This window comes from Entelurus aequoreus, linkage group LG04 (genome assembly GCF_033978785.1).
Source record: "Entelurus aequoreus isolate RoL-2023_Sb linkage group LG04, RoL_Eaeq_v1.1, whole genome shotgun sequence".
Classification (NCBI taxonomy): domain Eukaryota; kingdom Metazoa; phylum Chordata; class Actinopteri; order Syngnathiformes; family Syngnathidae; genus Entelurus; species Entelurus aequoreus.
This window is the reverse complement of record NC_084734.1, coordinates 75,212,482-75,356,660: the sequence shown is the minus strand read 5'-3', so window position 1 is coordinate 75,356,660 and position 144,179 is coordinate 75,212,482. Positions and strand designations below refer to the sequence as shown.

The following is a 144,179-nucleotide window of genomic DNA, read 5'->3' as shown; positions in this document are numbered from 1 at the left end:
TAGCTCCTAGCTCCTCTGCTAGCTCCTAGCTCCATAGAACACGCCAATACAATTCAAACACCTGATCAACACACACAATCACTCAGCCCAAAAGACAGTTTACCTAACCCAAGGTTCATAAAGCTTATATATTTTTAAAAAGTTACGTACGTGACGCGCACATACGGTCAAGTTATCGAATGTTTAGCAGCCAAGGCTGCATACTCACGGTACCTGATATTCAGCTGGGAATGACTACAACAGTAAATAAACACAAGACATATATATACTCTATTAGCCACAACACAACCAGGCTTATATTTAATATGCCACAAATTAATCCTGCATAATAACACCTGCGTGTTTGTTATGCTAGCTCCTAGCTCCTCTGCTAGCTCCTAGCTCCATAGAACACGCCAATACAATTCAAACACCTGATCAACACACACAATCACTCAGCCCAAAAGACCGTTCACCTAACCCAAGGTTCATAAAGCTTATATATTTTTAAAAAGTTACGTACGTGACGCGCACGTCCGGTACGGTACGTGTTATGCTAGCTCCTAGCTCCTCTGCTAGCTCCTAGCTCCATAGAACACGCCAATACAATTCAAACACATGATCAACACACACAATCACTCAGCCCAAAAGACCGTTCACCTAACCCAAGGTTCATAAAGCTTATATATTTTAAAAAAGTTACGTACATACGCAAAAAAAAGCCAAAGCTGCATACTCACAGTAGCACGTCTGCGTCTTTGTCATCCAAATCAAAGTAATCCTGGTAAGAGTCTGTGTTGTCCCAGTTCTCTACAGGCGTCTGTGTATCCAAATCAAAAGTCCTCCTGGTTAGAGTCTCTGTTATCCGAGTTCTTCCATCTTGACTGCATCTTTCGGGAATGTAAACAAAGAAGCGCCGGCTGTGTACTGTTGTGGCTGACTACGTTCGAAAAATACGTCCATTTCGCACCGACAACTTTCTTCTTTGCTTGCTTGGCTTCCTTCTCCATAATGCAATGAACATGATTGAAACAGATTCACGAACACAGATGTCCAGAATACTGTGGAATTATGAAATGAAAACAGAGCTTTTTCCTATCGGCTTCAATGTGGAAGGCATACCCGTGTTCGCCGGGCTACGTCACGCGCATACGTCATCCGCAGAGGCGTTTCGAACCGGAAGTTTAGCGGCAAATTTAAAATGTCACTTTATAAGTTAACCCGGCCGTATTGGCATGTGTTATAATGTTAAGATTTCATCATTGATATATAAACTATCAGACTGCGTGGTCGGTAGTAGTGGGTTTCAGTAGGCCTTTAATAGTAGGCATGTTCCGTGTGATCTACTAAGACTGTGTTTGTAACTGGTGCAGACCGCCTAATCTGTTTTGCGTGTACTATGCAGCTCTTACCTTAGAAACATTCATTTACTGCAAATTCATGTTATCATGCTCCTACCTGGGGCGTTTTTTCTGGGCATTTTAGAAACAGTCTTGCAGTGTGATCGACAACAGAACCCACTTTTTTTAGCGCGCTGAAGCTGCGGTCATGGAAGATGCTGGTAATAACTGCGAGTGTGCGCTGGAAGATTCCAGACGCAACAAAATTTATATTCCAAGATGTTTTTTTCCCTGTATAGAAGACATGTTAATATCTCCTACTGTATATGAAAACACGATAATCATCAAAAAAGAAAAAAGCCTGAAGACACCAAAAAACATCAATTGAATTCCTTCTAATCAGCCCCTTAAGTCATCCGTCTTTTGATTAAAATTATTCAAAAATTATTGCTCAATAGACAATATGTCGGGGGGGGTTTGACAGTCCATATATGTTGACACATGACATGGATACGTAGGATGGAGCTGCAGAGCAATCACCTCCTTCCTAACAGCTGATTCTGCCCAACTGCCAGCTTACGCGTCTTTTCTAGACATACTAAATCTAGACGCAAAACAGCGGCCACCAAACAGCGTCAGCCTTGATTGATCACAGTGCGTGTGCTAAATGCTTCTAATATCAATGCTTCCCCTCCCAGTTGTGTGTGCGTTTTGATGGTGATCAACAAATATTCTACAAACCCTGTTTCCATATGAGTTGGGAAATTGTGTTAGATGTAAATATAAACGGAATACAATGATTTGCAAATCATTTTCAACCCATATTCAGTTGAATATGCTACAAAGACAACATATTTGATGTTCAAACTGATAAAAAAAAAAAAAATTGCAAATATACATTAACTTTAGAATTTGATGCCAGCAACATGTGACAAAGAAGTTGGGAAAAGTGGCAATAAATACGGATAAAGTTGAGGAATGCTCATCAAACACTTTTTTGGAACATCCCACAGGTGAACAGGCAAATCAGTGTGTAAAGGATATCACCACATGGGCTCAGGAACACTTCAGAAACCCACTGTCAGTAACTACAGTTGGTCGCTACATCTGTAAGTGCAAGTTAAAACTCTCCTATGCAAGGCAAAAAATGTTTATCAACAACACCCAGAAACACCGTCGGCTTCGCTGGGCCTGAGCTCATCTAAGATGGACTGATACAAAGTGGAAAAGTGTTCTGACGAGTCCACATTTCAAATTGCTTTTGGAAACTGTGGACGTCGTGTCCGTCGGACCAAAGAGGAAAAGAACCATTCGGATTGTTATAGGCGCACGCGTTTTAGTACACGTAAACCTTTAGTAGATCAATTAGGCTCACAGTCTCTAATGCAGGTTTTACTTCCACTAAAACCACAAATACAAAAAAAGATGTCAAATAAGGTTGACTTTGTGGAGTGGTCTCAGGCGAACCTTGTGCTCCTTAATATGGACAAGACCAAGGAGCTGGTCATCGACTTCAAGAAGAAAATGACCCCTGTGGAGCCCATCAACATCCAAGGCCGGGAGGTGGCAGTAGTGGGGCAGTACAAGTACCTGGGAGTCCACTTGAACAGCAGACTGGACTGGAAGGACAACAGCAAAGCTGCATACAAGAAGGTCATGTGCAGACTCTTTTTCCTGAGGAAGCTTAGGTCCTTTAATGTGTGCAGCAAGCTGTTGGAGATCTTTTTTCAGTCTGTTGTGGCCGGTGCCCTGTACTTTGCAGTGGTTTGTTGGGGGAGCAGCATCAGCAAAATGGACTTAAACCGTACTGACAAACTGTTTCGGAAAGCCTGCCAAACTATTGGCAAGCAGTTGGAGGCGTTTGTGTCAGTGAGGGACAGGAGGTCACTGGACAAACTGCTCGCCATCATGGACAATCCTGCCCACCCACTCCACCTGACAATTGAGGGACAGCGGAGCTCATACTCCAACAGGATCCTTCAGCTTCGTTCCCACGCTGTGCAATTCAATAACTCCTTTATTCTGCACTCCATCCAGCTGTATAATCACTCGCCATACAGCAATAGATTATATTTGTCTATATTACCTGACCGCTTCTATGTTAGCTACCTCTCTGTGTTTATAAATGTATATTTTATATTGTAATATAATATATCAGTATATGTCATATGATAAATGATAAATGGGTTATACTTGTATAGCGCTTTTCTACCTTCAAGGTACTCAAAGCGCTTTGACAGTATTTCCACATTCACCCATTCACACACACATTCACACACTGATGGCGGGAGCTGCCATGCAAGGCGCTAACCAGCAGCCATCAGGAGCAAGGGTGAAGTGTCTTGCCCAAGGACACAACGGACGTGACTAGGATGGTTGAAGGTGGGGATTGAACCCCAGTAACCAGCAACACTCCGATTGCTGACACGGCCACTCTACCAACTTCGCCACGCCGTCCCTATACTGTATATATAATATGTAAATATTACATATGTTCTATTTTATATTGCTACTATGGTAAATTTTTAGTCTACTTTACATCCTTATCATTTCTATCCTTTGTAACGGAGCTACTGTGTGGAACAATTTCCCTTGTGGATCATTAAAGTTTGTCTAAGTCTAAGTCTAAAGGAAAAACGATCCGTGTGTCAAACGCTCTGATACGTTAAGTACAAAGTGGCATCAGATAAGAGAGGCAGTACCAGGATTTCAGGCAAAACCCCATTAGGATTACTCACTGGTGTCACGGATCCCTGTAAATGGTGGCTCATCACAAGCACAGAGGACTCAGCAGTTCAATCAATAGTTTCCTGCCATGTCCACCTAAGCCATCAGGCTTGCTGCTTTGATTCTGCACATTAAACATAAACACTGGTGCAAAAGAGCAAGGAGCTAATGTCTGTAAAGTGATGACAGCTCACTGTGTGCCCCACCAAGGCAGCCTGCCTCGAATCAAAGCGTGTTAATGCTAAAAATAGAATGAAATAAGTTCCTCTCAGGCAATTCTTCTTTTACAGTCAAGTTAAACATCACTTTAATTGGCTTTGATTGGCTCGCTCTTAAAGCAGCGAGCAGGGGTTAAGAAAGACCTGTCAACTTTAAGAAATAGCTTTTATGAGTTTTCACTTGCAGAAAATAACAATGATACTGACACATGTACTGTATTCCAAAAGGATGTACAGCCTGGCAAACCACTGAAGTTCCCTGCTGACAAGACACAGCCCTGCCTCCTTTTTGCAACCACATTGCCTTGTAAAAGTAATTTTGCCTGAATTAAATCATTAGCAACATCCTACAAAAATAAGCCTTGAGCTCTGGCAGGAACTGTTACAGACACAGGCCCACTCTTGACTGAACCCATAAAAACTCTCCACATCAAGACCACATTGTTGGATTTTTTTTAACAGCCCATATATTTCAAAGCATGTCAGAGACTTAAATGCACCTGCACAATATAATGAGATTCAATACTAAAAAAGGTACTGTATTATTCAAACACTCTTTTGCAGTGGTGCGTTTGCTTACGAGTGCCCCTGATTTTTGCACAGTCTTTTGGGCTACGAGCTATCTCTCGTGTAAGCATTATGCTTTAGGTTGCGGGCAAAAATTCGGGTTACAAACATCCCCAACGTTAGTTAGCATAGCGAATGTCGCAATGAATTTTAGAAGATTTCATCAAAACATCCAGTCTCCAACTCGCTAGCATTAGCTAATAGCTAGAAACAGAAAACTTAGTTTTTCCAACCACAGGAACGAAAACAGTGAGTGTGAAGTACAGTGCTGAAAAAGTTGGTGATATCAATCTAATTAAAGAAAATCCTCTAAATAATGACTGAGGTGTGTGTGTAACCAACGTACTACTAGCACAGCACTCCTACAATAATATGCATCATACTTAAGCAGAATAAGTCGATAACACCAGCCAAGGGTGATAAAATAATTCCTAAATGGTGAGCATGTATCAATAAATATATGGAGAAGCTGTTTATGGTACTGTAGTAGTCTGCTCTCCAAGGCAAATATTGTACATTATTATTACATTACTTCATAAAACTACTGTAATTGTTTATAGTACATGAAATGGTATTGTTTTGTATAATATATATTCATTATCTAGAAGTCTGTTTTTCGTATTGACAAGCATGCTACATGTTAAAATTGTGGAGGACTAGCACGGATTAATTGAATGTCAATTCATTTTTAATAGGGAAGATTGGTTTGAGATACAAGTATTGGGGTTAGAGATCCGCCAAAAAGCTAATTAAACTAATAAGCCAAGGCACCACTGTATTTGCAGATCACAAATATGTTTGCTAAATAGACAGCAGGCATTTGATTACATTGCCATGGTCAACTAAAAATATCAGCTCATCTATTTTTTGTTATAGAGACATGGGAATGTCTGGTCATTCTGAAACACTGTTTTGATAGCCTAGGCTAAGACTAATGTGGCTTCATTTTAAGTATGTTCTTCATGGTTGTAAGTCCACAGAACAGTAAAAGATTCTTAAATAACGATGGAAAATACAGAACCAAACCCAAGTTTTTTCTGCTTGAAAGTAAACGGTAGAGACCGTCAGAGAGGAGAGCGGTGATGTTTTAAAGCCTGAGAAGGTTGTTTGCATGAATGGGTTAAGACAGTGATGGACACAGACACCTGTGCTCGTGGCTCAGGTTCAGAATGCAGCTGCCCTCTCACTTAAGGCAGTGCCGAAAATTGCTGGGCTCAGACCTTTGGGCAGCAGGGGGGTGTGGACAGAAATCCTATCCCCCACCCCACCACCCCACATCAGTTTGTCAATACGGCGAAGGACAGTGGAAAACATGTTCTGGAACACAACTTGCTCTTGCTCAGTAGATTTGACAAGCAAGGATCTAAAATATTGCTGGCATGATACGACATGCATGAGCAAAGCCACTATTGCTTTGGCTCATTTAGGGTGTAGCAAACTGATGCCACAACTACAAAATGGTTTCCTATTTCACACGGATGACAAGAGAATGTTTTATCAATTTCCCTTACTATACCAGCACAACAGCAGACTTATTTTGCTAGTACTGTAGATCAAATTTCAAAGCCAAGGAAGCCTTTCAACATGCATTGAATTTACCTGTCAAGAGCTTTTGTTGACTGCAGATTCTCAGAACTATCCTTGGGTTCTTTTAGATTAAGTTCAATTAATAAGATACAGAATTTTATGGGCAGCTCTAAGTAAATTGGCAGAGTAACTCTGCACCTTTTATTATTTCCACGGCTATTTGGAGGCCGGTAGATAGTCTGTCCTTACATCACTCGCAGGGCGCAGCTGATGCATAGCCATAAATACCCCACTGAGAAATGGGAAACCAAACCTGCAAATACATGGCTGGCTTGTGCAGTGAAACACCTTGCATTAACTCACCTTAAAATACTGTAGCACTGCTCACAACACAAGAAATGTGCATCCAACTCGCCATAGGAGACATACCTCCTGTGGTCAATCTATCAGTAGGTCTTGAAATATTCATTTAAGGCCTCTAAGGCTGCTTTTCCACAAGTGTACAAGAGAGTGTTAAAGGGTGGTGATCCAAAAACAGATGGTGAAGAAGTCAGACAAGGAGACAAACCGAAAAAATCGAGACAAATCCAGCTGTGGTAGTGAGACATTCCCCATCTCCTTACTATCTTACTGACATGACATCATCTTTAATTTCCTTCTAACATGTGATTTTAGATGACGGGACATGTGCTCGATGATAAAAAACAGATGGTGCGCAGGAGGACGCACATCATTTTATCAAACTGTTTATATAGTTGCTTTGGCTTAAGATCTAGGGCAGATTGCAAAAAACTCTGAAGGAGGTACCCACATTCGTGACTCGACTTTGACCGAAACTGCAATTTGATATATTGCTTTAAAAACTAGATTATTTTATGGATAACAAGACGTGTTGAAAAAATATGAGGTCACCTATGTGATTTTACCAAATTTAAATTTTCTCAGGGTAAATTTAGAATCCAACTGAAACGTAATTGGACATAATTCAGGTTGTGTTTATGTGTTCATACGTTGACCAAACAATCTGATGGTTTATTTCACACAAAAAAGGTAGGAAAGAGTCCATAGTAACTTTTTGGAAAAGGTCGGCCACTTGATTGGTCACATGCAGCCACAATAGTTTAAGCTTGAAACCAGCTGCCTTGTAAGGTTATTTTATAAAGTGTGAAAAATAATTGGAGTAGCAAAAAAAAAAAAAAGTTAAGTTCATTCCACCATGTTTGAATTTCTCCATTTGTTTTGATCGTCACTTTTACATCCAGATACAAGAATGTATTTTAGTTTGAACATGTTTGCAAGTTGGCCAATTGTTCACAATATGTAAAGGGATATTTTTTAAATATTAGAAAATAGCATTTAAATGGCATCACAGTCAACAGTAGGCTGGTGTTAAGTTCACAGGGTGTATCTTGCCTCTTGCACTTAAGTTAACTAGGGTAGGCTCCACCCCACACATGACCCTAAACAGCATGCGCGGTATAAAAATGGATGATTCGAGCCATAACATCATGGTTCTCACTCTGGGTTTGGACACTTACAGGAGAAAAACTTAACTAATGTTCAAGAAAAAAAAATATTTAAATGATGATGATGATGGATAGCAGAAACTAAAAATCAACATAAATCAGTCAACAACTTCATGGATATGTGCTTCTGAAATGCCATCAAGTAATGTGGAGAAAATGCCGAAATTTAGCCGAGTTCAAGCTGGTGTCAAGACTATATGATGTATTAAAGGAATGGATGGTTTTATTGATAGATTTTTATTCCCCCTTCTTGGTTTTTTCATTTATGGTAGAATGGAAAGTACAAGCACACTGATGAGTTTTACAGTTTAGGGTAAGAATCCAACTGGGTCCCAAGCTGTTAAAATACAAGGATTCTACCATAAGCAAAATAAAAGGTCACAAAGCCAAGGTGTTTTTTCCTGACGAGAGACTTATGTGTACCATATTATTCTCGTATTGTGTAATACAAAACTCAAGTACTAAGCCATTTTTAAGAAAGTTAGAACTTAGTGTTAAAAAAAATCAATATCATCATTTATTCATTTAAAAAATATTTTAAAATATATTGTTATTTCAGTAAATGTTAGTTATTCACATGTTAACATAAAATAATACATAAAAATATTATTGAAATAAAATAATTATTTGTAAATACGTGATATTTTGAAATTGGGTGCAATAAATAGATAGAATTTAAAGAAATAGGAACTGGTAACAGTTTACCTTATAATATTTTACCTACCTCTGATCTTATTGACAAAGTATGCTTGGGGGTCAGGGGAGTCATTACATGGATGAGCAAATTGAGTGTGGAAGACATATTAAACGCAGAAAGGAGGCAAGAGGATTGCCTGTTGGCAGCGACAGAGTGGATACAAGAAAAATTCTAGGAATGCTGAGAAAGCAAAGCTTCCCAGGCTCATAAACAAGAGGGGGAAGGAAGAGGGTACCTAGAACATGGAAACCTGCAGGTTTACTGCAATTCTGAAATATACATGAAGTAACATAGTCCTTATAGTTCTTGCCATCAACAAAAGCATATTATTATGCTCATCTGCAGCACAACAAGAAGCAAGGCAACAATGTATAATTGAGCAAAATAGTAATGGAGAAGCCACACATAACAATAATTGACACCTCACCTTTACTGCAGCAACGAAAACACTTAAACCCATTGATCTGTCAGGAGCTGTCATTTCTAATGATTTTCAGCATTTTGCACAGGCTTTGGTACCGTCACTCTGCATGTTCTTCATTGTGTTGTCTCCTTAGGCTGGATGTCTGCGCTTGGGATCTCATCAGCAGCCAGCCAGCAAAAAGAGAAAGGGTGAGACCACCCACTGAAGTCATCCAGCATTAACCCAGTGCCAGAAGAAGACCTTGGTCGGGCTCTTGCCATCCTCAGTGACTGTATGATTCACTGGCCACTTCTTAATGAGAGCAATGGGAGCAAACAGTGCCAGAAAGGCAATGAGAGAAACCATGTCACAACTTTATAACCTCTGAGCCAGAGGGCCCAGGAAAACTACTACACCCAGCAAAGACAAAACAGCTACTGAAAACTCATTCTCCAATTTACAGGCCTTAAGGTAGAACAACTAACCCACCCTATGACATTTATACGTAACAATGAGCCTCGCCTGTCTGAACCTAAAACCCCTTATTTGGGAGAAGACAAATAATCAAATGAGCTTTTTTACATTTATTTGGTCTGTGGGAGAGAAGAGGCTATTTGTCAAGCTTCCAAAGAGAACATTGTGTTTCTGCTTAGGATGCCAACCAGTGAACAGAGCAGATAAGAGACATGTACTGACAAGACTGATTGTGTCACACCTCGATGGCATCCCACTTAGAAAACAGCACGACTAATAACAGTGCATTGTGCATGTTTTTCTTCCCTTATAACCATTTGACTTTCTGGCAACCACTAAGTAATTGGGAGCTGCTGTGCTCTTATAAGGCCTGGAAACTGGCCGCTGCTTTCCTCGATAGTAACAGCAGTTTATAGGGTATTTGCAAAGCCAGTCACTAAAGGGTACGTAAGAAACAAATGTCCTTGTGACCACTGAACAACATGTCAATGGTAAAGGCTTTTAAACATCAAGTATGGGAGAAATGACACTATAAAAAGGAAAGAAAAGTACTTTTTGATTCAGAATGGTGCGTGTACTTTCAAATTTGCTTTAAGAAGCAAATAAAAAGGAAGAAAGTGTGCTTTTGTCAATATAGTAGCTGGCAAGGTGCCCTGCAGCTGGTGCTAACACGAACAAAGCACACAAACAGTCGAATTGATTGATTCAGGGCAGGTCAGCACAGATAATACACTGTTTAACGCACCACTCAGGCCACTACTTTTCTACTAGGATGTTACTAATCTGCAAAAAAAATGTGATCAAACAATAAACATGTTGCAGTACTACATACGTTTTGGACCATCTTCATACTGTATTGGTTGCTTTAGCAATTTTTCATGATCCCTAGATTTCTTACTGTTAACGAAATGGGGAAAATTTGGTCGAGCGTATTATTTATGTTTATCCATCCATACTTGTTAGGTAGCAAGCTACTTCCTGGGTTTATTGTGGATGATAGATGGTTCTGACAGTTTCATTGATTCCAAAGTGACTGAAATGTAAATATATCCAAATCCTCACCAAAATGTTTGGGTCCTTAGTTTAACCATGCATCACAGCTCGCCATTACTTTTCCACACTACCATGGATTGCATTATCAGGTAAGATACTAGAGAATAGAGATCGACCGATATGGTTTTTTAGGGTGTATACCCTGGTCTGGTCAGGATGCCCCCCGAACGCCTCCCTAAGGAGGTATTTAGGTCGCGTCCGACCGGTAGGAGACCACAGGGAAGACCCGGGACACGGTGGATAGACTGTCTCCCAGCTGGCCTGGGAACGCCTTGGGATCCCCCGGGAAGAGTTGGACGAAGTGGCTGGGGAGAGGAAAGTCTGGGCTTCTCTGGTTAGGCCGCTGCCCCCGCAACCCCACATGGATAAGTGGAAGAAGATGGATAGATGGATGATTTTTTTTTAATTGGGCTCCAGCAAAAAGGGAACGTTTCTCATGCAGGGCAAAAGTGTTGGTGCTTAAGCATCTACCGGTACTTTTTATTGTTATTTTTTTCAACTCAGTACTGGTATCATATGTGTATTTATTGTATCAGCTGATGTAGTTCTGTCAACAACAAAAAAAATATCGGCCCCGGCCAATAGTCGAGCGATCTCTACTATAGAATACACCTAAACAATACTTGGTTACTGTTAATGGTAACGAATGCAGGTAAATACTAACAAAAAGTCTTACCCTTGACACGGTGAGGGGCATGCTGAAGTCCTTGCCGCCCTGCAGTCTGAAGCCCCACGGCGCTGGGCCGCTGAGAGTTACGGAGTACACGTTCATAGCCTTTGGGGGGAAAAAAAAAAACATTATTTATTTGAGGCCTTTGGATGTGCTTTACTTCAGCACAGATGTTCCAACTCGAGACGAGAATTTGGACCAACATTTTTTGATCAACTATGGTGGGAATTATGTTATTCTTTAAAGCTGCTGTATGTCAAGGCTGAAAAAAATTAAATAACATTTTAAAAAACTACAAAAGAATACCGCTAATGGCTAGCATATGTCACAGTACCTAAAGTGGTGTAAAAGGGTTATAATTTGATTTTTTTCTACATTTAAAAGACTTCCTTGCGGTCTACATAACATGTAACAGTAGTGTTTTGGTTTAAAAATTTTGCATTGATTCTGTTTTACGGACCATCTTTAAGACGCTTTCAGACTATCCGCTAATTAAACTAAGGCAAAATACGTACATCACAATTGTCTCAAATTCCAAACGGCTCATTTGAAAAGAGGCAAAGGTGTTCTACTAAATCTCCGCCATGCCTCGATGGGTTTGGATTAAAATTTTCGGGAGTTATGGACCCCTTTAAGAGAACACATTTAACAAAAACATGTCAATGTTTTTTTACAAATTGCAGTTTGGGCCAAATAGGATAACTGCCGTTCAGGCTCTCAATCACAGGTACCTTGCGCAAATGCGCACATAAGCATTCACTAAAGAGATCTTTGAGAACAAAATTATTTTAAAATGGATGCTATGATGGTTGTTATATTCCTCTTGACCCAGTGAGTGAAATCATAGGGTTCTCCAAACACTACTTTTGTAACTTAACGTTATCATTTTGTTGCGTGCGTGTGTATAAGTACCGTATTTTTCGGACTAAAAGTTGCAGTTTTTTTCATAGTTTGGCCGGGGGTGCGACTTATACTCAGAGGCGACTTATGTGTGAAATTATGAACACATTACCGTAAAATATCAAATACTAAATTGGCCCTAGTGTGTGAATGTGAGTGTGAATGTTGTCTGTCTATCTGTGTTGGCCCTGCGATGAGGTGGCGACTTGTCCAGGGTGTACCCCGCCTTCCGCCCGATTGTAGCTGAGATAGGCTTCAGCACCCCCCGCAACCCCATAAGGGATAAGTGGTAGAAAATGGATGGATGGATGGATTATTTAGCTCATTCACGTAAGAGACTAGACATATAAGATTTCATCGGATTTAGCGATTAGGAGTGACAGATTGTTTGGTAAACGTATAGCATGTTCTATATGTTATAGTTATTTAAAAGACTCTTACCATAATATGTTACGTTAATATACCAGGCACGTTCTCAGTTGGTTATTTATGCGTCATATAACATACACTTATTCAGCCTGTTGTTCACTATTCTTTATTTATTTTAAATTGCCTTCCAAATGTCTATTCTTGGTGTTGGGTTTTGTCAAATAAATTTCCCCAAAAAATGCGACTTATACTCCAGTGCGACTTATACATGTTTTTTTTCCTTCTTTATTATGCATTTTCGGCCGGTGCGACTTATAACCTGGAGCGACTTATAGTCCGAAAAATACAGTAGGTCGTAGCTTACATGGTCGGACCAGGAAGAATGCAAGACAATACTTGCAGCTCATTTGAACAAGAACATTAGAGTTGAAATCTATCGATGACATACAGAGCTTTAAAATGTGTTTTTATGGAATGGGATAACCTATATGACTGTTCTGAACTTTTTTTTTAATGTCAGTGTTGTATTACGCAAAATAATTCTGCCAGGAGCAGTTGCAATGGTGTGCATGTATGCAACTTCTTGATATGTTGTTCATTATTCTCCGGACCACAATCTAGTAGAGACTGAATCCACAGTGCCTCTGCTGGTTGCAGCCAAACAGTGCATGCAATTTTGCATCAATTGCTTTAAAAAGTGATAAATCAACCATATAAGTGACTAACCCAGGGGTCGGCAACCTGCGGCTCCTTGACCACTCTGATGCGGCTCAGCTACATACATGCCGACCCCCCCGATTTTCCCAGGAGACTTATGGATCTCAGTGTCTCTCATAGATTACTCCCAGGGAAAAAATAATCCTATTTACACTCTAATTACTAAACAAAGGGCGTGCCCTAATTGCACTGCAGTAATTGTCCTCTATAGCATTTACATACAGCGTGCCAGTCCAGCCACATGTTGCATGTTGTTATTATATGCACACACAGGAGACAGCAAAGCATACTTACTCATCAGCCACACAACTTACACTGACGGTAGCCGTATCAAACAACTTTAACATTGTTACGTTACAAATATGCGCCACACTGTGAACCCACACCAAAAAAGAATGAAAAACACATTTCTGGAGAACATCCCACCGTAACACAGCATAAACACAACACAACCATTACCCAGAATCCCATGCAGCCCTAACTCTTCCGGTCTACATTATACACCCCCGCTACCACCAAATCCCCCCAAACATCAACCCCCCCCCCCCCTCTCTCTCCGTGCGTTGGTTGAGCGGAAGAGTTAGGGCTGCATGGGATTCTGGGTATTGGTACCGTCAGTGTAAGATGTGTGGCTGCTGAGGTAGTACGCCTTGCTGTCACTTACGTGAGCAAGCTGAAATTGCATTCTACGTGTGGTCGAGCAGGTACACTGTTAGGGCAGACTGTAGAGGGCGCCAAATGCAATGTCATCACGCTCTGATATTCGGGAGTCTCCCGGGAAAAATGAGAGGGTTGGCAAGTATGACGCCATCAAGCGCCATTCATTCAAAACTCGGGGGCTGCACTAACATCAAATTTCCACATTAAAGTGCGGGCCGGTGCGTGTGTCGGAGACCCCTGGTTAACATAGCACAAAGCATTTAAGCCTTGTATGCGGTGTTTTTCATTTTAAATTTAAAAACATTTTTTGTGGCTCCCATTACTTTCTTTAATTTGTGAAACTTGCCAAAATGGCTCTTTGAGTGGTAAAGGTTGCCGACCCCTGGACTAACCGATGTTTAATTTATAAATTAATACCTCAACCTTAGTTACATTGAAGATCTTCTGCAACTTATTTCATCATATGGTGGAAATAATTGATAAAACTACTTAAATATTTCAAACTTATTAATACAACGATATCTGAACCGTCTTTGCACAGGGTGTTAGTTAGCTCCCCCTTGTGTCATGATCAAAGGTGAGCATATATTGACTGAAATACTACATATCAGTACCAGAGAGAACATTGTCATCATAAATCAACTAGATAACAAGAACAGCAGTGACATTTAACAATATGCTCCAGTTTCAACACAAACCGAAGCAGAGGTAAGACATTGTATTGAAAGATAACCCATGTAATAATCCGTGTGATGATGAAACACCGGCCCGCTTTCAAAATGAAACCTCCTTTTGACATTTTCAAATGGTTGACATAATCTCGCCAGCTGTTATTAGAAAAGGACAGCCATGTCAGAAGAGCCGGTCCCCGACATTGGCCGACAAGCTGCTAAATAACCTGGCAATTCTTAGAGCGCAACGTGAGACGAAGGGCTGCGACATTTGCGGCAAGTTTAGAGCTGGGCAACCAACCTAACCTCTGTACCTGCGCTTCATCACATTACCTCATCCTGACTGCATCATGAAAACCTACCTCGTCCACAAGGGCCGGCCTGTAGCCCAAACCTGGGGAAAAGCTAGCAGATCTGTAAGCTCGGGCAAGCAAGCAGAGCCTCACTCTTGCTGGCAAAGCCTAGCCCTTAAACTTTGTAGCTGCTATACTCACTCCTCAGAGGCTATATAAGGAATGTAAAACTACACCAAACTATTTCAGCCCAACACCCACATGAGTCACAGGGAGGAGGAGGGGTTGATGCGGAGTAAGCGACGTCAACGGCACCAATATTCTAACAAGCGTCTGCTACATTGGAGTAAATGGACTGTTTGGATTTTTTTTGTGGAGCAGCAGAAGGCCCACAAGTGGAGAGAGGGCTCAGGAGCATAACATTCCTTTTGGAGCACATAAAGCCCAGCGCAACCAAACTAGCAATTAGAATATGACATCAAGCCTTAAAGCAACAGATGGCCTCACTTGGATAGAACTCGTTAGCCGAATCAGGAGGGGAAATATGAATATGAGCAAAAGAAAATATGGTCATTTAATAGAGGTTTAGCTAATTAGAGGAATTGACAACGCAGTACCTGAAGAGCAGATATGGTACCTGTAAAGCTGTTTAACATAGCATTTCAAGAGAAAATGTGTTCTTAGAAAAGCATTCTGGCACATAAAATGTCTGCTAAGCTTCAGTATGCCTATACCAGGCCTGGGCAATTATTTTGACTCAGGGGCCAAATTTAGAGAAAACAATGTGTCTGTGGGCCGGTTTATCTAATACAAAACCTCACACTTAAGTCTGATTAAATGCTAAAAATGTTATGATAGACCGCCTTAGAAACAGAAAGGAATTTAAATGTTTTCTATGAACGATAAAACCCTGAATATTGAGAACATATGAACGTCGCACCCCCTCTCAATCGACATATTTTACAATCAAGCCAAATGCAACAAAAATGCAGTTTAGTAATCCATCCATCCATTTTCTACCACTTGTCCCTTTTTAGGGTCACGGGGGGTGCTGGAGCCTATCTCAGCTGCACATGGGCAGAAGAAAGACTTATAAAGTTTGCGAATAAATAGATATGATCAAAATAGTATCAATCTCACGAAGATTCTCGAGCCATTTTGAGTGATAATGAAGCAAGTCACATGAATGTGTGACGTAGAGGTGGGAACGACAGATCCCTTCTCCACAAACACAATGATAATCATGCAGACTTTGTGAGAGTCAACAATGGTTACTTTGGGAAAAATTCTGATCCAGAACCTTATATTGTTGACCCTGAATATAAGGAGGATGACTTACAAGTTTTAGAAGCTCTGCTAAATAAATCCAGCTTTGGTGAACGACTAAGCATCTAGTAGCCTTGTTAAGGGATTAACAAGAAATACAAACATAATAAAACGATAGCTTACTGTAAAATGTCTGCTTTTACTTAGATGACGACTGATGGCATGTCCATATCTTCCTGTTTTGATGAACAATTAATCATGATGCGCACAAAGCGTTAGCAAGAAAAATTCTCCCTGTAGACACTTCGGTTGTGTGTGTTTGTCTCCATCTCCGTGTATAAATTGAATGTCACAGATGAACAACTTCTAGGTTCATGGCTAAATGCTCCTATTAGCCAGATGAGAGGCATGATTTATAATCTAGAATAACTAAGACAAGCCAAGACGCGATGATGCAGGAGCAGCAAGACATAAAAGCAGCAGAGGACTATTTAGCTGTTTGTGTCTTTGCACCGCTAAGAAATCATTTGTCTGTGTTAGCGCTTATGATAACAACATCGGTAATATTTTGATAATATTCAGGTCACGATATGTATATAGAGCAGACCTGGGCATTCTGCGGCCCGCGGGCCACATCCGGCCCTTTGTGCGTCCCTGTCCGGCCCGCGTGAGGCCAATCATAAATGACAAAATACATTTAAAAAAGTATCTGTCGAGTGTGCAATACAACGGTGCTGCTTTTGTTTTGAAAAGCGTTATTTGTATTACTTCCGTGTGGACGTATGCGCGTGCCTGATTGTGAGTGAATGTGAACAGCTGCAATCACAAATTACAAAATAAAGTTGAAAAAACATCTATGTCGTGCGCGCAATACAACTGTGCTGCTTTTATTTTGAAAAGTGTTATTTATGGGTGTATGTCAGTGTGTAACCTGTGAGTGAAGGTGCACAGCGACAAGTGATGCACGGTTTACACCCGAGACGCTAAAAAGAGAAAGGTTGATGACGAATGGCGTGTTTTCAATTATTATTATTATTATTATTATTATTATTATTATTATTATTATTATTAATCTTACGGTATGCATCAAAAATAATATTGAGCAAAATTTAATTGAAATATTGTCGATTTGGCCCTCCGGCAGTGCTTGAGCTGCTCATGCGGCCCCCGGTAAAAATTAATTGCCCACCCCTGCCCTTGCTTACATTTCATTGTGCAACATGAGGATGTTTAAGGGGAACTAAATGTGATCTCTGAAAGGAGTACAAATGATTTCCAAAGCAGTGCTTTTGGTATAAAGTTAAGTTAGGTTAAATGAAAGTATTATTATTATTATTTATTATTATTATTATCATTATTATTATTATTATTATTATTATTATTATTATTATTATTATTATTATTTATCTTATGGTATATATCAAAAATAATATTGAGCAAAATGTAATTGAAATATTGTCGATGTGGCCCTCCAGCAGTGCTCAGGTTGCTCATGCGGCCCCCGGTAAAACATAATTGCCCACCCCTGATATAGAGCATAGGGGGTTGCATATGATGTCACATTCGGTTTTCTTTTTTGCGGCTTAATTCACATGAAGGTCAACCCGTTTAGACGTAACAATAAAACAAGTGTAGAGTTTGATCAAAAAAATTCCACATTGATGTTCCTGTTATTTGGGTGTGACAGTCGTTCAAATGGAGAGATAGAAAATAGCTTTCATACAGTTCCGAAAGAAGTGGTTCATAAAGGTAAGAGTCAGGAAAAAATAAAAATGCAACGAAGGAAATGGTTCTTAAAAAATATCACTTTCACCATCTTGTGGAATACAATCGGACCGCTTGTGTCTGCAGCGATCACTTTGTAAAATGTTTGTTTGAACATTTGATTTGTTTGAGAAACGTTCTGTGATGCAATCAAGTTATATTAGCAATGTTTGATAGCAGAACTAAACGAAAATAAATGACAATAGATCGCATTATTTTTTTGTTCTTTTGTGGTTGCTATGCCTAAATATGACCATGAGGACCTGCTTGTGCAAATACACTAACGTCATATTAAGTCCTAGAAATAAATATTGTGATTGTTGGTCCAGTCCACCATATTTTGGTTGTCGATTTTCATAAAAGAAACTAAAAGCTTACTTGTTGCGTCTTTGGTGATATTTGTTAGCATCACGAAAATATCCTTAATAGTATTAAAAAACTAGATGAATAAATCTCTCGTAGGCTTAACAGCATATACTGAATCTTACTATCGCTAGCAAACATTGCTGAACAACAGAGACATATACAGCTAAATAATTAGAAAATATTAATTTCACATCATAAAACAACTGCAGACAAAAATTGTAGATGAGACTAATATTTGTAACAGGAAATCAACTGCAAACAAATTCATTCTTTTTATCATTAGCGTCACGATCAGAGCAGCACTGCACTCGTTATGTTAATTAAATACGTTGCTTACCAATGCACGAATTAATCCAACTTTGTCTCTTATGGATTAATGCTTAATTTGTGGACCCCTCCAGGTGTAAAGACATTATGCACCTCCAATCTTTTCTTCTTTAAATACTGTAAGTGTCAAGTAAAGTGAGGTAGCAGTAACCTCTTGGTAATAGTAAATGGTTTAAATATCATTTTTAAATATTTTTCTTAAGAGTGTAAAAAGCCACTCCATCCCATTTTAAATATTTTTTCATGATCGCTTTTATATTTGCCTCTAAACCTTTCAAAATAAGGCTAAATTTGCACAGATTCAGGTAAATAAACAGTAGTCTAATGGGGCTCAGACCATCGCCGGAAACTCAGAAGTTCCCTGATATTCCTCTGGGTCACGTGATTGCAACCCACCTATTGTTGGCCGGTATTGGATGGTTGTTTAGAGGGTTTTGTGGGCGGATTAGAGAGTCCCCATTGACTACATTGTTAGCCGACTTTTTATGTATTTATTTATTTACGGCATAAAAAAGAAAAACATATGTGTTCATGTCTTATATAAGGGACGTGAATGACAGCACATCTCGGTCTAATGTTTGCGTATTTCCAGTATGCCTGATCTGATACTACGGTCAGAGTGCAGAAGCGTTACTCTAAGGACGTCAATCTCCGGAAATAGCCAAAGGTATTCGGAGCGAAATGTTCAAAATAGCTGACTGAATTTGTGGCATTTTGTGTTATTACTCACTTTGCGGATTGTAAATACGATTGGATAAGGCTTAACGGCTATGATAAAACACAATTAAGCATGTAAAGTCAACTTGTTTTTCCATCCTACTGATACTATAATCAAACAAGCTATTAAAAAGTCATCCGCACACCTTAGTTTTTGTATTGGCCCTCAACAAACAAGAAAAAATAGGACTAAAATAGCAAAAGGAGCAAAAAGGTACAACAGAAATAAAGAAATAGGAATAGCTAATAATTACACAACGCTTTGTCCTTTAATATATTCCGTGTGTTTTATAGACTTAGACTTCAACTTATTTTTATTGTCATTCAAATTTGAACTTTACAGTACAGATAAGAACGGAATTTCATTGCATTAGCTCGTTGTAGTGCGGGATAAAAGAGCAACAAGGTGCAGATATAAATAAATAGATTACTGTACAGATAAATATATTGCACTTTTGCATATGCATCCACGTTTATGGATGTATGTTATATTGTCTTTATATTCCAGCGAGTTAATCCGTTTTTGGGGGGGAATTGAGGGGATTATTATGATGCATTTAACAACATTTTGGAAGTAGATATGGTTTTGATTGATTGAAACTTTTATTAGTAGATTGCACAGTACAGTACATATTCCGTACAATTGACCACTAAATAGTAACACCCGAATAAGTTTTTCAACCACGTTAATCAATTCATGGTAAGTCGGGGTAAATGGGTTATACTTGTATAGTGCTTTTCTACCTTCAAGGGACTCAAAGCGCTTTGACACAACTTCCACATTCACCCGTTCACACACACATTCACACACCGATGGCGGTAGCTGCCATACAAGGCCCTAACTACGATCCATCAGGAGCATGGGTGAAGTGCCTTGCTCAAGGACACAATTACATTGTTTGATTTTTCTGTATGTGGCTCTTGGTGGAAAAAGGACACACATGATTTAGCTTTTTTTTTTTTTTTTTTTTTTTTTTTTTTAAAGGCATTTCACTGCTTTTTATGGGTTCATCATTGTTCTGTTGTTCCCAATTCCTGGGGATCACATATTTTTAACGGCTCCACGCATTCCCAGTTCATGTGTGAGCCACAAAAAGAAAGTTGTATAAGGATTGCTGCTGCTAAAGTTTTGTAAACATATAATCGGATTTGTTCGTCAGCCGTGACACTTTGTGACTGACAGTTCGTCACTTGCCAACAGACTCTGGCCACTAACATAATCCTTTTTTTTTTATATCATTTCTTCACATAATGCGCTTTAGTATGCTTGAACTAGTTGCCTCACAGTTGAGATTGCTTTTTAAAGTGTTTGGAGTGTGAGTATTATGATTAGTTGCACTACTATTAAAAGCCGTTTGCACTCGAAAAGATTTGTAACAGTAAAGTGGTCATGGGAGTTATTTGTATAACTCGGTTAGCTGCATTGATTTCAATAGAAGTTGTGTGATGATGCTGGCTATTTATAACCGTTTTTAGTCTAAATGAGCCGTTACTAACTTATAAAAACGCACTACATTGGTTGTTATGGCATTTTACCGGTTAGTAAGGTTTTTGTGTATTGCCGAGTGCCGAAAGAAAAGGGTCATTGAAGGCAACACTTGAAGTTGACAGAAGGTATTAACAATACTCGTTTATGATTAAAAAAAATTGAAACATAGCTGAAGCACACTAAGTTGAGGCCAAGTTAAGTAAAAGTAGTCGTTGATAAAAGTTGGTTATCGCTGCTAAAAGTTGGTGAGCAGCGAACGAGAAGCCACAAACTACACGTCACTGTCACAAAGTTGCGTTCGAGTAACACAAACATGTTGGAAATATATATTTGACATAACTGTCTTCTTACCTCAAGTTCCTCCCCGTGTTTTGTTCACCGCCAGCAGACTACCGGATAGCGCCGTAAAAAAGCTGCGAACTGTCGGACTTCCTTGAGGCGGATGTGAGGAAGCCACCGTGGAAGCTCCATTGGCGTCTTTGAGCACACCCAGACGTCACAGGTCACATGGCCCCGTGCCGAGTCTCAATCTCCGGATGGGATAGCGAGGAAAGAGGGCTTGGCCCTGGTGCTCCACTTCTAATGGCGCTTGATGAATGAACATCACTAAGACGAATTAACATTGAATTATTGCAAGCAATGTGAGAAATACGTGTTAATAAACACAGTGGTGTATAGGCACACATTACTATAGTTTTATATATTCAATAAGTGTCTTGGCTAAAAAAAAAATGACCACAATAAGTATTTTTTTGTCTGAAAATGTGTTTATTATTTTTATATTGTTTATTATATACTGTATATATAATATGTAAATATTACATATGTTATATTGTACTTTATACCTGTATTATCCTTTCCATCCTTGGTAACTGAGCTACTGTGTGGAACAATTTCCCTTGTGGATCAATAAAGTTTGTCTAAGTCTAAGTCATTCCTTTATTATGCAACATTTTCTTTCAGTGAACAACAATAGTTAAAAATGTTAAAGTACCCGTGATTGTCACACACACACTAGGGGTGGCGAAATTATTCTCTGCTTTTGACCCATCACTCTTGATCACCCCCTGGGAGGTGAGGGGAGCAGTGAGCAGCAGCGGTGGCCGCGCCCGGGAATCATTGCTAACATAGTTACAGTTTTGATGAAAAGAACACAACATATTAACATTCAGGCTGAAAACCCGTATAAGGTATTTTGTCTACACTTTTGATTTCAATTGAATTATCATTATTTTATGATTATTTTGATCCTATTTGCCTTATCATTTTATGCATCTATAAACTTTGGCATATGCATCCACTTTTATGGATGTATGTTATAAAAATAATATAACATACATCCATAAATGTGGATGCATATGGAAAAGTCCTTCTATTTATTTATATCTGCACTTTATTGTTCTTTTATCCTGCACTACAACGAGCTAATGCAATGAAATTCCGTTCTTATCTGTACTGTATGACAATAAAAGGAAGTCTAAGTCTAAGTCTAAAGGACTTTACGCGTCTATAAAGCACTTTGATTTGCCTTGTGTATGAATGGCCTTGCCGTTAGACATGAAACAAAACAAATATATTGGACAACCATCACTTAAAACTTTTGTGTAATTTTAGACATTTCATGCCACATTTTTACCTTCTGAATAATATACTGAAACAAGCAGTTTTTTCTCTTAGCGATTTTGTTGTACCGTATATCTTACATGTGTTGCATCAACCTCAAACTATTGATTACACACTAAAATAAAAACTCATTTTGTACTTTTAAACGCATGATAACTATTCTCATAAGTCTATCCTTATGTCCCTGACAGATGACAATGGAAAATTGTATTTATCTTGAAAATGAGTGAATAGTATTACCAAGACCACCTCAAAATATGAATTAAACATTCTCAGGGCATTAAATTAATGGAAACTGGACTGTCCAGGTTGTTGTTTTGTCTCTCATTCAAGCAGGCTTCATCAATTCATGCTAACAGTTTTATAGAATCTGAGGGCCCGGTACAGGATCCAAAGTATTTATCCTTTTCAAGAGAGTTGTCTCTCTTATAAATTTGAGGACAAAAATGTGCTTGTTCTGTACAGTAGACCGTGCATGGTTTAAAGGAGAGTAAGGGAGGCCATTTATGCTTTTTTTTAATCCCTTCCTAAGAAATTCAATAATTTAGCCTCCAACAGATACCAACAGGCCAAGGACACACACACTTTTAGTTCTCGGTGCCTCTTGACCATTAATACAACAGAATGGAATGCTAACAAGTGTGCTTCTACCCTAACCTTGGTTTTATTCTTTTTGTTTTGAATTTGAAATAAGGCTGTGCAACACTTGTCCCAGACAGAGGACTACCATTTTAATTTCATGCATTGTTTGTTGATCATTCACTTTTTAAAATTCAAGAAAATGTTTTTAAAAATGCCATACCATAACCCTGACCGATGCTCAGGTAATAAAACAGCGGTTTAGAAATTATTGTCAGTCCTGAAAACAAATCAACAAACAATAATAATAAAAAAGGATCATGTCCTAATAGATGCAGACAGAAGACATACTTGTTTTATTTATTTTAAAGAACAGCTGATAGGCAACACATCACAGGGGTCAGGTGACCCTTCTGAAGAAGACTGCAGATGACAGTTGAAACGTGTCAGGTAAAAATTCCATTTAATATACCGAAAATATGGTCTGATTACAAGAACATTTGAAAACGTATATGAATAAGAAGACATAATGAACCTCTTTGAGCATACTTGTTTTATATTTTATAGGTCAAACGGGTGTGCAAAGAAGATTTAAAAAACACTTCAAGGTTACCTTATAACTTAAATGTTCATCATTAATATATTAAAGTTCCATTTTGTTACTTTCCAAAATGCATTTAACGGAAGCTTCCAGTACAAATGGCAACAAAGCATATTTTTTGTTTTGCTATCTGTACATTTAAGCAAAAAACAATACATGCTGCAAGACTGGTAAATTTAACAATAAGCTATAAACAATTCTTTTCGCCATGCGCGTATTATATAGGTACTTCATTTGTAGACATTATCTATGTGGTCGTATTAATTTATCTATAATATATAATAGTTTATAATGTTTTTTGATTACATATTCTTTGTACAAAAGGGAGAAACTGTAAACCTGCTTCCTTAGTTTTATATATCCTATAGTTCAGTGGTTCTCAAGCTTTTTATAATTTCTTACCAAGTACCACCTCAGAAAAGACTTGGCTCTCCAAGTCCCACCGTAATGACCAACATTAAAATGCAGTAGCGTGGGTGGCCTAAGTATTCATCAAAACAAGGCAGAGGTTTTATTAAACAAGTATATTTTGGCCTCATTGTTACATGAAGCTTTCTCTGCCAATATTTATCTTTGTTTACGTGTGTTCTGCGTGTTGATTAGCTGGTAGGCTGTTAAAGGGCGCACATAAGGGGAGAATGTGGAAAACATTCGGTTCCTACACGTGTTGAGTGAAAAAATGACGGAGTTAGGTCGTTCTGTTTGAGTCTCAGTTGTTTATTTTGGCATCGACTACGGCCTACAGAAGTCGGATTGCAACGACTTCCATTTAGGCTCAAATAAACCTTTGATAACGGCTTGGGTCACATCATTACAATATTTATGTGATTTTTGGCGTATCAAAAGATGGAGCACATGTACCACCACAGTTTAATGATCACTGCTACAGTTTGTCCCTGAAAAAATATACACATATATATTAGGGACAAACTGTATAACTGTATGTATATGTATATATATATTAATATACAGTTTGTCCCTAATATATATATATATATATATATATATATATATATATATATATATATATATATATATATATATATATATATATATATATATATATACATATACATACAGTTATACAGTTTGTCCCTAATATATATATATATGTATATATATATATATATATATATATATATATATATATATATATATATATATATATATATATATATATATATATATATATATATATATATATTAGGGACAAACTGTATAACTGTATGTATATGTATATATATATTAATATACAGTTTGTCCCTAATATATATCTATATATATATAGACATGTATATACACACACACACGAAAAACCACACACACATATATATATATATATATATATATATATATATATATATATATATTAGGGACCAACTGTAGGTATATATATATTAATATACAGTTTGTCCCTAATATAATAAATTAAAAAATGGGTTATACTTGTATAGCGCTTTCCTACCTTCAAGGTACTCAAAGCGCTTTGACAGTATTTTCACAGTTACCCATTCACACACACATTCACACACTGGTGGCGGGAGCTGCCATGCAAGGCGCTAACCAGCAGCCATCAGAGGCAAAGGGTGAAGTGTCTTGCCCAAGGACACAACGGACGTGACTAGGAAGGTAGAAGGTGGGAATTGAACCCCAGTATATATATATATATATATATATATATATATATATATATATTATATGACCCCCAGCGGGCCTTTTGAATATTTCCCTAATTCTGAGGTCTCATGGTTGGCAAGTATGGAATAGAGATCGACCGATGTGGTTTTTTAGGGTGTATACTCTGGTCTGGTCAGGATGCCCTCCGTGTAGGTCGTGTCCGACCGGTAGGAGACCACAGGGAAGACCCAGGACACGGTGGATAGACTGTCTCCCAGCTGGCCTGGGAACGCCTTGGGATCCCCCGGGAAGAGTTGTGTATATATATATATGAATATATGTGTATATATATATATATATATATATATATATATATATATATATATATATATATATATATATATATATATATATATATATATATATATATATATATATATGAATATATGTATATATATATATATATATATATATATATATATATATATATATATATATATATATATATATATATATATATATATATATATATATATATATATATATATATATATATGAATATATGTGTGTATATATATATATATATGAATATATGTGTGTATATATATATATATATATATATATATATATATATATATATATATATATATATATATATATATATATATATGAATATATGTGTGTATATATATATATATATATATATATATATATATATATATATATATATATATATATATATATATATATATATATATATATATATATATATATATATATATATATATATATGAATATATGTATATATGTATATATGTACATACAATACACATATATACACACACACACACACGAAAAAAAACATGTTTTAGAGGTCGTGAGCAAAGAACAAAGTGGCCAGCAGATGACGCCAAAAAGCAAGAAGTAATAGCAGCCTGTGGTGGTGTGACTTGACTGGCCGGTTTCATCATCGATGATGAATCAAGTACACAAATCATGAATCATCAGTGAAGTCGTAGCTACTATCAAGGGCCAATTTGACCACTCCACGCTGCCCACGTTGGTCCGCTAGCAGTTTCTATCATTCAACTTTTCATTCGACAAATTGTGCGTCTGCTGGATCGTCAGCCCAATTCAACACGCGTCTATTTGCCTGCGAACACACTCCTCGCTCAGTCAAACTTGTAAACACTTTGTGAAAGATGGCTGACAACGGAGCGCACCCGACAGACGAGGACCCGGCCGCCGAGTTCCTGGCCCAGCAGGAGAACGAGATAGCGGGGATAGAGAACGACGCGGAAGGCTTCGAGGAGCTGAACGGAGACGACGGCCAGGAGCCCCCGCAGCAACCGGCGAGCAACTACGGCAAGTTTGGTGACAGCTGGGCTAACAACTACAAGCTAAGGTTAAAGCTAGGCTAACGTTAGCTCTGTCCAAGTTTACCAGTTGATTTAGCAGTCAACAAACGATACAACATATGCACACGTCGAAAACATATTATACTTAGTGTGTCGAGTTAGTATTAATATTCGCTAAAGGGCTACTTTAGCGTGTCGACTTAGCATTAGCATTAATGCTAGCTAAAAGGGTACAAGTTTTTCAACCACTGTAATACAGTCTAGTGTGCCGTGGGAGATTATCTAATTTAACCTATTTGGGTTATAATATTTTTTGCAAACCAGTAATTATAGTCAGCAAATTATGTGTTGTTGTTGAGTGTCAGTGTTGTCTAGAGCTCGGCAGAGTAACTATGTTATACTCTTCCATATCAATAGGTGACAGCAGGTAGCTAATTGCTTTGTAGATGTCGGAAACAGCGGGAGGCAGTGTGCAGGTACAAAGGTGTCTAATGCTTAAACCAAAAATAAACAAAAGGTGAGTGACCCTAAGAAAAGGCATTGAAGCTTAGGGAAGGCTATGCAGAACGAAACTAAAACTGAACTGGCTACTAAGTAAACAAAAACAGAATGCTGGACGACAGCAAAGACTTACTGTGGAGCAAAGACGGCGTCCACAATGTACATCCGAACATGACATGACGATCAACAATGTCCCCACAAACAATGATAAAAACAACTGAAATATTCTTGATTGCTAAAACAAAGTAGATGTGGGAAATATCGCTCAAAGGAAGACATGAAACTGCTCCTGGAAAATACCAAAAAAAGAGAAGAAAAAAACCACCAAAATAGGAGCGCAAGACAAGAACTAAAACACTACACGCAGAAAAACAACAAAAAACTCCAAATAAGTCACGGTGTGATGTGACAGGTCATGAGACAAGAGCTATAGTGATGCATGGTTGGTTATGGTTTAAATTCATACACAACAATTGTGACAACAACTTTTTACTGTCAACCGAGCTTTGTTTTTTAATGGTTTCTGCTGGTAGTGTGCCTCCGGATTTTTTCAAAGGAAAAAATGTGCCTTTGCTCCAAAAAGGTTGAAAAACACTGCTTTAGGAAATCCGGTTAGCATTAGCAATAATGCTAGCTAAATGGTATGGTCACACATATACAGTAATGTTCGTCAGACGGTTCTAAATCTCCTAAGTTAATGAAGGTGCTCAGTCAAGGGAATTACTCTAGTAGTAGTAGTAGTAGTAGTAGTACCCACAACCCGGAAGTCTGGTCTTTCAACAGGGCAGATAACATCAACAGCCCAAACAGGTGCTGCAACATTTTTGCATGACTTACAGTATACACAATGCAGCTTTGCAAACCATACTAGTGAACAAATATCACAGTGGAGTGTCAGGTGTAACCCTAAAAGCATATTTTAACATATTTTTTGTTTTGCAATGATGCCAGATCCTTTTGCAGAGGAGCCCGCCACGGTGAACGGGGATATCTTTCAGGTGAGTTCCAACGTCATCAATGCAATTGTTCTGTGTTGAAGTCTCAGTCTGAACTCTGCGTCTGTCTGATCTGAGAGTTGACCATTTTTATAACCGAGTCAGGGTTTCTCTCCTCCGAAAAGGAGTCCAACGGCCCCACGGATAACTATGCAGCCATCGCTCAAGTCGATATTCAGAGGCAAGAGCCGGAAAGTCTGCGCAAGTGGAGGGAGGAGCAGAAGGAACGCCTTGAGGTGTTAGGTGAGTATGTATATTTGACCTCAAATACAAGACGTGTCGCATAATCTAATTGTGTACCAAGTAGTGAATGTTTTTTCTACTGACAAGACTCGGCATCCAAGGCAGCAGAGGCCGAGTTGAGAGAGAAGGCCAAAAAGGAGCTTGAAGACTGGCATGTACACCAGAGCGAGCAGATGGAGAAGAACAAGGCCAACAACAGGTCAGCGTCCTGTCATGTAGATGACACTTTTAAGCCCCACATCAGTTTCGTTCCGTGATAAAGTTAAACAGATCCCCAATGCAATCAAGCTTTATTGCAGACTCCAACGTCCAAGTAGACATACAATCACATACAGTACATAAAACAAACAAAATACAGTATAAAAGGCATTATCACATACTATTAAAAACAGTGCTTGTGCATAGTCAGTAAAAGGCATCTAACAAATAAAATCAGCAATAATGAAAATATACATATACTTTAAAAATATGTCTACACATTCTATAAAAGGCAGAGATACTAGTGTTTCCATATATACGATTGGTACCTACCAGAAATACACCTAGGATTGGTTATCAATGCAATATCCCGTCAAAGTGAGAAACTGATCAAAATACACCATGTAGACTAACATATTTAGACACTTGGCACGTAAAGAGAGTAAATGAACAGAAATTATCAATATGCGCTTTATTTGATGCAAGTGTTTACATCAATGAATGCATTCAAACAGCGTCACAGGACTTTACAGCACAACACGTCAAACTGTCGTGACTCCACAATTCCACAGCCGTATGCTACAATGAACTGTCTTTGTCACCATAGTGCAGACCTGGGTAAAATACGGCCTGCGGGCCACATGCGGCCCGTTAAGATTTTCAATCCGGCTGTTCTACATAATTTTTTTAGACCTCTATAAGTTTAAAACTGTTGCCGCCATTATGATGTGCAGTGCTGTTTTTAAATGGCCAGAAGTCTTGAACTTTAGAAAGTATTTCAATGGTTGAAATCTGCGCTTTTGAGTGTTGTACGAGTTATTACAGTAATATACGTCACAGCAGCTCAGACGAGGAACAAAGCAGAGCAGGCAGGATTTGTTTTCAGAGCAGCCAGCCCGAAATGCATGTGTCAGGAACAGATGCGGAAGAAGATTTTTATATATTGTACATACATATTATAGGTGTTTATTACCCTTTGCATTCATATTTTGCCGTTTGTTACATTTTTGTTGTGTTTTGCTTGATGTCTATCGAGGAGCGATGTTCATAAGTTGTTAATATTCAGTGTTTTATTTTTCATAGTTAATATAGTAAATCCCACTGCCTTTATTTTAACATACACTTTCAGTAAAAAACTGTAAAATTCCATTCCGTCATAACTTTTTTAGAATTCTATCGGACATTGTTTATTTTTCTTATTAGTGTTCCCGACAAAAAGGAACCCAAACACACATACTGTAGTGCAGATTTTGCCGCTAAATGTGTATATATAATTTATACACACATACACATTGGTCCCCTAGACAAATTTTTTCTCTCAATCTGGCCCCCGGGTTAAAATATTTGCCCAGCTCTGCCATAGTGGGTTATTTTGCACAAAAAGCCCAGAGACTAAGTCACCAACATGTGGGATTCTTTGTTTGGGCAGCAATTTACTTAAGGACTAATTCTTGTCAAAAAAAACGTGGCATACAAAATCAATGTACTACTGTACTACTAATAGCAAACATTGTAATATTTTTGTTACCTTCTTTAGCTACATGACAGTGGTTTAATTGGTCCTGTGACAGAGCTCGTAACCCAAAACACTTGTAGCTTAAATCAGTGTTCCCTATTAAAATCAATTGAAATCAAATGATTCTGTTTTGGACCTCTATTTTAATTTGTAACATACATTTTAAGAAGAAAAACTAACTTATAGATAACACACAAATCAAACACAACACAATAGAAAGTACGACAAATAACTACATTAGTTTTATGAAGTAATGTAAAATTAAAGTTGAGCATTTACTTTGCAGAGTGAAATTGTACAGTATATCTTGCGAGCGGCTTCTGCATCAAACACACCAACAGCTTCTCCATATTTGCATTGATAAATGCCCGCCATTTAGGAATCATTGTAATGATTTTGGCTCTCATTATCGTAGCTGCTGCTTCAGTATGGTGCACGTTGTAGCAGTGATAAGCTCGTACTGTATGGCGTCACATTAGTACCAAAAATCCAAGCGCGTAAAAACTGTTATCGCGCGCTGATTCTCCACTTCGTGCGCGCGCGCGACACCCTTTTGCGGGCGCGTGGTGCCTTTGTGCGCGCGCGCGGCGCCTTCTTGCATGCGCGCGGTGTCTTTCTGCACGCGCACTGTGCCTTTCTGCGCGCGCGCTGTCTCGGTCTGTGCGCTGTCATGTTTCATTTTGGTACTTTGGGGGTGGGCATGCTTAGACCGCCCCTTCTTTCTGATTGGCTTTGAGAAAAAAAATGAAAAAAAAAATACAACTTCAAGTAGGTTGTAAAAAAAGGCAGATAAAGTGAAACAATAGCAATGCTTTTCTTTACACTCTCTCATGCACACAGATATTCATGTTATGAGAAGTATATTGTTTCAAAAATATTAACATTAATTGTTATTTTAAACATCTTTCAGATTACATTGCTCGAATTCAAAAACCACTTTACTACACAAATATTAGGCCCAATGTGCAGGATTATTTTATTAGTATTAGTTATTTTTATGGTTTATCATATCTTAGCTTATTTTTATGTTTTATATCTTAGCCTATTTTTATATGGTCTTATTATATTTATATTTCAGTTTTTATTGTATTTTATTTTATTTTATAGTTTTTCATATTGTAGTTTATTTTTATGTTTGATTATATCTTATCTTATTTCATATTATTTTTGGACTTTTACCTGATGTGTATTTTAATTATTTTTAATCCATTTATTTGATCATCTAGTGTTTCCTCAAAGAGCCCTCTGGATCTCCACGTCCAGAGGGTTCCTGTGATTGGCTATTGTCATTGTGTTGTTATTATTGTTGTTGTTGTTGTTGTTTGTTTATTTTTATGTACATGTTTGTCTGTCTTCATGGGGTGTGGGTGTTATTTCTCATTTTGTTTTTAACTATGTAAAGCACTTTGAGCTGCATTTTAAATGTATGAAAAGTGTTTTATAAATAAAAATGTATTATTATTATTTTTAGTAATAGTACCCTTACAATCACTCCAAACCAGTTCAATAACTTACCTCTTTTTCAGCCAACATTTTTTTATCCACTTCTTCCTCCGTAAATCTTGATACATATTGACGATGACCCGCCCTGCTATACTTCTGATTGCTCAAAGCCAATCAGAAAGAAGGGGCGGTCTAAGCATGCCCGCCCCCAAAGTACCAAAATGAAACATGACAGCGCACAGACCGAGACAGCGCGCGCGCAAAAGGGGGGCGCACGCGCGCACGAAGTGGAGAATCAGCGCGCGATAACAGTTTTTACGCGCTTGGATTTTTGGTACTAATGTGACGCCATAGTACTGTTTCACCAAGTCAGCAACAAGCACGCCTCTGTGTTTCAATTATTTATTTTTTTAGTTCAATGAATATCATCCGCTTCTTCTTCTCAGCAGTGTCTTTCACAATTATGTTCTTCTTTCTTACGGTTGGAAAAACAACGTTATGTCTTGCTAGCTATTAACTAATGCTATCGATTAAGACACCAAATGTTTTGGTCGGATCTTGCAGGGTTCAATGTGACTTTTACCATGGGAGATGTTCATAACCCAAATTTTTGCTTGCTTTCTAAAGCGGCAAACTACCGCCTGTCCCTTTTGCGGTCGCGGATGGTGGTGGTGAGGTGGGGGTGCGGGGTGTAGCCTATCCCAAAGTCGTGTACCGTATTTTTCGAAGTATAAGTCGCTCCGGAGTATAAGTCGCACCGGAGTATTAGTCGCACGGGAGTATTAGTCGCACCGGAATATTAGTCGCACCGGCCGAAAACGCATACTAAAGAAGGAAAAAAACATATATAAGTCGCATTGGAGTATAAGTCGCATTTTTGGGGGAAATTTATTTGATAAAACCAAACACCAGGAATAGACATTTGAAAGGCAATTTAAAATAAATAAAGAATAGTGAACAACAGGCTGAATAAGTGTACGTTATATGAGGCATAAATAAGGAACTGAGAAGGTGCCTGGTATGTTAACGTAACATATTATGGTAAGAGTCATTCAAATAACTATAACATATAGAACATGCAATACGTTTACCAAACAATCTGTCACTCCTAATCGCTAAATCAGATGAAATCTTATACGTCTAGTCTCTTACGTGAATTAGCTAAATAATAATATTTGATATTTTACGGTAATGTGTTAATAATTTCACACATAAGTCGCTCCTGAGTATAAGTCGCACCCCCGGCCAAACTATGAAAAAAACTGCGACTTATAGTCCGAAAAATACGGTATAAAGAGAGTATAGCCAACTAAAGAACAGTTGCCGTGACAGCTACCAAGGACATGTGCAGCTGTGCCCAGAAGCATGCAATTGTTGTTTTTCTGATGAAATAAACCAAAATAATACGTCTTTATATAGTTCCAAACATACTCCAGCTCATGAACTTACAATAAAACATGCTTTTATTTTGTGAAAGTATTATTTTTCAGCCGTTTTTAATGCACTGTGCTGCTACATTACTGCACTGCTTCATGACCAGCAGGCACTCTAGAACGCACCCGACGGCGCAATAAACATAAAAAAGCTACACGGAACGACCAAAAAAATAACTTAGCTCATTTTGCCAAAAATCTTCATGAGCTTTGGACCAACAATCACAGAGAAATTCTGAAGTATGTCAACCGTAGTGGCTGCCTCCAGTGTATTTGTAATCGCTGTGTGGGTCACTCATTGTGTATTATTCTAACTGATCTTTCTTTTTTGTAACATGCTCAGTGAATAAGTGTACTTTTGTAGTTATTTCCTCATATTTCTGCACAATAACTCAGATATGATAACACTTGCGAGTAGTAGACAACAGTGAGTGGTTTTTGCTCCAGAACATATTTAGCTTTATTCATTATTGATGTATTTCTTGCCACCTTATGTTGTATATTTTGAATGAGATTTCCAGTTCATTTTGTCATCTATTATCTCACACTTAAAATGTTGTTTCTCTTACTCATTCAATGTCCATCTATTTGTATTTGTGTTTGACCTTCTCTTCTACTGCTACCAAATTGCATTATCTTAGTTTTACTGAGATTCAAAGATAGTCTGTTTTTGTCAAACCATCTCTTAAATGTAATAATTTAATTAGTTATTTGTATTATCTTCTGTGAGATCTGTCCTGAACAAAACGCAGATGTTGTGTCGTGTATTTACCTCTTACAAGACGTTGTAATCGTGGCTCTCTAGCGTTGATGGTGAACCTTCACTTGCCATACTTGTCTTATTTCCAGGTTGTGGGTAAAGCAATGTAAAAGCTTTTCACAATTCTCGTGGGTTGAGCCGCCCCATGCTGCACAGCAGGGCTTTTATACACACCGGAAAATTTATGAGGAAACGCTGCAGACACATAGCATCAGCCTAAAGTTAGTAGCAGTCATGGCACCCTCACCAATCATTAAGGAGATCGCCTGAAACCGGGCTGGCCATACTTTCTTTATACGCGACTCAGGCCTATCCCAGCTGCACTCGGTTAGAAGGCAGGGTACACACTGGACACCTCATTGCTGGATAATTAATATATTCTACAGCTGATTTGATAAGTTTTTATATATATATATATATATATATATATATATATATATATATATATATATATATATATATATATATATATATATATATATATATATATATATATATATATATTTTAGTACATAATAAATAACTATAATCATATTTGACATATATATGTCCCAACTTTTGGCCATCTCATCATATATGATTGCTTTAAAGCATCTGTGAGTGTCTTGCAAAGCACTACATTCACACCAACACATTAACTGTAATACTGTATGAAATGTAATTATATGAATGATATTCAAGTAGGGCTTTTCCACAATTGTCTCAAAGCGCTTTTATTATGAGAAACCCATACATTACTTGGTGGTATTGGTAAATAATTACCTCTCTGACAGTGTGCAGCAAACCTATTCAACTAGCGGGAATGACACCATACCGGCCCTCGGATTCAGTTTGAAACTTAGGAGACAAACGTTTTCACGGAAAATTCCTGGCAGATCCTTGCATTGATATTTTAACCTTGTTAGCAAACATAGAACACTGAGGTCCAAACTTGTGATTTACATAACTGAGACATTCCTCTCCTTTTTCGCAGTTACATTTTTTTCATAATTTGATTTATGTAACTAAGTTGACTAGTCATTAGTCATTTGTTCAATGTCTTTAGTTACACTACTAGTGTGCCTCGAGGTTCCATTTTAGGTCCTCTCTTGTTCATCATTTGGGCTATTCAACTATAAGACTAATTTTTGCAGAAGGTCCTTAAAAGCAGCAGAGCCTTTCTGTAACTGACAAAATAGACCAAAATCAAATGTCTAGTGTACAGGACGCTGTTTCTCAGTAATATACAAAACAAGACTAGAAGTGAAGAAAGAAGTCTGCCCCCCAGGTCCTTAGCTTCCTGGAAAATGTGGCCCCCAAAACAATTTAGCTGAATATTCCTGTTGTATGTTGTAGCCAAGTAGTATACATCATGAACTCACATCACATATAATAGAAAAAAATGCATTTTGTTAGCAAGTAAACCAAAAAATATATAATTATTGTACTTTTCAAAAATGTATTAAAAAATACAATACAATTCTAGAAATATCTAAATTAGTGGTTCTTAACCTGGGTTCGATCGAACCCTAGGGGTTCGGTGAGTCGGGCTCAAGGGTTCGGCGGAGGTCAAAACACACCCGACTCATCGTGTAAATAAAAACTTTTCCCTATCGGCGTATTACGGATACGGCAACAGCAGAAATCAGACTGATTTGCATGTGTGTAATTTGTTGTGAGTTTATGCACTGTGTTGGTTTTGTTCTTTAAACAAGGTGATGTTCATGCACGGTTCATTTTGTGCACCAGTAAAAAAACATGGTAACACTTTAGTATGGGGAACATATTCACCATTAATTAGTTGCTTATTAACATGCAAATTAGTAACATATTGGCTCTTAACTAGTCATTATTAAGTACTTATTAATGCCTTATTCGGCATGGTCTTATTATAACCCTAACCCTGGCCCTAACCCTAACCAAATAACTCTAAATTAAGTCTTTGTTACTTAGAATATGTTCCCCTAGTGTCCAAAAAACTCAAAATTAAGTCTTTGTTACTTAGAATATGTTCCCCATACTAAAGTGTTACCAAAAACATATAACTTTGTCTTGAATTTGAAAAAAAAAAACATTTTATTTTTCACTAAAGAAGGGTTCGGTGAATGCGTATATGAAACTGGTGGGGTTCGGTACCTCCAACAACGTTAAGAACCACTGATCTAAATAGTGTTTAAGAATGTTGAGAGTCAAATACAAAATAAACAATAGATAAATTAATACATTTCATGGGTCCTTCTTGACCACTTAATCATTTATTTTGTCATCTCAAAGCATGTTGGTGTTTTTATTGTAACGTGGGGTTGTTTATGCGTCCTATTTTTTATGCTTGTTTTTATTTTATTATAGTGTAGTGTTGTGTATTCTTCCTGTTGTGTTCCACTTGTCTTTGAGAAGCTAACCTGTCCTTCTTCCACACTTTCCTACAGACTCTGCCCAAGTCTGACACGGTATCACTTTGCACTTTAGCTTTTATTAGCACTCTTTCTCACAGCACCTATAAATTGTCTTAATGCTCGCCAGAAGATATTTCATCTACTCATTCTCAGTCATTTTGTTTACTAACAATGATTTCTTAAACTCTAACGTGCGCTTGCCTGTTTAACACTGACACTCTTCTTTTATCTTCTTCTTTTCCCTGCTTACTTGGCCTTGGCTGCCGACTAGGATTGCTGACAAGGCTTTCTACAAACAGCCCAGTGCTGATCTTGTAGGCTTTGTGTAGGTTTAGAACTACTTTTTAATGTTGGATGCCTTGCCTGCACTCCTTTTTTAGTCGTTTCACCAGCCGCATGCCCCTTCTCTAAACGTAGAAGACCGCCTTTGATCATCATATTTGTGACAACTGGTTGTAGACCGCTGATTCTCAAACTATGATAGGAGTACCACTGATACTCCTTCTAGTGCTACTTAGGAACAGCCAATTTAGAGACATAGTATACTAGTGTTTCCCACAGTATTGCAATCTATTGGAGTCACTGGTTGTCATTGTCTAATTTCGCATTGTTGGCCATGACGCATGTGCATGTCATTTTTAAAACGCTATACTTTACAGTCCATGCGGTTACACCCAAAACTATTCGTACCCCTGACAAATTTTGACATACAGTTTTTGTTTAAATGTAAGTAAAAGCTGGTAAATATTTTTCAGTTACCGTATTTTTCGGACTATAAGTCGCTCCGGAGTATAAGTCGCACCGGCCGAAAATGCATAATAAAGGAGGAAAAAAACATGTATAAGTCGCCCTGGAGTATAAGTCGCATTTTTTGGGGAAATTTATGTGATAAAACCCAACACCAAAAATAGACATTTGAAAGGCAATTTAAAATAAATAAAGAATAGTGAACAACAGGCTGAATAAGTGTACGTTATATGACTCATAAATAACCAACTGAGAACGTGCCTGGTATGTTAACGTAACATATTATGGTAAGAGTCATTCAAATAACTATAACATATAGAACATGCTATACGTTTACCAAACAATCTGTCACTCCTAATCGCTAAATCCCATGAAATCTTATACGTCTAGTCTCTTACGTGAATGAGCTAAATAATATTATTTGATATTTTACGGTAATGTGTTAATAATAGGGCAGCCTGGGCGGGGGTTGGGGTGCGGGTGGAGCTGTTGGGGGTGGCCGCCTTGGGTTGGGTGGGGGGCTGCCCCTCTCGTGGGTGGTTGGGCGGGGGGTTGCGCCCGTGGGGCCGGGGCCTTGCCGCTGTCGGGCGGGGGTCGGCTCGTGCCCCTCTGGCTTCGGGTGTCCGTGGGCTTCCTCCTTCCCCTGGGGCGCGGGGCGGGGTCTGCCCGGGGTCGCCCTACGCTGCGGCTGTGCGGGCCCGCCTGGTGCCGGGTTGGGGGGGCTGCTTTCCTCCATTGTTGGGGCCCCGGCGGTGCTGCCCGACTGCCCTGCGGGGGTCTCCCTCCTGTGTTTTACTCCGCCCTTATTTATTTATTAATTTTATTTATATATATACTTATATATATTTTTTTTTTTAATTATCTATTTAATAAATTTTATTTATTCTGTTAAATTATATACATGTATATATAGGTGTGTGTGTGTGTACGTTTGTATGTATGTATGGTGGAATCTGTGTGTATGTATGTAGGTACATGTGTGTGTGTCGCTGCCCCGGTGTGCATTGCTGATCGCGGCACCAGGCCTGCAGAGATGCCATGGCAAAAAAAAATAATAATAATAATACGGCAGCACGGTGGAAAAGGGGTTAGTGCGTCTGCCTCACCATACGAAGGTCCTGAGTAGTCGTGAGTTCAATCCCGGCCTCGGGATCTTTCTGTGTGGAGTTTGCATGTCCTCCCCGTGACTGCGTGGGTTCCCTCCGGGTACTCCAGCTTCCCCCCACCTCCAAAGACATGCACCTGGGGATAAATTGATTGGCAACACTAAATTGGCCCTAGTGTGTGAATGTGAGAGTGAATGTTGTCTGTCTATCTGTGTTGGCCCTGCGATGAGGTGGCGACTTGTCCAGGGTGTACCCCGCCTTCCGCCCGATTGTAGCTGAGATAGGCTCCAGCACCCCTCGCGACCCCGATGGGAGTAAGCGGTAGAAAATGGATGGATGGATGGAATTTCACACATAGGTCGCTCCTGAGTATAAGTCGCACCCCTGCCAAACTATGAAAAAAACTGCGACTTATAGTCCGAAAAATACGGTATGTCTCTAGTATATCGTCTTATCTTCTGGGAGTCATTCTTATTCAAGAAAAAACTTGCTGGTTGACTAAAACAAAAACTATGACTACATTTGCAAAAGTTCAATAGTCTAAATACTGTGATGTGCTTTTTTTGTTGGTGTGCAAAACCCAAAATAGTGTTTTTGTTGTAATATTTTTACAAGTGCAATTACTTAGTGTGCATAGGTGACAAATGGGGCTTTACTATTACTCTTTTTTTGTATTTGATGACATGTTACTGTATGTCAAATCTGCACCACAACCACATAATTCCCCAAATGTGGAAAAGATAAGGTCAATTCTATCCAAAATTGTCCATGGGTATGAATACTTTTGAGCTTGACTGTATATAGCATACTTTTATACTGTACATTTAAAGACAAATATTACTTGCATCAATATTTCCGTCATTTTTTCCATTCCTTTTGCCTTATTTTTTTGTTACTTTTTTATTTATTTCCGGAGTGCCCTGGGCCACACCTCAGACACCCCTGGTATACAAATGTAATATTGTTGGGCCACTACATATAAATGCATGGGAAACACTTTATACATTTAAATACTTATTCATGAACCAAAGATGAGCTGATTGTCAAGTATAATCCAACTATGATGCTATTCATATCTGCAAAGTTGGAACAATTTTCCTTGTGGATCAATAAAGTTTGTCTAAGTCTAAAGTCCAATAATTTTGAAGTGGCACGTGTTTGAGAAGCATGGGCTCAGACTTTACAGGATGCTGCTGAGTTCCAAGCACTGACGGGGTGAATGGTCACTAATGCATGAATGCCGTTGCACACCTGCTGTGTAAAATCCCCCGTCTAATGGCGCCTCTGGTCCTCCTTTGCCTGCCCACAGATCGTCCGAGGAGTCCTTCCTGTCCGAGGGCGACAGCGACAGTCCCGGATCGGCGTGGGAGCGAGTAGCTCACCTGTGCGACTTCAATCCAAAAACCAACAAGCAGGCGAAAGACGTGTCTCGAATGCGCTCTGTCCTCATCTCGCTCAAACAGACCCCTCTAGTCCGCTAGGCTGGAAAACTAACTTCACTTCACACTACCTTTGCCTTTTCACTTGTCGCCACACCTCACATTCCTTTGTGATCCTCTTTTCAACACACAAAAATACTCCTGATTTGTACATATATATATGTATGTATACATATATATATATATATATATATATATATATATATATATATATATATATATATATATATATATATATATATATATATATATATATATATATATATAAAATTCCAATTTTCTTGATGCCTACTTTATTAGAATAATGCTCACGCTTGTGGGGAAAATGAGACTATTATTGTATCATTACCGAAGAAAATATTGTTACTGCAAGTTAACCATTTGTTACCCTTTTTAAATTATGAATTTTTAGGTCAATTTTAATGCATGCCTTTGCCAAGATTTTGAATGTTTTTATTTTGGTTTTCCTTACTAGCTTTTTTTTTGGTAAGAGCATGACTTGCTTCCTGAGCACAATGCAGTGTAGATTGTAACCACTTATGCCTCCCAATAAGGTAGACACACTTAACTTTGGAATGTTGGCTGCACCCTAATTGGCAGATTTAAGGTTAATATCTTCTAGAGCAGTGGTTCTTAACCTTGTTGGAGGTACCGAACCCCACCAGTTTCATATGCGCATTCACCAAACCCTTCTTTAGTGAAAAATAAAATGTTTTTTTGCTTTTTTTTTTCAGATTCAAGAAAAAGTCATGTTTTTTTACTGGTGCACAAAATGAATCGGGCATGAACATCACCTTGTTCAAAGAACAAAACCAACACAGTGAATGAACTCGCAACAAATTACACACCTTACCATGAACTGATTAACGTGGACCCCGACTTAAACAAGTTGAAAAACGTATTCGGGTGTTACCATTTAGTGGTCAATTGTACGGAATATGTACTGTACTGTTTCATATAATGTATTCTCTTCCTTTGCAATCTGCTAGTAAAAGTTTAAATCAATCAATCAAACAACCTGCAAATCAGATGGAAAATTAGGGGGAACATTGTTGGGTCCGTAATACGCTGATAGGGAGAAGTTTTTATTTACACAATAAGTCGGATGTGTCTTTACCTCCGTGGCGGAGGCTCCGCCGAACCCCTAGGGTTCGATCGACCCCAGGTTAAGAACCACTGTTCTAGAGCTTAAAATGTACTCAATTTGGAATATTCAAACAAGCAAAAATGGCACACAAATATTTTTGCTCGTAAGTCTAAATTTCCAATTAAAGAGCGTGTTTTTCATGTCATCTATCTTTTATAAGGTGCCATCAACTGTGCGAATTTTCACATTCTCTTTCACATGTTGCCTATTTGGATATAATAATAATAACCGAGGAAAGTGAATGTCAAAAGGGAATTGGTCAATAATAAAAAAAATGGACAGTATGTATTGTTGTATATGGTCTTTTCTGTTGCTAAAAAGACCACATTTTAGTTGAAGCTGTTTTCCGATTAACTGCTTTATAGACGTTAAAGTGTAGCAGCAAGTGACACAACAGTACTTATTAATGTGTACTGTGATTTTTTTAATAACTGATAAGTATATGTGTATTATTTCTTCCGTATACAGTACAGTACTTGCATTACTGAAAAAAGGCCTACATTATATGCATATGCAAAGACATGTTGGATCATCTTCCTTACATAACGTTATAAAGGAGTAGTTTGTACTAACCTATATAACGTTATGTAAATCAGGTCTTAAACAATAAAGTATGTCTCCTCATCACTGTTATCAGGATGTTGTATATGCAGTGATATATATACTCAACGCATTATTCAGTTCTTTCAAACAGTGTGCTTCCAAGGTGAATGGAGGTCGGCTGAGTTGCGAGCGTTGCCGCCGTCTCTTCACTGTTTAGGTTTGAAAGCGGTCACAAAGACGCCAACGACGATGGCGACCACGGTGAAGCCTTGGGCGAAGATTCGTCCCCTCATCAGCATCTGGGACTCCCTGGTTTTGCCCTGATGGAACGCTCGAAGGCCGAACATTAGCGCTCCCGCTGTACCTAAACAACCTGGACAACAGTACAAATGATAATTATTCCCTTTGATACGGTCTATGAACGCCAAGGCAACAAATTATGATTATAATACTTGGAAATAATTAAATCAGTGATTCTCAAACTGCGGTCCATGTAAGACTAGTAGGACTCTAAAGAATCACTTGATTTAAGTGATTTAGTTTATTTTCCTTTATTCAAACAGTGTACACTTGTTTTGTTTTTTCCAATATTCAAACACGGTGTTACTGTTCAGTCTGTGTGTAATGTTACAGATCCACACCCACATCCATGTGGGCCCAGTTATGGGGAAATAACAACCCAAGACCTCAACAGTGGAACAGGCGGAGGACGATTGCTAACCCTGTGGAGCGCCACAACGGCTGGGATGGCGGAAGAAGGCTGCAGCAGAACAGGGTCCCCAGTCGTCTTGGACTCCATGCCACTGGACCCTGACCCGGTTCTTCAAGGATCGTGTGGTGACTGTCTGTGCACCAGTCTCCCCATGTTAAACAAAGTCACGCACAGGCATGCTCCATAAAGGGATACCCCCCTACCAGGAGGATCGTCATACTCGTTCGAGTGACCGCCGATGACAATGTTACAGTGGCCAAAAAATATTAAATATAAATTGTTAAATAAAGCCTTTGCCTTGTTTTTAATTCATTATTATGCCTCCTGCGCGACTGCATTTCAATGTTGGTCATTATGGCAGTAATTAAAGAGCAAAGTTTTTCTGAGGTGGTACTTGGTGAAAAAAGTTGTATTCTTTGATTGATTGATTGAAACTTTTATTAGTAGATTGCACAGTGCCGTACATAGTCTGTACAATTGACCACTAAATGGTAACACACCAATAAGTTTTTCAACTTGTTTAAGTCGGGGTCCACGTTAATTCATGGTACAAATATATACTATCAGCATAATACAGTCATCACACAAGTTAATCATCAGAGTACATACATTGAGTTATTTACAATCCGGGGGGTGGGATGTGGGGGGTTTGGAAAAACAGCACGGGGTCCATCGTCTTGACGGTGGTTTGGCTTCAAGCGGGAATATGTCTTTACATGTCAACATCTCCGTTCGGTGCCACACCAACTAAATGCCGAAGCAACTATTTCCACATCAACACCGTAGGACATATACTATTTGATATGCAGCTCATTTTTATGTGACATGTATCGGAAATATCTTGTGTGACATCATGTTTTAAACTATTGTAGTGGCGTTCTGTACAAAAAGTGCACTTTAATTTAGTGTTGTTTTGATAAGTCATCTTAGTGACATCATGCACAAAAGTGCACTTATAGCTTGTTCATTAAAGGCTAAGGCAAAATATCGAGATATATATCGTGTATCGCGATATGGCCTAAAAATATCGAGATATTTTTTTAAAAAGGCCATATCGCCCAGCCCTAACTCAACACTGTATTTGGTTCAAGAGCGTACAATATAATACATCAAACTAGTGATGGGTTGATGAGGCCTCATGAAGCGTTTCGACACATTGCAAAACTGTATTGATACTGTGTCGATACTGTGTCACTAAATACTGACATCTGCTGGACATTAAAAATCCCTACAGGCAACCTATGGACCGACTCAACTGACACTGATTTTATGACCTAGTACAGGGGTCGGCAACCCAAAATGTTGAAAGAGCCATATTGGACCAAAAATACAAAAACAAATCTGTCTGGAGCCGCAACCAATTAAAAGCCATATTACATACAGATAGTGTGTCATGAGATTGAATTGAGATGACTTAAAGGAAACTAAATGAGCTCAAATATAGCTACAAATGAGGCATGATGATGCAATATGTACATATAGCTAGCCTAAATAGCATGTTAGCATCGATTAGCTTGCAGTCATGCAGTGACCAAATATGTCTGATTAGCACTCCACACAAGTCAATAACATCAACAAAACTCACCTTTGTGCATTCACGCACAACGTTAAAAGTTTGGTGGACAAAATGAGACAGAAAAAGAAGTGGCATAAAACACGTCCTAGAAAGTCGGAGAAAGTTATACATGGAAACAAACTAAGGTGAGTTCAAGGACCGCCAAAATTAGTAGGACAAAACGGCGCTCGCCAAATACTCGAATCAGTGAAGCATGTTTAATACACATAGTGTGCTTTATAACAATTAGGGAGGTTTGTGTCATGTTTGTCCTCATACAGAAACCATATTAAAACAAAATTTATTTATTTTTTTCCCCTCATCTTTTTCCATTTTTCATAAATTTTTGAAAAAGCTTCAGAAAGCCACTAGGGCGGCGCTAAAGAGCCGCATGCGGCTCTAGAGCCGCGGGTTGCCGACCCCCGACCTAGTATATACAATAATATAAACCAAGTCATTGTATTTCATTTAGGATTATTTCATATCTTCATTTAAAAATAAAATGTTTTTTTTTTTTTTTAGATACAGTCAATAAATAATGTGAACATGTATCATAACATGGAAATCTAAGAGAACGTGTTGTGAATGAGGATGCTTGTGGACTGGGAATTTTTTATTTATTATTTTTTTTACACATTTCTATTTAAAAAACCTAGTTTTTCCAACGTATTACATTTTAGACAATTTCTCTTCTTAGTTATTATTTCTCCGGCTGTAGAAAAGACCCGAGCTCGACGCATGCGCCGATGCATTGGTGTTGCCGGACCCATCACTACATCAAACAAAGCAACACCGCCCTCTAGTGGCATTAGTGCAATTTGCGTGCCAACACTTAAGTATATTTAAAATGTTGTTTTTTTTAATGCAGTTTATTTAAGAGGCTTTTGAAGGTTTACAATGCGTGACAGTGTTCTGAATGATCATCGTTGATCAGTAAAACAAATCACCTGGTATTGGAATTAAGATCATTTATCGTAAGTAATAGAAAGATAGATGGCACTAACAAAGCGTTAAAAAATAAAAGTGTATTTAAAAATGTCACTACTTTGACTTTAATACCATTTACTATTATTATTGCCTGCAGCTTGTGTAACTCACCTATGGGGACGAAAGGGTTGTCCTTCGTTTTTCGAAGAAACTTCTCTTTAAAAGTCTCCTCTTTGAGCCTCGGCAAAGGAGAGAATCCTTCAATAAGGGGAGGCTGTGACAGGTCAAAAGGAACAGACCCTGAAGACGGCGACGTCGGTGTTTGTTCTCCTAAAGGTGCTGTCGCTGTTGTGGCCGCCATGTTTACCTTGCCTTGCAACCCCGCAAGCTTCCGTAAACTACACTTCCGGTAAAACCTCCAATCGCTACTTCACAATAAAAGTCCCACATGCCAGAATGGCAGCAGCGCAGTGGTAATCAAAACTGTTTTGCTACCTTAATGTTTATTTTGTAAAACCAACCCAGGAAGGTTTATATTAGATCAGTGGTTCTTAACCTTGTTGGAGGTACCGAACCCCACCAGTTTCATATGCGCATTCACCGAACCCTTCTTTAGTGAAAAATAAAATGTTTTTTTTCAAATTCAAGACAAAGTTATATGTTTTTGGTAACACTTTAGTATGGGGAACATATTCTAAGTAACAAAGACTTAATTTAGAGTTATTTGGACACTAGGGGAACATATTCTAAGTAGAGATGCCGATAAATGCTTTAAAATGTGATATCGGAAATATATTGGTATCGTTTTTTTAATTATCGGTATCGGGGTTTTTTTGGGGGGGGGGTTTGTTTTTATTAAATCAACATAAAAAACACAAGATACACTTACAATTAGTGCACCAACCACACAAAAGGGTTGTTTCTTTCTGTTATTAATATTCTGGTTCCTACATTACATATCAATATATATCAATACAGTCTGCAAGGGATACAGTCCGTAAGCACACATGATTGTGCGTGCTGCTAGTCCACTAATAGTACTAACCCTTAACAGTTAATTTTACCCATTTTCATTCATTTCTATGTAACTGTTTTTATATTGTTTTACTTTCTTTTTTATTCAAGAAAATGTTTTTAATTTATTTATCGTATTTTATTGTATTAATTGTTTTTTTTTAAATGGACCTTATCATCACCATACCTGGTTGTCCAAATTAGGCATAATAATGTGTTAATTCCACGACTGTATATATCAGTATCGGTTGATATCGGTATCAGTAATTAAAGAGTTGGACAATATTGGAATATCGGCAAAAAGCCATTATCGGACATCCCTAATTCTAAGTAATAAGGACTTAATTTAGAGTTATTTGGTTAGGGTTAGGGTTAGAGGGTTAGGGTTATAATAAGGTCATGCCGAATAAGGCATTAATAAGTACTTAATAATGACTAATTAAGAGCCAATATGTTACTAATTTGCATGTTAATAAGCAACTAATTAATGGTGAATATGTTCCCCATACTAAAGTGTTACCATGTTTTTTTACTGGTGCACAAAATGAACCGTGTATGAACATCACCTTGTTCAAAGAACAAAACCAACACAGTGCATAAACTCACAACAAATTACACACCTGCAAATCAGTCTGACTTCTGCTGTTGCCGTATCCGTAATACGCCGATAGGGAGAAGTTTTTATTTACACGATGAGTCGGGTGTGTCTTGACCTCCGCCGAACCCCTGAGGCCGACTCACCGAACCCAGGTTAAGAACCACTGTATTAGGGGGGAAAGCCTGCATGTCTACTTTGTGTTAAAGGTGACTGAGCGTATCATAATATACCTCTACTCGCTCCATTACACTTTTTTGCAATTGCATTATTTTTAAACTTGAAAATAGAACAAAACGTTCTATTTTTTTCCTCAAAATATGACTTTATTCTGATATTTTAACTTAAATTTTCGTAATATACAGGAAGTTTTTCCCAAACTACTTACCGTATTTTTCGGATTATAAATCGCAGTTTTTTTTCATAGTTTGGGGGTGCGACTTATACTCTGGAGCGACTTATGTGTGAAATTATTAACACATTACCGTAAAATATCAAATAATATAGCAACTTTTCTGGATGTCATTGGATGGATCGACAAAGCATGGGCTTCAGTGACAACCGAAACCATCCTGTCCGGATTCAGAAAGGCTGTAATAATTGGAACTGCAACTGACGATGACTCGTAAGCAACGTACCGATAGAAGACAAAAGCGGCGCATTGTCTACCTTTGGAGTTGGCAGAGTTGTTTAGAAGCGACATCGAGGAAGAAGATTTCATGGGATTTAGCGATTAGGAGTGACAGATTGTTTGGTAAACGTATAGCATGTTCTATATGTTAGTTATTTGAATGACTCTTACCATAATATGTTACGTTAACATACCGCACGTTCTCAGTTGGTTATTTATGCCTCATATAACGTACACTTATTCAGCCTGTTGTTTACTATTCTTTATTTATTTTAAATTGCCTTTCAAATGTCTATTTTTGGTGTTGGGTTTTATCAAATAAGTTTCCCCCAAAAATGCGACTTATGTTTTTTTCCTTCTTTATTATGCATTTTCGGCCGGTGCGATTTATAATCCGAAAAATACGGTATTTAAAAAAGAATGCAACTGTATTGTTTTTATAACATTCCATCATTAAAAAAATGGTGTATTGTTTAAAGCTTTATCTAAAATATTTTTTTCCTTACATTACTCACTGCATGTATTCTTGTAGTTGTAGTGCAGGCGTGTCCAAAGTGCGGCCCGGGGGCCATTTGCGGCCCGCAGCTAATTGTTTACCTGCCCGCCACATATTTTGGAAATGCTATTGCAAAAATTAAAAAAAACATTTAAAAAAGTGGAATGAGGTGAAATCTAACTAGAAAATGTTGCAATGTTGATACAAAGCTGCCATGCAGGCTGTTTTTTTTCTTTTGTCTATCTTTATTTTTCTTTTTTTTGCCATTGCTCAAAAAAAAAAAAAAAAAAATTTTTATAATGGATTATTGACCTATTCAAGGCTCCAATTATTTCAAATATTTCACTTTAAAATGTTTTATTTGAAAAATATTGCAGAAAATATTGTGTGGTTGCCATACAAAAACATTGTTTTATTTGACTACAGAGCATAAAACAAACAAAATAATAGTTCAAACGTAAAATCGACAGATATATCTGAAGTTGATCTTGTAACTTAAGTGTTGAAAGTAAAAAAAACTAATAAAAATATATCACTTTATATGAGTTGGGCACCTTTTGGATGCCAAATATATTTAATGGGATTTTATTTATCTTTTCACTGTGATTACTCAAAAATAATAATGAATTAAAATCAATGGTGTCCTGCATTATTGATCTTTTTAAGGCTCTAATTACTTCACATCAAACATTGCTTTCTGAATGTTTTGGGCAGTGGGGGGGGAATACTGCATATTTCAGTTTTATTATAAAAAAAACAAAGTTGACTTTGACAGAAAAGGCATGAAACCTTTTTGTTTTTTACTTTATATCAACCTGAAGTTGATATACTGAAGAGATTTACTGTAAGTGTTAAATAAACAAAAATAATAATAATTTGACTTGTTTTTAACATTTTAATGACTTAGACCCTTTATGGTCCCCGGAAGCCCTAAAGGTAAAAAAAAATTTTTTTTAAATCCTTATATTTTGTTATGGTTTGAAAATGAAAAATATCAAAATGGCCCCCGCATGCTTTATTTTTTCCGTGTGCGGCCCTCACTGGAAAAAGTTTGGACACCCCTGTTGTAGTGTAACTTTTTTCAACCTAAATTTTACAAAATAAAATACCCATGTGCTGCACTTTATACACCCCTGCTATAGTGCTTTATGTATTGTACGAAAGTGCATGTGTCAATTTGTGGTACCAAATAATTTTTTAAAACCGGTAATAGCAGCACGGTGGAAGTGGGGTTAGTGCGTCTGCCTCACAATACGAAGGTCCTGAGTTCAATCACGGGGTGGCAACTTGTCCAGGGTGTACCCCGCTTCCGCCCGAATGCAGCTGAGATAGGCTCCAGCGACCCCCCCGCAACCCCAAAGGGACAAGCGGTAGAAAATTGATTGATGGATGGAGTTTAAAATGTTTTTGATATTTGTATCACCAAGGGACATATGGCATTTATTTGTGGTAACTATCAAATCTATTCTCCATTTAATGTAGGAATACCACAGCAAACTAGCACGAGCACTGACTGTATGCACCAAAAGGAGCTAAATTATAATGATTCTATTGCATGTAAAAAGAAAACAATAGTCCAACATAAAACACAAGTACTTTTCAATCTTTTTATTGAATATTAAGGTAAATATTTCACATTAATACAGGCTACATAAAGTAGAGCCACTATACGACATGAAATTTACTCTCATTTTAACCCTTTTTAGTATGTAAACAATTATACATGTATTTACCACTCTAAAAGGTTCTGATTTCTCTTTAGGTAATCATCATCTAGGTCTGGGCCGAGTTTAAATAACTACTTCAGGTTCAGCCCCCTGCAGCCAAAGAACGTGTATGCGGGTTTAAGTCAAAATCGCTAAACTATGCACAGAATTGTTTCTGTTGAACAGGCGATCGCATATTTTGTTTGAATTATCAGGACACTCCCCAATCTCCTCTTGTTTCAAATAGGCACGTCAAGAATGGGCTCAGGAGAACTTTGAATTTTTCCAACTCTGCACCCTCAGTTCTATACTCAAGTTATTATGCTGTACTCTCTTTTGTTCTTTGTCTTAATTAGTCGTAGTCGTCAGTTGGCAAGCCATGTTTGCGCTGTGTCATGCCATGGGTTTTTTTATTTATTGATGTAGCCTTCTAGTTGACGTGATTCAGGTGCACGTTGCCCACGTGAGGCGCCCAGGTACCAGGCCACATCTGAGGGTGGCACGGGACAAGAAGTTACAAAAATGACCAACACACAGTTGACAACATGAGGACAACACAATTCATTGTTACCTGCTGTTGTGGGTCAGCGTTGTCTGCGTTGTTTGGGACCACTTTGATAATGGGGCTCCACGCGGGGTCACCAGCATGTAAGCCATTGTACATGGGTCCCCCAGGCCCCTCGGCCATAGGTGGATGAGGGGGCAGCATGGTTCCTCCGTACATTGACATGGGCATGCCCTGATTAGACAATGGCAACAATTATTAATTTATCAGGGCCTCATATGGCTATTGCTTTCTTACTTTAGGGAAGTCCATGTACGTGTTGGGCATGTGCTGAGGGTGATGGAAGTTGTTAGCAGGGTTAGCAATGCCCGTGTCATCCTGCTCCATGGGCTGGTGCTGAGAGAAGGCCGACTGCTCAGCCTGAAGCTGAGGATGCATCATGTGACTACTCATCAGGGGCTGCGACCAACCAGACATGCCCTCTGCAACAAAACACCAGACGTGACATCTTTATCGAGACCAATAACAAATAAGTGATCCATAAAATGGCTGATCGAACCTGAAGCACTCCCGACACCAAACGACCAAATGCCGCCCTGTCCAACAGATGCCGTGTAGCTGGTGGTGAGGAGAGGGGGGTTCACCGAACCCGTCTGCCTGATCCTCGCCAGCCGCTCCGTGCCAATGGGTGGAGGAACCTTCCGGTCCTGCTGTGAGGAGGCGCCTTGCTTGGGCTGGGGTGGGGGGGCCACAGCGGAGGTGGAGTGGCTGGAGGTGGACACCGTTGGAGGTGGTACTGGAGACTCACCTGATGGAGGGGAAAGGGTACGATGAAGCAGTGCTACATTGATACGGAATGGTGTGCTATGTGATATTAGGAACTACGACATTACACAGACCAGGGGTGTCCGAAAGCCGACAGCATGCAAAGCAACCATATATGTATATGTGTGTGTTTACATTATATAATAATATAATGGATAGGGATGTCCGATAATGGCTTTTTTGCCGATATCCGATATTGTCCAACTCTTAATTACCGATACTGATATCAACCGATACCGATATATACAGTCGTGGAATTAACACATTATTATGTATAATTTGGACAACCAGGTATGGTGAAGATAAGGTCTTTTTTTTTTTTTTTTTAAATATATATATATATATATATATATATATATATATATATATATATATATATATATATATATATATATATATATATATATATATATATATATATATATATATATATATATATATATATATATATATATAAAATAAGATAAATAAATTAAAAACATTTTCTTGAATAAAAAAAGAAAGTAGAACAATATAAAAACAGTTACATAGAAACTAGTAATTAATGAAAATGAGTAAAATTAACTGTTAAAGGTTAATACTATTAGTGGACCAGCAGCACACACAATCATGTGTGCTTACGGACTGTATCCCTTGCAGACTGTGTTGATATATATTGATATATAATGTAGGAACCAGAATATTAATAACAGAAAGAAACAACCCTTTTGTGTGAATGAGTGTAAATGGGGGAGGGAGGTTTTTTGGGTTGGTGCACTAATTGTAAGTGTATCTTGTGTTTTTTATGTTGATTTTATAAAAAAAATAAAAAATAAATAAAAATCGATACCGATAATTTCCGATATTACATTTTAAAGCATTTATCGGCTTTAACATCCCTAATAATGGATATATAATAAATGACCGTATTTTTCGGAGTATAAGTCGCTCCGGAGTATAAGTCGCACCGGCCAAAAATGCATAATAAAGAAGGGAAAAAACATATATAAATCGCACTGGAGTATAAGTCGCATTTTTTTGGGAAATTTATTTGATAAAACCCAACACCAAGAATAGACATTTGAAAGGCAATTTAAAATAAAGAATAGTGAACAACAGGCTGAATAAGTGTACGTTATATGACGCATAAATAACCAACTGAGAACGTGCCTGGTATGTTAACGTAACATATTATGGTAAGAGTCATTCAAATAACTATAACATATAGAACATGCTATACGTTTACCAAACAATCTGTCACTCCTAATCGCTAAATCCCATGAAATCTTATACGTCTAGTCTCTTACGTGAATGAGCTAAATAATATTGTTTGATATTTTACGGTAATGTGTTAATAATTTCACACATAAGTCGCTCCTGAGTGTAAGTCGCACCTCCGGCCAAACTATGAAAAAAACTGCGACTTCATAGTCCGAAAAATACGGTATTATTATAATTGAATATTGGGAGTATGTGAAAGTTAAACTCCTACCTTGTTTACTTCCATGACAACCTCTTTAAAACTTAGTACCGTATTTTTCGGACTATAAGTCGCAGTTTTTTTTTCATAGTTTGGCCGACTTATATATGTTTTTTTCCTTCTTTATTATGCATTTTCGGCCGGTGCGACTTATACTCCGGAGCTACTTATACTCCGAAAAATACGGTAATCAATCAGAAATATCAAGCAGCTAAAAGTCAAACATGGATAAGTGCGGAGAGAATGTTTTGCATTTTTCCCATAATGCTTTGCAATGGATTTAAATCGGTGTAATTTAATTTTTTTTATGGCAATGGGACGGTTTTTTTAAAAAATCCACAAAGTCCAGTGAGCAGCTTGTGTTATGTGTGACCATGCGTGTTTACTTTTTGTGCTGGTTGAATTTTTTTTCCCCGCACCATGACTAGAGAAGGTTGTTTGGAATGAGTCATATAAATAATTTGCTGTACTTGTGACATCAATAAAGTACACATCATTATCACTGGCCTGAGTTACTTACAATGTCCACAGAATAGCGACAAAATCCACCCATCCATTTTCTACCGCTTGTCCCTTTTGGGGTCGCGGGGGGTGCTGGAGCCTATCTCAGCTGCATTCGGGCGGAAGGCGGGGTACACCCTGGACAAGTCGCCACCTCATCGCAGGGCCAACACAGATTTGTTTCTGAAATTGAACTCGTGCCATCTTCTTGCAGGCCAAATTGAAGATGCCGGCATGCCTTGGTTTGGACACCCCTGACACAGACAATCCGATAACATTAAGAAATAGCTCCGATAACTAATCATTTAAAAAGAACGCTGCAATTAACCATACTGTGCTGTAGGTGTGTTAAGCTGAACTATTCAAGTGCTCCTAACCTTGCAGGAGGTTTCAAACTGCCCTTTAGCTCACCAGATCTCACAGTGTACACTAACATGGCGCATGTCGCATGGGACTTTTTAGTGCCGCCTGAATCAAAAGCCCTGCAAACATTCTACTAGTAAAGAAAGAAAAAAAAAAACTTGCTTCAACACATCAAACCTATCTAGCCACGAGAATCCATGCCCCAAAAGCCCCTGAAGACGCATGTGCCAAAAAAGAAGCTCAGTTTGGCGTGGCAGGGGAGACACTCTGCCGCTCCTTCATTTGAGTTTCACAGCCAACATGTCGTGTGTATCTCCAAGCATGCTAAACTGTCAATCGTGGATATCAAGATGTGACAGAAAAACAGCCAGCACACAGCAGCAAGACGTCAAAGCAAGCAACCCCAACGATAAAGCAATACAGCCGAATCAGTGTTACACTTGAGTGCTGCGATATCAGAGATACAGAAGACCCCCACCATCGCTGAAGACACTGGACCCTGTCGGCCAGCAGACCACCAAGAGCTACAGTTTGTACTTATGAGCCACCGCTATTTTTGCTTGCAGAATATGACTTGATCGCCACTCCTGCATACACTAATAGATGAAAATCAGGACAAACGCCATTGATTTATAGATGTGATGTTAGCTCTACTTAAGTAGTGATGTCATATTTGGTCAGGACTAATCTACAGGTACATATTATTAATTACTTCTTACCTCCAGGTGTGCACAAACTATAGTCAAATCTACCTAAGTCATTTGTATCCATCTTGTGAAACAGGACGCTCACTGTATCACTTGGGGGAAAAAACCATGCATCCCTAGAGGGGATACTTTACCTATCAAGCCACATGAGAGCCCTACCTGATGTGGATGCACTCCAGGGGTGTGGGGAAAAGTGCTGCCTGCTGAATGAGGGCGTGCCAACAGCCGTATGACCATGCAGATAAACTGGACTCCCAGAGATACTGGTGGCATAGCTGGTCAATGCTGTGGATGCAGACATTACATTTGAACATAAACACTAATATTAATGCAACATGACATAGTTGTAGTTGTATATATCAGTGTAACTTATCCTACCGATGGGGCTGTTGACCATCCTTTGAGAGGCAGATCGATAACCAGGAGCTTTGGCATTGTCTGGAGGCGGTGGCGGTATCATATTCTCCATCTGGCCCACGCTCACGTAGGCTGGTGGGGCAGAGTATGACGGCTCTGGAGGTGAACGAGCGGGAAGATGGCACGCACCCCACACCTGATTGTTTCCCACCTGCAAGGTGATTAAGCACCAAATTATATAGCGGTACTATGATGCAAGGTTTTCAGTCCTTCAATTACTTGTTTTACTACATAGGTTTTAATGTACCTGGTTGTTATTTTCAAAGATGCTGCTGAAATTGAAAAGGCCTGCAGGACCAAAATTAGGTGGCATTTGCTTGCCAGCGTTGGCCACATGCTGGATTTGGGAACCATTCATCATGCCAAGATTAGCGGAGACCTGAAGGGAGCCTTGGGTTTGAACCTGCAGAGGCAAACTGGTTGGCTGGGATGTCTGGTTTTGGGTCTGTTTAGCAGGTTCTTGCTGAAGGTTGAAGGGCACAAACACAGACTGTGGCTGCTGTTGTGTTTGCAGCTGCTGCTGTTGTTCAGGAAGGGAATAGTAAGGCCCTGATGGCTGCATACGATGGGAGACTCTGGGCGCAGGGGCGGAGAAGTGTGGCAATGTGTTGTTGGGGTGTGCAACATTATGCGAGAGGACCGGAGGAGGTACTGAGGTGAGATGGGAACTGGGCTGTGAGTTGAGAAGCGCTGGGGGAGGCTCTGTGGATGACACAGACGAGGATAGGGGAGGCAACTGTTGCCGAGGCTCTTGTTTGGGAGGCAAAGCCATAGCCGCTGTGGAAAAACCAACAGAAGTGATGGTTTCGCTGGCAGAAACTGGCTGACTCTCAGCATGTTGAGGGGGCTTATCTTTTCCTGGAGTCACAACACCACTGGGTTCACTTTTACCTTGCTGGAGAGCCGGCTGTGAGATGGCACCCACCGACTGCTGGGAACTATGAGCTGCAGTTGCAGAAGAGCTGTGGTGTGCAGGCGAACCTGTGCCTCGTACTGCATTTCCGCCACTCGTTGCAGTTGTGGCGACAGACACGGTGGTGACAGCAGCCAACTTGGGATCTGGGGCGAAGAGTTGTTTACGGACCGAAGAGGGTGTGGGAATGTTCGGCTGAGGATTGTATGGGGTGGGGTTGGGGGTGTGAGGCGATGCTGACGTAGATGAGTTGGGAGCACTGGTGGCGGTGGTGGTCATGGTGTTGGTAGTGGTGACTGAAGCTGCGGAGCTGGAAGTGTGGCTATGCTCGCTTGGGGTCGTGTTGGGTCTTGCCTGGCCTGCAGCACTGCCTCCATTATGTTTAGGGGAGCTATTAGCACTGCTTGGACTCACGGGTCGCACAGGAAAGGGTCCCCAGGTGCTGGCTGCAGGAGAGAAAGTGCCACCAAACTGGGCCATGGGAAGCCGAGGGTGTCTGATCTGGTGCATGGTCTGAGCGGCCAGGAGGGCCAGCTGAGGGTGGGCATACGCGAGGGGCAGAGATACCGGGAAAGGTTGTCTGACATTTGATGAGAGGCCTTTCCCAATCTTTCCGGCCTGAGAAGAGGACGACGACGTGGATGATGAAGGCTGGAACGACATGCCTGTAGAGGTTACCAGAGAGCTAAGTGACTTTGGCCCCGAATTTGGACCACTGCCTCCCCCTGCAGAGCTGGAGAAAGAAGCCGAGGACATTTTTGAGCCTGGGGCTCTAATGTGATTCCGAGGGATCAGATCCTCAAGCTCTTTGGCTGGGTCTTGGATTAGCGCATTGATTAGCTGGACTGCGTATCGTGTAGACTCCGTGCCTCCCCTGAAACAAGAGCGCACACCTTAGTAAGACCACTAGCACAGCCAAAGAAATTCAGAGTAAGCTAGGGAAGGAGTTCAAATTGCACAACTGTTTGTGACACCAGCTGGATTCATGTTTACCTAATGGTGATCATCCTCTCGCCATTCTTGTCTTTCTGTTTGTCCACATCGATGTGGGCTCCTGTCACATCTTGAATGGCTGTGATGTTGCAGCCCCCACGGCCCATGATACGTGACACGACAGAGGCTGGCACCGAAAGCTTTTTAGATCTTCAAAATTTAGTGAAAACCCCAAATTAACAAAATGAACTGTGTTTCAGGAAAATACAGACAGACACTAACTACAAATTAGAAATGCTCACCTCCGGACAACTTCCTTCCAACCTTCTTCCCTCTTCTGGCCCCTTTTGGGGCTCGTAAGGCTGAGCTTACTGTTGGGTGAGGTAACCGGAAGAGCCATGGTCTTGAATGGAGAGGGTAAAGTGTTTGAGGTGGAGTCGCTCATGTCTGGAGCTCTGTGGTAAAATGGGCAGATATGAATTCAACCAGAAACAGTTTTATAAAATGTTGCTTGTTTACATAAACGCACGGCTCACTTTTGTGTTGGTTTTGAGATGGAGACCGTGACCTTGTCCAACTTGACTTCAGTTTGAGGCTGAGGACAGTGTCTTTTTTCGGGGCCAACTCCAAGAGCTTGGGACTGGGTGGCTCCCAAAGAAGGGGCAGAGGAAGATGATGAGGAGGAAGAAGAGGACGACGACGTGGATGAGGTGAGGTCAGGGAGGTAGTTGAGTTCCTGGCTCTTCCCTCCACTGCTGCTGCTTTCACTTGCACAGTCGGTACTATCCAAAGGGTCAGAATCACTGTTGCCACCTGCCGTGCCCCCTCCACCTCGGGGTTCACCATGGATTTTGTTTTTGTCAGCCTTGTGCTGTGCAAGTGCAACCTGGTATGACCACAGAGATGGAATTGCAATACAAAACCCAAGACTATCAAACGTGGACATTTTACGAACGATTACAAAATCAACCACAAAATAGTACCGTGCTCACCTGCGGATCCTGTAATATTATCGATTCATTTGGCAAGTCCTTGGTCTTGTTCTTTTTGTTCTTGCGGTTGGTAATTGGGGTCGTGGCTACACTTGCTCTCTTCTTACCAAAAACTGTGGTGAAAGTGGTTGAGGTGGCAGATATACCGATGGTGGTGGTGGTAGTTGCACTGGGAGGCTCAATAGGAACCTCTGTTTCTGAAAAACCAAGTTAATGTGAGAATCAAGATATTAACCACCTAAGCCTTTTGTCTTTTGACTTCTTTTATGAGTACATTACACAAGGCAAACCTTTCCTTGACAAACCCATTGGAAAACAATTTTATGTCATTTGAGTAAGGTGTTGATAAGAGGGTGAAACAAGAATCATAATGATCTTTTATAGATGAAATCACCTTCTGCGGAATCTTCCTTCAGCTCCTGCATATCCGAGAAGTCCTCCTTGGTTTTCTGGCCCTCCTCTTCCTCCTGCTTCCTCTTCTGCTCCTCTTTCTTCTTCTTGCGTTTCTCCTTGCGCTTCTCTCGCTTGGCAGCCAGAGCCTGCTTTTTGCTCTCCTCTCGAGACTGTGAACAAGCCATGACCAAATAAATGACGTGTTTCTCATCAGTAGAGGCTTCCGTCTCTCAAAAAGTACAGCCACAGGCCTGGCATCACCTTCTCTAGATCTAGCTCCTTGAGGAGAATGCTCGCGTTTTTGTTGGCCTCAGCTGCTTGTTGGTCTTTGGCTTTGACAATGGTCTCCATGCACTGGTGGCACTTCTTCAACAGCTCCTGCAGAGAAAAGACATTGAGTTAAACCTCTCTACATTGTAATTGATTTATGTAAAACACATGTAGCTACAAATAAAGGAGGTGCCTACCTTGTCAGCAATGGTGGCTATGAATCTCATGCACTCGATATCTGATGGGAATTGGTTGACTTCCTTGACAAGGTACTGCACCACTTTTACATGACCCTACAAAATGGTCAGTTAATGATCAGAAACAAGATCAACTATGAAAGGCAATACACAATTTCAAAACAGGGACACCACTGCACCTTGCGATAAGCAGCCATGAGAGGTGTGATTTTGCGGTTATCTGCTGCATCCACATCGGCACTGGCGTGCACCAAGAGCTGGACCACATCAAAATGACCGCCATTTGCTGCCAGCCAAAGAGGCGTATTTCCTTTCTTGTTGCGTACATCAATATGGGCTCCCCTATAAAATTGTGGAGAAGAGATGACATCTCAGACATAGATTGGAGTATATTGGTCAATAATTAAAAGCTATAATCATAAAAAGCTTGTGAAAAATGAGTACAAACTTATTCATCTCCCTAACCAGCATTGAAATGTGAGTTGACTGCTGGAAACCACAACATCATAAACCAACACACCAGCAGTTCACCATCTGCCATTTCTTAAATATTTAATATTTGTTAAATGCACCAAGTAGAATATTTGAGTTGCACAGCACCATTCAGGGGCAAGACCTTCTTCCATCTGCCAGTTATTCATTGTTAAGCTGTCTACCAAATGTTATCAGGCACTACAGATATTTGTGACTGTTAAATTATGCAAAGACAGCCCACATTGTTCAATGACTATAAATAAAAAAGATCTAAGTGACAATCCCAAAAAAAAACAACTCACCTATTGATAAGCAGCTCACAAAACTTATAATGACCCTTGTCAGCAGCAATGGTGAGAGCAGTGTCTCTGGATGAGGGAACTGGTGGAGCATTGACATCAGCACCTTTATCTAAAAGAACACGGCCAACCTCGGCATAACCCCCTGAAGCCGCTTCCATCAGAGGAGTGAGACCAGTCTGAATAGAGATAGCAGTCAATTATCAATAAAGCAAACAACAAAAACAAAGATCCTATTTAATCTGCGAAAGACAGAATATTGGATACCTGCATTACACTCCTGCTCTAATTACATACAATTGTATCCTACAGAAAATTAAGTAATGCTCCAGTAGCATTATACATTCTACATACAATATGGTGACTTAGAGTGTAAGGAATGGTTGATAAATCTTCCTCACCTTAGCACGATGTTCAACGTTGGCCTTGCGATCGAGCAGCAGACTAACAACCTCAGCCCGCCCCTGAAAGCAGGCTAGGGTCAGAGCTGTGTTCCTGTTGGTCTCAATTTGGGCGTTGATGTCTGAGCCCATATCCAGCAACAACTTCACTGCCGGTACGTGACCATTCATCGCTGCCAGCATCAGGGGAGAAATTCCTAGTTTGCTGCCGGTCCTGATTAGTAAAGGGAAAATCTTTTTTTGCTTAACTGAACACTAATCATTCCATTTACAAAAATGTAAGCATTAAAATGTCAAGTTGCATTTTTGTACCATACTTCTTTGTGTAAATAGCTACTGCTAAATGTAAAATCATCACATACAAAATTTTTTCAAAATGCATCCATTAGTAGAATGTGTATGTGTGTGCATGTGTGTGCGTGCCTGTCTGTGTTTATCGTAGACCTTTGTGAAGTGCCATGCCCTTACCTGGAGTTGATTTCAGCTCCAGCATTGAGGAGTATCTTGATGATGTTAACATAACCGCCTGAGGCAGCAAGGCTCAAAGGTGTGTAGTCTGAAACATTGCGGTGTTCCTTATTGGCTCCCCGTAACAGCAACAACTCGACAACCTGATGAAATAGTCGCGTTTTTTTGTTGAAATACGAAAAGCAGTTTAAAAATAGGACACTTAAAGTACCAGTAGAGTGGAAAAATAGGTTGCTTAATTGTTTCATTGTATCCATCAAACCAAATCCAATTGTATTTACGATCCGCAAAGTATATGAAAATATCTAAACATCACAAAATTCCACAAATTCAGTCAGCCATTTTGAATATTCGGGTTCGAATATCTTCAGCTATTTACGTAAATTGACATCACTGGAGTAACGCTTCTTCACTCTGACCATATTATCAGATCAGTCATACCGGAAATTAGAGCTGCAGCTATCGAATATTTTAGTAATCGAGTATTCTATCGAATATCCCGATCGATTAATTGAATAAATCATATTTTTGCTTGAAAACTTTTTTTTTGTCCTGTCCAGCTTCTCAGGCAAATCATATTGTTGATGGAGATCGACTGTACAAATTTACATTACAAAAGAGAAGTTTGGGATACTTCTCTTGTTGCCTTTTTTGTATTTTGACTTTATTAAATGGATTTATATTATTTGGTGCAGCTGGGCCGGAGCAATATTTTTGCTTAATTAAGGTTTAATTATACATGTTAAAATGTGCCCTCAATTATTGAGTTTGGCCTAATTGTCTTTTATTTCCTAAACGCCTGTTTTCATTATTGAAGGCTGACACGCACAGCTGAAATGCGTCCGTGGTCGATTGTGCCAATTTGTGTGTGTGCTAATAAAAACAGGTGCGCTCACAGCCCTATGTGCTGTGTGGTGTGACCGGATAAACGAAGTTCTTGTCTCTTGTGCGTTTTTGATGATTATTATACGGTGCCGTTTAAATGGTGGTTTCTTCACGCAAATCCGCTGAGCTGTTTTCAATTTGCCAACATTAGATAAACAATATAAAAACACAAACCACTTAATAAGGACGACAACAGTTTAAAATTTTTAAGAATGCAATACAGTTCATTGCATTCTTTGCATGCAAAATAGTAATCAATGTTCATTTTGCCATCATAACATGTTTGAGATGAAAACACATATATAAAATTTGTTCAAAATTAATATTCCCTGAGAAAGTTAAAATAAAACTATATTCTTAGTATCAAAAATAAAACAATAAGAACAGTTTTCATTATATCAAACATAAAAAGTGGATTAGGTAGTGCCTTTAAGGCCATGTCCACACGAACAGAGAGTTTCAAAAACACATATTTGGGGTTAAAACCATCTCCATCCACACAAGTGTAGTTTCAAAAGTGTCTATGTCTACACACAAACATACACCTGCTGTCATGCACATTTTGTCCAATCAGAAGCCTGAAAAAAGCAGCAATAGCTGACTTGGTGCAGCATTACACCTCCTATTATGTTTATTTTGGTACTCTTTAGACGTACAATGACACGTACATTATCTTTAAAACCTGCCTGCACTTACACAGAATCTTGGGAACATTATTAAAGAGTGAATGTGCTGCTGAAACCCAACACTCATAGAATTATAACTTGTTCAGCAACATGGTGATGTGTCGTGAAGTGTACATTATTTCTAAAATCAGCACGCACTAACGAGCCAAGGAAACCATTTTGCATGTTTAAGTATCTATATAAAGCACACGGACGTGAGTGTGCCACTGCAAAACTGTCATGGAATTATAAAGCATTTTAATCATGGATATAGTACATGTGTAATGAAGTGTATATTGTCTTTAACATCAGTACACACTACAAGGGGGACACTACATTGTTTTTTTTAGTTGCTTGGTCGTGCCTGGCTCATGCAAGCAAGACACGTGAGTTAACTTCATGATTTGTTGTTAAATAAGGACTAAAACATAAAATAATGTTGCACTTTTCTTATGACACAGAGCAAAAAGTCTTGCCTGTCAAAGTTGTCCCGTCAGCTGGAGGTTCCACAGCGATCGTATCCAAAACAGCTGACTGTCATTAGTGTTGGTGGGAGTGTCGCAAAGCCCTTTTTGATGTGTCTTTTTATTAATGTTGAGTGAAAAGAGCTGCATGTTTACATTAAAAAATACAATAAGTCATCGTACAGTGTGTTTAAAGGCAGCAAGGCAGTGTTGTTGAGTTTGGAAATGACAGCGCACAACCGTGACGTCATCACAAGTCTCCGTTTGTGCCGTGTACACGCACACGCTGAGCGGAGAATTTTGTATCTCTACACTTTGGCCGGCGTTTGTAAAAGTCTGCCTTTTTAAAGACAAAAGTATGCGTCTGCGTGTGGACAAGAGGCCGAAACGTGAGCTTTGACGACTAAAAGAGGCAAAATGCCGTAAAAAATAAATAATAATAATAATATTACTATTAATAACTTAACGACGCCGCGAAAATTCCTCGAATATATTTTGTAATCGAATTACTCGAGGAATCGTTTTAACTCTACTGGAAATACACAAAAATTAACACACATTTGCTGTCTATCATTCACAATCCCTATATATAAGACATGTACACATATGTTTTTGTTTTTTATGCATTGTAAGTCATAAATAAATAAATAAAAAGTCCACTAACAATGGAGTGTATGTGGGCTCTCTATTTCACCCATAAAACTCTCTAAATAACCATCCAAAACCCGCAACAATACTCTATTTACATTTCGTGACCTGAATATTAACCAAATATTAGTAATATTGTTATTATAGGCATTAACGCAGACCAAGTATTTCTAGCATTGATAACCGAGAGCTAACTATAGTTTATGCTGCACTGGACTGAAGGAGTGACTTTAATGTAATTATTATAATGAAACTGAAGATGGCAGTCATGCAACATATATGAATGCAAACTGCCATAAAACTGTAAAGACAAGAAGCTTATGCAACACTGAGCCCCAGATGTCTTGTTTGCTGCCGTTCTGCTCCTGCATCATCGCGTCTCAGCTCGTGAAAGTTATTATAAATATATACAGATATAGATTATAAATCATGCCTCTCATCTGGATATTAGGAGGATTTAGCCATGAATCTAGAAGTTTTTCATCTGTGACATTCAATTTCTACACGGAGATGGAGACATACACACCACAACAGAAGACCGTGTCAGACTCAGCAGCAATTTTTTTAACCCTTCGTCGTGTGGATTAAAATGTATTTTTCATCTGAACAGGAAGATATGGATATCCTACCAGTCTTCATCACAGTGAGAGCATACATTCTACAGTAAGTGATCAAATTATGTATTTCTTGTTCAGCACATACTGTGTTTCACTAAAGGATCTGGATCTGTTTAGCAGAGCTACTAAAACTTGTAGCTCACCTTTCTTATATTTGGTTCCTACGTCTATGTCACGCAACCGGCTCGCTCATTATCTCTCAAAATGGCTTGGGAATCTCTGTGAGATTAATACAATTTTTATCATATCTATTTACTCCCAAGCTATGAAAGTCTTTCTGTGTCATACATCAGATATATATGATGAAAACTTCAATATAGAGCAACTTGTTTTTCCACTTTACTGGTACTTTTAAATGAAGATGAGTGTTTACCTCTTGTCGTCCCCCAGAGCAGGCCAAGGAGAGAGGTGTGTCTTTGGTTCTTTCAGACTGGGCCTCGATGTCACCCCCTTTGTCGAGGAGCACTTCCACAACGCCAACATGGCCAGCGGTAGCAGCCAGGATGAGAGGGGTAAAGCCTGAGTCGAAAAGAGCAAATATGAGCATACGCCATACATTTAGTGGCGTTAAAAGCACTCCAGCTTAAAATAACAGCTTTGAACATTTTCAGCTTCACATTTACCGGTTCAAGTGTCCAGTTCACTTTAAAATTTCTGGCATGTGAGCTCCCTTTGAGAAAAAAAGAGGAAAACTGACGAAAAAAAGAAGAACATTTCTATCAGCACAAAGTGCTGCCACGCAAGCCCCAAAACGAAATGTTGAAATGAAGGCTACATTTCCTGCAATTGGGTGCATTTCTACACTATATTTAACCTTTAGATCTATTTATTTATCTTTTATAGATTTATTCTCATCTACCAACGTGTTTTGGCTGCCTTTTTGACACTTACATGTCCCATGTTATGTACCGGAGATTTTTTTTAAGTACATAATTTAACATTATTATCATTCAAAATGTAATGTACAATTCTATAACATGCATGCATTGCAAATAACTCAAAAAACATTTCCCATTTGGCAACCCTATCCTATAGCCACGCACCATGGGGGTAATATACTTTGGTGTTGTGACCTCTGTTCACATTCTTCACATCAAAAATATACCCTCTTGCTCGCTACTAATTAATGATCTAGAACTAAAACTGGTTCGGAACTAACAGTGTTCGAATTAAAATCATCCAAATCATCCAGCAAAGTAGAAAAACGTCAACGTTGTAGCTCGGAGAGTGAAAGCAGGCGAATACACTGCTAAAGAGATTGATTCGGTTCCCCTGATCGTCTCCCTGTTCTGCAATTCAGTGTGGCATTTAGGCAAGAGGAACTGTGAGCACCTGTGGCTGAGGCAAGCGTTTACAAATTTATTTATTTTTTAAAATTGCGCCAGTGATATTTTGATGCGAAAATGAATGTTTAAACACGGACATTCCACATGCCTGAAATTTCATGGATGCATACCTTTTTTGTCGCGGTGCTCAATGTTGGCTCCCCGTGCAATGAGGACAGACACTAGCTCCTCGTGCCCTCCTGCACATGCCAGTGTCAACGCTGTGTCATGGTTACTCTCCGTCTGTGGAGAAATCATTTATAATCAGGTTTCATAGAGCATTCTTTACACATTTGTAATTAAAAGAGCTCCCTGCGTATTGGTAACAATTAAATTGTCTTACGTGTGCATCAATGTCAACCGAGGGGTAGAGGGGGAGCACAGATGGTGGCGAGGAGATGTTAGCAGACGTCTGTGTGGGCGGTTGGGACAAGGGAGTGGGTGAGGTGGTTGTGTTAAGCATGGGCACGCGGCTGCTCATAGCTGAAAATAGTAATACAGAGAAAGTTAGCAAAAGCATAAAAGACAAACAAAAAGTCAAATGCTGCATATTCTGACCTGCCATGATGTCATCCAGCGTGTCAGTGAGCGTCTGTGCAGGTGTGGCAACCATGAGACCATCCGGGGGCTGCTGAGGAATCATTCCAGGACCTAACCCAGATAACTGTTGACCTTGGCCCTGCTGCTGTTGGCCCAGCATCTGTTGGCCCACCAGTACCCTTTGGAGGTCAGGGCAAGTACTTCCTGGGTAGTCTGCAGGGTTGTATTCCGGCAGAGGCTGGACAGGAACAAAGGCTGCATGAAGAGGTGGAGGCGGTGGCTGGGGTTGGGCCTGCGGTGAAGGGGGCAGTGGGGGCTGCTGAGGAGGCTGTGGCCCATCTCTGTAAAGGATTGTGCCCACTTGAGGAAGCTTGGTGTATTCATCCTCATCTCCATCTGCCTCTTCCTCTGAACCTTCCTCCTCATCCCCATCATCGTCCTCATCATCATCGTCTTCATCGTCGTCGTCTTCATCGTCCTCATCCTGAAAATAAAGATATTTTTTAAACTTTTACCCAAATTCCAAAAACAGTGACAATTAAGAATTGAAAAGAACACAATAATACATCTTCTCCATCCTCGCCAGGCAAGTCGTCTTCGTCCCCATCTTTGTTGGCCTCCTCGTCTGTGTCAGAGCTTGTGTGTACTTGGGCACCTGGCATAATGGAAAGGGGACCAGGAATTGTACTTCCAGGCCCAGGGCCCGGGCCTTGGCTCTGTCCAGCCTCTTGGTCCTCCTTTAAGCCCTGTGCCTCCATGTATTCTTTGGTGAACTGTTGCTGTGTTTTTAGCTGCAACTGGCGTTCCACCTTCTGCAGCTCCTTCAAGATTTTCTTTTTCTTCTGAACCTAAAAACATAACATACTTTCAGATGCGTTTTTTCCTCATTTAGATGCTGACCTGTGTGGTAAACAACCATTAGAAAAGATTAAATATCCAATGGTCTAGAGGTCAGTTGCTTATTTAGAAAAAATGAAAACATTTATACACTTTTGCCTCTACAATGTGTTACCTGCTCCTCTCTGCTCTTCTTCAGCTCCTCAATCTTGTCTTTGGTGAGTGGTTCCCCTTGGATAAGCTCTAGTGACTGAAGCTGGGCTTTTTCAATAGCGCTGATCCGCTGGCCTAGCTCGTTCAACTTTCCCTCCGTCTCCTCCACAATGCACTCCAGAGGCTGGCACAGGTGAAAGGGTGGCAGAGGCTCTGCTTCAGGCCCCCTGCCCACGGAACTGGAGACACCGGGCTGAAGTGCTGCCTGTCTCGGTTTGGACACACCTGAATTTCAACAATAAAGAGAAATAGTTAGGGACTGACTAGATGACCAATAATCATCTCAATTAAAGGTGATAATAAGAGTTATATGGGCACATATTACCCTTGCTGGAGACAGGTGGGGGTGTTGCGATGTTTGATGGGGCTCGGTCAGGCTCTTGAGGGGGGACCACCATGGCGAGAGCTTGGAATGGGACGCGAGGAACCTGTAACAGAAGATTATTACAATCATCTGTTTTTATGGGAACTAATAGTCATTCGGTCTGCATGCCCAATATTCATTGGTGTTCCTTTTACCTGAGAAGCATCTTGCGAGGGGGGAGTGAGCTGGGAGAGATCAGGGGCTGGTACAGACAGAATGTTGTTGGGATAGTCCAACAGGTAGGACACAACATTAGTGTGGCCACCCTTAGCAGCTTCTATCAACATGGTGGAGCCATCCTGCCCAGGAGAAAATTGCATGTGTTAATATTTAACATCATTATCTTTAATGTTTTCTTTAAAACATGAAAACGCATATTACTTTGAGTCTGTGTGTAGGGTCTGCCCCATGTGCCAACAGCAACTCCACCACAGCCAGATGTCCTCCGGCACAGGCCAGAGACACCACTGTGTGATCATTATTGGCGGTAGCTCTGTTCACATTAGCACCTAGACATGAAATGAAAGAAAGATGAAAGTTTTTTGCCTTCATAAATTTAAATTGTAATGATAGGGAAATACCTAATTGAGGTTTGCTACCTTTAGTAGTACTTAATATACTTATTTAAGTTTTTTTTATGCAACTAACAATATACTGCAATACAATTTTGGCAGGTGCTTTTAAAATGTATTGATTAGAACATCCTATAAAAAAACACACCTTTGCTGATAAGGAACTGCACTGTACAGAGATGCCCCGCTCTTGCTGCCTTCATTAAGGGTGTCCGCCCCCCTTCAGACTCATGTTCCTGGAAGAAAAATATCCATTGGTTTACAGATCTGCTTTTGTTCATAAGATTTTAGCTTTATGTATTCTGAACATGTGGCAGTTGCTCAAAAAGGACTCACAAATAAATTCAACATTCAGTTGCAATGTTACTTAAACATGAAACCATCATTGGTCTGAGAGAAAACATGATTTGTGCAAAGAGTGTTTACCAGGTTGGCTCCAGCCTGTAGTAGAACGTCCGCTACATCCGTGTGACCATTCTCACACGCGTATGTCAGAGCTGTGTCTCCTGTCGCTGTGGTGGCATGAACGTTTGCACCTGAATAAAAAATACAAAGTTTGTAAGCAAGCAAATCTTAAAAAGGCAATTAATTGCTTCGCTGCGCCCTGCGCACCTGCAGCCAGTAGATATTTGACCAGATCCAGATGGCCTTCTTGTGCTGCTTCCATGAGAGGAGTGGAGCAGCCCAACTCAATGTCAGCCCCAGCTTTGATAAGGAAGTCCGCCACTTCCAAGAAACCTCCACAGCATGCTAGCGTTAGAGCAGTCTCCTGGGTCTCTTCTGTCTGGGCATTGATGTTAGCACCTGGACAATAACCAACATCATCATCAGATGTTAATTTTTTGGTACAGTATACATCATGGAAAAATAAACCCAAAAAGGGCCTTCCTAGGTGAACAAAAATTATAATTTGGTACATTATGATATCACAGATATAGTTATATTGCCTAACTTGTTCATAAGAACCTCATCATGCCCTAAAAGCTAACCAGAAGTGCTTTGATGGGAACATCTTTCTTACCTTGAGCAAGCAGTAGAGCTACCATCTCTTCATGCCCTTCTCTTGCTGCTTCCATTAAGGGGGTGTAGCCCTCATCATTAACCTAGACAAGTATCAGATGTTTATAACGCATGACAGCACACTCTAATGCATCCAACTTGTCGTCAAAAACTTTGGAAGAATCAGTCTCCATGTCCTTTTGCCAGAAAATTGTATATGAGTGATAAAAAAAGCACAAGTAATGTTATGCACGCTTCCACTTTTTACATGATTTATTGGTTAAGCCAAAAGATGAAATACCTCTAAATACCTCTAAAGGTCAAAAGCAGCTCTGCAAAACAAATGTTGAATGTTTTGCTCCTAAAGCGCCTCCTAAGTGTCATTGTTTTTTTTGCTTCCTTGTCTCGTGAACAGCAGTCAAGGTTAATATAAGAAAATGTCATTTCAGCTCAGAGGCTGTTGCTGTTGAAATGAATCCCGTTCTTTAGAAGCCCCTCACAGTACAGTTAAGTACTACCCACTAGAGTTTGTACTTAAAAATGATATATAACACAAAGGATCAATGTAAGAAGAGTTTACTTCAATTCAGGCAAGGCCTTTTGCTTTGGGGATTAAGTTACTTCCAGAGTCTCGTCTCGAGTGAATTGGAAATGTGCTACAATCATGATTACATAAAACATACTTTATCATTCATCACATTTTTGGCATTTGCAATTTTTTATTTTTTTTTACATATGGCAGCGTTTAGACATGTCTTATTTCACGAACCTCCTCCAAGTTGGCTCCTCTCTCTATTAGCAAGGCTGCCAGCTCCACGTGTCCTCCACAAGCTGCAAGGGTAAGAGGCGACTCAAAAGAATCCGCTGGCATGTTGACCTGTGCACCGCTGTCCAACAGCAGCCGTGCCACCTCCACATGGCCATCCTGGGACAGCGAGACACACAAGGAATGTGGAGATAAGCACCTGAATAAACATACTTATTGTTTGTTTTTTTCGGTCTAATTTTCAAAGCTGGCAGTTAGCAAAATAATATGATACCAGGGTTTCCCCTACATGTAATTGATCGTAGCGCACCGCCACGGCAAGACAAAATCCGCCACTCTTTCAAAATACGTTTTTGGGGGTTTCTTTTCATGAAAACAAATTTAAGCAATATATTGTATGTTTACTGTATATATTTTATTATTTACGTACGATTGGCCATAATACGTTTGAAAAACATCTCAAATATCAGAAAAATGTTCCTCTATGTTTTATTTTGAAAAAATAAAATAAACGTGCATTTTAAATCGCCTGTCCGGAACGTGACAGCGAGTCGCGCACCTAAACAGAGTTGGCACCCGGCAAAAGTAAGGAGAGAAAGTTGTAGAGAAAAGTTCAAGTTAATTAATGCATTTCTTGTTAAAACCTGGGTAAACCGCTCTAATTCTTTTGACATCACTACCAACAATAACGTGTAACTAAACGCTGTGTGCGTCTTCAAACCTCCTTTTAGATGTCCCCGTGCGTGTTTGGGTTCCCTCCAGCACTCCAATTTGCTCTGAATTCCAAAAATATGCATGTTATGTTCATTGGAGACTGCAAATTGCCCATAAATATGAATGATTGTGTATATGTGCCTTGCGATTGGCCATGCTATTTGTGGTTAACTTGTCAATGAGCTGGTCCATTGAATGTTAGCATAACGCTAGAAGCATTAAAGCTCAACTTTCATCCTGCATAACTGTATTGCTTTTTTCAGTTTATTTTAACATTAAAAGTGTGATTCCTACATGTATGTGCACTTCATGTGTTTTTTCATGTAATTTCCTTAGTCAGAATCAGAATCAGAAATACTTTATCAATCCCTGAAGGGAAATTTAAATTTTCAGCACAAACCCATTCAAGATCAGACAAACATTACAGGGAGACAGAACAGGATCGCTGACAGGTCTGCCAACTTCCGGCGCCCCTTACAAAAAAGGTGAGAAACAAGTTTTACAGTGACTTCATTGTGGAGAATAGTAACAAAAAAACATTTTTTTTTTTATATCTCTGAAAGGACTGTTTACATATTTGGTAAACTAAATTCCAATATTCAGGGAGGGCACAATACTGTGTAGTCAGTATCACCTGACAATAAGCAGCAACAATTGAAATTGCATTGAACAAAGAGAGCACATCATATTCCTTGTGTGTTAAGCATACTTGACCAAGACCAATAAAGTCGATTAAGATAATGTAAGAAAAATATATGTTATTAATAATAACGAATAACACATTTGTTTTTAAATATACCCTAATTTCCGGACTATAAGCCGCACCAGCTAAATTTAGGGGAAAATACAGATTGCTCCATATATAAGCCGCACCCGACTATAAGCCACAGGGTTTTGATGTGTAATTACCGTAGTATATAGGGGTTCCTGCTACCACGGAGGGGATTGTCGGGACAGAGATGACTGTTTGGGAACGCAAAGCGTCCCATTTATTAACTATAAATCTTTCAATCATTCAATCAAACTTTCACATCTTTGACATGGCGAACAGCATTCGTGCAGAGTACAAATAATACAACGGTGCAAAGTAATACAAAGTGCTCGCCTGTACGTTATCAAAATAACCAGCCTACCGGTATATGAAAAGTCAGTCTTTAATCATTGTGTCATCGTCTTCCTCCTGCGTACTAAAACCACCGAAATCCTCTTCGTCGGTGTCGGAGATGAACAGGCCGTAAATAAGCCGCACCCTTGTATAAGCCGCAGGGACCAGAACGAGGGGAAAAAGTAGCGGCTTATAGTCCGGAAATTACGGTACATAAAACATTTGTTGAGCCTTTTTAAAGAAACACTATGCATCATTGCTAATCAAAATGATAAAATGTCATATGATGTCATATTGACCACACCCCCACTGCCATGTATAATAGTGGCAATCTCGGGGAAACCCTGGATACTTACCTACTAAGTCTTTGAGGTAAATTTTATGATTCATAATGCATAACGTTTTGTTTCATCACGATTTCTTTCTACATTTGGCTCTTCAAACAGTCACCACGGCAATTTAGTTTGGATTGGACAAAAGATCTAACAAAAACTATCACAAACTCAAAATGACCGACGAATGTTCACAAGATGTCAGTAAAAGTATTTTTGAAACAAATCTGGAAAGGTAAATGACTAAATCTAAATCAGCAATGATCGAAAGAAAGTAAAAAGGCTTTGGGTCAGATGCTCACCATGCAGGCCTCCATCAGTGCGGTGTGCATCTCATCAGTCTTATGTTCCTGGTCTGCTCCAGCCTCCAACAAAAAACGCACCATGTCCAAGTGACCTACATGGTGTGTAAACAATTGTTATCATGTCCACCATTGTTATTGTTAAATATTGATGATAGTGTTGCATTACTCTTCCACATTACTCTCTGACCTTTGTAGCAGGCAAGTGTGAGAGCGCTCTCTTTGAACTCATTGGAATGAGTGTTAATGCCTGCGCCATACTCGAGGAGTACCCTAGCCACCTCGACGTGGCCAGCACTGGCTGCCTCCATTAGAGGTGTGTGTCCGTTCTCATTGTGGTCTTCGATGTTAGCACCCTCTTTTAGCAGCACCTTCACCACATCCACAAAGCCACCGGCACATGCGTACGTCAGAGCCGTGTTACCTACCGACACAAAGCATAGCGGAGAAATTAAACACGTCTTGAACATGACATTATCCTAATTCATGAGATTTTAAGTGAGATTTCACCTGTGGAGGACTGTGCATTTACATCTGCTCCGTGTACCAGAAGCAGTTTGACTATGTCCACGTATCCTCCGCTAGCAGCAGCCATGAGAGGCGTTATATCCCCTTTAATACCTCGGTCCTCCACATTGGCATGCATTGCCAACAAAACCTGGTTGAAAATCAGAAGAGAATGTGCTTTTAGAATAAATACAAACTTGGCAAAAAAAACTCCTAAAAAAAAAGTCAACCTTCCAAAAATCAATAAACTCATGTCAAAACATTGCTAAAATGTAATTTCCAAAGGTCATTTCAAAATACTTCATACTATTAGCTTTTGTTATTACAAAGCAAGATCACACCCCTGTTGTACATACCTGTGCAAGTTCATAATAGCCAGCCGAGCAGGCAAGACATAGCAGGCTCTCCCCTTCCTCTGTGTGCTCGTTGACGCTTCGTCCCTCATCCAACAATTTGCGCACAGCATTGACGTCCCCGTCTGAGCACGCCTCCGCTAAACTACGGCTGAAAATAACCAGACTGCTACAATTACTGCCTCTGTGACAAGTGAACACACATACGCCTCACATCATCAAAGCCACCATTTCCACACTTACACAGGTAAACCCAAATACTAACTTATGATACCCATTACGGTTTACATAATCTCTGTTCACATATGGGAACTCATTGTGCAGCTGTGATCATGCATATGCCAAAGCAGCAACAGGCCCAAGAGCCCCAAACCATAAGGTTATTGTAGTCTACCAGTAGCTTAATTTCTGGAATAGGGACAAGAACAAAGATAACTTAAAGGGAAACTGTACTTTTTTTGGAATGTTGGCTATCGTGTACAATTAGTATGAAAGACATGACGGATGGATTTTATTTTTTTGCATTCTAAACATTAAATAAACGCAAAGAAAAGTCTGCATAGAGCAGACCCAATGGGAGCTCCATTATTCCACCCATGAAATTTGATAAATAACCACTCAAAGAGCGCCAACAATACTCCGTTTACATTTCATGATTGGAATATTAACCAAGTATTAGTGATCTTGTTATTAGAAATGCTAACGCTGACAAACATTGCGTTTCTTTGCGAGGATTATGAGACATTTTTCATGTAAATGGGAATATAAGAAATCCCAGTAGTCAGCATCCTAATGACAACATACCTTATACCAGACCTGGGCATTGTGCGGCCCGTGGGCCGCATCCGGCCCTTTGTACGTCCCTGTCCGGCCCGCGTGAGGCCAATTATAAATTACAAAATAAATTTTAAAAAGTATCTATTTCGAGTGTGCAATACAATGGTGCTGCTTTTGTTTTGAAAAGCGTTATTTGTATTACTTCCGTGTGGACGTATGCTCGTGCGCGCAGCGGCAATCACAAATACAAAAGAAATTTAAAAAAAACATCTTTGTCGTGCGTGCAATACAACTGTGCTGCTTTTATTTTGAAAAGTGTTGTATGTGCGTATGTCCTGTGAGGGAAGGCGCACAGCGACAAGTGATGCCCGGTTATCCCCGAGACGCTAAAAAGAGAAAAGTTGATGACGAATGGCGTGTTTTAAAAAAGACATGGACTGCCAAGTAAAGGTAAAGCCGTGTGCTTATTTGTGGTACACACGTTGCTGTGTTTAAAGAATATAGTGTAACGACCTGCTGAAGTAGATGTTGTCTTCTTGAGTTGTGTAAATGAGGAGTGAGGAGACGTGCGTGTGGAAGGAACGAGATATGTTGAGCTGTGTTAGTATAGCTTGCGCAATAAAAGTTTAAAAAGAGCGTCAGACTTGATGCGCACTTCTTCTGGACGCTACAATTGGTGGCAGAAGTAAAACTTTGCGCATACTGCGCTGTTTGTGTGCTACGTCATCGGGAGGTACGTGCCTTGTGAGGAGCTCGCCGCAAAGAGAGAAAGAGACAGAGAGAGAGAGAGAGAGAGAGAGAGAGAGAGAGAGAGAGAGAGAGAGCGTTTACAGGTGCAGCCACGCTGCTTGCCACGGGGGGAATTCCGCCCTCAATGAAGACTCCCAGGTTTGATGGCAAGGCGAACTGGGAGGCATTTCATCCCACTTGTGACATCAATTGTAGCGTCCAGAAGAAGTGCACACCAAGTCTGACGCTCTTTTTAAACTTTTATTGAGCAACCTATACTAACACAGCTCAACTTATCTCATTCTTTCCAAAAGGAAAACCAATCCTCACTCCTCATTTCCGCAACAGCAACGCTTCCTCCTTCTTCGCCAATCACCTTACAGGCGTGCTACGTTCACAACAAAGAGGATGCAGGATGAAGTGCCAGAAATTGAAATTTTTGTATTGTAATATACATCAGGAAGTGTTGTGTAAGAAAGTGTTAAAAATAAAACCATCAAAAGCCATCTGCTTTTGTATAAAGATAAGTTAGGTTAAATGAAAATATTATTATTATTATTATTATCTATCTTACGGTATATCAAAAATAATTTGTGCAAAATTTAATTGAAATATTGTCGGTGTGGCCCTCAAGCAGTGCTCGGGTTGCTCATGCGGCCCCCGGTAAAAATTAATTGCCCACCCCTGCCTTATACAGTAAGTGATGTTTTATTATGCATGTTGGCTCTCAAACTCTGCGGTGAACAGAAATCAGTGATGAAGAGAAAAGTGCGCCGCGTATGCTTAAAATGATCAAAATACATAAATATTAAATGTTATTATAAATGTGCCCGTTACATTACAAATAGACTTACATTGTGTATATAAAACCCTAATGGAGGTGTTTGGGTGTTTTTTAGGGGCTCCATAGGCAGAATTCAACGGCTCCCATAGGCCCCATTGTAAGCAGACTTTTGATCACATATAATATTTGGACTGCAATAAAAAATACAATCTACAGTCATGTCTTTCATATTGATTGTGAACGATAGGCAAAATTCCAATAAAAGCGCCTATAATGAATTTCATCTTTTCTGACCTATGAATGTTGAATACTCGTGTTAAACAATGCCACAATGTCAAATAATAAGGTTCATGCACCGTGACATGAGTTTGCGTGCATGTTTGGATGCCTCTGTTCACTGTGTTTTGCAAACCGACGTGTGAAGTGGATGTAATTATTTAGACATTAAAAGGGCTCATTATATGATTTTTTTTTCTACATTTAAAACACTTATTTGTTGCCTAAATAACATGTAATAGCGGTTCTTTGGTCAAAATTGTGTACAGATTATGTTTTACAGATCATCTTCAAGCTTTCACCTGACCGAGTCTTTTCCCCGTCAGCCATGTTGTAGTTTTTAGCACATCCATATAAGTTAAAGTTAGAGTACCAATGATTGTCACACACACTAGGTGTGGTGAAATTTGTCCTCTGCATTTGACCCATCCCCTTGATCACCCCCTGGGAGGTGTGGGGAGCAGTGGGCAGCAGCGGTGCCGCGCCCGGGAATTATTTTTGGTGATTTAACCCCCAATTCCAACCCTTGATGCTGAGTGACAAGCAGGGAGGTAATGGGTCCCATTTTTATAGTCTTTGGTATGACTCGGCCAGGGCTTGAACTCACAACCTACTGATCTCAGGGCGGATACTCTAACCACTAGGCCACTGAGTATACTGACAGATACAAGTTAGAAGGATGCTACTTTATATTACAAATGGCAACAGCGGATGATTTTAGCATGCATGTGTATTTCCGAGCCAGTCTGCCCCACAACCACAGAAAAAGAAAGAGCTTATTGACTACAGTGTGGGACTACAATGGCAGACTCCCGCAAAGCTCTCCGGGTCAATATCTACCATATATGTAGATAACCGCTGACGTTACACATGGGAAAAACTTCACAAATTGGGCAAATTTAAAATGGCCCCCTTAATAGGTCCCCTTAAAGTAAAGCTCTCAGCCAGAGGTGTAGGAACTCCTCTACTTCAGGCAATGAGAAAACACAAAAAAGGTAAGAAAGTATTATTTATTATTAGTTTTTATTTTATTTATTATTTATTTATTATTATTATTATTATTTTATTTTTATTTTTTAATGTAGATAACCGCTGACGTTACATAAGGGAAAAACTTCAAAAATTGGGCAAATTTAAAATGTCTCATTTAGAGGAAGTATGAAGGAAGATAAGATTGTTTTGTAAATATCTCGGCCTCCATGGTTTAATTTAAAATGTATGCGCAACCCAAATACACAAAAACAGGTAAAAAATGTTGGTTTTGCATAATAGGTCCCCTTAAAGTAAAGCTCTCAGCCAGAGGTGTAGGAACTCCTCTACTTCAGGCAATGAGAAAACACAAAAAGAGTAAGAAAGTGTTATTTTCATCTGATGTTGGCATGTGCATAATAACATCGACATGCAACATGCAGTGACATAAAAGCTGCTAAAAGCAACTTGTTTTATGGAGTGACTCAACAGATTGGAGACTGAGCAGTTGAATATAATGTTGTGACCCAGTTAATCTATGCAATGTTTATGGAGTTTATTTTCAACCAGATATGGAAATAAAATAGCGGTGATTACTTCAATTCATATTTATAAAAGTGGACATTTTCAAAAGATAAATTATGATACTTTTGGAAAGGGTGGGGCACGGTTTCATTTGCAATCTGGGACGCCTCCAGAAACAAACATCTTGCTGAAACTCAATGTAGAGTGGACCACAAGTAAGCATTTTAAATAAAGACTAAACTCATCATAGGTCTCCTTTAAGGAAAAGGTGATAATCCATGTTTATTGTTTAGCAATTAATTTCTGAATTTTAGGCTTGAATATAAAGCTGATAACACAAAACATAAAATCTCGACTAAATGTAAAATTCCTTGACTAATTAACCTATTATTACGCACACATCCCTGAATTAAATGCCTTTAGGTACTGACTTTTCCAAAAAGCTTATTTTACCGACTGGAATTTGTGTACGGTACATTTATAATTGTATATATACCCATTTGGACGAAAATGGTCAAAGACAATAAACATGAACACAAACTCAAAAAAGGAATTCGAAAAATATTGTGGCTTAGAAAATATTTAAAATGTGTGGAAGAAAGACAAAAGCCTGTAATGATACAGGCCAGATACATACTTGTCAGCTTGGCCAGCGTTGAGTGTGTTTTCAGCTCTCATACGAGTCAGCGCAGCTGCAGCTTCATCCAGGGCACAACTCACAGATGACGTCAGTCGTCGCAGCACCTCAGGGTCTGCAAAAGCTTTACCATCGGCAGTGGACAGTTTACCGATGCCTGGTGAACACCAAAAGGGCATAGGTGCAGAGGGCAAGGCAAACCACAGGGGAGCGCAACCAAACCAGATCCGATGAGGGCACAAGTCCAGTCCAGCCAAACCAATCCAAGGTTAGTAGCAGCAAACAGAAAGAAGAAATGAAAACACACACACACACACACACACAAGCATTTGTTAATGTGGCTCAATAACTTTACACATTCATTTTAATACACCATCTATGATTCTCAAAAATATTTGTTTTCCAAATATATGTACAAAACACCCAATAGATGATTGTGTGAATGTAATTAGATGAATATAACTGGGAAAATGAAATAAACAATATTGTTCTACAAATTAGTAACAATGGTTTAGGGTCAGACGTTGTCCTGTGCGAATTATAGATGGGTAACAGGCAGCCAATGTGCAAGAAAAATAAACTCTGTACAGTGGTCAGCATAAGGAAAAGAAAAAGCACAACTAGGGAAAAAAACAAGAGTCATGTGTGATGTGTCTGTGCGTTTGTCATGTCAAGAGAAAGCCAAAGAAAGGGATGAGGAAAGACCAAGCATGTGGAAAAAGCAACTTTCGCTAATGACCTATATTTCGAAGCGTCAGTCTGATAACAGACTATTCCAATAATCAAAACCATTTCGATACACTACTGCATTTCAGTGTATAAGTACATTTTCACAACTTGTGTAAAATGAAAAGCAAACCAAAACATCAACAAAAAAAGTTTGTTTGAATACAGCAGGCCCTCCACGAGGCCAGCTTAAGTGTTTTTTTGTTTGCCTCCTTATCATAGTACATCCAACTCAAGCTAAACTTAGTATGAGTCTCAAAAAAGGATTTCACAATGGTCGCCAGGGCAGAGAAAACAAGGTTAAGGAAGTCGATCATTAATGGTTTTCTATATGGCATATCAGTATCTAAGAACAGAACCCTAACACAAGAACTAGGCTGACACACCGTAATTTTTTTCGACGAACAAAAAGCAACCAAGTGATATCATGACCACTTCCCTGTGCGTAAGAGGGCGCAGTTTCAAGCAACAAGTTACATAAATAATGTTGCTAAAAAAAGTGACACCCTTATTTACATTTCATACACTGTTGATGTAAAACTTTTGGTAAAAATTGGTGCTGACACCTTTGAACGGGTTGCTGATTTCACGTCAGTGACCACCGGAGTCGACTGGTAATTTTAGCTGTTGGCTATAGTTACTTGCTTCCTATGTCTACCAAGACGGGTATGCTGCCACTTTTAAAGATTTAGTTCAACATTACCTCAATGGTTTACTTCTTTGTACACAAACGTTAGTACAGTTAACAAATGTTTTATGATGGTGGCAATATGACACTGAAAACAGTGGAACCTCTAAAGTCAAACATTGCTGGAAAATATGCTTCTAAAGTCACTCAAAACATGGAGGTTTAACAACCATCACATATGCTGATTGAATGATCAATGATAGGTGGTGGTCGGAGGGGCCGTTGGCGCAAATTGCAGCCATGCTTCCGTCAGTCTACCCCAGGGCAGCTGTGGCTATGAAAGTAGCTTACCACCACCAGGTGTGAATGAATGATGGGTTCTACATGTAAAGCGACTTCGGGTACTTAGAAAAGCGCTACATAAATCACAGTTATTATTATTATTATTATTATATGCTGTAATAATATGAGATTTCAGCTCACTTTTAAAATTATACATATTTACAATGATAGTAAGTAATGTTATAATAGTACAGTGGAACCGCAACTTACGAGTACCTTAAATTATGAATATTTTGAGACATGGCTTTTAGTAATGCTTTAAGTTGCAGGCATAATTTGAGTTACAAGTATTTTTGCTGCTGCTGAAGTGGTATTTGTCAACACCCACAGCCAGAGACCGACACAATCCTGCCCTCCAACAACCAAAACAGAGACTTAGAGCAAAGCAGATTATTACATTATTTCATAAAACTATTATCATTGTTTGTAGGTGCTTCAAACAATATTTTATTATCTAAAAGTTGTTTTTCTTTTTAAAAAGACATGTTATATTTTAAAATTGTAGTTAATTGGAGGGCCAAGCACAGAAATGTTAATTAATTCATGTCAATGAGCGGGACTGATTTTACTTACAACCTCGGTTGTTGAACGAAATGTGCTTGCTATATGATGTACCACTTAGAGATGGAACAATCTGAAAATGTCAGATCACGGTTATTGTGACCAAAATTACCACGGTTATTATTATTGTAGAATTGCTGAATTTGCTCAAAAATTACTTATCCACACACTGAAATCCTTTAACCCGTTTTTTTTTTTAAATAACTAAAATAAATAGAAACAATATACTTTCTTGTCAGAAGAAACTTTAAATATGGTTCTGGCTTCTTAAGAGCCATATTTTTTTTTAGTCTTTAAATATGTTTATCTTCTTCCATTTAAATCTGTAAAATAAAATGGATGAATGAAGAAAATGTGTTTTTATTGATAATGGCAACTTGAGCGTTCACTCTGCTTTATTTCCGGTTTATGTGATGTCACACGAGTTCTCTTCCGGTAGTAGACACCTCCGTCTGTGTCATTAAAGTTGTTAAAATAAAAAACACCTCTGTGTATTCCTGTGAGTATAAATCATCACACAAAAGAGCATAGCTTGTAGATTCAATGTGCACAACTGAAAATCTTAATTGCTCAGACATTAAAGTGTTTATATACGGTAAGTATATATTGGGGTATGTTGTTTATTAATGGGGAAAGACGTTAATGTTTCTTCTATTAATTTTAGCATTTAAAGTACCTCACAAACTATGGCTAGTGGGTCTGGGAGTTCATCAAAGTGCGGTTATCATTCACGGTTTTTCGACAATCTTAATTCAAAACAATAATTAATAACTCTACGTCAAGAGTTTCATTGCGGTTATTATTAATACCTTTTATCGTTACATAGTTAGTACCACTGTAATTAAAACATTGCCAGTATAGTTAAATGTTTCATGATTGTAAGAATATCGAAACAAATGCATTCTACATCAATTCCATCCAATAATCCCATCCATTTTCTACCATTTGTCCTTCTCAGTTCCAATGAGAAAAATTGCTTCGAAATTAGTTCAAAGTTAAACAAGTTTCATGAAATGGATTTGTGTTCAACGTTGCATATTCCAAAGTTTTTTTAATGGAGAGAAATTGTTTTTCAACCAGCAGGAGTTTAGCCTTTAGGTTCTACTGGATTTTGTTATATTTCCAGCACTTGGGCAATGTTTGATTAGAAGTTTAAAATTAGTAAGATAAAAATGAAAATCAAAGAAATGTATAAATAATGTCCGGAAACACATAAATTACACTAAACGGGAAGACGGAAAAATAATGACAGAAAAAAAGGATTTTGTTTGCTTTTAGCTGCTAGCTGTTTGGTTGAGGAAAAAACACTGCCTCCAGCTCATTCCATGGCAAATGTAAAAATTAATAACAGCTCTTTGTTCGTCTACCCACCATCTGTTAGATGTCACTGACAATTTTCTTACTTGTACTCTGGCTACGATGTTAAAATGTTAGTATGTATATTGCACAACACTGATCATTAAACTATTTATAGTCAAATGTGAGAATTGCCTCAACTGCTATAGACTAAATAAATTTATTATCGACGTTTACTAATCGATTCTATAATCGTCCATGTCTGAATTGCGTTGCATCTAAAAATCGATTATTTATCATGACATATTATCTGTATGTAATATTGGCTGCATTTCCGATAGTTGTTTGTGTGCCGTTATAGACCACAACAAACGTTACCCAGCTTGCAAAGATTGTAATAAATCCATTAGAAGAAGACAGCCTGTCGTTTCCTTTAACTTGGACACACACATCTATACCTTTGGCCATTCTAAGAAAGTAATTTCTAGGAGTTTATCTCACCTTCTGAGAAGAATCTGTTTTATTAATGTTTTCCAATGTTGTAAAAATGTGTATAATAAATATTACTTTTCAACATTTCTGTCAATGAAGATTTGTATCAGCCTGCGACACAGTCATTTTGATAGGCTGTCATAGATAATATACCGCATTTTTCGGAGTATAAATTGCGCCGGACTATAAGTCGCACCGGCCGAAAATGCATAATAAAGAAGGAAAAAAACATATATAAGTCTCACTGGAGTATAAGTCGCATTTTTTGGGGAAATTTATTTGATAAAACCCAACACCAAGAATAGACATTTGAAAGGCAATTTAAAATAAATAAAGAATAGTCAACAACAGGCTGAATAAGTGTACGTTACATGACGCATAAATAACCAACTGAGAACGTGCCTGGTATGTTAACGTAACATATTATGGTAAGAGTCATTCAAATAACTATAACATATAGAACATGCTATACGTTTACCAAACAAACAATCTGTCACTCCTAATCGCTAAATCCCATGAAATCTTATACGTCTAGTCTCTTCCGTGAATGGGCTAAATAATTTTGTTTGATATTTTACGGTAATGTGTTAATAATTTCACACATAAGTCGCTCCTGAGTATAAGCCGCACCCCCGGCCAAACTATGAAAAAAACTGCGACATATAGTCCGAAAAATACGGTAGGCACTTACATCATGTGTATATCCTCATTATAGGACCTATATAAAGCTTTAAATTTTTTGCGGCTCCAGACATATTTTGTTTTTGTATTTTTGGTCCAATATGACTCTTTCAACATTTTGGGTTGCCGACCCTTGGTATAGTGAATAGGAAAAAAAGTGTTACGGTATATGAATCTAATCCATTATTATGATTATCATTACATTAATTTGTTTGTCAAATTATGGTAATGAAGAAAATGAGTGTGAAGGAGAGTGCGAAGAAGAAGCGAATGATATTCATTGTATTAAAAGAAAGAAACAATCCAAAACATGACCGAGCGTTTAGCCCACTTGGCGAGGCAGTTCGAGCGCAACACTGCATCGTACTAAAGCCGAATGAGTCAATAGAGCCAGCCAGGGACATAAAAAAAATATCTAAACAGTGGACATTTGGATAACAAAAGAACCTGATGGTGTGTTTGACTGAGAAGCCTGAAGGAGATACCCAATAATTCTGCTCTCCAATGTAAATGTTGTACAATATTATTACACTACTTGTTTGTACTACCTTCTATTGTATTGTTTTGATATAATATTTCTTATTTGAAAGTGTGTTTTTCTTTTTAAAAGGCATGTTAAAATTGTGTGGTTCGGTGGGACAAGCGCAGATTAAAATTGATTGTACCGTAATTTCCGGACTATAAGCCGCTACTTTCCCTGCGGCTTATACAACGGTGCGGCTTATATACGGCCTGTTCTTCTCCGACACCGACGAAGAGGATTTCGGTGGGAAGGAGGAAGACGATGACACAATGATTAAAGACTGACTTTTCATATACCGGTAGGCTGGTTATTTTGATAACGTACAGGCGAGCACTTTGTATTACTTTGCACCGTTGTATTATTTGTACTCTGCATGAATGCTGTTCGCCATGTCAAAGATGTGAAAGTTTGATTGAATGATTGAAAATGTATTGTTAATAAATGGGACGCTTTGCGTTCCCAAACAGTCATCTCTGTCCCAACAATCCCCTCCGTGGTAGCAGGAACCCCTATATACTACGGTAATTACACATCAAAACCCTGCGGCTTATAGTCGGGTGCGGCTTATATATGGAGCAATCTGTATTTTCCCCTAAATTTAGCTGGTGCGGCTTATAGTCAGGTGCGGCTTATAGTCCGGAAATTACGGTAATTCCTTTCATAGGGCAACGCTGTTTTGGAATAACGAGTTTTTCAAGGTACGAGCTGTGTCACATAACGAATTTAACCCGTACCCTGAAGTATTACTGTATTCAACTCAGCAAGACAGGTGTTGATGTATGTGATGGACTTAATATCAAAATCTTTAAATTTAAAGTAAATTAATTGATATGGAAATTGATTTTAAAAGTGGGGTAATCCCATTGCATTTTTTAAATTTCCCTGATATGACGGCGTGAGAATCAGCCTAACCCCCTACATGACATGAAACCAAACAAATCTGTATTATTACATAAATAGCGCTCGTTAACCTATGTAATATATTGACGTATGACATTTTTATAATAAAAAAAGTTATAGATGCATCACTTATAAGTAGAGATATGTCTCATTGACCAGACTACGAGAAAATGTATATCTATTATACAGTATTGTTGAGATGTTTAGTGCCACATATGGAATACTTCCTGTGTGATGGTCTTAAATATTATTGTGTGAGGCTGTTTTGTTAATATTTTCTATTTGTGAATATTTACAATACTGATAAAGCATTTTAGATGGTTCTGCCACAACTTTTGAATGTAGATTCAACCTTCTGTATTGATATAATAGAAAAATATATTTAAAAATATCTATTCATTATGACTTTAACAGGTGTAATGTTATGATAGCTTATGCTACAACCACTTGACTAGTCTAGGAGTAAGACACCTAGGATAAGATTAGTCAGTATTTGTTCACATGGGCTCTCTGCATGCGGTGGAGGCTCAAGTGTGTTGCAGGGTTAATCTGCCTCATAATGTTCATAAACCCAAATGAGGCCAGGACACCCAGGGTTGATGGATTACTCTACATAGACTTTTCTTACAGTTAGACTGCAGCCTATATTCAAGCAAAATTTCACAAATCATATTCAAACCAATATAACACTTGCTGAACCAGCAGCTGCTCTTTGTTTAAGCAATTTCAGCCCAACGTTTTCCACAAAGACAGTCTGTTTGGTTTGAAAATGACATAGGAAAAATAAAAACTGACAGGAAGTTTTAGGAATTACAGCAACAAATTAAGGACCACCACAATAGCTGCGTTTCCATTACCCATAGAAATGCGCAAAACCTAAATATCGCAATAATAAAATGGTAATAGAAACACCCATATTTTGAAAAACCTCTCAAATATTGTTAAAACATTTTTACTCTTCCGAGATTAAAGTGTGTCGCAAAAGCATGATGGAAACATTTTCTTCGCAATTACAGAGCACTTAAACACCTGCCGATGCAGGACAACTAGGGCAGAAAGGTCGTCTTGATCTCGCTTCTTAGCGGTTGGCCGGGGGGAGCGAGGCGGCAGCGGGCCGTCCTGTAGGTCCCTTCTCGACAATAGAGGCCGACTCGCAGGCTCGGTGAGACCCACATGCCTGAACAATGTTGAAGGGGCCCTTGAATCCACAATTCCTCTGTGAATTTGTCTTTCAGAATTCTCTCCCAAAAAAACCTTTAATCGTGGCTGCTGCCATACGTAAAGACATTGCCTTTGAGCGAACACCTGCTGCCTTCGTCTTCTATTGACAATCACGGCAACAACAGTGGCTGCAATTGTAATTACAGTTCCAAAACCACAGAAACGCAAAGTGTCGTTCTTCCTCAAAGTGGAGTCTCTCGGGACGAGATTTTACGAGAATTATGACTCATGACCCAAAACACCCTTTAATAGAAACACTGACTTTGTCGAAATTTTAGAAATATTGCTTTTATTTTGCGAAAAACTGCAATGGAAACGCAGCTAGTGATAGTCAACTACAAATAACACGTCAAGTTACATAAAGGCGGACAACGCAATCATACCTGCAGCTTCTAGAAGCGCTTCAAGCCGGGCCTGTGTCTCTGGATCTACAGTCCTCAAATCAACTCCGTCTGTTGCGCTAGACAAAAGTAACTCTGATGCTGTCTTCATGATGGGGTTATCCAGATCCTCTTGGTCCAAAATGAAGGACTCAACCTGGAAAGGACCGAGATGAGCATAAGGAAAGGTCAAATAGTTTTGTAGACTTTGCATCTTACAGAAAGCTTGAAGAAAATAAAAGTGTGAAACATAAGTATAATGGTGCACATGTGACCCATTGTAAACAGTCATGTTAATAATCTGACATAACACAATTAGGCTAACTAAAAACAAAAGGCCTTCTGCCCTTATTTGTTTACAAAGTCTTACAATGTGCAGAAGGTGGGCAAAAGCACAGAAGAGTGGCAGCACCATAGCAAGGAATTACAACCTTACACACAGACCCAACATGGCCTTGTTGGCCCTTGTGGGTTAGTTGCTTAACATTTACTCAAACTCAACAAGTTTGGCCAGAAGAAATTAGTCCATAGTTAAACCATACAATCTACACATGATACCGTTGCATGTCATCTCTCAATCTGTTTTGTAAAACATACAGATAATGTTTACAGTAGAGATATGAATTACATTTGTAGCACTGTTTGTACTGTATGTGTAGAATAGCTTTTAATGGCAACACTCACAATCTGGCTTTCAAAGAACCTTCTAAGATGTTGTATTTTTTTCTTTATTTTAGTGCTATATAGACTGATAAATAGGTCAGATTACAAATGACAGTTAAGATGTATTTACTTAAGAAACATTTCACTCTCCTTGAGTTGAACCTACAATAGTGGACTGAGTTTTGGTTTCCATCTATAGGGGCTATTTGCCTCTAGGCTTACTGATGTCCGTCTCCAGTGTCTACAACTTTAAATAACAAAAAATGGCTTAATGTCAAGTGATTTCCGTTGGCTGAAATAAACAATTGAATGACTTGAAGTTAACTATTTATCCAAAATCCCACACATACCAAGATAAAATGTGACCTTACACTAAATTTAAATACATTTGTGCAAGTAAAAATGATAATTTAGCAACTTGGAAGAATTCTGCCACAGGACCAGTGAGAACGCTTTTACATTCAACAATGGACATCAGTCTTCACTACTATTGAACTACAGTTCCCAGAGTGTTGGTATCCACAGAGCTGGATAGGCCTGGAATGGCATCTGTTTAATCCTGGGGCTCAGATTTTAGCTACTGCCCACAGCAGTGAAATCTCAACTGCAGTCAAACACCACTGCAAACACAGCCTTTCGGATATACCTTGGTGTCTTTATGCAATTGTCATCCTTCATTTCCTTTGCAGGATTATATAATCTGTATATTGTCTTTTTGTTTTAAACCTAGGCCATTTTTCATCTGTTTAATTAACCCAAATACATTGGTATTGACACTGCGCAATGTTGTCATTTTGCATAGCTGAAAAATAAACTTTGACAGGCTGTAATAATATCAGCATCAGCTGACATCTGTCTAGTTGTTATGGCTGTACTCCCCCCTGATGAGATACACTATAAATTTGCAACAATAAAGAGTTCAACAGAATAGTTATTTGCAGCAGTAGCCGTGTGACAGTCAATGTGCAAGATGATTGACATTATCAAATTGTATATAACTGAAACTTTAGATAGGTTTGTGTGAATCAAATATTTACCATCTAGCTCAATTCCCATGTTTGCCGCTGGCATATCATATGACACACGGAATAAATGTTAGAAAAGTCAAATTACTTGCGTCATGACTATAGGTGAGTCATTCCGGTCAAATGTGTTATTGTCATTTTACAATTCAAATTGATGATTATAGAAGCGTGGACTAATTTAACGCACTACCGTGTGTTCACATGCGATGGGGAAATACAATCACACTTGTCCTGCTGTGACTGCCAGCACATGGGAAGTTGAATATCTATCGACATAAACTCTCTTAATTATGTAGTTGGAAAAAAATACAACTGACACAAAGCCGGCACCCACATGACATTGTATATTTTCCTATAAAATAACAGCAACTGTCGAAAATTCGAGTTGTTCCGCAATTAAAAACACAACCCGGATTGTCCCTCGCAAAGTTAGCTGTGGGACGAGCGGGGCTCATTTACATGACATGGAAACTGTCGTACGCGTAACATAGCTACCAATAAACTGCCAGAATCCGTCGTTTGGTTACTGAACATCTTCCATCTGCTTTGGCTGGAAAGAACAAACTTGTGATGGGTGTTAAGAGACGACAGCACCGAACGAGGCCGTCGTTGCTTACACCCCAACTAGGCCCCATTTAAAGCCTGAGCTGCATAAATAAAACATTTCAGCTGGTTAGTGTGAACAAATGTCCAGCACTTCGCCAATATCGTCGGTATAAGACACTATGTAAGCTTCTTATGTCCGCAAATGGGTAAAATAGTAAAAGGTCCGAGTTAATTTTACGTAATTTCAGCGGCCTGGAAGGAGCTAACGTTAGCTCGCCAGCTCCAGAAGCAAGAGGAACGCAGCCGTACGTTCTGGCAAGGCTTAGCTAACTAGCCTAGCTTTAGTTGAGCTACCTCTGAAACCTCGTCTTCGTCGCTGCCGGATCCCGGACCCGATGAGAGGACGGCCGCGGCCGCCAGTTTGAAATCCAGTCTGTCCGCGGAAGGCCCGCCAGGTTCGCCGTACAAACGTACTTTCTTTCCACCCACACCAATCCCAATGCCCCCTAGCCCGACTCCTCCTGGTGTCGCTCCTACCCCCATCCCTGCCACTGGGGAGCGAGGAGTCACCGAGTCAATCTCGTCCTCGAAGCCGTCCGTCAGCATTGCCGTCCCGGCTACTGCATCCTGCATAATTATTTTCACGATACGTGGGTTAACGAGCGAGTTGTTGACGTAAACGTCCGTCCAGGATCTTTCCTTCCGGCTATTTGCGTTGTTTTACTTCAGGGAATCCAGAAACTCTCCCGAAGCTACGGTTGAGGAGGTTCTCTTTCCCCCAGCCATTAACTTTCTAACAACCTAACCCGATACGCACTGTTTCTGAGAAAGACCGCCTCTGGTTAGAATTCTCGCCATCCCATTGGCTCTCGCGGAAAAATACCCGCTTCCGATTCGCCGCATTAGATGCTTGTCAAACAGGAAGGACATAACGTCATGTTAGGTTTACCAATATCACGAGGCTGTATAACGAACGTCAAGACATGACATGGAAGGCCAACTTAACTGGTAGCTAGCGTTATTAGTTCATGTCAACTCTCATTGGGACGTCACACACATGCTCAAGACAACAACTCGGCCAAATCTGTGCCTCTCCGTATTCTACTTATTCAGAGAATCCGATTTTCGACGTAATGTAACCAAAATGTTTACATTATTGCAGTCCATATAGTACATGCTCAACTGTTTAATATTTAGTGAAAATATTTTTTAAATTTAAACTTTAAACATGTATAAAGTTTCAATGTGATACATGACATATTGTACATATTTTAATTTCCTTCTTTACAACATGTCTGATACGAAGTACAAACCCCGTTTCCATATGAGTTGGGAAATTGTGTTAGATGTAAATATAAACGGAATACAATGATTTGCAAATCCTTTTCAACCCATATTCAGTTGAATATGCTACAAAGACAACATATTTGATGTTCAAACTGATAAAAAAAAATTTTTTTTGCAAATAATCATTACGGGTAACTTTAGAATTTGTTGCCAGCAAAATGTGACAAAGACGTTGGGAAAGGTGGCAATAAATACTGATAAAGTTGAGGAATGCTCATCAAACACTTATTTGGAACATCCCACAGGTGAACATGCAAATTGGGAACAGGTGGGTGCCATGATTGGGTATAAAAGTAGATTCCATGAAATGCTCAGTCATTCACAAACAAGGATGGGGCGAGGGTCACCACTTTGTCAACAAATGCATGAGCAAATTGTTGAACAGTTAAAGAAAAACCTTTCTCAACCAGCTATTGCAAGGAATTTAGGGATTTCACCATCTACGGTCCGTAATATCATCAAAGGGTTCAGATAATCTGGAGAAATCACTGCACATAAGCAGCTAAGCCTGTGACCATCGATCCCTCAGGCTGTACTGCATCAACAAGCGACGTCAGTGTGTAAAGGATATCACCACATGGGCTAAGGAACACTTCAGAAACCCACTGTCAGTAACTACAGTTGGTCGCTACATCTGTAAGTGCAAGGTAAAACTCTCCTATGCAAGGCGAAAACCGTTTATCAACAACACCCAGAAACGCCGTCGGCTTCGCTGGGCCTGAGTGGAAAAGTGTTCTGTGGTCTGACGAGTCCATATTTCAAATTGTTTTTGGAAACTGTGGACGTCGTGTCCTCCGGACCAAAGAGGAAAATAACCATCAGGATTGTTATAGGCGCAAAGTTGAAAAGCCAGCATCTGGGGGTGTATTAGTGCATTAGTGTATTAGTGCCCAAGACATGGGTAACTTACACATCTGTGAAGGCGCCATTAATGCTGAAAGGTACATACAGGTTTTGGAGCAACATATGTTGCCATCCAAGCAACGTTACCATGGACGCCCCTGCTTATTTCAGCAAGACAATGCCAAGCCACGTGTTACATCAACGTGGCTTCATAGTAAAAGAGTGCGGGTACTAGACTGGCCTGCCTGTCGTCCAGACCTGTCTCCCATTAAAAATGTGTGGCGCATTATGAAGCCTAAAATACCACAACGGAGACCCCCGGACTGTTGAACAACTTAAGCTGTACATCAAGCAAGAATGGGAAAGAATTCCACCTGAGAAGCTTAAAAAATGTGTCTCCTCAGTTCCCAAAATGTTTACTGAGTCTTGTTAAAAGGAAAGGCCATGTAACGCAGTGGTGAACATGCCCTTTCCCAACTACTTTGGCACGTGTTGCAGCCATGAAATTCTAAGTTTATTATTATTTTAAAAAAAAAAAAAGAAAGTTTATGAGTTTGAACATCAAATATGTTGTCTTTGTAGTGCATTCAACTGAATATGGGTTGAAAAGGATTTGCAAATCATTGTATTCCGTTTATATTTACATCTAACACAATTTCCCAACTCATATGGAAACGGGGTTTGTATGAAGAATCACATTTTATTATTCCTACCCCATTTATTTTAGTAGTAAGTTGTAGGAGAGGAACCACAATGCAAAATGTACAATGATAACATGTTTTTGTTGTTTTCAGTCAACACTAACCAGATTATAATCATTTGTTATTGCCTACCTCTCTAAAATGTTGTAAAAACTAATAGGGACCTACACGTTTGTATAAAAAAGAGAAACGGATGATAAGTTCAGGGTTTGTTGTGCTAAATCAAACAGATCAATAGATTAGACAATATAATCAAGTACTGTTACAAGAGAACATAAACACTCACATGCGCTGACAGTCATGATTGTTACATTTTTTAAATCACATTTAGTCTAATTTTTAACAGTTGCACTCAAAATGATTGATCATTATACCCATTGATGTATTTTCATTTAAATTTTTTTCATTTTCATTTATTTCAGGCAATGACATAAAAAAGTACAATGTTGAACACACATAATAATATAAATTAATATTGTTGTTGGCATTTGTAAGTCTCGGAAGACAATGGATTGGCGCCCCTTGGATATGATTTAGTTGGTCATGCAGCGCCTGCTGTGGCTGTACAGACCCACACGGGAGTGACAGTCTCTGTTGCACTTGGTGCATTTATAAGTCGAGTCAGCGACACGATGTAGTTGCTTGCTCTTTCTCTGAGCTCGCTTCTCATCTGCAAGCTGGCGGAGTTTTGCCTCGCCAGCTTTCAGTCCGGTGTTCACGGTGTGTCTCCAGCTGGATCTGTCCTGAGCAAGCTCTTCCCAGGTGTTCAGGTCCATGTTAATATAGTGCAAAAAGTAATGTATAGTATGTAATTCATGATTGTCCAGTTTTGCCTGAAAGAGAGTGGGAAGAAAATAATTTATTTAATCCCACCCCCAGTTCTCCATTCAGTGATTATTCACATCAGTTTCACTCTTACTTATTTAAAATAATTTACTTTGGTGACCGTTTGTAAAATTGGTTGAGTTATTCAGTTGTTTTGTTGCTTTCTTGCAAACTAACTGCAAATACATGGACATTACTATTTTGAGTGCATCTTGAGCAATTGTTTTATAATTTGTGATTTGTATTTATATTTGTATTGCTATTTATTTAGTTATTATTAATTATATAAAATGTCTTATTATTTTCTTATTTCTTGTTGTTTCCTTTTCTCACATCACTGAATAAGGCATCTATCTATAGTCTTTATTTTGCTGATAAAAAACTGTTATTGTTGAGCCATAGAAAAGGCGGAGGATTAGACTTAGACTTACACTTAGATTTAGACAGACTTTATTGATCCACAAATTGTTCCACACAGTAGCTCAATTTCAAAGGATGGAAAGTGTAACGATGGAAAGGATAATGCAGGTATTAAGTAGACTAAAAATGTACCATAGTAGCAATATAAAATATAACATATATGTAATATTTACATATTATATATACAGTATATAATATATACTGATGTATTATATTATTAAGGGACAAGTGGATGGATGGATGGATGGATTATATTTTATTATATTAAACTTTATGTTCTTGAATATGACTTTGTAAAGCATGTTTGAAACAAATATAGCATTACAATGATCCATATGGAACATCTAAAATATACGAAAAACCTTAAACATGTAAATGTTTCCTCAAATAAAACCCACATCTGCCTACCTAAAATGCATGCATTTGTCATAGGAATGTACTTATTTTCAACCAAACCCAAACAAAAAAGCCCAACAGATTGAAAATGTATGTGAACGCAACATATATGACTCCAGTACAACAATGATATCTTCAAACTCAGATTCAAATCCAATTTCAGAGTAGCTAATGCCTTGCCAAAAGACACACATCAAGTTGTCAACTTTTACAGAGTCCATTACGTCACCTAAAGGTTATGCTTGAAGATAGTATACAGTAAATGCAATCAAGCAGAATTTAAAAAAATCAAGCCATCCTCAGTTTCACACTAGTTTCCACATTATTAATTATTTTTAATTATTTATTTCAAACATGCACACCAGGCCAAACATGGCGGATGGGTACTATAGCAACACAATATGCAACTTAGGTATTCTTTTGAAAAAGATTGAAATGGAAGTATACTCAAAAATCCCAACAAAATAAGAGGAATAACAAGTGAAACAAGCTTTCGGATCAGATAGGACTTCAGTGCAAAGTGGAGGTGTTACCCGCCATTCTGGGCCTGGGACAACTACGTCATCCTTTTTGGGCGTGGACCCAGACTGTGGCGCTTTGTAGGGATTGCCAGGTTGCGTGTAAACACACGTTTTTATTCCAACGTTGAGCATATCAGTCCAGACTGGGTATTATTTCATATTTACTGGTAATTCAAACAGGAACACACTGTACAATTTACGTACTAGAAATTGTTTAGTTGTTTCATGCCAAGAACTGCAGTTGCGTTAGAGTCTGTGTGTTTTGTGTTCGTATCGAAAAGGGGTCGACAGTTAAAAGTCTGGCAACCCTGAACGAGCTTGCTGCATCACACAGGCCTTCCACTACGTAGTAACGCTACCGGTGTGTTCTGTCTACGAATAAGCGAGGTAAGTTAACTCACCTTTTGTTGTACTTTACCAAACCCACTTTTAAATCTTTTTAGAGTATATGATTTAATATAATTATCAGTGAGTGAAGCAAATTGTGCATTTTCTCCTATTAATTGTAAACGTTAGCCTGGAAGCTAACTAGCGAGGCATATGGCGCAGGGGGGCCTCTTTTGTTCTTCAACCTCGGTGTGGTATTAGACACACACAAACCGTTATAATACCTTTTATAATTAACTATTTATGTTGTTATTTCAGCTCAAAAGTGATATACGAAAAGCCCTTTGTAGTATACCAGGATACACGTTATTTTTGAGGTTACGCGTCTCAAATGAGTGTAGCCGATAAAGTAGTTGGCATCTTTATACATGTTATACTGTAAATGTTCGTACTGTGCATATTGTATTGCGTATTATTATTATTATTATTGATGCACAGGAATAAAAGTAACATTCCAACGTCTTACTACATTTTAGCCGTGGTAAAATAAAAATCAAGATGGCGCCAACCACGTTGTTCAAAACTACCGCTTCTGTACTTTTACTTGGTCTTGTTTGCATTCATTGGGATAATAAAGCAATGTGGGCATTTTTCGTAATGCAATTTCTTAAAATAATTAATAACGAACGAGTTGTGCCTTTGTGACGATTTGTACCAAGTGACATCTGCACTCTTCATGATTTACTGTGCATTCTCTTCCATGAACAATAAACAAAAGTCCTGTTTTCAAGGCTTCTACATAAAAAAAAATGGGTGATGAAGGCTACGTTGTACGAATCAGGGGTCTCCCTTGGTCCTGTTCGGTGGATGAAGTGCAGAGATTTTTCTCAGGTAGGTTATTTTTCTGTTTGTGAATTACCGTATTTTTCGGACTATAAATCGCTCCGGAGTATACGTCGCACCGGCCGAAAATGCACAATAAAGAAGGAAAAAAACCATATACACTACCGTTCAAAAGTTTGGGGTCACCCAAACAATTTTGTGGAATTGCCTTCATTTCTAAGAACAAGAATAGACTGTCAAGTTTCAGATGAAAGTTCTCTTTTTCTGGCCATTTTGAGCGTTTAATTGACCCCACAAATGTGATGCTCCAGAAACTCAATCTGCTCAAAGGAAGGTCAGTTTTGTAGCTTCTGTAAGGAGCTAAACTGTTTTCAGATGTGTGAACATGATTGCACAAGGGTTTTCTAATCATCAATTAGCCTTCTGAGCCAATGAGCAAACACATTGTACCATTAGAACACTGGAGTGATAGTTGCTTGAAATGGGCCTCTATACACCTATGTAGATATTGCACCAAAAAACAGACATTTGAAGCTAAAATAGTCATTTACCACATTAGCAATGTATAGAGTGTATTTCTTTAAAGTTAAGACTAGTTTAAAGTTATCTTCATTGAAAAGTACAATGCTTTTCCTTCAAAAATAAGGACATTTCAATGTGACCCCAAACTTTTGAAATGTAGTGTATATACGTCGCATTGGAGTATAAGTCGCATTTTTTGGGGAAATTTATTTGATAAAATCCAACACCAAGAATAGACATTTGAAAGGCAATTTAAAATAAATAAAGAATAGTGACCAACAGGCTGAATAAGTGTATGTTATTTGACGCTTAAATAACGAACTGAGAACGTGCCTGGTATGTTAACGCAACACATCATGGCAAGAGTCATTCAAATAACTATAACATATGGAACATGCTATACGTTTACCAAACAATCTGTCACTCCCGATCGCTAAATCCGATGAAATCTTCCTCTGTGTCGCCTCTGGTATGTGCCCCGCTAGCGTCCTTTCTTTCTGCTGCTCGATTGCTGTTCTCCTTAGCATATTTCACTACGTCCAGCTTGTAACCTGCAGTATATGATTTCCTTTTCGGTGCCATTTTTGTTCAGTCCTTCTCAGTTTTTTAAGTTACCGCCAATGTTGATGTCCATCCATTTTAATCGCTCCGGCAGTAGCATATAGCAGTTAGCACCCCAGGACCCACAATGCACTTCTGCCATGACCCGCCCCCGCAGAATTCTTATTGGTTGGCGTGAGTGACGATTGCTGACGTGTGTGTGACGATTGCGGACATTTTCTTCGTCGCTCACGCGAATGAGATAAATAATATTTGATATTTTACGTTAATGTGTTAAAAATTTCACACATAAGTCGCTCCGGAGTATACGTCGCACCCACGGCCAAACTATGAAAAAAACGTCGACTTATAGTCCGAAAAATACGGTATAAGTCGCAGTTTTTTTCATAGTTTGGCCGTGGGTGCGACATATACTCCGGAGCGATTTATGTGTGAAATTATTAACACATTACCGTAAAATATCAAATATTATTTATCTCATTTGCGTAAGAAACGAAGCAAATGGCAGCAATCGTCACTCACACATCAACCAATAAGAATTCGGCGGGGGAGGGTCATGGCAGAAGTGCATTGTGTGTCATGGGATGCTAACTGTTATATGCTATATGTTACTGCCGTAGCTATTAAAATGGATCACGTCAACATTGGCGGTAATTTATAAAAACTGAGAAGGACTGAACAAAAATGGCACCGAAAAGGAAATCATATACTGCAGATTACAAGCTGGACGTAGTGAAATATGCAGCAGAGAAGGGCAATCGAGCAGCAGAAAGAAAGGACATTCCAGAGGTGATTGTGCCTTAGCGATTAGAAGTGACAGATTGTTTGGTAAACGTATAGCATGTTCTATATGTTGTAGTTATTTGAATGACTCTTACCATAATATGTTACGTTAACATACCAGGCACGTTCTCAGTTGGTTATTTATGCGTCATATAACGTACACTTATTCAGCCTGTTGCTCACTATTCTTTATTTATTTTAAATTGCCTTTCAAATGTCCATTCTTGGTGTTGGATTTTATCAAATAAATTCCCCCCAAATATGCGACTTATACTCCAGTGCGACTTATACGTTTTTTTTCCTTCTTTATTGTGCGTTTTCGGCCGGTGCGACGTATACTCCGGAGCGATTTATAGTCCGAAAAATACGGTAAGCGCGTGTTCCTACGTAAATTGTTGGTTGCAACTGGAGTGGTTTGAATGGGTTTTATTTCAGATGTCAAAATGCTCGGCAACGGCGGCGGTGTCCACTTCACCTCCACGAGAGAGGGTCGTCCCAGCGGTGAGGCGTTTGTCGAGTTGGAAACAGAAGAAGACCTTAAGATAGCTTTGAAGAAGGACAGAGAAACTATGGGGCACAGATATGTGGAGGGTGAGCAATATCCACACAAATATTAAAAAAACAACACATTTCTGAAATTGTTGACCTTGTCCACATGCTAATGTTGGTTTTTGTCCTTCATCTTCAATATTTGCGTATGAATGTGTCAAATGGAGCTGTCTGAAATAGACCTGGGCCAATAACACATTTTGCTGGATGATATATTGTTTATTGCAGAAAAATGATATAGTCAGCTTTATTTTGAGACCAAATTCAACATCCATCCATCCATTTTCTACCGCTTGTCCCTTTTGGGGTCGCGGGGGGTGATGGAGCCTATCTCCGCTGCATTCGGGCGGAAGGCGGGGTACACCCTGGACAAGTCGCCACCTCATCGCAGGGCCAACACAGATAGACAACATTCACACTTAGTGTTGCCAATCAACCTATCCCCAGGTGCATGTTTTTGGTGGTGGGAGGAAGCCGGAGTACCCGGAGGGAACCCACGCAGTCACGGAGAGAACATGCAAACTCCACACACAAAGATCCAGAGCCCGGGATTGAACTCAGGACATGCATTAACCCCTGTTCCACCGTGCTGCCCTTCCCCCAAATTAAACAATAATATAATAATAATATATCATCATAACAATAAAAGTAACTATTTCAAACGCAATAAACTTATTTCTCAGTAGTATTTACTGGGGGTGTAACGATTAATTGATATATCGATTCACATTCCTTAGATTCAACCACATCGGTCTGTGCTTTGCAAGTGTGGTTTCCGGAAGATAGGTATCGATCTACTATATCGATTGGTATCGATCAAGCATAATTTTAAAATAGATTTTATCGATACTAGTAAAAGGAAACTATTGGATTTAATAATGTCAGATGTATATAAAGTTTAGCACTTTTAATAAGGACGTAAAACGTTAAGTCTGCTTGCCCGTCTGTGGTGTCATCAAAACATAAATGGCGAATAGCCAAGGTGGTCGAGAAAAGTCATAACAAAAGCACATGCCACAAAACAATATCATTAATTACAACACAAACTTTCAGTTACAACACGATTGCAAAAGTCACAACAAAGACAAACGTCAAGACAATAATAGCGCCACAACTCAACTTGAAGCTACAAAGGACGCGACCGACACAACGGAAGGCATAGCGAAGCTAGTTATCGTAACGCACCGACACCCGGAACACAACATGGCGCCACAACATCACAACTGGTAGCCAATGAAAAATCATTTCATTTCGCTGTCCTTCATCGGCGGCGCAAAGGCGGAGATCGTATGGCAGGGTTGGGGTAATTAGTTTAACAGGTACATCTACTGTTAAAATGTTGGTTACTGTAGTTTATTTGAAATCTGCTTGAATATTGAACATATGAGAAGAAAAGGTTTCCTCTTGTTAATTAAACCTATATGTTGGTTGTGCATTATTCAAATGAGATTTAGCATTGGCCGTTAATTGTTTGTTTGTATTCATAATTCATTCATACCTAATTTCCTTACAAGAAATAACAGGAATATAGGGAACTTCACCTGCAATGTCCAGTATCCATTTAACAGTCACAGGTTGATATTTTTTTTGCTAAAAGTTACTAAATCGATTTCAACTCACCGAATCTTTTCGGACCATATCTTTCTTGAAAAAATATCGTCCCTGAATCACATTAGCAAACACAAATTCTGACTCGAATCGTTGTTAAAGCAAATTGTTACACCCCTAGTATTTACCACCGTAATTGGAAGGTCAAGTACTTTTAATTATTCTAAATAAGTAAACAATAAATATAAAAATGACTGTCAATCTCTTTTAGAAAAAATTGCACTTCAATAAATATTAAACATCTTTAAGTTCTGTTTTTCCCCAGTTGGAAAAACTGCATCAAGTGGTTTGTTTTTGTCTTTTTGTTGCCATGACATTCCAGAGATTTTGGCATACTTGCTTGTTCGTCTGTGTTGTCCGGCTCATCTTCATCCCATTTGGTTTGAAGCCAGAATACACAGCAGAATACTTGCCTTTTTGACATTTATTCTAATTTTGGTTACCTCACCGTGCTTCTCACTTGCAACTAGCAAGGCTCTGTTGGCAAGCCCTGTGTATGTAAGCAAGCAGCCCAGCCTCCACCCACTGAGACAAAGATTGACAAGAGGATTCACTCCTGTCATTTAATTTTACCATTGAACAAATACGCTCTGGTGCTGAGGCAATGCACAGAGTGAACCCTCTTGGAGCCTGTTCGGAAGTGACAAACATGGAAAACAAAACGCACACTACAAATATTGGCCATCTCCGTGTGCATTTTGTTTTCCACCCCATCAATGCATCCTGTGCATTGATGCTTTGTCATTGCGCCCAAAAAGTACAACTAAAGTGGTTTACAGTCAATCCGTCCAAACAGGACAGGATGACAAGTGGGTCGCCACATCGGCAGAGGCCCGTTTATTGATCGCGGCAAAATTACAAAAATGCCAACATGCAGATAATGTACACATGATACATCCACAATATAAAAATACTGACAGAGGTGTTATATCCGCTGTGGTTGCACTTTTATATCCCTAATTGGCCAAAAAGTGCGTGATTGGCAGCAAATGTAAACACATTTTTTCTCCCCCACTGGTGTGCATTTTTCAAAATATCAAAAGTGTGCCATTCTTGGATGAATGCAAGTACTACTTTGTGTTACCATGTTGTTTGTCTTGTGTGATTCAGTGTTTAAATCCAACAATGTGGAGATGGATTGGGTCATGAAGCACACTGGTCCAAACTGTCCAGAGACAGCGGGAGATGGGCTTGTGCGGCTGCGAGGCCTCCCCTTTGGCTGTAGCAAGGAGGAGATTGTCCAGTTTTTCTCAGGTATTACGTTTTCCTCATGTGACTTTAATAGTTATGTTCCCCTTTCCACCAATATTTATTTTCTTGCTACCCTCTTCTCTTTCACTCTGACCAATCTATAGTATTCCAGTAAGTTCATCTCCTTTATTACTTAATTGAAATACTCTAGGACAATTTTACTTTGGTGTAGTGCCGGAAGCAAGAGATGTCTGTATGCACTTTGTACACAGCATGTAAACCCCTTACATTTTTATTACTGTCAGAGCTCTTACATTTTTTTGTTATTCCCATAAAACAAAATTATTATTTTGAGCAAAGAACAAGTCTCTTAGTCAACCTGCAAAACTACAGCTAGTGTACAAAGAACAAGTCCCACAGAGGTCATATATTTATTTCTTTTACAACTGTTAATGTGCAAAGCCTACATTGCTTACCAATGAAAATGTGTATCCAAAATAACAAAACCAACATTTTGAGATTCAAGCTTTCAATGAATAGTCCAGACCAGACATGCCTACTTTTTGAGACCCTTTCATGTCTTATATTAGATATTTCAACTAATATAATAAAACTGATGGTCAGAATTGGTAGCCTTAGCGTGTCATACCGGCACATCTTTAATGTGATGACCTTTTACACAGAGGTTAAACAACCTCCCACCTCCCAGTGTTTCTATCCATGTCCTATATCCATCACCAATCTTTCTGTAACTGAGCTGTGGACTATGGCTAAGCAGCTTTTCTCCATTTCTACATTGTTTGTGTGATTGTAATTGAATAATGTTAGACTCTGTGCCATCGACTAAATGCTCTTTTGCCACATTGACCCTGTTTCCTTCCTTTTGCGTCCTCTAAAAGCCTAACATGAAATGTTTGATGTAGCACAGAATGGACCAAGAGTAATTTGAATTTGTCTTCATCAACCCGCTGATACCAGCCTAACGTCCTCCATAGTGCCTTTTGTCATACCTCTTTCCATTCCTCTGTCCTCATTTCTTTTTAACCCCCAAAATCCAATGTATTGTTTAATAGTGCCAGTTGCAGGTTACCAATTGAGCTGGTATTTGATGATGATGTGTATATTTAGAGTGTTCCATAATTTTTTTTAATCTCTCTTAGAGACATTTGTCTTTGTGATTGGGCATGTGATTTAATATGTTCCCCGCTGGGGTTATCTGTCCTTGGGTTGAAGGGTTGGAAATCGTGCCAAATGGGATAACATTGCCGGTGGACATCCAGGGGAGGAGTACGGGGGAGGCCTTCGTGCAGTTTGCTTCACAGGATATAGCTGAAAAGGCTCTAAAGAAACACAAGGAAAGAATAGGGCACAGGTGGGGATGGTTGGTTGGTTGGCTGGAAACATTGCTTTTCTTATGGTGTGCACCCTCAACATGAACCTGACACTTTTTTGTAATGTTCACCACAAACACACTAACATCCATGTCCGAACACATTCACATTGTCAGTGCTTAAGGCACAACTCCAAATTGAGTCCATTCACACATTTTTGACAACAAAAGGTGTCAAGTACAAGCCATCAGTCCAGTTTGATAATGGTAAGGATAATCCCTGGTGGTGCATCAGAGACCAGCTGTGCACAAGGACACGGAGCCCACTTTCACAGGTAAAGCTTGTGGAGCACTCTGCCCCTCTAATACCAGGACAATGGTTTTCATGGCAGCAACACCGGGCCTCCTGTTTTCAATCACATCGCTAAATCAATCCAGGTAACCATAAGAAAAGTGCAAGGCCCTTATCCATTTGGAGATCGTCCTTTTTACAGTTACACTTATTATTGTAGTCTTATCTATTAACATAGCATAACTTTGACGGACTACACCATGACAGATTGTGCATAGCCCACAGTCATAATCAATAATGTGAGGTTAAACCAGGCCTCACAATGCCATTTCTATGCACATACTATAGGTACATTGAGATCTTCAAGAGTAGCCGCGCTGAGGTGCGTACCCATTATGAGCCCCAGCGAAAGCCCATGAGCATGCAAAGACCTGGCCCTTATGACCGGCCCTCTAGCGGGCGCGGCTACAACATGCTGAGCCGGGGTGGATCCTATGACCGAATGCGGCGTGGAGGATATGGAGGAGGTGTGTCGAGCGGACGAAGATCTGAAATCAGCTTTGGTGATAACTTATTGCAGCATTTTTTCAATTTTATGCCAACAAGGCACACAAGTGGTAACAAGATTAGAAAAAATTTCTCACGAGAGATGTTGTACATTCAGGTGTATCCGACTCCCGGTACAACGACGGCGGTTCGTCCTTCCAGAGCACAACGGGCCACTGTGTCCATATGAGAGGGCTGCCATACAGAGCCACAGAATCCGACATCTACATTGTAAGACTAAACACATCTCTGCTGAAGTTTATGTCCAGATGAAGAAATGTGTGACTTTTGCTTTTGGCAGTTCTTCTCACCATTAAATCCGGTGCGGGTCCATATTGAGGTTGGCCCTGATGGCAGGGTGACCGGGGAGGCAGATGTGGAGTTTGCAACACATGAGGATGCCGTGGCAGCCATGTCCAAAGACAAAGCCAACATGCGTAAGTGTAAGCTTTTACAAGTTGATGTGCGTGAACCATCCTTTCATGCTTGTCCTTCTGACCCTTTAGAGCACCGCTATGTGGAGCTGTTCCTAAACTCAACAGCAGGTGGCAGTAATGGCGGATACAGCAGCCAGATGATGGGGGGTGAGTATAGCTGATATAAAAAATTGAATGGTTTAAATATGATTGATACATTTTGCCTTGTTTTTCCCATAGGGAGCCAGTCGTCTTACAGCAGTAGTCAACTGAGCTCAGGCTACTCTAGTGGATACAGTAGCCAAGGAAACATGGGCGGCTACAGTGACTACAGTGAGTTCCCTCTGTTACTATGATGCATTTGCAATAAAACTCAATGTTGTCGGATGTGATAAAGCTCTGTGGTCCTATAGTATGTATTTTGTCACTCTTGTTAGGTAACCAGGGCGGAATGGGAAGCAGTTACTATGGCAGTGGAGGAGGCGGTGGTAGCAGAAGCTCTATGAATGGACTCGGCGGGGGCTGGGGAATGTAGTTTTTCTTTTGTCATAGTACCTTTTTTTGTGATAATTTGTTTTAACTCAGCATTTTGCTGCTGGGATGGAAATGTCTCAGCAATAAACTTGGGGGGCGGTCATGGGGAGGTTCTGAACATTGCAAGGGGTGGTTTGTAATTTTTTTTTAAGTGCATGATCCTAAGAGAGATCACAAGCGTGTTGAAGAGGTGTTGTTCCGTCTCACTTCCTCTGAAATGTCTATTCACAGAACCCACGTGTATGCCATTTTAAAACTGGGATTGTTAAACGTTCTCCACACACCCACTCTTGTCTTGCTAGTGTTACGTCACATTTCTTTTTTTATGTAAGGATGTTTTAGACACTTTTTTTTTTAAACAGCTAATCCTTTAATTATGTTAAATGTTCATCTGATTTCAGTCCTGGCAAGCAGCACATTTTGACTGCATACTGGGCACTTTTTCTGGATGGCGATGCTCTCAAAAGCAACTAAATTTTCTGCGTCTAATGCCATTTGTATTTTCTGTGAGAAAGTGAATAAACTAGTTGGAACATGTCATGGAAACATTGAACATTTTATTCATTCATTAAATAGTGTGTAAAAAATGTAATTCTCAGATGATTATAGAAAACAGCTCTTTAGGTTATATGCAAACCATGTTTTAATACAGTCTAAAAAAGTTACATTTGTGTCTTTCTACAATCATTTACACAGATGACCGCTATCTGTAAACAGTCAGCTAATGTAGTGTTGATACACTACAATGAATATCAAAATAAAAGTACACAATACAATCTTGGTGCACCTTTACATCATATTAGAAAAGATGACATTAAAACGTTGATTCATTCTCTTTGACAATCACAATCCATTTCCCACTTGCTGTCAAAAAAGGAATTCTCTAAAACAGTACTACTGTACTGAATAAATGTATTTTAAGCGTGCCAGAAAAATCACCTGAATCGATTAAAAAAAAAACATTAGATGATTATGTAGGGTTTTTTTAGCCTGTTTTGAAAATGTTTTTTTTGTAATTTATGTACCAAATATATTGCAATAATGTGGTTGAATTGATTCTGGATTAAATTGTCCCCAAAAGAGTAGGGATTGAATGTAACCTTGAGTTGTAAGATTTAAATCCCTAGAATTAATATATATTTATTTGTGTACATATTAGATTCAGGTAACAGTTGAAATGTCCATACCTAGCTGTCATTGTTAAACAAACATGAGCGACACTGTGCAGTGAGAGATCCAAATGGCAGCAGGTCTGTCAGGAAGCAGTGGATGAACTCCTCTGCAGCAAGAGAGCGTGACACATGTCACAGACCCGCACTGGCCGAGGATACGAGGGTAAAGCCAGCTCGTTACTGGAACAGGTGTTGCAGTAAATATCCCCACAATTCCTGCAGTGGTGCTAAAAACAAAACATGATCCCTAATCCTGTCAGGCAAAAATGATTTTTGCTTCAATATGAATGGATAGCAAAAGGATGCCTACCTTTCTTCGTGCGATGGAGAATTCCTTCTGGCATTGTTTGCATTGTGTGGCCTCGTCATCTCTTAACCAGGCGTGACCCTGCAGAGAATGATTCAACGTTACCATAAGAATATCAAACACACAACTTCGGCTTCCCATTTATACCTTCAGGGCTTTGTTAACCTCCTTAAAGTCCTCCATCTTGAGTTTAGACCTTGGTGGATGGGGGAAATATATAAAAATGTCACTGATGTGAGACAATAAGTTTGGGCATGTTGTATCAACACTGACTGGCTAAGATGCTGTCCCATCTCCTGCAAAGCCTGTTCCTGCTGCTCACATATCTGCTGCAGCTGCTGTTTCTCCTCTTTTAGGTCCTGCAGCTCCTGCAACACCACAAAAAATCAGTCAAAGCTGCCCGTTCATCCGCAAGATGATAAAGGAAAACTAATGGCCGTCTTTGATCATGTACTGCAAAAATAATACCACATAGTATTATGCAATGGTGTGCGTCACTGACCGAGTGCAGGCCTTGTAGTTGTTGCAGCTGTGTGCGAAGTTCAACGCTGTTGTCCTGCTCCCTCTGAAGAGCTTTCTGTAGGTTTTGTCTCTGTTCCCTCTCAACCAAAAGCTCCTTCTCCAAGCCCAGCCTGAATGGAACATGTATTTAACAAAATAGCGTGAATATTTACAATGAAGTTAGTCAACAGGTGGAAAGTTGTTTTAAACCAGGGGTCCCCAAACTACGGCCCGCCAGCATCCAAAATCAGGCCCGCGGGAAGTCCCAAGTATAAAAAAAAATAGAATTATTATATTTTTTTTTTCTTATCTACTTTGTACCGCTTGCTACTCACGGTGTCTCCTAGCCGCTCAGGCAAATCATATTGTCTAAAAATGCATTTTCTCATCGATAACGTGACATCGCGCGCGCGGAAAGTGCGCTATATCTATATACAGTTGTGTTCAAAATAATAGCAGTCCCACATCACTAGCAAGATAAATCACTGTTTTTGTTAGAATTTCAACTTCTACACTGCAAGTAAGTTTCTAGAAGGTTTAGTAAAGGTATAGAAAACCAACACACCCAACAGGAATGATGTGCATGCTGCTGATTCTGTGAAACTGAATCATTTACTGAAAGGGTCGTGTTAAAAAAAATAGCAGTGCTGCGTTCCATAAGTGACATCATTGATTATGTGTAAAAAAAATATGTTAAACAAGTGGCCCTTATTTTAGGATCAAGGCAACTGACGCTGCATATGCTGGCTGTGCATTTGTCCTTGGAAAAACAGAATAAAATGGGTCGTTGAAGGCACTGTTCAGAAGAAGAGCGTTCTTTGATTAAGAATTTAATAAAAGGGGGGAAAACCTATAAGGAAGTGCAGAAAATGATAGGCTGTTCAGCTAAAATGATATCAAACACTTTAAAATGGCAGCCAAAACCAAAAAGACGAGGAAGAAAAAGAAAAACGACTATTGAAATGGATGGGAGAATAACCAAAATGACAAAGGCTCAGCCAATGATCAGCTCTAGGAGGATCAAAGAAGATCTAAGATGGCCTGTGAGTACTGTAACAATCAGACCACGTCTATGTGAAGCCAAGCTAGCAGCAAGAAGCCCCCGCAAAGTCCCATTGTTTAAAAAAAAGACGTGTGCTGGAGCGGTTACAATTTGCCAAAAAACACATTGACTGGCCTAAAAAGAAATGGCGTAAAATTTGGGGACTGATGAGAGTAAGATTGTTCTTTTTGGGTCTAAGGGCCACAGACAGTTTGTCAGATGTCCTGCAAACACTGAATTCAAGCCCCAGTACACAGTGAAGACGTTGAAGCATGGTGGTGCAAGCATCATGATATGGGGATGTTTCTCGTACTATGGTGTTGGTCCTATTTATCGCATACCAGGGATCATGGATCAGTTTTAGTACATCAGAATACTGGAAGAAGTCATGTTGCCGTATTCTGAAGAGGAAATGCCCTTGAAATGGGTGTTTCAACAAGACAATGACCACAAACACACCAGCAAGCGAGTAAAATCATGGTTCCAGACAAACAGAGTTCAAGTGATGGAGTGGCCAGCACAATCCCCGAACCTTAATTCCCAATGAAAACTTGTGGGCTGACATAAAGAATGCTGTTCATGAGGCAAAACCAAAAAATGCAGAAGAATTGTGGAACGTAGTACAATTGTCCTGGGCTGCAATACCTGTCGACTCCATGTGCCACAGATGTGAAGCAGTTATCAGAAACCGTGGTTATGCAACTAAATTATAGTTGATAATTCTAAGGAAAGTTGAATCTGCAAGCCTTTCTTAGTTTATACAGTACATTTGAGTTTTATAAAGAAAGATGTCAACACTGCTATTTTTTTGTTTTATATTTCTTGACTTTCTGTAAAATATTGTCAAATTGAATTACTTTTTTCCAATTTTCTGGCTTTGAAATTCAATGTGCAGTCCCTCCAATGCACTTGTGTTCATTAAAATACAATTTATTTGAAGAATTTTGAGGTTTACACACCTTTTTAAACACACTGCTATTATTATGAACATAACTGTGTGTGTATATATATATATATATATATATATATATATATATATATATATATATATATATATACACACACACACACAGCCCAGGCCCCGGCCAAATTGTTCTAACCCAATGCGGCCCCCGAGTCAAAAAGTTTGGGGACCCCTGTTTTAAACCATCACTAGGTCGACTGTAAGGACATCTCAGCACTGCAACATTGTTTAAGATAATTAGGGAGGTCAATGAAGTGAGACACAAGTTACTATTTAGTAAGATTGTTGCTTATGTATAGTAGTTGTGTAGTTTGACCTTAATGTGTCCAGGTCGCTCAGCTGTCTCTGAAGAGCGTTGACTTTTCCCCCCAGCACTTCCTTTAAGTCTTTATCTGACTGATCGCTTTTTTTACGATCTTGCTCAGAGTTGTGTAGCCTGAAAAACATTCCAATTAATCACCATGAACACAATTTTTCAAACTTTATTAATGCAGTGTTTCACAACCTTTAGTGAGCCAAAGCACATATTTTACATGAGAAAAAAAATTAGTATTTTGTCTCAATGAACTGACAAACTTGCTTGTAGAAGTTGGTCTCTCAATTTGAACATTATTTGCAGGAATGTGCCACCGATCAATATCGGTCGATTACCGTGAAAAAGTGCCTTTTTAATGCCGATTACAATAGCTGATCCCCTCTGCCGACACTATTTTAAGTCCCAAGGTAGTATCAGTATATGATTGATAGTGGTTTATTTAGGTTGATATTTTTATTTTCACAAATTTAGTGAGTAATTCTCTGGACAAAGGAGGACTTTGAGGTCAGTATTTAATTATGAACTAGTTAGTAGGGCTGTGAATCTTTGGGTGTCCCACGATTCGATTTAATATCGATTCTTGGGGTCACGTTTCGATTCAAAATCGATTTTTTTCGATTCAAAAACTACATTTTCCAGATTTAAAACGATTCTCTATTCATTCAATACATAGGATTTCAGCAGGATCTACCCCAGTCTGCTGACATGCAAGCAGAGTAGGAGATTTTTGTAAAAAGCTTTTATAATTGTAAAGGACAATATTTTATCAACTGATTGCAATAATGTAAACTTGTTTTAACTATTAAATGAACCAAAAATATGACTTATTTTATCTTTGTGAAAATATTGGACACAGTGTGTTGTCAAGCTTATGAGATGCAATGCAAGTGTAAGCCACTGTGACACTATTGTTAATTTTTTTATAAATGTCTAATGATAATGTCCATGAGGGATTTTTAATCACTGCTATGTTGAAATTGTAAATAATATTGATACTGCTGTTGATAATATTCATTTTTTGTTTCACTACTTTTGGTTTGTTCTGTGTCGTGTTTGTGTCTCCTCTCAATTGCTCTGTTTATTGCAGTTCTGAGTGTTGCTGGGTTGGTTTTGGAATTGGATTGCATTGTTATGGTATTGCTGTGTATTGTTTTGTTGGATTGATTAATTAAAATAAATAAAAATAAAAAAAAAATCGATTTTTTAAAAATGAGAATCGATTCTGAATCGCACAACGTGAGAATCGCAATTCGAATTCGAATCTATTTTTTCCCACACCCCTACTAGTTAGTAGTTTTTGCTTTTGTTGAGTTATTGTGTACTATTGACTTTGTTTTGCTCAAACAATTGTATGTAAAAAAAAAAAGACAATAGGAACTGGTTTCAGTATTGTGTTGATATTGTTTAACTGTCGAAAGCATTCAACTTAAACTTATGGAAACATTTATAGTTACATGTGATCAGTAATGGCCGATCTCACTCATGGATGACCGTCTCGGAATCGGCAGCATAAAACGCTGACCCATTTGTATTAGCTAATCAATTTTGGACCAATTTAATGAAATGTGATAATTACCCATGGCACCCCTGAATGATCTTTCTCTGCATACTTATGTGCCTCAGCGAAGTGGTTGTGAAACAAGTACCTCAGCTCTAGTTCCGTCATGGCTTTCTCCATGTCAATCATCTTCTGCTCCAGATGTTCCGTTTCAGCCTGTTTTTTTGCCGCCTCTCGTTCAAAGTCCTGGAGGGCCACATTCGTATGATTCTCTTCAGTTGACACTAGAAAAGAAGAGTGTTGCCTCCCACCCCACACCCTTATACCTGAGCTTTGTGGAACATTTGAAGGTTGAGAGTCTTGACTTGGTCCAGTTGGAGTCGCAAGGCCACCAGTGTGTCCTGCTTCTCATGTGAGTCCTTCTCCAGCAGCTTCATGGCCACCTCCATTTCCTGCTTTAGCCCCAACTGCAGATCCAGCTCACGCTCCAACTCCTAAACAAGAAGCATTGCAAACAGGTGAGACTCATCTGTCAAGACCGTCATTGTGTGTGACTTCTTTACAATCAATATGGACGCCAAGTACACTGATTATTAGGGCTGTGAATCTTTGGGCACCACACAATTCGATTCGATTCTTGAGGGTAACGATTCCATTCAAAACAGTGCCTGATTCAAAATCAATACTTTTTTAATGACATTGAGTGCCAGTTCTATGATTAACTACATTTCTCCATAAAATAGATTAACGGCTCTAAAAAGATTCTATATTACTTAAAAGAAAAATGGTTTTGTTTAGTAAAATTCTACCCAAACTTTTAATAAAGTCAAACACAAATAAGGCAACAAGAGAAGTGTCCCATACTTCTCAGATAAAAAAAAAATACATTTTTGATTTTGTTAAATTGATTAAGATAAGTTATAAATGAGAATCGCGATTCATTCGAAAATCGTTTTTTTTACACCCATACTATTCATACTCTTCTCTTTTGAATTTATATTTTATTTAACTTTCTGTTTTGTTTATTTTTCTCAATTAACTTCAGTTCTAAACAAACATTTTAAATATTTTAGTCATTTGAAGGCCTTTTGATCAAATTATCCATCCATCCATCCATCCATTTCTACGTACCTGTGAAATTGTCCTATTAAAATGACTTCAAAAGGGCCAAAAATAAAGAAACATGTTTTATATTTTTGTTTAGGACTGAAGTTTATTGAGAAGTTTTAGCAAAAATATTAAAAACATATGAAACTTAGGACTTTTATGTCATGTTTTGCTGCAAAGGGAATTAAAATTGAGTGTCCCCAAAGGGTTACAGGAGTAAAATATAAATATACACTACCGTTCAAAAGTTTGGGGTCACCCAAACAATTTTGTGGAATAGCCTTCATTTCTAAGAACAAGAATAGACTGTCGAGTTTCAGATGAAAGTTCTCTTTTTCTGGCCATTTTGAGCATTTAATTGACCCCACAAATGTGATGCTCTAGAAACTCAATCTGCTCAAAGGAAGGTCAGTTTTGTAGCTTCTGTAACAAGCTAAACTGTTTTCAGATGTGTGAACATGATTGCACAAGGGTTTTCTAATCATCAATTAGCCTTCTGAGCCAATGAGCAAACACATTGTACCATTAGAACACTGGAGTGATAGTTGCTGGAAATGGGCCTCTATACACCTATGTAGATATTGCACCAAAAACCAGAAATTTGCAGCTAGAATAGTAATTTACCACATTAGCAATGTATAGAGTGTATTTCTTTAAAGTTAAGACTAGTTTAAAGTTATCTTCATTGAAAAGTACAGTGCTTTTCCTTAAAAAATAAGGACATTTCAATGTGACCCCAAACTTTTGAACGGTAGTGTATATAAACATCCAACCACTGTACATCAATGGGAACTATGTGGAAAGGGTCTCTAACTTCAGGTTCCTGGGGATCCAGATCGAGGAAGACCTGTCGTGGAGTATGAACACCTCAGTGACCATCAAAAAGGCACAGCAGAGACTTTACTTTCTGAGACTCTTCAAAAAGAACCAACTGTCACAAAAACTGCTTGTGTCCTTCTATCGCTGCTCAATAGAGAGTGTGCTGACATACTGCATGTGTGCATGGTATGCCAGCTGCACGGCGGCAGAGAGAAATGCACTTCAGAGGGTCATAAAAACTGCCATAAAGATCACTGGCTGCTCTCTCCCCTCCCTAGATAAACTGTACAGTGCCAGGTGCCTCAAAAAGGCCCAAAACATCATAAGGGACCCATCTCACCCTGGACATAAACTTTTTGAACTGCTGCCCTCGGGCAGGAGATACAGGACAATAAAATGCCGGACAAACCGATTTCAGAACACTTTTTACCCGAGAGCCATAGTGTCGCTGAACACAAGACAATAATGACTTTGCATGTGAGCTGTGTGCTTGGTATTTCTATCTATGTATCTATGTTCTCATGTTTTTATGTGTTATTATGAATTTGCACTAAATTAGTTTTGCATACAATTTCGTTGTACAATGACAATAAAGATATATTCTATTCTATTCTCTATTCTATATTTATAAAAAAAATTTTTACTCCATTTTGAATTCATACAGTATAATAAAATACTGTCAAAAACTGTCAATGTAATTAAGGTGCTTGCACATAACTCAGCAATAATTTCAATTATTGGTAAGTTTCTAAACCCATTTTGGGTTTGGGTCATCATAAAAGAACGTTTACAAAAACAGTGTATACACACAGGCAATGTTTCAGGTTACATACTGCAGACGTCTGACCTGGTGAATGCGCTTTTCTTCTTTGTACTGCTTCCACACAACATTATACATCTCATCCAGGCCTTGCCGAGTCTGCCTGTAAGTGTCCAGCTCAGCCTGGCTGTCTTGAAGAGCAGCCTGGAAAAGCACACATGAACACAGAAGATGGTGTATACAGAATAGAATGTTGTTATTAAAGTCAGGATGCTCTATCATCAGCCAGTCCTCACATGGAAGGGATTAAGCAAAGCATGTTCAGTGGCAGACGGATCACTTCCAATTTCATTCTTCTGTGTACTTTATTGCAGTGACGCGCAGGGAGGTTAAAGACAGGTGAGGCACTTTGGAGTTTATTTTTATTATTGTATTACATAGCTCCTTATCAATATTAATTCAGGCTACTAATTAAGAGGATACCAGGAAAAAAATCTTATTTAACTTTCATGAAAATGTTATCAAATACTTCTCAGTCACATTTATTTACTTTTAGAAAGTTCTTACATGTACAGTACTTTAATGATAAAAGTCTGATTACCTTCTGTTTGGTCTAAATGTTCAGTATGGGTATGTTTTTGAGCTTGTATATCTTATCCATTTTGGTAGTCACATTCATTCATTACAATTAAAATATATTTCTTTTATTTTGTTTTTCTAAATTAAGTTTAACAAAACCAGCTGTCTTTTTTATGTGCAAAAATGGTATGGTAAAGCAGAGAGTAAATACTCCCTTATGCTCTTAAATGATAAACAAATACTTGCACTGCCTCGTCTAGTTTCTAAGGTGTATTCATTCAGTGCACATTTAGGACATAGTACACTGCACAAAATCTGGCAAGTTCGCATACCCACAAAGCAGACAAGAATGGCTACAGTGGCAGCCTCATATCAGCTTCCTGCACTCTATATGATCAGGAAATTTGCAAATTTAGAGATTTGTATTGAAGAAAATGTAAAAAAATAAATAATTGCAACAATTTAGAAACTATATATTTATAACAGTTTAATGAACAAATATTAGTTACTAATCATTATTCCTTTTTTCCCCCCCATCAAAACAAGTGACTTTCTGCCTCACCTGCCCACCCTGACCGCACATCCCTGCAATACTGTCTGTAAACGTGGCAGCTGTTGCAAAGTCATTTCAATTAAGTACGGTGGTACCTCGTTTTTTCTTAGGCATACGTTCCAAAAGGTCAGAAAAAAACGAATAGTAGAAAAGCTGAAGCGATGTTTCCCATATTATTGTAAATCCAATTAATCCATTCTAAACACCCAAAAATATTAAAACAGAAACCATTTTATAGAGAACATTTATAGTTTTCCATGCAGAAAACGGTGTGAAACACTTATATTAAAGACCCTTGTTGGTGAGGAAAAACGAGGCGTACAAAACACAAGATACCACTGTATCTATCTAATAGTAGGGGTGTAACGGTATGTGTATTTGTATTGAACCGTTTCGGTACGGGGGTTTCGGTTCGGTTCGGAGGTGTACCGAACGAGTTTCCACACGAACATAGGAAGTAGCCGCCTAAGCTAAAGTCTTAACAAGCTGCTCCGCTATCTGCCCCTTCTCTGTCAGTACGCTACACAGCACCCAGCATTGTCCCACCCACACAACCATCTGATTGGTTACACGCAGAGCGGCAACAGCCAATCAGCAGTGCGTATTCAGAGCGGTAACAGCCAATCGGCAGTGCGTATTCAGAGCGCATGTAGTCAGTGCTTAGCGTTTAGCAGGTAAGCATCAGGCTGCGGACTCTCCCCAAATGATAATAAACACCTCCCAGTCAACTACTAGTAACGTCACTATGAGCCCGTTGACCTTCTAGAAATATAAAAGGCAGCTCAGCTCGCTCGCAGTCCTGGCTTGAGGTGAAGGCTAATTCGCTTTTAGCGTAACGTTAGCTCATTTTGCGGTGTGTGTGCGTGTGTGTGTTACGGACAGCAAAGCCCCGTCTGTCTGTTAATTCACTTTACCTTTTTCTGTGTTAATTGAGCTGTGTTGAAGCAGCAAAAAAGGACATTATGTTAAATGAAGAGTTTCTGTCTCTGATAGTTGATATAATAATGTAAGTGCATCATTAAGCCTACATGAACTCCATGGTGTTCAGGGATGAATAGTCTCTCTTATTGCTATTGTACTATTTTTTTCAGCTACAGTTACATTCCCCAAGGGGATGGGACAAATGCAGAGGACAAATTTCGCCACATCTAGTGTGTGTGTGACAATCATTGGTACTTTAAAAAAAAATAAAAAAATAAATTAATCTTTAGTAATGGAGCAGCCTAGTTTTGAATGGCAGAGTCCCCGCTATCACATGTTGATAAAAATATAATATTTACATATTAAAAATCAGCTACAGGCTTCCCAAATGCTGTAATAAATTAAGCATTATGAGTTGACTTGAAACTGTTTAATGTTGCACTTTTTATATGTAGAAGAAAAGTTTTGTCATTTTATTTAATCCGAGCAACAACTTTAGGCAGTTTAATGTTGATTAACGTGGGCAGAATTATTATAGTGTTCCCAATGTTAAATGATAAAGCCATTGTTTACAAATTTGGTAAATAAATAACCAAAACATTTATATTTTGTTGTTTTCTTACTGTACCGAAAATGAACCGAACCGTGACCTCTAAACCGAGGTACGTACCGAACTGAAATTTTTGTGTACCGTTACACCCCTATCTAATAGTATTTGTTGTTTAGTGCAGTGTCCATCCATCCATCCATTTTCTACCGCTTATTCCCTTCGGGGTCGCGGGGGGCGCTGGAGCCTATCTCAGCTGCAATCGGTCGGAAGGCGGGGTACACCCTGGACAAGTCGCCACCTCATCGCAGGGCAGTGTCGTTACAGTTAATTCATACATTCGCAATCTGACCTCTTCCTTTTTCTGGCTGCACAGCAAGATCGACTCGTTGTCCATTCTCAGCTGTTCCTGTTCTTCTCGTAGAGAGTTGATTCTGTCAGTCGCTGCGGTTAGCTAAACGAGAAAATACAGCAATGAGAAATGTCCACAACGTCACCAGTTATCAACACACGTCAAGTGTATTGGATGCCCTATTTTAGACATTATGACACTTTTTAGAACATAATTAAGTTGTACTAAAGCCCTTATTTTCTCCTGAATATTAATTCTACATTTTCAGTTAAACAATTCCTGGTTTCCAACCATTTTAGGGAAGGCCATGACTATGTGCTGGTGGAAGACATAATTATCCCACTGACACACTCCAGCATCCTATAGAATTATTTCCAAAAGACACCTTTTTATTTACCTTCATTACATTTGATATATTTTATGTTTTATGAGGAAACAACTCATCAAACGTCTGACCTCCTCTACAAGTTTGCTGTTGGTCTTCTCCAGAGCGTCCATCTTCGCCTGCAGGTCAGTGACGGTACCGCTGAGGTGACGATTTAACTCCTCGATGTAATGTTTCTGGTCCAAGATAGCAGTCATCTTGGCACCACTAAAAAGACGTGAAGGTGATGATAACAAGGTTTAAGCAGCACAAAATTAGAACGTGACTGTAATCTGCTGAAAAGAGCTTAAGCACGCTGTAGAACATTAAAGGTCAAAATGCCGCAGAAATATTCTGGAAAAATATGCAATGCTAGACCGATGGTTTTCTTCTTTGGCTTTTTTGGACAACGACTTCCTTGTTGCTTCACGCTTGAGTTTTCCTAAATAATTGTAATTTTTTTTTTTTATCAACTCAATGCTTTTGAGCTCGATGACTGTCTTGCAACAAAATATTAGATAATTATGTGTTCATGGCAATTTGCAGCATGTTACATCCCCCCTTAAATAGTTTCTTGGCAATTTTAGACTTTTAAGAGTCATTCAAATGTTTTGGGGGGCCATTTTGCCTGAGGAAAAGTACCTGTTTAATAGGGCTGGGAATCTTTGGGTGTCCCACGATTCGATTCAAAATCGATTCTTGGGGTCACGATTTGATTCAGAATCGATTTTTTTTCAATTCAACACGATTCTCGATTCAAAAACGATTTTTTATTTATTTATTTATTTAATTTATTTTTTTATTATTTAAAAAAAAATGAAAACAATGCACAACAATACCATAATAATGCAATAGAATTCCAAAAGCAAACCAGACCCAGCAACATTCAGAATAGCAATAAACAGAGCAATTGAGAGCAATTGAGGAAACACAAACATGACACGGAACAATCTAAAAGTAGTGAGACAAAAATGAATATTATCAACAACAGTATCAATATTAGTAACAATTTCAACATAGCAGTGATTAAAAATCCCTCATTGATATTATCATTACAAATATTAATTTAAAAAAAAAATACAAAAAATGAACATTAGTGTCACAGTGACTTACACTTGCATCACATCTCATAAACTAAATGTCTAATGATAATGTCAATGAGGGATTTTTAATCACTGCTATGTTGAAATTGTAACTAATATTGATACTGTTGTTGATAATATTCATTTTTGTTTCACTACTTTTGGTTTGTTCTGTGTGGTGTTTGTGTCTCCCCTCAATTGCTCTGTTTATTGCAGTTCTGAATGTTGCTGGGTCGGGTTTGCTTTTGGAATTGGATTGCATTGTTATGGTATTGCTGTGTATTGTTTTGTTGGATTGATTAATTTTAAAAAATAAAATAAAAAAAATAAAAAAATAAAAAATAAAAAAAATAAAAAATCGATTTTTTAAAAATGAGAATAGATTCTGAATCGCACAATGTCAGAATCGCGATTCGAATTCGAATCGATTTTTTCCCACACCCCTACTGTTTAATATTTAGACCACACCCCCCCTCTATTACACTAACCCACATAACCAGATATAATGAAATATAATCAGCATTCGCATTTAGATAGCTTGGAATATAACAATAAGCATAAAAAATGATGGTTAAAAATACTAATTTTCCAAATAATTGTGCATGAAGTGTACATTGGTTAAATTCTGTTTGCACTTATGGGGATGTAACGATATCAAAATGTCACGGTACGATATGATCATGGTATTAAGGCCACGGTATGATATTATTGTGTTATGTAATGTACACAGCATTATTGTGAATAATTTGAAACTGCAATACTGTTACAGCCCTACACTTATATGATCTTTTGTTGAAAATTTCAACAAACTGCATTCAATCTGAGAGGTTCCATTGTACTGTAGGCAGGTACTCACTCTTTTGGAGTCTCAGTGTTGGTAGAATCTTTTAGGTACAGGGAGAAGTCAATGACTCCCACCTAAAAAACAATTGAAAAAAAAAACCCATCTTGCTGTGTGTCTGACATTATTAATTCTATGAGTTGAGGTAACCGTTAGGGTCAACTCACCTGAGAATCTAAGTCTTCGCCTTTAATACAGAGATTTGCATCGATCACATTGAGGCCCACAAGCAGTCCTCCCATCACTGCTCCTTCCTCCTCCATCATCAGAGCTCCTGAGTCATAAAACTCACTGGAACGACATGAACATGAATGTGATTCAAAGCAAGATACGAAGACGTCTCAAACAGTGTTACTAACCTCAGGAGATCCTTCCGATCTAGCAAGGCTTTCATATAGTCAGCCATCGTCTTTTGCATGAGTGCTAAATGTAGCCACGCTCGCCCTCTCCCCAAACCAGTCCTGAGGATGAAAAACAATTACCGTATTTTTCGGAGTATAAGTCGCTCCGGAGTATAAGTCGCACCGGCCGAAAATGCATAATAAAGAAGGAAAAAAAACATATAAGTCGCACTGGAGTATAAGTCGCATTTTTTGGGGAAATGTATTTGATAAAATCCAACACCAAGAATAGACATTTGAAAGGCAATTTAAAACAAATAAAGAATAGTGAACAACAGGCTGAATAAGTGTACGTTATATGACGCATAAATAACCAACTGAGAATGTGCCTGGTATGTTAACGTAACATATTATGGTAAGAGTCATTCAAATAACTATAACACATAGAAAATGCTATACGTTTACCAAACAATCTGTCACTCCTAATCGCTGAATTCGATGAAATCTTATACGTCTAGTCTCTTACGTGAATGAGCTAAATAATATTATTTGATATTTTACGGTAATGTGTTAATAATTTCACACATAAGTCGCTCCTGAGTATAAGTCGCACTCCGGCCAAACTACGAAAAAAACTGCGACTTATAGTCTGAAAAATACGGTAATTAAATAATTTCCAGCAAAAATGTTTTTATTCCTAGAATGTGCTACTGGCTAATACAATAGATGCTGTGGGCTGCAAGTGGCCCTCAGGCATCACTTTAAACATTTATGCTTTTAATCCATTACAGTTTTTGCTGTTAAACAGTTGTCCAAAGCATACTTGATGCCAGGCAGGTCTCTGGCGCTTGTGGCTATGTTGGCAGATTCTGGACACAGCTTCTCCGTCAGCTCCAAAGGTGCCCAAATGGACTTGTTCTGACCGATGAAGGATTTCTTGGCTGGAATAGTGAATGAAAGTTATGTAGACACCATGCTTGCAAAAAAGCATTGTGCTGCTTCGAGCAGTCACCTTTCAGTCCATGTTTGAGGCAATGTTCCAGGACTAGGAAAAACTGTTGCAAGGGCGGGTACTCGGAATCCAGAGTCCGGGCCAGATTCAGCGAGGACTGGATCAAAACCTTGATGCTGAGCTTCAGCATGCTGAGAAGATTGGATCTTTCTATTGCCATGTGGTCTTTGGGGAGCACCACTGATGTAAAGGAAAGCAGAAGCATTGCAAACACAGCAGTCAGCTTGTATCTAGGGCTGCAACAACTAATCGATTAAATCGATTAAAATCGATTATAAAAATAGTTGCCGATTAATTTAGTCATCGATTCGTTGGAACTATGCTATGCGCGGAGGCTTTTTTTTAAATTTTTTTTTTTTAGTTTTATTAACCTTTATTTATAAACTGCAACATTTACAAACAGCTGAGAAACAATAATCAAAATAAGTACAAAAACAGTACAAAACAGCGCCAGGGCGGCGCTGAGGCTACGTCTCATGAGGTGGCAGTAAGCCAGCCAATGATGTGTCATGTGCAGCTCACGTGACGACGCAGTCTCCTTTGCTGGAAACATTCGAAAAATGGCGGAGGAAAACAGTACGGATAGTTCAGCGGAAAAACATCTTGAGGTTATTTCTTCAATGGAGAAAAGTGTACGACCTAAGTCGTCAAAAGTGTGGGTACAACATTGCTATAGGAGCACCTGAAGAAGAACATGTTGGAGCCATGGATGAAGGGAAGAACTCACGGTATGTAACTTTTTAAGTCCATAGTTCGGGTACATTGATCCCTTGTGTCCGTCTTTGTGTATTTTTAATATTTTGTTAACGAGGAGATTTTTTTTAAGGAAGCGAAGCAGCAACTGTTGTGTATTAAGTTTCAGTGTTAGGAACGTCTTGGAGAGTGCATTTTCCGTGTTGTTTTGAGTGGCAACAGGCATTCAAGAGTTCAGCTTTTTTGTGAGTAACGTTAACGTTATATCTTAGTTGCAACGCGGGGCTGATAATGTGTCTCCGGCACATTTGACTCCGTTTTGAGAGAGAAAACGCACGGTTACCAATTTCGAAATAAACGTAACGGACAGAAATATCACAGGTTCGTTTTATAATAGATCAATGTAGCCGGGCCCGATAAAGCTATATAAATATATTTAGATTTGAGTGACGCTTTACAAAACCAAACGTTATGAAGGTGCTGGATTATTTCATGCTATTATTCAGAGGCAGACTAAAATGAATCCTTTATTATTCACAACAGAAACATGTACAATATCTGATTCAGTTCTGATCTGATGAGTTACATTTCTGTGTTATTATTGGTGTATGCTGCACCCCCAATGTCCAGAACATGGTGCCAGTATGCTGTTTTTTTTCAATAAAGGCCTACTGAAACCCACTACTACCGACCACGCAGTCTGATAGTTTATACATCAATGATGAAATCTTAACATTGCAACACATGCCAATACGGCCGGGTTAGATTACTAAAGTGCAATTTTAAATTTTGCGCGTAATATCCTGCTGAAAACGTCTCGGTATGATGACGCCTGCGCGTGACGTCACGGATTGTAGAGGACATTTTGGGACAGCATTGTGGCCAGCTATTAGGTGGTCTGTTTTCATCGCAAAATTCCACAGTTTTCTGGACATCTGTGTGGGTGAATCTTTTGCAATTTGTGCAATGAACAATGGGGACAGCAAAGAAGAAAGCTGTAGGTGGGAAGCGGTGTATTTCGGCCGGCTGCAGCAACACAAACACGTAGCCGGTGTTTCATTGTTTACATTCCCGAAAGATGACAGTCAAGCTTTACCATTGGCCTGTGGAGAACTGGGACAACAGAGACTCTTACCAGGAGGACTTTGAGTTGGATACGCAAATACCGTGAGTACGTACGCAGCTGCGGCTTCCAAACATTTGATTGCTTGCCCGTACGTGCGTGCCGCTATGTGCATGTCACGTATGTAACTTTGGGGACTTTGGGGAAATATATGTGCTGTATGAACTTTGGGGAGGTGAACGGTACTTTGGGCTTTGGGATTGAGTGTGTTGTGCAGGTGTTTGAGTTGTATTGGTGGGTTATATGGACGGGAGGGGGGAGATGTTTGTTATGCTGGATTAATTTGTGGCATATTAAATATAAGCCTGGTTGTGTTGTGGCTAATAGAGTATATATATGTCTTGTGTTTATTTACTGTTTTAGTCATTCCCAACTGAATATCAGGTCCCACCCGCCTCTCACAGTATCTTCCCTATCTGAATCGCTTCCACTGCCCTCTAGTCCTTCACTCTCACTTTCCTCATCCACGAATCTTTCATCCTCGCTCAAATTAATGGGGAAATCGTCGCTTTCTTGGTCCGAATCGCTGTCGCTGCTGGTGGCCATGATTGTAAACAATGTGCAGATGTGAGGAGCTCCACAACCTGTGACGTCACGCACATATCGTCTGCTACTTCCGGTACAGGCAAGGCTTTTTTATCAGCGACCAAAAGTTGCGAACTTTATTGTCGATGTTCTCTACTAAATACTTTCAGCAAAAATATGGTAATATCGCGAAATGATCAAGTATGACACATAGAATGGACGTGCTATCCCTGTTTAAATAAGAAAATCGCATTTCAGTAGGCCTTTAAAAAGGATAGAAATGTAGTTTGTCTCTTTTATCCGATTATTAATGGATTAATCAAAGTAATAATTGTCAGATTAATCGATTATCAAATTAGTTGTTAGTTGCAGCCCTACTTGTATCTATTTGAAAGAATACAAAGCAATATGAAATCCATAAAAAATAGATTTCATCCTGTAAGTCATGTGCTGTGACAGCTGACATCTTATTAAAAAGTCCAAGAGCAAGTATCAAGTTAGACAAATGGTACATTATTCTACACCGCCCACCTGGAAGCTTCTTTCCTGTGCTGTTTAACTCGCTTTCGGGCTCTTTTTCCGCCGTGGGGCTCGCAGCGGACCCATGAGCGGAGTTCCCCCGGGCAGAGGCGTAGCTCACTCCGCTACTGATCGTCTCCGTGGCCTTTCGAGCCAGAGACAGAAGAGGAGCCGACCAGCTGCTCTCCACCAGCGGCTTGTCAGCATAGTCGAGGCCGTTATCGTCGCAGTCACACTCGTGAGTTCCAGTGTTAAAAAGTTCGCAGTCGTCTTGCTCCGGTTGTGTTTTGCCATCGTCTGCAGCTGTGTTTACTTCCCCTAAATCGTCAGCCATGTTTGTCCCCCCCTCCCTTGGCGTGTGTCAGTCACGTGACATGAGTAGTGACCGCGAGCCCCCATTTTTCTTCTGCGAATTAGAGACCCACATTGAGCTTCTGTTACCACCACCAGCTGACTGGAGTACGAACTACAGCTATGAAATTGCATCTAAAAGTTCAGTTCAGTTCAGTTTCAGTTTATTTCGAACATGCATACGATACTAGGGATGTCCGATAATTGCTTTTTGCCGATATCCGATATTCTGATATTGTCCAAATCTTTAATTACCGATACCTATATCAACCGATATCGATATATGCAGTCGTGGAATTAACACATTATTATGCCTAATTTGGACAACCAGGTATATAAGGTCGTTTTTAAAAATAATAATAGAATAAAACAAGATAAATAAATTAAAAAAACATTTCTTGAATACAAAAGAAAGTAAAACAATATAAAAACAGTTACATAGAAACTAGTAATTAATAAAAACGAGTAAAATTAACTGTTAAAGGTTAGTACTATTAGTGGACCAGCAGCACGCACAATCATGTGTGCTTACGGACTGTATCCCTTGCAGACTATATATAATGTAGGAACCAGAATATTAATAACAGAAAGAAACAACCCTTTTGTGTGAATGAGTGTAAATGGGGGAGGGAGGTTTTTTGGGTTGGTGCACTAATTGTAATTTTTATGATGATTTATTTTAAACAAAAAATTTTTTTTTTTTTAAAAAAACGATACCGATAATAAAAAAAACCCGATACCGATAATTTCCGATATTACATTTTAAAGCATTTATCTGCCGATAATATCGGCCTGCCGATACAATGTAATGGACCACACATTTCCAGTTTTTTCATTACAGCGCATCCGAAAAGGAGTAGGAAGAAGCAGAGTTTATTTAATCCTACCCCTTTTCATACCATAGCAATTTTATCCAATTTTCTTTTTTTCCCCATTTAGGTTCTAATTAGAAATATCCGATAATATCGGGCTGCCGATATTATCGGACGATAAATGCTTTAAAATGTAATATCCGAAATTATCGGTATCGGTTTCAGAAACTAAAATGTATGACTTTTTAATGATAATGTCAATGAGGGATTTTTAATCACTGCTATGTTGAAATTGTAACTAATATTGATACTGTTGTTGATAATATTCATTTTTGTTTCACTACTTTTGGTTTGTTCTGTGTCGTGTTTGTGTCTCCTCTCAATTGCTCTGTTTATTGCAGTTCTGAGTGTTGCTGGGTCGGGTTTGGTTTTGGAATTGGATTGCATTGTTATGGTATTGCTGTGTATTATTTTGTTGGATTGATTAATTAAAAATAAATAAATAAAATAAATAAATAAAAAATAAATAAATAAATAAAAACATCGATTTTTAAAAAATGAGAATCAATTCTGAATCACGATTCGAATTCGAATTTATTTTCCCCCACACCCCTAGTACCCACTTTTTCTTTTTTTTACCCTATTTTACCTTCTTTTACCTATGTTGACCTACCCTTTTGATCAATTGAATGTCCCATTTTGATTAAGAATATTTTTGACGAGGGAGTCCTGCCACACACATCCATGCACCAGTGTGAAGTGTCTTGCCCAACGATATAACAGAAATGACAAGGATGGATTCGAACCGGGAACCCTACATTTTCTAGACAACTGCTCGATTACCTAAGACGCCACGCTATTATTAAGTACTTAATTGTATTTATTGTGCGACCGAGATGTATGTGATGTACATTAATGGTGGCTAATGACAAAACCCACTTAAAACCACGGTACAATGGTTCACCACGTGACGGTGCTAGTGGGCAGTGTAATATCTGTCACGCTGTCATCTTCCCCTTTGTGTTCTTACAGTGTCAACTTTTTGTCTTCGTCTTCACTTTTTTAGTGGTTATAAATGGTGGGTGGATAATTTACTTGCATCTGTTAGTGATTAGTAAACTTTTACTCTGGATTATTCAAAGCCACAAGGATTTCTGAGTAGGAGTTAAAACTGACACTAAAACAAATTGTTTTTCAAACATTTTTTATTTTTTTTTACAAAAAGTGTACAGTTTGTTCATTAAATATTTTCAAACCAATCCAATGTAGGTCAAAATATGCTAAATATATGAATACAATTTAACTTTGTGTTATAGCCAGGTCACAAAGCAAATTAGCGCACTGTCATAAAACGTCTCATCGATTTTTAATTGATTTTGAAATATGCCAAAGTCCAATTAAAAACGGGCTGTATGCAAACTTTTACACGACGAACTTTCTAAAGTGTGGTAAGAGTTATATCCTGCCCACTTCCGGTAGCACGCAATAACGTCAACTACAGCGCGCAACACATGCGCATTAGCTAATGAGATTTGGTTAGCCGACGTTTGCTATTATTGAATTTATATTTTATAACAACATAACTGCAAGTTTTGTTAATTGCTTCTTGATAGATAGCTTTTTATTTTTATTTTTTTTAATGATCACATATAGATAGAATAGAATAGAAAGTACTTTATTGATCCCTGGGGGAAATTCAGCACCACAGTTCGCTCACAATATACAATAATAATAATACAAATAATAAATAATATAATTTATATAATATATAATATATGAATAATATAAATATATTCTACATATACTCTACATTTAAGTGCAATCAAGGAACATGTGATGTATAAATGACGAATAAATATAGTTACCATATTTATTTATAGTCGATACCACAAAAATTGCCCTAGTGTGTGAATGTAAGTGTGAATGTTGTCTTTCTATCTGTGTTGGCCCTGCGATGAGGTGGGGACTTGTCCAGGGTGTACCCCGCCTTCCACCCGATTGTAGATGAGATAGGCTCCAGCACACCCGCGACCCCGAAGGGAATAAGCGGTAGAAAATGGACCACAAAAACAAATGAATACAAATCTGTGAAATTGCAAAAAATATATATCTATTTTTATATTGCCCCTTTTTTAAATTTTTGGTATGGACATTATTATGTAAACTCAAAGTTATTGTTTTTGTTGTTGTTGTTGTTGCTATTTTTGTATTACAACATTTTATTATTGATGAAGTTGCACTGCATTGTAATCTTTTGTTTTGTGATTATGTGATGTTTTTTGCCTGGACCTAATGGGGATACTTAATAAACTAAACTAAACTATGAATACATGTTTTCATGTTTTTTTTTACATTTATTTCCACTTTCGTCTCTAAACGAGTGCTCATCACTGACTTGCAAGTTTTGTTAGTTGCTTCTTGACAGATAGCTTTTTATTATTATTATTTTTTTGAATGATCACATATGATGTATAAATGACGAATAAATATAGTTACGATATTTATTTATAGTCGATACCACAAAAACGATAATTTACACACATACAAATCTGTAAATTTGCAAAAAATATATATCTATTTTTATATTGCCCTTTTTTTTAAAATTTTTGGTATGGACATTATTATGTAAACTCAAAGTTATTGTTTTTTTTGTTTTTTTGTTGTTGCTATTTTTGTATTACAACATTTTATTATTGATCATGTTGCACTGCATTGTAATCTTTTGTTTTGTGATTATGTGATGGTTTTTTTTGCCTGGACCTCAGGAAGAATAGTCTCCACTGCGGTGTTAATACAAAAAAAAAGTAATTTTTTTAATTTAAATTTTCATTTTTTTTTACATTTATTTCCACTTTCGTCTCAAACGAGTGAAAGGGAGCATCATGCTCATCACTGACTTGCAAGCGTGTGTGTGCGTGTATCTCTGTGGGCGTGGTCAAAGGCGAGCAGTCCCATAAATACGCGGGAGTCCCTGCTCCGACGCTCTTTCCCTCCACGTCTGACACGCACCGGCCGTGTAAAACAACACCCAGAGGCGGAATAAAATTGTATTACCAGAGGAAAAAAAAAATCCAAAAAAAAAAAACAGGATTATTTGTAACCCGGAGTGAGTGGAACTTTATCAACATTTTTTTTTTTTACCTTTAAAAAAAAAGAAGGTATTTTTCCACTAAAAAAAAAGTAATCTGGGAAGAATTGTCACCATGAGGATTTGGACTGTGGTGCTTTTACTGCTTCACTCTCTGGGTAAGTTTGTTTGTTTATGTTGTATTAATGGTGGTAATATTAGAATGACTCGATCACCTCCTCACCTTTTGGCCAACCGGTTGGCTGAAGGGGTCGTCTCTATTTGAGAGCATGCTCTTATGTAAGTGGATATGCTTATTTTTAACTCATATTCTTAGCTATACCGACTGCTCATGCATTTGAATGTAAAGCATAACAAATTGTGGGTATTAGTAGGTATAAGGTGTGGGTTCAAACACACATATTTCAGGTTATGAAGTTAAAAAAGTCCCAATGATTGTCACACACGCACTGGGTGTGGCGAAATTACCCTCTGCGTTTGACCCATCCCCATGTTCACCCCCTGGGAGGTGAGGGGAGCGGTGAGCAGCAGCGGCGGCCGCGCTCGGGAATCATTTGGTGGTTTAACCCCCAATTCCAACCCCTTGATGCTGGGTGCCAAGCAGGGAGGTAATGGGTCCCATTTTTAATCACATAATATCTACGGCTTTTCACACACACAAGTGAATGCAAGGCGTACTTGGTCAACAGCCATACAGGTCACACTGAGGGTGACCGTATAAACAACTTTAACACTGTTACAAATATGCGCCACACTGTGAACCCACACCAAACAAGAATGACAAAACACATTTCGGGAGAACACCCGCACCGTAACACAACATAAACACAACACAACAAATGGGTCCCATACTTTGTAGTCTTTGGTATGACTCGGCCGGGGATTGATGTTCAGAAATATTTATTTGTATATAAAGTTGATAAAATATATACAATTTGCCATGCTGACAGGGTGCTTAGATTTGAAGTTTACTTGATTTGCACAATTGTATATAATAAAAGGGAATATGCATATTGCATGTTGTATTCTTGTATTTCAATAAAGTATTTGTTCATTCATTACATTTTTATTGGCCTAAAATCCTGTGTTTTCAAGGCAAAATCCCATTCAATTCAAAGTAGTATCACCAACCCCTATGACTAACATGAAGTCTCCCCCCCGCCCTCCATCTGAGCTTCAGGAGCATGTTTCAACTTGTCCCATTTAAAACCCCGCCCACCTTGGCCCACTCTTACCCACTTTTGACAATCTGTGCAGCTCTCCTAACTGTTGTTGTCGTTTCCTCCTCCTCGCTGCAGTGGCGTCCAGACAGGCGTGCGGCGCGGCGGTGGACAGGTACGACAGCGACAGGCAGCAGCACACGGCTGTCATCAACTTCCTGGATGTGAGCGAGGACAGAAGGCCGGGGGAAGTGGTGGAGGAGGAGGAGGAGCGCACAGGAGAAGCCGCTATGTTGGAGGAGGATGAGGAGTATGGTGATGAATACTACTATGATGGAGAGGATTATGATGAAAGCACATCCGGGGATTATGAAACGGAAGTGCCAAGAGGTAAAGCTCACACACACCCCGAAGTTATTATTACAAATTGATGGAATGTCATAATAAGATACACTTTTTTTTTTTAAAAGTCGCTATGTCGAGCAAACCCAAAGATCCATCTGCCATCCTGGAGGCGGAAAACCCGGAGGGAGCGAGAAGAAGGGCGAAAGGGCGAAAGCGGGGGAAGGGGAAAGGAAAGAAGAGGGATCCCTGCCTGAGGAAGTACAAAGACTTCTGCATTCACGGCACCTGTCGGTACCTGAGAGACCTCCGACAACCATCTTGTGTGTGAGTATAGCACAGGCCTGGGCAATTATTTTGACTCAGGGGCCAAATTTAGAGAAAAAAAAACGTCTATTTTTAGGAACACTAATACAAAACCTCACAATAATGTTTGATTGAATGCTAAAAACGTTATGACAGACCGCCTTAAAAAAAGGAATGGAATTAAAAAATTTTTTTTTTCTGAATGAGACACCCAGAATGTACATGAAAATAGAGAATGTGGGATTTACAATATTAACTACAAACGATAAAACACTGAATATTGACAACATATGAACGTCACACCCACTCATGGAACAAAAATGCAACAAAACAGCAAAATATGAACGTGAAGGGTACAAATAAACCCACCTACAATCTGATGTATCTGATACATCACTAAGCTTTAGAACTTTGTTGTAAAAATCTCCTTCCGCGTCTGTCCCTGACACCTGCATTTCAGGCTGACACTCTGGAAACACTCTGTGGAAACGCCTCCACCCACACTGCTTGGTACCTGCTGTGACTTAGATTACCATAGTAACTAGAATATCATGCAAAAGCGGAGATTCCAACCGTTGAAATACTTTGTATAGTTCAAGACTTACGGTCCTTTGAAAAAATCACTGCACATCATAATGGCAGCTATAGTTTCCATCTTAAAGATCTAAAAAAAATTATTTGGGAATGTCTGGCGGGCCAGATTGAAAAGCTTAATGGGCCGCATGTGGCCCCCGGGCCTTAATTTGCCCAGGTCTGGTATAGCGGCTTGTCCTTTTTAAAAAAATTATTATTAATCACTCCAACGAAATAATACACAATAATACCAAAATAATACAATTCCAAAACCAAACTCGGCCCAGCAACATTCAGAATAGCAATCAACAGAGCAATTGAGAGGACACACAAACATGACACAAAACAATCCAAAAGTAGTCAATCAAAAATGAATAATATCAACAACAGTGTCGATATTAATAAGAATTCCAACATAGCAGTGATTAGAAATCCCTCCTTGACATTATCATCACAGCTATTTATAAAAAATAAAAACGTTTAAAAAAATGAACAATTCTGTCACAGTGGCTTACACTTCAATCAATCAATCAATCAATCAATCAATCAATCAATCAATCAATCAATCAATGTTTATTTATATAGCCCTTAATCACAAGTGTCTCAAAGGGCTGCACAAGCCACGACGACATCCTCGGCTCAGATCCCACATCAGGGCAAGGAAAAACTCAACCCAATGGGATATACCGTATTTTTCGGACTATAAGTCGCAGTTTTTTTCATAGTTTGGTGCGACTTATACTCAGGAGCGACTTATGTGTGAAATTATTAACACATTACCGTAACATATCAAATAATATTATTTAGCTCATTCACGTAAGAGACTAGACGTATAAGATTTCATGGGATTTAGCGATTAGGAGTGACAGATTGTTTGGTAAACGTATAGCATGTTCTATATGTTATAGTTATTTGAATGACTCTTACCATAATATGTTACGTTAACATACCAGGCACGTTCTCAGTTGGTTATTTATGCGTCATATAACGTACACTTATTCAGCCTGTTGTTCACTATTCTTTATTTATTTGAAATTGCCTTTCAAATGTCTATTCTTGGTGTTGGGTTTTATCAAATAAATTTCCCCAAAATATGCGACTTATACTCCAGTGCGACTTATATATGTTTTTTTCCTTCTTTATTATGCATTTTCGGCCGGTGCGACTTATACTCCGGAGCGACTTATACTCCTAAAAATACCGTCCGTCCCCCCCCCCCCGGGACGGCCGGTGCAGTTGCGTAGTAGGCCTAAATATTCACTGAAAATAAGGCAGAGGTTTTATTCAAGATGTTTAGTATTTTTGGCCACCGCAACACTACACACCATTTCAACAGAAACACTGTGTTTGAATATAGGACAGTAAAACACTTTACTTTAATCAGGTGATTTTTTTTGGCCTACCACTCGATGAAGTCCGTGTACCACAGTTGGAGAATCAACGTTCTAATAGTTGCACCCTTTCCTGCTTTCCCAGTACTTTACAGCAATGATAATTGACATACATATTTGATGATGTAATGAATAATAGCATAGATGTAACAATATTACCAACATTTTATCATTATTATCACCACGGTATTGTTGAATCTGCTCAATAAATACTTATACACTAACGATTGCACAGTTTATGAGAAAAATCTCAATGGTCGGTTGACCTGACACGGTTCAGAGAGCATCATGGGTTCAAATGGCGCTGTGGACAGGAGGACATGTTACCCTCAGATTCATAGCGATTCCGATACGTCCGTACTTGCATCGCATCTCATAAGCTTGACAACACATTGCGTCCAACATTTCCCACAAAGATAAAATAAGTCATATTTTAGGTTCATTTAATAGTTAAGACAAATTTAAATAATGGATCCCTTGTCCTTGAGACGGATTATGAACGGCGCTCTCGTCCCCATGCAGGTGTCACCTGAGCTACTCCGGGAAAAGGTGTGAGTTCTTCACCCTGCCTGTGGAGAAGCCTCAGGAGGGCTACAACCGCACCACCGCTCTGGCTGTTGTAGCTGTGGTGCTGTCGTCCATCTGCCTGACCATCATCGGCCTTTTACTCATGCTCAGGTGAGCCTGATACTTGTGGAACAAACGCACGCACACGCACGCACACACACACACACAAACATATGCGCCAGGGATGAAGGGCTGTTCTTGTGGTATAATAAGGCGGAGCCCCGTTTTCTGATTGATTCCAGGTTTCACAAGCGGGGAGCGTATGATGTAGAGAGTGAGGAGAAAGTCAAGTTAGGGTTAGCGTCCAGCCACTGAAGAGACAATGAAGGGTGAGTACAATCTCAGTTAATAAATCCTACATTCAGAGCATTGAAGGAGTCTGTTGGCAGTGTAGGAGTTCACACGCCCTAAGTCAGATGGCTCCAGCTCACCCTTGAACCTGAACAGGACAGAAAATGACGCATGTTGTCAAGAGGGCTACTGGTAGTGTAGTGGTTCATACTGCTGAGTTAACTGCGGTAGGCTCGAGCTTCCCTGGGACTTTGAGCAGGATAATCTTGATAGTGTAGTAGTTCATACAGCTGACATCATCTGTGAACCTGAACAGGATAATCAATAGGATGAATTGAACCATGTTTTCAGAAGGGCAAGTGGTAGTGTTGTGGATCTGCTAAGTCAATTTGTATAAGGCTCTAGCTTCCCCCTGACCTTAAACTGGATAATCTTGGCACTATAGTAGTTAATACAGCTGGCATCACTTGTGTACCTGCAGTAGAAAATTAAGCATGTTGTCAGAAAAGCTAATTGGTCGTGCGGCGTTTCAAGTCAACTGGTGTATGGAATAGGTTCCAGCTACGACACTGAACAGGATATTATTGGTAGTGTACGAGTTCACACAGCTGACATCACCCTTGAAACCTGAACCGGAAAATCAGTGGAAAAATGAATCATGTTGTCAGAAAAGCTATTGGTCGTGTGGCGGTTTCATATTGCTAAGTCAACTGGTGTATGGAATAGGTTCCAGCTATGACACTGAACAGGATATTATTGGTAGTGTACGAGTTCACACAGCTGACATCACCCTTGAACCTGAACCGAAAAAATCAGTAGAAAATAAATCATGTTGTCAGAAAGGCATAGTCGATCCAAGTTAAAATAACTGGGATGGGCTCCAGCTTCCCTGTGTCTCCGAACAGGATAATATTGGTACTGTAGTGATTCACACAGCTGGAATGACCGATCAAGGGTGTACGCAAAGGCACCTGGGATAGGCTCCAGCTGACCCGTGTTACCTGTAGAACATAAGCAGTGGAAAATGAATACATGAAGTTGGCAGATGGTGTCGTGGTAGTGCAGTGGTTCGTACAGCTAATTTAAATAGGATAGGCTCCAGCATCCCTGTGACTCTAAAGAAGATAATGCTGGTAGTGTGTTGGTTCACACAGCTGACATGACCAGTCCAGGGTGTAGTCTACCCATTACACAATGTCAGCTGGGATTAGCCCATGCAAAGTTAACTGGTATAGACTCCAACTTCCCCAAAAAGGGGTGGGAAATTAATGAATGGCTGTTGGTAGTGTATGGTCAAAAGCTAGGATAGGCTTCAGCTTTCTCGAGACCTAAAACAGCCTGAGTTTTACAAAATGAATGAATTATGTTTTCTGAAAGGTTAAGGGCATTGCCCAAAGTCAGCTGGGATAGGCTCCAGCATTCCCGTGAGCCTAAACACAATAGGTATTAAATAGCCGCAAATAAAAATCACAGTGTAGTTAAAAGCAGGGCAAAAATCACACTCTTGACAAACGTGTTTGGTATTGGTTGATTTGAACCATTGAACTTATATTTGACTTTCTTTTATCCCGTCATGTCAGGCAAAGGAGTGGAGATACTACCTCAAAATAGAAGGATAAGAGAAGAAGGGTCCTCCAGAACATGAAAGGAACGCAGACAGATGAAGAAAGGGAACTGAGGGTGTCTGCTTCACCCTTTGCTGGATGTTCACATTCATAAAATATGGACAGCTCAGCGTTTTCCTGTCGGCCTCGGGGAGAAGACGGCCACATCTGAAAGTGGAAATACTGCACAGGCCGCAGGGTGGACTAGAATGGAGAAGTGTGAGCACCGAGGAAGGAGAAGGAAAGGAAGACGAAGAAGGAACATTTGCTGCTTCCTGACTGTGTGAAGACAACTTTCAGACTGAACTGAATCCATTTCATTAACAACGAGAGCACAATCTGGAATTTTTGTCTGGAAAAAAACAAAACAAACAGGCAGCATTTTATATTTTCCCGCACAAGTGCATTATTTTTTTCTTTCTTCCTGTACAGTAAACGGTTATATTTATACATTTAATTTATTTATTTAAGCTAACTGTATTTATGTAGGTTTAATTAACCTCCTTCAACAATTCAACATGGATGTTACAGTTGTTTTGTATTCCTTATTGGACATTATTTATTACAAAGAACAAAAACAAACAATGCTCCGAGCCCCAGGAGGCAAAATGTATGATTCAAAAACAAATTTAAAAAGTGCCTTTAATTTTGGCACTCAGAACATAATTGATGGCACTCTGATTTTTTTTCAAAAGGTCTTTTTACTGATTAGAGTTTTCATTGAAAACCAAGTTATAGTTGCAGTTAACGCTTAACTCACTTGCTAAAACACCGTCACTGGTGATATATATATATATATATATATATATATATATATATATATATATATATATATATATATATATATATATATATATATATATATATATATATATATGTAAATAAAAGGAGTCCTATACAACATTTTGGACCTTGAGCTGAAGCACTGTTAAAAAAAAATATGGTGTAAATGTGTCTTACAATCATTTAAAGAGAAGCACTTATATCATGCAACATTCAAAATGTGAATTCAAGTGTTCCATGCTTTCAAAAACTACAATTCTGAAGTATTTTTTTTTTATTATTGTGACTCTTTTTCTCAGAACACAATGAATAAAAGATAAGAATTCTCCACTCCTTGTGTTGTGGTTTAATTACTTGTGGGTCTAAAAAGCAGGGCCACCGCTCCCTATCTGCAGATCGCTCGTTGTGCACGGGGCCCCGCCATCAACGGGGGACCCCGTTTAGTGTGAATAAACGCATCGGAAATTTTAATGAATGAATGACAGGGCGCTTTATATGTAACATATTTCAAGCCTCTCCCTGCTCTGTCACTGAAAAGTGTATGGTAATGTGTCCTGACTTCCACAAACACCCCGTGGTGTGCTGTGTTAGTCTTGTAAGCAGAAGTGCTTGGTTTGAATCCCAGCTGGGCAGGTGTCTGAAAAAATGTGTAAATTAATTTTTTAAAATTTATTTTACATTTCAAAATAAAATTCTGCTTAGCGCCCCAAAGTGGCCCAAAAAAGGCTAAAAAAGTGACCAAGAATGATCACATTGTGTTTCACTCATCAGTTAAGTGAGGTCAAGTGTACATTTAGAACTCCCCTGTTTGGCTTCCGGAGTCTGGGCCCAAGTTATTGTGACATTTCAAAATGTCACTGAATGAAAACATCGGCTCAGCCTTAAGCTGTAATTATAGTAAACATAATATTTAAATGTCCTCTTCCTCTTCCTGTGTTCTGAACCCTCTGAAAAAGACTATTGTACTTTCAGTTGTGTTAAGGCTTATCACCTTACCTCCACGCCCTTCAGACTGGCAAACAGACATCGACATAAGCGATTGTTGACATAAGCTGTTGTCGGCACAGCCGAACTGGAAATCAAAGCCAACAGTTCCTTGCACATTTACTTGTGACTTTCATCAGAGACAACAAGAAAATAGTTGATAATGAATGATTTTTTTTCCTGCATTTGTGCATATTTTTACATACTGTATAACAGTGGTTCTCAAATGGGGGTACGCATACCCCTGGGGGTACTTGAAGGTATGCCAAGGGGTACTTGAGATTTTTTTTTAATATTCTAAAAATAGCAACAATTCAAAAATCCTTTATAAATATAAATACAAACCTATCTTTTTTTTCAAATAGTTCAAGAAAGACCACTACAAATTAGCAATATTTTGCACTGTTATACAATTAATAAATCAGAAACTGATGACATAGTGCTGTATTTTACTTCTTTATCTCTTTTTTTCAACCAAAAATGCTTTGCTCTGATTAGGGGGTACTTGAATGAAAAAAAATTCACAGGGGGTACATCACTGAAAAAAGGTTGAGAACCACTGCTGAATAAGAGCAACAGGAATATTATGTACGCTTCGGAGGTGTAATTCAGGAGTTGGTCTATTGGGGGCAGGGGTGTTTGCCTGCTAGTTAGCGCCAGCCCAAGAGAGAAGAAGAGTTGCAGAACCACGTTTGCCGCAATAAAGTGTGTAGGGCAGACCCGGGCAAATTAAGGCCCGGGGGCCACATGCGGCCTGTTAAGCTTTTCAATCTGGCCTGCCGGACATTCCCAAATATTTTTTTTTAGATCTTTAAGATGGAAACTGTAGCTGACATTATGATGTGCAGTGATGTTTTCTAATGACCGTAAGTCTTGAACTATACAAAGTATTTCAATGGTTGGAATCTGTGCTTTTGGATGATATAATAATCCCTGGGATTTATATAGCGCTTTTCTAAGTACTCAAAGTCGCTTTACATGTTAAAAACCCATCATCACAGATATACCAGTTGCTATGGTAATCTAATTAGTTACTATGGTAATCTAATTAGTTACTATGGTCATCTAATTAGTTACTATGGTAATCTGTTACAGCAGCTCAGACGAGGCACCGAGCAGTGTGGGTGGGAAGTGTTTCCACAGACGCGGAAGGAGATTTTCACAACAAAGTTCTAAAGCTTGTGATATATCAGATGTATCAGATTGTAGGTGGGGTTTATTTTGTACCCTTCACGTTCATATTTCACTGTTTGTTGCATTTTTGTTGCGTTTCACTTGATTGTAAAATATGTTGATCGAAAATTTTGTCAATATTCAGTGTTTTATCGTTCATAGAAACATGTAACATTCCATTACGTTTTTTAAGGCGGTCTGTCATAACGTTTTTAGCATTCAATCAGACATTATTGTGAGGTTTTGTATTAGTGTCCCTAAAAATAGATATACCGGCCCCCAAACACATTTTTTTCTCTAAATGTGGCCCCCGAGTTAAAATAATTGCCCAGGCCTGGTGTAGGGTGTCTTGTTGTAAGGTTGAGTGGAACCTCGATTCATGGACTTAATTGTTTTTTGAACAAGGTTCATACATAGAAAAGTTTGTATATTGAAACACATTCCCCCAATAGCTACAGCCTCGACAAAAGTCCATATTTTTGTAAAAGTTTTTATTTTTTGTACACAATATACTGTAAATAAATAATAATAAACACAATGATAAAATAAATGTGAAAATAAAATAAAATAAATTGTCCTCATCCCGCCAACATGCACACACACGCACACACACACACCATCATCGGCGGTCACTCGAACGAGTACGGCGATCCTCCTGGTAGGGGTGTATCCCTTTATGGAGGATGCCTGTGCGTGACTTTGTTTTACGTGGGGAGACTGGTGCACAGACAGTCACCACACGATCCTTGACAGAATCGGGTCAGGGTCCAGTGGCATGGAGTCCAAGACGACTGGGGACCGTTGTGGTAGTTCTTAAATCTACCGTCTTCCGCCTGCTCCGCCGTTGAGGTCCTAACCGTATCCCTGGCTAGGGGGCAGTCAGGTACTAGGCCTTTGCCAAGGGCCACCTGGGGTAACAGTACCCTAAGACCCCCTAGAGGAGCCTCCACTGCCGGATGCACTTTAACGTCATGCCTAGGACACACACACACACACACACACACACACACACACACACACACACACACACACACACACACCCTAATAAAAAAACACTTAAAAAGCAAAGAAAGTAGCACAGTAGCTAACGACAGCAGTGTTGATCTGACTGAATGAGTAATGGATGTTCTGCCGGGCACAAAATAGCTGTGCTGCAAGGCACACAATGGGTGGATGAACCGTCCTTACAATGAAACAAGATTCGACAACAAAACATATTTTCATTAGGTCCGTGGTTTGTAAATAGAAAAGTTTGTACAATGAGGGGTTTGTTCATTGAGCTTCCACTGTATACGGTGACATTTTGTAGACGCCAATACAATTTATATATATAAATATATAATTTTATATTGTACTCTTATCGGATTTTGCCGTATCCAAACTAGCCCAGGGTTGTCAAAGTTAATTAATCACAACAATTATTCCACTAATCATGTCCAAACGCACATTAATCACACAATTTATGCTCATTTTACCTTAGCTGTAGAGGGTTACCTATAAGTGGAGCAGGTTGTTATGCAGTCACTGATGAGGTCAATGCATATGTATGTGCAAAGATTAGTGAAGAGACTGAGTGGTGTGCTCGCTGGAAAATTTCACTTTACCCTGAGTGGACTTCAGTCAAAACTAACCAAGTTTTAAACAAATAAATGACGTGCGTTCAAGCGAAACATTTAAAAAATACTGGTGTATGACATTTTTTTCTAAGGTTTTTTAAATTATGCAAGCATGTCATTTGCTGTGATTAATTGCAACTAATCAAAATCCCAAAGTGTGATTAATGTGATTTAAATTTGTTTATCATTTAACACCAGGAGATTTTTATGGACATTTAAAAATTGGAGTGAAAATGTTTTTGTTGATTGTGCTCAAATATGTTTTTACAATGTTCCAAATCAATTTGATTGATTGCTTTCTTCTATTGGCTAAAACTCTAAAAAGAAATGGTTGTAGAATCCAGTTTAACACTGCCGTGCTTTTTTTTTAACCTTTTTTTTTCACTGAACTGGAAAACACTTTGTGCACATTTTAATGTAAGAAGACAGTAGTGATGGGAAACTTGATTTCTTTTACCGACTTGAGTTTTTTATGAGTGAGTCACTTAATCGGATACTTGATTCACTCGACTCACTCATCAAAAAAGGTGCCTGGGCTGCAAGTTCTCCCCTCAAGACTCAAGTTTTCAATAAGTACCTGTGAGTCAAAGAAACTCAAGGAGACGGAGATTTTTAACGTACAAGCCTGTTTCGCAGGTTTCCCTGCTCTAAAACCCCCTGAAGAGCAGGGAAAACTGCAAAACAGGCTTGTAGGGATGAAATAGCCTGTGTGTTTTTTCCTGACCTAACATACACTACCGTTCAAATGTTTGGGGTCACCCAAACAATTTTGTGGAATAGCCTTAATTTCTAAGAACAAGAATAGACTGTCAAGTTTCAGATGAAAGTTCTCTTTTTCTGGCCATTTTGAGCGTTTAATTGACCCTACAAATGTGATGCTCCAGAAACTCAATCTGCTCAAAGGAAGGTCAGTTTTGTAGCTTCTGTAACGAGCTAAACTGTTTTCAGATGTGTGAACATGATTGCACAAGGGTTTTCTAATCATCAATTAGCCTTCTGAGCCAATGAGCAAACACATTGTACCATTAGAACACTGGAGTGATAGTTGCTGGAAATGGGCCTCTATACACCTATGTAGATATTGCACCAAAAACCAGACATTTGCAGCTAGAATAATAATTTACCACATTAGCAATGTATAGAGTGTATTTCTTTAAAGTTAAGACTAGTTTAAAGTTATCTTCATTGAAAAGTACAGTGCTTTTCCTTCAAAAATAAGGACATTTCAAAGTGACCCCAAACTTTTGAACGGTCGTGTATATTCCGCTCTATTGAGTATTGAGCACTTTATAATGGATAAACCACAGTAACCTCAACTATATATATTATATATAAACATATATAATATATTATATACATTTAGAGTAATATGAGTAAAATAAAAGTAAAAAGTAGTCATCCAAGTGTTCAGTGAAAAACTACAGAGTAACTGGTGAGTAACCTCTGATTTATTTAGTCGTTTTTTTTTAATGCTACTACTACTGCAACCATAGTTTCTGTGTGTGTGCATGTGTGTTTGTGTGCGTGTGTGTGTGTGCATGTGATGGACAGCATGTACTACAAAAGATGCACATTTTACTTATGTTGTTATAACAGGGCTAATGTTAGCATATGCACAGCTAAAACATAAAACAAAAACATCTACAACTTATTGCCACAAGTTTTCTATAGTTAGAATTGTAGTAAGCTGAAGCGTAAATATTTCTACTGACACAGATAACAGCACATGAAATAAATGTTCTTTTTCATAGTTTTTAGGGTAAACATTAAATACAGTGCATAATATTGTGTAGTTGTGAAGTATATAGTATATGTATTTATGTACAGTACATATGTTGCTGTTTACACTGGTTATCATAAAAATGCCTTAAAACATATTTTAAACAAGGCATGGAGTATGAAACAAATCATTTGCTGACAGTTTGGTTCCCCCCATTTCAAAATTCCCCTCGGCGCCCCTGATGTAATACATACTAAGCAACGAGCATTACAAACAATGGATGCAGAAGAGGGATGGGCCTTTTCTGGCTGGAAATACAGCCATTATTTAGACTTTTTGTCAGCCAAAGATACTGTAACAATATTAAGATTCCTTGAACACTCTGTGTAGGCGACAAAATAGAACTGATAAAGTAACTTGAAATCAAATTTAGCTGCTTTTAAAATAAAGTTATCAGTAATTTAACTAGATGACCACTAAAAGGAGTAATCAGTAATAGGATTAGTCTTTCAAAAAAAACAGTGGCAACACTATGTGACAATGCCCAATGAAAGAAGTTTCCCATTTTTGCAAGCAGTAATCAATAGATTATAAATAAATATAATTATTTGGGATGTTCTGACCAAGGTTTAATGCTGCTGATTCCGATCATCCACGTGTGAGATCGGCCGATACCCCTACAGATACAGATCAAGGAAACTACATAAAGAGGAACATTGATGACAAAAAGACGGATGTTCTGACCAAGGTTTAATGCTGCTGATTCCGATCCTCCACGTGTGAGTTTGGCTGATACCCCTACAGATACAGATCAAGGAAACTACATAAAGAGGAACATTGATGACAAAAAGACATTTCGAAGGATATGCACGGAACAAAAGACGGCAGAAGCAGTGTGCAGGTAAGCAAGTATTGTATTACATACAACAAAGAGAAAAACAAAGATGACGTGCCGCTCTGAAGCACACAAAAAACACAGGAGAAGCTGTGCGAGTTTAGCAAATCAAGAACTTGAACTGTCTTTAACTAAGCTAGACATGCGGAGCATGTTCGAACCTGTGCCGAGTGCAGAGGTGGGTAGAGTAGCCAGAAATTGTACTCAAGTAAGAGTACTGTTACTTTAGAGATTTATTACTCAAGTAAAAGTAAGGAGTAGTCACCCAAATATTTACTTGAGTAAAAGTAAAAAGTATGTTGTGAAAAAACTACTCAAGTACTGAGTAACTGATGAGTAACCTGTTCGTTTAATGATGACGGCAACAAATAATGCACAAAAACATAAAAATAGCAATGAGCAAATTCAGAGCCAGGAATATCTCTTAAGCAACTAAAAAAATAATATATATTATATAATAATACATTAACATAAAAAAAATTAAGGCAAATTGAGCCACAATAACTTAACAGCACTATAGGCCACACTTGCCAACCCTCCCGGATTTTCCGGGAGACTCCCGGAAGAAATTTTCTCCCGAAAATCTCCCGGAATTCAGCCGTAGCTGGAGGCCACGCCCCCTCCAGCTCCATGCGGACCTGAGTGGGGACAGTGGCGACAGTCTGTTTTCACGTCCGCTTTCCCACGATATAAACAGCGTGCCTGCCCAATCATGTTATAACTGTAGAATGATCGAGGGCGAGTTCTTGGTTTCTTATGTGGGTTTATTGTTAGGCAGTTTCATTAACGTCCTCCCAGCGCGGTAACAACACACAACAACAGCAGTCACGTTTTCGTCTACCTGTAAAGCAGTTCATCTGCCGTAAACAGCAATGTTGTGACACTCTTAAACAGGACAATACTACTGGATAGCCTCCGGGACACTGAAATTCAAGTATTTCTTTTATTTACATGTATAACAAAATAAATAAATATATATACATATATAGCTAGAATTCACTGAAAGTCAAGTATTTCATATATATATATATTTATATATATATATGAAATACACGTATATATGAAATACTCAAGTTGGTGAATTCTAGCTGTAAATATACTCCTCCCCTCTTAACCACGCCCCCAACCACGCCCCGCCCCCAACCACACCCCCGCCCCGCCCCGGGGGCCTCACCTGCCATCATGGAAAGAAAAAAAATTTAAAAAGAAAAAAAAATTAATTAAATTGTTATATGTATCCAGTGATTATACTAAAGTTATTTTCCATTTAACTTCACCAGTTTTAGATTATTTTTATTTTTATTTTCACATTTGCCGTTCAAATACTGAGAAGAGACGGTGCGGTGATCAGCAGCCAGTTGAGGCACGTCACTGATTTGTGCCTCAACATGGATTGTGCACAATGACTCGGCTAACTGCTGGCCTGCTGTGCAGTGAGACTGTATTGCTATATGAACTGTATTATACATTTCCATAGTTTAGTTAGCTGAGGTATATAATGTACAGTGTATTTTGTCAACAACTGTATGTGTGTAACGTATTTATTGTGCTGAGCGATCATAAAACTGGAGGCTCGTCTCATAACCCCGCCTCCTGGTGCCAAGCACCTCCGCCGCAGAATGCACCGCCCGACGGGAGCGCCGCGGCCACACCAACCAAAGCCCACACCCAAACCCTCCACGTGCAAGACCGAATCCACCCAAAAAAAGTCACTTAACAAGAAGCCAAAAAGTGCAAAAACAACAATGCTCGCGCTGCAGGAGCCGCTAACTACCGCAGGGACACAACATTAGGTACACCTGCACTGCAGGTTCATATGTTTGTAAATCTGACTGTGATGATGCAGTCGTGCCTCACCAGACATTAACCTCACCGCACGCCACTGCACCTTGGGTACCTGTACCTATAAAGTACAAAGGAGACCGATTATTAGGGAAAATAACCCTACACTGCGCCTCTAACGTTGAGTTTCTGCTGTGCAGACGAGTGATGTAATGTATCTGACATCGCTGTGAGTAGCCTCCATCATCATCATGACGGATCGATGAGTGAACACTTTACAGCTTGTGTTTGCAGCGGGCAGCAGATGCACAGCAGGTCACAGCAGCACGCCATTACTCATACAGCCAGCTCAACAGATGTCAAGCTCAAAGACACCGCACCAGCTCACACATCTGAGCCCTCTGCCGCTCCCGAATGCCATAGCGGTTCAGAGAAAAAAACCACACGGTCGCAGGATGCAACAATGCTGTCACGTATGCTACACGCGGCTTTAATGAAGGCCGAGGACAGCCAGCTGGGCTCAAAGGCAAAGGCAACATGAGGCGTAGCCAAAACTGAATCACCCCTTGAAGTCACCTCCTACACGGAAGTGGTGTGTGTGTGTAACATACTTTTATTTCTATCAATCCACTGCACTTCATTTTTGAAGGCAATATGCTTATGGGTTTTGTTTTCGTACTTCTAGTTCTGGGTACCATATGTGGACACTTTTATTGGAAAACACCCTTGAGGTCGTACAATTTTGTGACATGCATAACATGGGAGAACTCAGCCAGCACCAAATGATTACCTCCATTGAACTGTTGTGGCATGATATTGTTTAGGATATAAAGAAAAAGCAAGGCCAGCAAGACTCGTGTCCTTCTTATAATTTGAATATAAACTGCACAGGCGCTACCAAACCACAGACCGGTTTCGACAAGGTCTTCGTCAGTGTGCAATTTTTTAACAGGAAGTGATGCACTTAAATAGTCACAGCTGTGGTCAATCAATTGATATAGTAAATCAAGGACAACTTCAAAAATGAAAGTGCACAAATAATAGAAAAAATGGAAAATTGTACAAAATAAGTCAAAGATTCAGTACAGCATCATTGGACAATAAAGTAATAAAAAATAGAGATGTCCGATAATATCGGCCTGCCTGCCGATATTATTGGCCGATAAATGCTTTAAAATGTAATATCGGAAATTATCAGTATCGTTTTTTTAAATTATCGGCATCGTTTTTTTTATTTTTATTTTTTATTAAATCAACATAAAAAACACAAGATACACTTACAATTAGTACACCAACCCAAAAAAACTCCCTCCCCCATTTACACTCATTCACACAAAAGGGTTGTTTCTTTCTGTTATTAATATTCTGGTTCCTACATTATATATCAATATATAACAATACAGTCTGCAAGGGATACAGTCCGTAAGCACACATGATTGTGCGTGCTGCTGGTCCACTAATAGTACTAACCTTTAACAGTTAATTTTACCCATTTTTATTAATTACTAGTTTCTATGTAACTGTTTTTATATTGTTTTACTTTCTTTTTTATTCAAGAAAATGTTTTTAATGTATTTATCTTATTTTATTTTATTAATTTTAAAAAAAAAGGACCTTATCTTCACCATACCTGGTTTTCCAAATTAGGCATAATAATGTGTTAATTCCACGACTGTATATATCAGTATCGGTTGATATCGGTATCGGTTGATATCGGTATCTGTAATTAAAGAGTTGGACAATATCGGAATATCGGATATCGGCAAAAAGCCATTATCAGACATCCCTAATAAAAAATATAATAAAAAAATGCAATTTAATTTAAAAATTTTGAATTTAATAAAAAAACGTAACAAAATAATGTGTGGACTCCCGCTCCAGCTTTCCCATGAAGGTGAACAGCATATGTGGTAGAAAATGAATGAATGATTTTTGCAGTTTTATGACAGAATTGCAATTCTTAAAATGTTGATAGTACAAATGACTGGGGCTGTCAAAAACAAAAAGTTAACCCATGTGATTAATCGCAAGAAAATACCACATTATTCATGTATATCCGCAGATTAATCACACAATTTTTTTTGACTGAACACGCCGCTGACAAATTTCACCCCAAAATACAACATTGCATTCAAACGTTCATTCAAGTAAAACTTAAAAAAAATGTTCCAGTATGACATTCTGACAATAACAACAATATAAGGATCTTTAAAAAAAAATTAATTTAAATTATGGAAGCCATTAATAACCCGTAATTAATCATGATTATTCCAAATTCAAACAAGATTAATCAAAAAATTTAAAAAAGTGTATTTTTTGACAGCACTACAAATAATACAAGTTTTATGATGGCAGGGGTTTGACCCTGGAACAGACTATTTACATGCAATACATTACAATACAAAGTTAAATCATCATGGAACAAATGATCAATGACCTTTGGACGAGAGAGAGACGGGATCTCCATTCTTCCTTACGTCTTGCACGTATAGCGTAATTGACAATTAAAAAAATCTCTGAAGTTTTTTGTAAAGTCATTTAGTCTTGCTTATGCTGGATGGTGGCCATGTTTTTCTGCCAATCTTGCTTAATTTCTAAAGACATGTGCTTGTCAGTTCCAGTGGCGTGCGGTGAGGTTAATGTCTGGTTAGGCACTGCATCATCACAGTCAGATTTACAAACATATGAACCCTAAATAGTATCTTATTCACCATGTGATTGGCAGCAGTTAACGGGTTATGTTTAAAAGCTCATACCAGCATTCTTTACACAACTGTAGCACACAAAAAAGCACATTTAATAAAAAAAACATTATTGGTATATGGTCTTACCTTTCTTGCTGGACATCCACACAGCCAGCCTTTGCGTGTGTACCACGCCGTTTGAAAAGAACGGGTCTTCTGTCCCAAAGTCAAAAGCAAACCTTTTAGCTCCGGCGTTGGTCTACCTTTAATTATTACCTCCTGCTTCGATTGAAAGTCCAGTTTAGAAAACTGTTTTATTTTACATATGTTATCCTCCATGTTTTTAATAAAAGTCCAGGCGAGAGGAAATAAACAATCGCTGCACTAATTGACTTGCAAACTTTTTTTTTCTTTTTTTCTTCTGCGGCCGAGGAATGATCTCTGGGATCACTACCGCCCTCTACCACGTTACACACATACAGTTGTTAACAAAATACACTGTACATTATACACCTCAGCTAACTAAACTATGGCATAGTTTTTTATAATTCAAATAGCAATATAGTCTCACTGCTCAGCAGCTCAGCAGTTAGTCGAGTCATTGTGCACAATCCATGTTGAGGCACAAATCAGTGACGTGCCTCAACTGGCTGCTGATCACCGCACCGTCTCTTCTCAGTATTTGAACGGCAAATGTGAAAATAAAAATAATCTAAAACTGGTGAAGTTAAATGGAAAATAACTTTAGTATAATCACTGGATACATATAACAATTTAATAATTTTTTTTTTCTTTTTACATTTTTTTTCTTTCCATGATGGCAGGTGAGGCCCCGCCTCCCCTGCCTCCCCTGCCTCTAGTGACTGCACGCCACTGGTCAGTTCCCTGAAGGACCTATTATGCAAAACCAACTTTTCTTATATATGAGTACCCGTTTTTGTGTATTTCAGATCTGCATAGGTCCAGAAAGGTGTTAAATCAAATCATGAAGGCATGGCCATACTTGCCAACCCTCCCGATTTTCCCGGGAGACTCCTGAATTTCAGTACCCCTCCCGGAAAACTCCCGGGGCAACCATTCTCCCGAATTTCTCCCGATTTCAACCCGGACAACAATATTGGGGGCGTGCCTTAAAGGCACTGCCTTTAGCGTCCTCTACAACCTGTCATCACGTCCGCTTTTCCTCCATACAAACAGCTTCACATAATATATAATAATATATGCGGCTTTTACACACACATAAGTGAATGCAAGGCATACTTGATCAACAGCCATACAGGTCACACTGAGGGTAGCCGTATAAAAAACTTTAACACTGTTACAAATATGCGCCACACTGTGAAGCCACACCAAACAAGAATGACAAACACATTTCGGGAGAACATTCGCACCGTAACACAACATAAACACAACATAAACACAACAGAACAAATACCCAGAACCCTTTGCAGCACTAACTCTTCCGGGACGCTCTAATATCCACCCCCCGCTACCACCAAGTCTGAGGCTCGCTGAAACAAATAAAGCTTTTTGTTTTGTCGTAGAATTTCTGACCTTTTGACCTATATTTTTTCTCTTTTAAGAATGTCCGCTCATTTTCAATTCTCTTGTATTTTGTGCCATTGAATGGACCAGTTGTGGGACAAAAGTGAATATTAAGTCGTGCCAACCTGTCTACAGAATGTGTTGACTGTCTAAAGGATTCGAGTTGTTATGGAACAGATAGGGAAAACAACAAGACATTGACGCATTTAGATAACACACAATGACGCACAAGAGACATATAAAAAATGGCAGAAGACCGGAACTCGACAGTGATTTTGGCTTGTGTGTGTCTTGTTTGCTCCGGAGTAACATGTGGTCTGTCTGCATGGCCAACTTAATTCAACCTGCACTTCTGATAATGGGTAAATAAATTTGTTGTACTAAACTACTTTTGTTGCCTGTTTAAGCTTCGGACAATCCACTACACAAATTGGCGTCACGAACAGGATGGTTTAGAAACTACAGGTCGACAGCCGCTCCCGCTCTCTCAGTCAGGCAGACAGTGTGCTGCACGTGCGCATAACAAGGTAAGCGTTTTGCTTAAAGTGTTTTCTGCCTGGAGAGAGCCGGATCGATAAGACTAATTGCTGAATCTATTTTTGATAAAAGATAGGTTTAGTCAGGTTCTCCAAAAACAACCTGGAATGGGGTAAATTATGGTTGGATTGAGTTGGTTTATATGTGATCATTTGTCTGTGTGTTTGTTGAAAACTTGTGATTTCTTGTTTTTAACATAAGGGGATTGTTGATAGAATTTTGATGGTTTGGAGTGTAGAAGCATAGACGATGTGAGACGAAACATTTCTTTTAACCTCTTCATCCTCTGTCGTTGTTGGCAGAGGATGCTTTTTTCTGCAAGTACATTAGGTTAGCCGGAGTTGGATACAGCTAAATTATAGGCAAGAGTTGCTAAACTGGTGTGACATTTGGCCCATACAAATTGATGACGTCTATGAAGGTGCGACATATCTGTTTATGTGGAAACTGCAGCGGTGGGAAAAGCCTCTTATAGGTGACCGCTCATTGAGTCCGGTAAAGGAGATCAATTGAGCGTACAGCTGTCACGACGAATTTGGAAATTTGCTGCAAATAGACAGATATTGATCAGGCTGCATATGGTAGAGCTTTGGTGGAGCTTTGGTGAAGCTTTGGTGAAACTGTATGGAACTGACCAAAACATGATGACTGTAGAGCATTGGGTGATTATTAGTGACTCTATGGTGCTTTTATGCTGTTGCCGTGTATTGGTCAGGGAGTAAAACCAGGGGCTGCTCCGCTGAACGGGTTAATCGCCGTTGTATGAGTAATGATGGGACCTGTGTTTGTTAATGAGACGGCCGATTCCACCAAAGCACGCGTGCATTAGTTGTTTATATTGGTCCGGACCAGGGGGGCGTGGTTTGTGGGATAAAAATGTGTGTTTTTTAAATTTATATATATATATATATCTGCGTATTGTAATAACATTTGTGTAGCACCTGGTTTCTTATCTGTTTTAATTCCCCTCTGAAAAAATCAACCTCTCCTCCTCACCTCCCCCCTCATGCTTTTGTGAGAGTTCCCTCACGCTTTTTTTCGCACCCACGCTGATCTGCAAGAGCTGGGAAATTGTCGGTTATGTGTGTGCGTGTGAGAAAATAGACAAAGTTATGTACAGAAAACACATGAGTGAATGATCCATCCATATAATTATTTTCTTCCGCTTATCAAGAGGTTGGATCGCTTATCAAGAGGTTGGCGTCTTCTTGTCTCATCACTCATCCCAGCGTCACTCTGTCATGTGAGAGTGGCACAACCATCAAATATACAACAATTAGTTAGCAGGATTACACAAAAATCACACATTGGTTTTCCATGTAAACATTTTGGAGAAACCTGAGGAAAAACCACACAATTTTCATGAAAATTAAAGAGTTTATTTTCAACTTCAACCCAGAATCACCAGGCTGTTAAGCAGACATGCCTTAACTTAATTCTGCAAACATTTGATGAAGCTAACCAACCTAGCTGTTGGTATCCGTCACACAGGTACCATGATTGGTAATGTGTGACAGGAGATGGTTAGTTGCAGTAGTGAAGCCAACATAATCCTGTGCCCTCAATGTCAAGTAGCAAAGAAACAGAAATAGGGCTGTGCCGTCATACTCACATAACTGCTATTCCCGGAATGATGGGTACCCAGGACACAGAATGCTGTAACGTTCACTCTCTCAGTCTGTAACATTAATTATTAAAGTTTCTTACTTAGCCATTTCAGCAACCATTTTTATCACAGTATAGTGACAATACTATAGAAATGAAACTTGGATATACTTTAGAGCAGGGGTTCTTAAAATTTTCGACCTCCGGGCCCAACTTTACCACTTCGGAGGGGCCTGGTGCCCACTCAAATATTAACACTAAATTAGTAATGTTACTTTTGACTGTATGAAA

General features: G+C 38.9%; 7 protein-coding genes across 12 annotated transcripts in view; 3 read left to right on the top strand and 4 right to left on the bottom strand.

Annotated features, from left to right (window-relative positions):
• Positions 1–21,284, bottom strand: part of pdlim7 (PDZ and LIM domain 7) — a 77,340-nt gene extending 56,056 nt beyond the window's left edge. Inside the window, exons 1-2 of one of the 2 annotated variants that reach the window (XM_062045705.1) lie at positions 21,072–21,284; positions 11,188–11,286 (exon numbers count right to left, since the gene is read on the bottom strand). In XM_062045705.1, coding sequence (XP_061901689.1) covers positions 11,188–11,283 — 96 coding nt within the window. In that variant the 5' untranslated portion in view covers positions 11,284–11,286; positions 21,072–21,284. Of the gene's footprint in view, positions 1–11,187; positions 11,287–14,860; positions 15,016–21,071 lie in introns of those variants that run through there. The other variant, XM_062045706.1, reaches the window with a different exon arrangement.
• Positions 21,285–26,090: 4,806 nt separating this feature from the next.
• On the top strand, positions 26,091–41,930 carry cltb (clathrin, light chain B). 4 transcript variants are annotated; one of them, XM_062045700.1, is made up of 6 exons: positions 26,095–26,505; positions 27,951–27,997; positions 28,120–28,237; positions 28,325–28,436; positions 35,996–36,016; positions 39,125–40,687. In XM_062045700.1, the coding sequence occupies exons 1-6, from the start codon at positions 26,343–26,345 to the stop codon at positions 39,294–39,296; spliced, it is 633 nt and encodes a 210-aa protein (XP_061901684.1). In that variant the 5' UTR covers positions 26,095–26,342; the 3' UTR covers positions 39,297–40,687. The 4 variants fall into 4 exon arrangements, with proteins under 4 accessions (XP_061901685.1, XP_061901684.1, XP_061901687.1 ...); XM_062045701.1 differs by lacking the exons at positions 35,996–36,016; positions 39,125–40,687 and adding an exon at positions 41,578–41,930 and having other exon boundaries at positions 26,091–26,505; XM_062045703.1 differs by lacking the exons at positions 35,996–36,016; positions 39,125–40,687 and adding an exon at positions 36,234–36,306.
• higd2a (HIG1 hypoxia inducible domain family, member 2A) lies at positions 40,375–44,554 on the bottom strand. Its single transcript, XM_062045704.1, has 2 exons — positions 44,310–44,554; positions 40,375–41,317 (listed from the first exon to the last, which is right to left on the bottom strand). The coding sequence occupies exons 1-2, from the start codon at positions 44,497–44,499 to the stop codon at positions 41,151–41,153; spliced, it is 357 nt and encodes a 118-aa protein (XP_061901688.1). The 5' UTR covers positions 44,500–44,554; the 3' UTR covers positions 40,375–41,150.
• A 3,913-nt stretch (positions 44,555–48,467) lies between these two features.
• On the bottom strand, positions 48,468–86,407 carry ankhd1 (ankyrin repeat and KH domain containing 1). Its single transcript, XM_062045696.1, has 39 exons — positions 85,941–86,407; positions 83,356–83,509; positions 75,603–75,759; positions 70,909–71,071; positions 70,556–70,703; positions 70,236–70,469; positions 70,048–70,140; positions 67,596–67,759; positions 66,849–66,930; positions 66,440–66,631; positions 66,254–66,363; positions 65,976–66,063; positions 65,637–65,764; positions 65,411–65,554; positions 65,217–65,319; positions 64,854–65,116; positions 64,408–64,689; positions 63,860–64,325; positions 63,645–63,784; positions 63,433–63,544; positions 62,350–62,495; positions 58,698–58,840; positions 58,230–58,443; positions 57,832–58,007; positions 57,235–57,397; positions 57,056–57,151; positions 56,850–56,966; positions 56,590–56,758; positions 56,196–56,392; positions 55,740–56,089; positions 55,506–55,658; positions 55,264–55,413; positions 53,605–55,144; positions 53,319–53,508; positions 53,100–53,225; positions 49,645–49,893; positions 49,383–49,567; positions 49,152–49,319; positions 48,468–49,070 (listed from the first exon to the last, which is right to left on the bottom strand). The coding sequence occupies exons 1-39, from the start codon at positions 86,217–86,219 to the stop codon at positions 49,011–49,013; spliced, it is 8,094 nt and encodes a 2,697-aa protein (XP_061901680.1). The 5' UTR covers positions 86,220–86,407; the 3' UTR covers positions 48,468–49,010.
• Positions 86,408–90,837: 4,430 nt separating this feature from the next.
• hnrnph1 (heterogeneous nuclear ribonucleoprotein H1) lies at positions 90,838–100,678 on the top strand. Its single transcript, XM_062045699.1, has 11 exons — positions 90,838–91,026; positions 91,758–91,857; positions 94,111–94,266; positions 96,943–97,086; positions 98,257–98,395; positions 98,994–99,208; positions 99,310–99,422; positions 99,493–99,628; positions 99,698–99,775; positions 99,848–99,940; positions 100,045–100,678. The coding sequence occupies exons 2-11, from the start codon at positions 91,776–91,778 to the stop codon at positions 100,140–100,142; spliced, it is 1,254 nt and encodes a 417-aa protein (XP_061901683.1). The 5' UTR covers positions 90,838–91,026; positions 91,758–91,775; the 3' UTR covers positions 100,143–100,678.
• Positions 100,679–100,706: 28 nt separating this feature from the next.
• On the bottom strand, positions 100,707–118,457 carry rufy1 (RUN and FYVE domain containing 1). Its single transcript, XM_062045697.1, has 17 exons — positions 118,092–118,457; positions 115,220–115,399; positions 115,031–115,148; positions 114,226–114,327; positions 114,034–114,157; positions 113,882–113,943; positions 112,036–112,171; positions 111,580–111,681; positions 108,715–108,831; positions 106,268–106,435; positions 106,090–106,187; positions 104,444–104,563; positions 102,123–102,252; positions 101,894–101,988; positions 101,768–101,816; positions 101,624–101,701; positions 100,707–101,540 (listed from the first exon to the last, which is right to left on the bottom strand). The coding sequence occupies exons 1-17, from the start codon at positions 118,411–118,413 to the stop codon at positions 101,397–101,399; spliced, it is 2,145 nt and encodes a 714-aa protein (XP_061901681.1). The 5' UTR covers positions 118,414–118,457; the 3' UTR covers positions 100,707–101,396.
• Positions 118,458–122,241: 3,784 nt separating this feature from the next.
• On the top strand, positions 122,242–129,341 carry hbegfa (heparin-binding EGF-like growth factor a). Of its 2 annotated transcripts, XM_062043763.1 has the most exons (6): positions 122,242–122,488; positions 123,629–123,880; positions 123,961–124,159; positions 126,625–126,780; positions 126,912–126,998; positions 128,541–129,341. In XM_062043763.1, exons 1-5 carry the CDS (start codon positions 122,446–122,448, stop codon positions 126,982–126,984), a joined length of 723 nt encoding a protein of 240 aa, XP_061899747.1. In that variant the 5' UTR covers positions 122,242–122,445; the 3' UTR covers positions 126,985–126,998; positions 128,541–129,341. The 2 variants fall into 2 exon arrangements, with proteins under 2 accessions (XP_061899747.1, XP_061899748.1); XM_062043764.1 differs by lacking the exon at positions 126,912–126,998.
• Positions 129,342–144,179: the final 14,838 nt, after the last annotated feature.

Coding starts and splice junctions, on each gene's coding strand:
- hnrnph1 (XM_062045699.1), top strand. CDS start 91,776: ATGGGTGATGAAGGCTACGTTGTACGAATCAGGGGTCTCCCTTGGTCC. Junction 94,267..96,942: donor GGGGCACAGATATGTGGAGG/GTGAGCAATATC, acceptor TGTGTGATTCAG/TGTTTAAATCCAACAATGTG. Junction 99,423..99,492: donor CAGAATCCGACATCTACATT/GTAAGACTAAAC, acceptor TGCTTTTGGCAG/TTCTTCTCACCATTAAATCC.
- ankhd1 (XM_062045696.1), bottom strand. CDS start 86,219: ATGCAGGATGCAGTAGCCGGGACGGCAATGCTGACGGACGGCTTCGAG. Junction 66,931..67,595: donor GAGGAGCCAACTTGGAGGAG/GTTCGTGAAATA, acceptor ATACTTGTCTAG/GTTAATGATGAGGGCTACAC. Junction 64,690..64,853: donor AGAAGAGCAGAGAGGAGCAG/GTAACACATTGT, acceptor TTATGTTTTTAG/GTTCAGAAGAAAAAGAAAAT.
- rufy1 (XM_062045697.1), bottom strand. CDS start 118,413: ATGGCTGACGATTTAGGGGAAGTAAACACAGCTGCAGACGATGGCAAA. Junction 115,149..115,219: donor CCTCAAACATGGACTGAAAG/GTGACTGCTCGA, acceptor TCACTATTCCAG/CCAAGAAATCCTTCATCGGT. Junction 101,989..102,122: donor AACTACAAGGCCTGCACTCG/GTCAGTGACGCA, acceptor GTGGTGTTGCAG/GAGCTGCAGGACCTAAAAGA.
- higd2a (XM_062045704.1), bottom strand. CDS start 44,499: ATGGCGGCCACAACAGCGACAGCACCTTTAGGAGAACAAACACCGACG. Junction 41,318..44,309: donor CAACCCTTTCGTCCCCATAG/GTGAGTTACACA, acceptor ACTGTTGTCCAG/GTTGTTTAGGTACAGCGGGA.
- hbegfa (XM_062043763.1), top strand. CDS start 122,446: ATGAGGATTTGGACTGTGGTGCTTTTACTGCTTCACTCTCTGG. Junction 122,489..123,628: donor TTTACTGCTTCACTCTCTGG/GTAAGTTTGTTT, acceptor TCCTCGCTGCAG/TGGCGTCCAGACAGGCGTGC. Junction 126,781..126,911: donor GGCCTTTTACTCATGCTCAG/GTGAGCCTGATA, acceptor GATTGATTCCAG/GTTTCACAAGCGGGGAGCGT.
- cltb (XM_062045700.1), top strand. CDS start 26,343: ATGGCTGACAACGGAGCGCACCCGACAGACGAGGACCCGGCCGCCGAG. Junction 26,506..27,950: donor GCAACCGGCGAGCAACTACG/GCAAGTTTGGTG, acceptor CAATGATGCCAG/ATCCTTTTGCAGAGGAGCCC. Junction 36,017..39,124: donor CTCTGCCCAAGTCTGACACG/GTATCACTTTGC, acceptor GCCTGCCCACAG/ATCGTCCGAGGAGTCCTTCC.